This window comes from Pararge aegeria, chromosome 21, assembly GCF_905163445.1.
Source record: "Pararge aegeria chromosome 21, ilParAegt1.1, whole genome shotgun sequence".
NCBI lineage: Eukaryota > Metazoa > Arthropoda > Insecta > Lepidoptera > Nymphalidae > Pararge > Pararge aegeria.
The window spans coordinates 11,376,312-11,497,661 of NC_053200.1; the positions used below are offsets into that span (position 1 = coordinate 11,376,312).

The window sequence follows — 121,350 nt, forward strand, 5'->3', positions numbered from 1 at the left end:
TTATACCACGTGACATTGGCGAAGTAAATCGTACCCAATTGGTACAAACGCAAGCCATAAAAAAAAAAAAAAAAAATAATAATCTGTTTATTTATTTACTGGTCTAACAGCTACCGATCAAACAGACAGTTTGTAAGATTTAAGTTTGTTTGAAATATTAAAGCTAAACTGTAATATTTATTTGAAAGAGACTAAAGGACTTAGGAAAAAAATAGAAACAGACAGTTTTGTTGTGTTTTTTTTAATTTGGATACACTGAATTATTTAAAATTATAGATACATTAACACGTTCATGGACAGAACGCCTCTCGACGTTGTTACTGTAAAAAATAATATGACAGTACGCCTGTCGACGTCAATGTTTTTACGTGTATACAACCAGTACGCCTCACGGCGTTCCATTTTCTATACTGACACAAGGAAGGGCATTTTGTAGTGTCACCGTAGAGAGAATTTTTACCTTTTACTGTCATATCGTGACTTAAAAAAAAATCACTAAGCAAAATTGTGCCTTACGCACACATGGATAGTTGGGTCACGCACACTACGCCCGTGGACGTGGTTATTTCATACATTTCGTTGAGTAGTGTTCGGCTGGCAGCGCACGAGCGTGTTTGTACACGTTTTGGCGCGTAAACGGTTTCTAAAAGGCAAGTAAGTGTTTATTTTGCGTATTACATTAATTTGATTTATAAAAATAAATAGCTCAAGGGTTGTTGCTTTTGGTAACCATAACAATGTTAGTAAATTTATGTTTTGAACACGATTACATCTATTTGAATTCGTACTAATATTTTTATAGATGTCGTCTAAAAGTTCATACGAAGAGCTTCAAAAAAAGCTTAAAGCTTTGTTCGACGATGTTTCTTCGCCTGAATCTAGTCAAGACCCTTATGTTGACGATGGGACATTTGGTTCTGATCAAGATTATGAACCATCTGACGGCAAATCGACGAGTTCTGAAGAGACAACTTGTGCTTTACAAAGCAGGCAGGTAAACAGGAATACTTCGATTTTACCTTCTGATAACTCTTTGTCATCGGCACCCAGTGATGCAGATGATAATGAAGATAACAAAACAAGTTCTCAATCCGAAAGAAATCTTGAAAATATTGATAATATCCAGTTTTCTGCTGAGCCTGTAAATCAGATCCAACCATCTGTTTCGGTGTTAACTGCTGAGGCTAGAGAGTATGCAGAATATCCAGATGTATCCCCAAGAACCTCTGGTGTGCCAAATTCAATAAATCCTACCCCTAGAAGACCAGCCACTCCTGTTATAAATGAATCTTGGTCTAATACAGTTATGACCATACCAAATTTTGACTTTGATAGTTCGGCGTGTGGTATTACGGTCAATGTTGATAACATGGACAAAGCTATTGATTTTTTCCAACTTGTGTTTCCTAACGAATTTATAGAATATTTAGTACAATATACTAACAAATATGGGAATGCTCTTTGTTGCACTAATCGACCACATACCAGACACAGCCGAAAAACTGTCTACCGCGAAATAACTTGTGAAGAAATGTTGCATTTTCTGGGTCTTCTCAAAGGTCACATAAAATGTCCAGAGCAAAGACGTGTCTTTTCACAAGCTGATCCGCTATATTTTCATCCAATATTTAGTTACGTAATGTCAGGACGAAGATACGAGCAAATTTTGCGCTGTCTCTGTACATCGGAATTGGGTGAAAAAGGTGAAAACAAGATTGTGAAATTTATTGACTTGTTAACTTTAAATTTCCGAAAACTTTACAATGCTGGAGAAGAATTATCTCTAGATGAGTCTCTTCTTCTATTTCGGGGCCGCCTACAGTTTCGACAATATATCAAATCTAAAAAAGCTCGATATGGTATTAAATTTTATTAGCTTACACACGACGGTTATGTGCTCAATATCAGACCAAATGTTCTTTTATTACTAAGTCCTAATAATTTAAAAGTGCAAGACTGATTATAATTTTGTTATACTAAGTAATAATTATGTTAGAAGATTTATAAAAATTATTTTGTAATTTGTTCTAATCTAATGATTCAGACTGATGGCATAAGTAACTTACTGTGATTAAACGTTAATTTCATAATAAATATTAAACTAATTTCCTATTGTTTTATTTATTTATCATAACACATCAATTACGCCCAAAGGCGTAGTGGCACAATGCACAGTAAAATGCCTAGCACAATGTGACAGAACGCCTTGTGACGTATACGCCTATAGCTGTACTGTCAAATCACATCATTTATTACTTTTGCGATGTGACACAACGCCTCTAGGCAATGTATGAAATTTTGTAGTGACTTATCACAATCAACCATCGAGGTCATACTGTCCGTGAACGTGTTAAAATATTCTACATGAAATGTGAAAATGACTGTTCTATTCAGCTATAAAAATCTACTATTAGTAGATCACCGCGACTTCATAACAAATGTTTATAAAAACGTAAATAATCAACATCAGAGTATTACAATTAACTCAAAAATGTTTTGTATAAAAGGTGGGAGAAGTAATTTGATACTTAATAGAAAGAGAACACGCGATTGTGAGCAGCTATTAGAAGAAGTAAGTAACCAAATTTTTGGATAGTATTTAAGTGAAGCAGTGATAGCCTAGTGGTTAAGTAGGACTTCGGTTTACATTTCTACAGTCAATACAGATTGTGAGAGAAGACACGCAAACTGTAGTTGTCCGGGAATGTACTTCAACCTGGATAGACGAAGCAAGTCTCAGATAACTTCAAACTTCACTATTCATATAAGTCTACCATATATTATAGTTATATTTAAAAACAATCTAGACTAGACAAGATGAACATTAAAGTGTACAAGTGGGATAAAGGTCTTGATTGATTGATGATGTTTGTTTTAGACACTTAAAATTAAACAAATGCACAATGAACTCATAACAAAATTACCATTGGAAATGAAGTTACGTTTAAGTGAAAAGTATGATGTATTGGAAACATCACTTGTCAGGGAGTTAGCACAGAAGCACTTTGAATCAACAATATTTGATCACCAAGGGTTGAAGGGCGGCAATAATTCGGATACTCCTTTGAAATGTATGATCAAAGAAGACAACTACCTGATACCACAAAACTCCAGGTATTTACAGTTTCATCTCTTACTATTGCTAGTGATGTGGGGTGTAGTCCTTTGTGAAGTGATGATAAATGATAGAGATTGCTAGAGATTGATAAGTGGACTGTATTTCCAATGATAATAATTGATAATGATATATGTAAATGATATTAATGATATTGATAATGGCCCGAAGTGCACTGTTCTAGTTATGGCCACGAGGCTCGATAATTACGTAAACGGCTGACGGTGCAGTGTTCGGTACACGCAGTGGCCCAAACAAGTGGGAAAGGCAATATGTGCACCTCTCAATGCAGCAGTGTGCTTAGCATACAAAAAAGCTGTTAATATTTTAGAATATCATAATTGATCACATCACAAACTTTGTTACTTTTCCTATTATTTGAAACAAGAGGATTAGAGAGGTTTTCTGACTGCACATTAGCCCTAGACTGCTACCTCAAATGATGGTATGTTATGATACAGTCTTAGATGATATTAGGCTAACCTGTTAGAGGTATGATAGTTATATTAAGCTTACTCTTCATACAATGTAATTTAGAAACCTACTATCTTATATCACCAAAGAGTTACTGGTAAAATGGTGTTATTTAATTAAATAAAACCAGTTTTTTTTTCTTTTGCTGGAAACAAACACAGATTAGTCTTAACGCTATTCACATAAAAGCAACAGCCTTGTACTGTATACTATCTTTTGGCTTATAGAGTGAGAAAAGCTTACTCACAAGACCACTGCTAAATTGGCTAGCTAAGCCCTTTATTGTTTATCTACTAAAACAACAAACTTCTTTATAATTTTGTCTTAAGACCTTTGCTTTACTATTTTTTTAGATTCTTCTGTGGTTGTGTGAAAGAACAATGTGCTAAATTAAAAGGCGATAAATTCGATATCCTGATAGCTGATCCTCCTTGGTGGAATAAATATATCAGAAGGCTAAAGGGAGCTAATAATAAATTGAGGTCAGTAATATTTATTTCTGTGCTGATAACAATAATTAAATTTTCATATAATACTTACTTTAGGCTTTAATTTTTACAGAGCCTTAAATTTTTTTTTTTTTCATTTATTTATTATCATCATTAGCATACTAACTAATAGGAGGGACGAAATTAAAGCAATGACCACCATTCAGCTTCAATACAGGTGTGTTAACAATTAAAATCCATGTTACCGATTATAACCAGGACAGATGGTTTGGCTCTTGGAAGTGTGTGATTGGACCTTGCCAATTCTCTTACTATGGCTGCTACTAAGAATTTCTGCATAAGAAAATGCAATGCTTAGCATTTTTGTGACCTCAGTCAAAAATGTAAGCAAGACAAGTAGACCAGAATCATTGATATGATATATGATAATGGCAGCGTTTATGACATTATTGTTTCAGCTATTCCATGATGTACAATGAGGACATAGCATCAATACCTGTCAAAGAACTCCTATCAGAAAACTGCCTTATTGCTGTATGGTGCACCAATTCACCTAGTAATATAAACGCTGTTAAAAATCTTATATTTCCCAAATGGGGCGTTGAATATGTAACAACTTGGTACTGGTTAAAGTTAAACATAGATTTCACACCACTCTGTGAGTTTGCTAACGGATGTAAAAAGCAGCCGTATGAAAGAATTGTTATAGGCAAAGTTGGCAATGTGTGTGTGCCAAATGACAAATTGGTGGCTAGCATACCAAGTGCATTGCATTCACACAAACCTCCGCTATTGGGTAAGTTATTTTGTTCACAGTCAAAAAAATTAAGCTTTACTAAAGCTTCTTTTTGTTAGATGCATGTTAAGTCGGAACCTTTTCTGAGTCTTTAGTTATGAGCTCGTTCGCGAGCGCGATATGGAAGCTGAGAGTATATTGTTCAATGCATACACATTTTATACGATATCTTTCATCGGGCTAAACATTCAAATAAGTTTTCAGAAAATAACTTTCCAACATTTTTCCTGTTTTCTTCTGTATGACAGTTTCGTAGGCCGCTCTCTATTTTTGCTGGCAACAGGCACTCACGATTCGTGCCTCGATTATTATTTCTGACGGAGGCAAATCTACTATTGCTCTGCTTTTCAAATTTAAATGGGGAATTTCAATTATTAATAATCAACCACAACGCAAAAATATTAACACAATATGAATTACGGCGCGACCGTTTTTTTTTTACCTAAAACTTTAACCTCAATTTTGCATACTTGATATATTTAATTACTAAAAAAGCCTTATTGTTTCAGATCTACTAAAACCCTGCATCGATGTAGAAAAGCCTCAGATTTTAGAATTATTCGCTCGGTACCTCCTTCCGAATACGACCAGCGTGGGCTACGAGCCTCTGAAATGGCAACATGTATCTTTATACGAAGAAGTTTTTGATATTACTTGAGTATACTTTCTATGTAATAAAGAATGAATTTTATTACCTCGGCTTTGATGGAAAGTTATTTTTAACGCTACAACGAAGATATAGGTCAGCCCTAGTTACTTTTATAAGTATGGATTAATCGCTCCAGTGATCTTTAATGCGTTATGAAAACAAGATAATTGCCCGGCTTTCATTTTAGACGAAAAACTGTTGTTGTCGCGCTGAGCCTAAACTACTCACGGACGTGAGTCCACCTACACTCATAAGGTGAAGTTGGGACAGCTGCAGTTAAGACCGATTTTAAATTTAAAAATATGACAAGACCTAAATTTCATATTTCCCATCCAAATGTTTTTGAGTCCTTTGACTTCTTTTTATGACCATAAAGCAGTAAAAAGGTGATACTTTTGGTCATTTTAGAGGGTCAGATTTCTTAAGTAAATTAGCTTAGGTTAGCTTTCAAGAAAATTAAAAGTTAGCGATATGTTTGCTCCAGACTTAGATAATCAACTGAGACTTAATATTACAAAAAAAAAAGATTGCTCCAGAGGCATTATCTAGCACTGCTAGCATAGGCTGGAGATAAAAATTATGTACCCCGATTGTATCCCCCGACTAGGATAATATTACCGTGTCCACCTGCTAACTGCCACAGGGAATAGGAGAAGTTTACCTCCGTCATTATTAATTGTGTATTTAAAAAAAAAAACATACACTTCTCCACTTGCGGGGCTTTTGAATTCCTAAGCAATCCGTTAACATTAGTTTCAAGTTAACGAGTGCAGTTATCACCATCACCTAACATAAGTGGTAACATGTTATACGCTTCATCAGTGCCCGTGATAAGGTCTACATGAGTAAAACATTTTTGAATTTTGAATTTTGTGATTGTGCCAAACATGGATAGCAAACCAAACAAAAAGACACACATTCCCTTTTACAGTACGGATCGATTACAGCGAGGTAGATAACCATAATAAAATAAAATTTAAATAAAAATAAAATATTTAATAGGGCTATACGTAATGGAATATTTTAGATTATGATTTGCGTTAACTCTTCCCGTTTACCACGATGACGGTAGTTTTGTTTTTCTTGGGGTAGCCATCGGGATTCATTGTCTGCCATCGCCAGAAATCGGTGCCTGAAATAATAAATTAGAAAAAATTTCAAAGCCTTATTTTTGAAAATGAAATATAACTGATGATTCAAACATAAGATAGGTACCACAACTTGTGGCATGAATCATAGACAATTTAGGTTATATGAGTTGCCTCGTACAAGGGAGGCACCGGTGCGTTCTTGGGAGATCCAAGAGCCTCTCTTGATGTGCTGAGGCTGGGCACCGTTTTAGTGGGAAGAAATCCCTCATAACCCAATTCTTTAGAATTTGGGTATTTCGTTATCAGGAGACCCCTGTCAAAAATAAAAAAGGTTATATAGGTCGCCTAGTGATAATCGATTAGTGAAACGTAAATGTATGCCTAGGAATCTTATAGGCGTTATCTCCTTTCTCTGGAGGATTTGGCAGCGATCAGGCCATTGACAATGGGACCCGCCATGCATTTGGGGGTCAAAACATTGGCGAGAGTGCGGTGAATACGCAAGTGAATCCCGTGCTTTCACTTATTGGTCTATCGAGGGACACACAGAGTTTTAAGTGGGTGCAAGTCCCACATAACTACTTCGTTTTCCCCAACGGAGTGGCATACGTCAGGCATTTTCTCTGTATAAAAAAGGAGTTATCTCCTTAGGCTTGGCGTTGTTCATTGTTAGTGAAAACGGCCATAATACTTACACATCTCTTCCACGGAGCGTTTAGTGGTCCACCCCAACTCTTGTTTCGCGAGAGAAGCGTCCGCCCACATCGCTGTTATGTCACCAATCCGCCTCGCGACATATTTGACCGGGACCTTGGCTTTCGTAACGCGCTCAAAAACTTCCACCAGTTCCTTCACCGACACCCCTTTGCCTGTACCTAGGTTGTATACCTGCAAAATATCATCTATTCAGCTACTTTGTGGACGCCAAGCATTGTATCAAAATGGCAAGAATAGTCTTTCCTCGATAAGGCAGAAATACAAACTTACATAATATAAATACCTTATTTATTTATGTAGAACCATAAATTAAAATGAACATGAAAAAGGACAAGAGCTGCACAAGGGCAACTTTTTTCAAAATAGATTTCTTCCAGAAACCCTTGACTTTCTTACTACCAAGAAATACAGTAGTTCTAAGAGGTGAGGTGTAATTTGAGACAAATTTTGGTATATTTGTCTTATCTTGTTAGTGTATAAAAAAAAATCTCTCTTCTCTACAAGTAAATCTATATCCACTTATAATAAAGTTAAAGACTTTGTTTTGTTTTTGATTGAAGACAAGCTCTGGAAATACCAGTTGGATTTTTGCATTTGATACTTAGTCAAATTATTAAGAAAGGTTAAGTACTTATAATAATATTAATTATATTTTCTACTAAATTATAGGGTATAGGCTTGTTAACATACACGCTGCAACCAATAAACCGTATCTAAGTATAAACCTAAGAAAAAATTGGAAAGAACGCCTAGTGAAATCAAATAGCAAAGACGGACGAGAGCAGAATAGTGGATGAAAATTTGTAACGCATACTTCGAAGACATGGCTACTAGTCAGTAAATAAAAGCACTTTTGCTCCTTACTTTAAGCTTGCCGTGGTTGTCACTTAGCAAATTGAGCGCAGCGACGTGCCCGCTAGCCAGATCCATAACATGTATGTAGTCACGAATTCCTGAAAATAACATGTTTGTTACTAAGTATAAGCATTTCCTTACTTACTTTATACTGTTATAGGAATCTATTAAACTAGGTTTCTGAATTAGAAGTTGAAAGTGGCGCACCTTGCGCTGTTCACCCACTTGGTAGACATATGCGGTTTCGTCGTTTCAAGGCAATTTAATTCACTTCAAATGTAAAGACTGTTCAATTTCATTGTGCCGGCAGGAGAATTAGGCATTTTACATTTATGTTTTTATTTTTCTTTCGTAAATGTTACTTTTTATGTGAGTAAGTACTTTTTAGTTGCATAAATTGTTTTTCTATTTTATTTTTATGGTATCATAATGAATACGTTTTATATTCATAAATAATTAAGACAACTTAAAGGAAAATTTAAATGAAAAAAAAAGAGTAGATAAACGAAAGTAAAATAGACACTATTTTTCATCACTTGAAGTGTTGGGTTCATTGTGTCCTGCAACCAAATAAAATCAAGGATCCAACGTTATAACGTTCTGAATCCATGCTAAAATATCGATACCTAGCATACCATCTGTTCGATGTAGGTACTAACTACTACATCAAGTACGAAAGAACATTTTCAGCCAAAGTCAACAATCAGAACCTTACACTACCGCGTAGCACTTTGGTATAAAATCCCAAATTCTCCTGCAGATGTACGACGCACGCGGCCTCCTTTAATAGCGCAGTGGCGCCTTTGACAAAATGCGGCACGGGCCAAGGTACGGCACAAAGGCGACCGTATCTAAGCGAATAGACTTTATGCCATTGAGAAATACAATGAGTAAGTTAGATAGAAAACACTGATGGCAATTTGGAGCAGGTATCTCGCAGGTAGGTGAGGAAAGAGGCGATGTAAGAGTTACAGGTGCATGTACATTAAGCACTTGGATTATGTTGATGATCTTATATTTACTTACCAGTTCCATCAGGCGTATTGTAATCGTTTCCGAAGATAGTTAGCACGGGTTTCTTGCCGAGAGCTACCTGTGCCATGAAGGGCATGAGGTTCGTAAACTCCTTTGTTGGGTCCTCGCCGATCAGGCCCGAGGGGTGAGCGCCCACCGGGTTAAAGTATCGGAGCGAAATTATGTTCCATTTCTGTTAACAGATAGAATATAACTTTAACAAGGTACCTACCCAACCCAATGCGGTGTTTACATATAGTTTAGTATAAAGGACTACGTACCTAATCGATAGAAAAGCTAGGGTGTGAATTATTGATCTAACCAGGTTGCTCTTCTAATAATTTTAAATGACAATGTAAGATGGTGATAAAAAAAAAAGCAACCGGCTAAGTTTGTTGTGGGCTTCTTCTTAGACCAGGACGCGTTTGGTACCCTCGTAGCTTTAGTTTATATTTAACGAATATGGTTATCGCCATAATCTCACTACCGTGTAATTCTCACATGTAATGTACGCATCAAAAGTGCCATCTATGGGCCTACTTGAATAAAGAATTTTTTTACTTTGACTTTGACATAATATCCAAACCAAGCGAGACAAGACCCTGGTAACTGGAACTCTTATTGACCTACGTCCAGCAGTGGACGTTGATGATAATGATCAACATGATCATTTACGATTACTTATATTACAAGGCGCTTTAATGCCGATAGGGTAAGTTGTCGTGATAATGTATTCTATTCGCGGTATGTAAACTTTTGTTCCATAACTGACGGCCGAGTGGCGCAGTGAGCAGCGACCCTGCTTTCTGAGTACAAGGTCGCGGGTTCTGTTTCCACAACTGGAAAATGTTTGTGTGATGAACATGAATGTTTTCCAGTGTCTGGGCGTTTATCTGTATATTAGAGATTTATGTGTATTATATTCATAAAAAAAAATATTCATCAGCTATTTTTGGGCCCATAACACAAGGTGTTGTATATAAAACAACTATTTCAAAATAGGTACTTAGTTGTTTTATTTTAAAATTGAATAATAGGGGATAAAAATATGTGTTGGACAATTTTGCTTACCTATTAGAAATATTACGTGGAAGGATGGCCTAAACCGGCCGGTAAATATTAATGTAATGTTACGCGCTAACCTTAGGTACTTATTGGCTTCAAAACATTATAGAAAATACAGTTACACTATTTAATCTCATTTTCCTATTTCACATAACATATCAAATGAATACATCGTAGTATGTAGATATAATATTTCCGCCGTCACTCTAGAGTCACGTAAACTCGGCAAAGCTAGTATAAGCCTTGAACTTAACGAACTAAATTATGCGTTTAGTAGGTTAAACAGAACCGGTTCCCGATCAAGAGCTGAATTCAACATAATTATGTAACCCGCGACCGCGACACGTGGTCATTGTGCTATTAATTGGGAAGTAAACGTAGATTAATGGAGATGCACAGCTGCTTTTCTGATGAGATTTCCAACTAGTACGTTCATTTAGTTCTAAGGTCGATAGCAGTTTATTAATACGCATTTAATACGGTTTAGTAGTATAATATTAATTGTAAGCTGGTTCGATTGCAAATAACGGGGTCTTGAGCTCGATTTACAAATCGAGCCATGAATGGTTTGGTTTTTTTTTCAGTAAAAAATCTCATTCTATTCTATCTTCATCTCAACATAATACTCCGCCTGCCTCGGAAAGCACGTTAAACCGCCGGTTCTCGACATCATCACTAACGAGACAATATACCTTACCATTCTATCTACCAATCATTCAAAGCACGGTAAACCCCGTTGAAGCAGCATGGTGGGTTTATGCTCTAAATCCGGTACTGGGTCGATTTAAATACGATATTTACATTACTGGTACCTTATTTCGTAACTATTTCAACCGGTCGACTTTATACATAACCGTTACAAAACGCATAATTTGAGAGCGCCCTTGAGATCACGTTGCATACCGACTCGTCGCAGATGGCACCTCGTCATCGGTAATCCACTTAGAAAGTTAGAGGCAAGAGTGATGTTAAAGATAGGTAACCAAAAGCCTTGAAGATACTTTGGCGTTGTACGCAGGTTTTAAAAAAAAAGGACTTTTCGCTTGACAAGACTTTCTATCTAAACGTAAAGAACGTAAGGCTTAGCGGGGTTGTAATGTTGTACTAAGAACTATAACCAATGTGGGTTGTAATGTGATGTGATTTGAATTAAGAAACATCCCGCATCCGTTTTGTTCGCAAAATGCAGTTCAGTCTACAATTTCTATTTTGCTTTGACACTCGCGTAATTTGAATGTTACTTTCTCGTTTCGATATAAAATAAAAAATAAAAAAAAAGCCATTTAATCCCAAGTAACATATTAAACATCGATTAACAAATAAATAAATAAAGAAATAAACAAAATAAAGAAAATCTAAATAATATACTTACATTAAAGTTAGTTGGGTACCCATCTCCATCTCTACAAAACTTATTAGGGGTTAATAATGCCTTACACCCCTAAACCCGTCCCTACACTTAGGATTCTCGATGGAACACACTCAATACGGGAGCTACTTTAAATCACTCCCATGTCTACATAATTTAGTAATATTTTTTACTTACATCATCAGCAGCGCTCAAGTCTTTAAGCATCTCCTCAATAAAATACTTTGTCCTTCCATACACATTTGTTATGTTGCCGGTTTGATGGGTTTCAGTGATCGGCAGGGTCTCCGGCTCTCCGTAAACCGTGCACGACGACGAGAAGACCATTTGGTAGCAGTTGTGGGATCGCATTATCTGGAAGAGTTATTTTCTCATGTAACACATCTTGTGTCCTCAAAATATTAATAAGAGCTTAGACTTATTATCAACTGTTCTGGATTGTGCAGTGTGGTGATGGCAGATCAGAATACATTTGTCATAACCCCTCGTCTCGCGGGTGGTCGTACGAGGCGACTAGAAAGGGAATATAAAGGAGAACGTGCAGCAACGTCCTCTGTGCTATTAGTACGATTAAAAATCCGCCTGCCCGTGGTGATTATGGACTAACCCGGAAGGTTACATTTAGCCCAGCAGTGGCAAGACCCTAACTATAGTATACCTAACCTCTGGGTTTTTGTCATTTAAGATCCTGCTTTACTATAATGCAATCGTGTTTTGCCCTCCTAAATCCAGTTCTACCACAGAACAGAGAGACACCGTGAGCGGTAGCATCATTATGTGGTTGATATTCCATAAACACGTACGAAACGTTTTTTATACAAGTTTCTGATCCCTACTATTTTTTTATGAAATACATCTTTCTTACCTCCAATAAGTTGAGCATGCCGAGTAGATTATTCTGGTAGTACAAAAGTGGTTGTTGCATTGATTCACCAACTGCCTTCAGAGCCGCGAAGTGGATCACACAGTCCACCTTATGCTGAAATGTATTATGTATATGTAAACAAACATTGACCGAATAATAGCAATTTGTGTGGAAGAAGCTGAAATGAGTTTTGATAGTTGTTGAGGTATTTGAGCTCCACAGCCACAGCGTTGGCCTCTTCTCATGGCGAACTTTTGCGCTCGCCCCATCTCGACGGTGACGCAGTAACAACACCTCATGTGGTTATCTGCTACTGTCCTTCCGAAGAAAAAGATATTGGAGGCATTTGAAGCAATCAAGTTTTTTTCCCAATCTGTTACTTGCTGTAACAGATTGGGAAAACATCGTGAGGAAAACTACAGGCCATATAGCTCTCCATAAAGTTCTCAAAAGGCGTTCGAAGTCTACCAATCCGCGAGCGTTGTGGACTACAGCCCAAAAACCCTTCCTATTCTGAGAGGAAACCCTGGCCTGGTGCAGACCGGTAATGGGTTGCTAATGGTTATGATGATTTGAGCATTGCGTTGTAGCGCGGAAGTCTATAAGAGTAAGTTAAACAGGGAAGAGATGCACGAGCTTAGGTACGTGTGGAGATCGGCATTGTAATGATTGCGTTCCATTTGCTGTAGGAACTTGATGGCAGTTTTGGCTTTGTTAAAAATAAGCCATCCGTTGCTTTAAAAACCCTGTATTTCTTTTTAAACTTATTACTTAATGTTTGTAACCTTTAAACTTATAACAAAGTGTTGTCATTCATGGTTGAGGACATATAAACGTCTTTTTTACCTTTATGTACACAGTATTACAATCGCATCTAATCAACAGTGCAATCATTGTAATTCTATCACTTAAAGGCTAAAAATCTGAAGGAAAACCGCTAATGGTTTGGGGCAGTACTCGATAAATCGTCGATCACTTTATCATATTTGGTAATGGCCCGTCATTACCTTATCAAAGATATCGTTGATTTGTGGTTTGTCTAATAGATCTGCTTTATAGAACGTGATTTTTTTGCCCGTGATTTCTTCCGCTCGCTGCAAAGCTGGTGAACCGTCTTCATCACCCACTGCATTTGCGAAGTTGTCTATGGCAACTACTTCGTATCCTGCCTCTAGGAGGTCGACCACGCAATGACTACCTATGTAGCCAGCACCTCCTGTGACCATTATTGTCCTGAAGCGGGACATCTTTGATTTTGTTTTAGGGTAAATACTCTATGCTGTAACAATAATAAAATAATTAGACACTAATTAAAATATACCTTACCTAAATAGTTAGCTTCAATCGATGAAAATGAATGTGATTTGTAAGGAATCAACTAAAGTTAATTTTCCTTGGAAGAGTTCTCGAATAGTGGATTTTAATGAAAAGCTACCCTATTCTGTTATCTTTTCTGTTAGTTGTGACCTTTAGTGTTTTATTTTTACCTTTACCACTTTTATTTATCTTTAGACGAAGATGCGATGTGTTTGATATAACGGCATTTGGTATAATGGTGAAAAGTAACCGAATATGATTCACTGCCCGGCCAGCTAATTCTTAGCTTAATTATATATTGAATGTGTTCTTTTTTATAACGTTCTAGTAGTCTTTACAATTGCTGCGATAAATTTATAGAAATTCAAATGTCGTAAGTGTAAAAAAAACCCAGCCCAGTTATAGCCCAGTGTTTAAGACTTCAGGCTCAATTTTGGGCTTTAGCTTTTGGCCCTCGGTATGAACCTCTGCAACTGTTTGGAGTTATGTGCCTTTTATGCAACGAATTAACACTTGCTTTAACGGTAAAGGAAAGCATCATGAGGAAACTTGCATGACTGAGAATTGTCCATAATTATCTCAAAGGATAATGAGTCTACCCATCCGTGCCTCAGCGTTGTGGCTTAAACTCATATCATTCTGGAAGGTGACCCGTACCCCAAGGTGGACCGGTAATTGATTGAAAATGATGGCGAGTGTGAAAATAATCCAACAAAGCAAACCTACTCCGGCAAAATATTTCGTAAATAAAGCTGTTGTTTATTCATATAAAATAGTTGCGATTATTTGTAAGTATGGCTGCGAGATGTCCTCATAGACATAGTTGTGTTATTGTACTATCCGAAAACCTTCGTGCCTCCTGCGTTCGGAACAATGTGCCATTAAATTTCGTATGGTACAACCCTGACTATAACTTTCAACTTGGGCACGTGCTGGTATAAAATAGCAATGTGGAAGAGGAAACCATCTATATGATTACTCATAATTCCACTGATTTAATTGTTTGATAAGGAAAATCTCACCATGTATTGTGATTTAACTATTTTACTTCAATGTTTATCATTGAACAATCAAATCATTTTCTACTTTTATTTATCAGGTCAGCTTGTAACACTGTCGTTGAGAAGTTGGTGGTTCCCTTTCTTTACCAGCTAGCATTTACCTCCGTTCTTCGTCCAGGTTTACTATGGTATTTTACAAAACCCCGTGAACAGTTTGTTTTCGTGGGACACATACAAGCCTTTTTTTTCACGTGGGGAAATCCTCATGGATACCACCGCGCCACGGGGAGGCACGGTGATTATGTCGGACTCGTACCGAATAAAACCCCATTGAGTTCCTACCAGTCGCCTGGTGGTGGTGTGAACTATTTCTCTAACCAGGCTGCTTCTTAAATATTTACAAATGACAATGTGAGATGGTGTTAACAAAAAAAAATACCCGGCTTGGTTTGTTGTGGGCTTCTTCTTAGATCAGGGCGCGTTTGGAACCCTCGTAGTTTTAGTATTAAGTTTATCGGCCTCACTACTCACTACTACCTATGTACTTACACATTTTGTATGTCATCAACGTATCAAAAGGACCATCGATGTGCCTATTCAAAAAATATTTGACTTTGACTTTAGCCTATGATGCTCTCCGTCCTTTCAACGAACTCTATGCTGAAAAACAAGTTGATTGGTTGCTTCCTTATGGAATGAAGGTAGGGCCAACAAACAAACAAATTCACTTTTACATTTATAATATTAGTAAAGATAAGTAAACTTTAGGTAGAATAAGGTGAAGAAAAAAGACCAATACGGAAGCCTTTATACAAGACCTTCACACGAATTCGATGATCAAATTAAATTAAAAGAAAACGTGACTACTCATTTAATTATCGTTTTTAAAAGTCTTGTATTCAATTCCATAAAATTCCACTAGACCATTGGTTAGTCAACTACCGATCACGAGGTTTAACGTTCTTTTCTCGCTCTAAACTTGTGTGGTCTATGTAAGATCAGAAGAGAGATTATCTGCCAAGAGATTCTCCGGCCTGCATGGCTAGCATGGGCAGGAGACAATAATCTCCCCGGGGAAAGGATAAAAAATTATCTTCTCCCACAGCTGTATCAACTCTCAGAGCACTTGCGCACAAGTGAAACTATCTATGGAATATATATGTTTATTATTTATTATACATATATCCAAATAATATATGTGTAATAAACAGGGGGTAAACTTCTCCTATTCCACGTTCCTATTCTTTAGCAGGTGGACACGTTAATTATATCCATAGTCAGGTGATATAATCAAGGAATATAATATTTGTCTCTTGCCCGTGCTAGCCCCGTTCTAGCCCCGCTCTAGTTAGGAAATTGTCGTTACAACTACCATGCCTTGGAGAGCACATTAAGCCATCAATCTCGGTTCGAATTAAATATAAATATGCTACGAAAATACACACATCTAGTAGCTTTTGATAAATATTTTTTTATGAACAATTAATACTAATTAATACTTATAATATAAAGATAAACACATAGCCACTGAAAAACATACATGTTCATAACACAAACTTTGTCCAGTTGTGGGAATCGAGCCCACGGCCTTGGACCCAGAAAGCAGGGTCGCTGCCCACTGCGCCAGTCAGCAATTAAAAAGTATAACCTATATAACCTAAAACGTTCATACTGCAATTCCGAAGACGTAGTAACATATTAAATAAATGCCGAAGACCGTTATCAATTCCAAATGTATTTCTAGAATTCGAAATAAATAATAATACTCTGTAGAATCTAATTTAAAACGAATAAAACTACTGTTAGACATAATATAATAGGTAACTAAATGAATTCTTCAGAGCGCTAAGTGACCATCAAGGAGCTTGCTTACGAAACGATTTCACAATTTGACAGAGGTTTTGTTCTATGGGCAGGTAGGTAAGTACGTCTCAGTCTCAAGGTATGACAGTTAAGTTATCTAGGGATTCTAGAATATGATGAAATAGAATCCGAGAATGCTTTTAATTATTTCTACAAGGATTACTCACCCAACACTTTCCGTGCGGGGTCTGGTGTAACACTAGACACCAGTGGTCATATAGACCCATTGGTAACTTTTATTTAGTGTCATATTACCACCTTACAAAGACGTTAACTTAACACACTGTTAAGAAACGGAATAAAGGACGATGCATAATGAGTGATGAGAAACGACGATGGTGTATCTAGCTCTTTTTTCTCTTGGTGTGTATACAATAATATATTAGTCCATCACTGAACGCATCTTTCTACAGCTCCAGACTCCAGAATAAATAAATATGATTGCAATCGGAAAACATCGTTTGGTAACTGGCATGCCTGAGAGTTTTCAATGATCCAAAGGTGAACTCTACGGCACTTGGCTAGTAGCGTGGTGGACTGCGGCCTCACCCTTCCTCTTCAGAGAGGAGATCCGTATCCTGTTCTGGGCCGGTAAAGGGACGATGATGATTATGATTGCAATCGTCGTGGGTCAACATGCCCGGATGCTGCAGTAAACGTGTTCATAATGCAAGTAATTAATTTTGCATTCATCCGTAAACTTTAAATAAAAAAAATTAAATGTCCAGCTTAGTTTATTGGACTCTTATACTAGGATGTTATTGGAAACCTCATAGCTTTAGTTTGTATTTTTCTAATGAAGGTAGGATCAGTCATCATCACTCAATAAAATGTAGAAATAAGTAGTAAAATATGAAATTAATGGTAGAAAATAATTGTGGCGTATAAAAAGTGGCTTCTATAGGCTTATTTGAATAAATAAATTTTAAATTCATTTAATTATTGTCTTTTTTTCTACCTTGCTGCTGTGTGATTTCGAACCCTCCACCTCGTTTGAGATAATACTTTTAGCAATCCTTTATTGCGTGATTTATTAAAATCATTTTAGTAGAGAATCAACCAGTTCTTATTTATTCAACCCAGTTTTTTCGCAATTTTTAGCTGTTTCTTGAGAAAAAAAATATTACGTGATATTAGCCCAAATCCCCATGAGACTGAGACAGGTTTTGTGGAGCCTTTACCGGAAACGTTTAAGTCGCTTGGCAGCACTTTTATCTTTAGCGTAGGTAACCCACGGCCGAAGACTCCCACAAGACAAAATTCTATTCCTAATCCAGCTCTTCTTCTTCTTCTTCTTCTTTCTACCAAGTTATAACTTTTGATAAGGCAAGATTTGAGCAACACAGGTATTTAAAAGTTACTAGCCGTGGAAAGAAGATTCGTCCGCCTTTTTTTAAATTCCCGCGATCTTTAGTTTATCGGGTTAAAAAGTATCGTATGTCCATCTATCTAACTGATGAAGGTACACTTACTTAGCAAAACAGAATGCAAGGTATACTTAGCCAAAATGTACCATGATCGGTTCAGTGGTGAAACTGAACATAAGTAGTTAATAAAGAAACAAACAAACACAAACTTTTGCATTTACAATATATAAGCATGGATTACAGGGAATCGTGAGATGAATGAGTACTCAATGATATCATCGGCCATTTCCCATCGTCGTAATATTAACTGCAGATGTCCGTTAACGTTTATAAAAAAAAAAGCACGACACATCCGCTGAGGAATGAAGGCGTACGACTTGACATCGGCCAAACAAATAAAATTTAATGGTTCAACAAGTATCCTTAATGTAAATAAACCATGATAAAGAAGTAAGGTTAATTACTCGTTATAACTAATCTATGTAACTGTAATTTAATTACAGTAACATAATTATGTTTATCACGTAACATTAAACGAAGAAGGTTAATTACTCAAAAATTTTATATGTATCACAAACTATAATGTAACTTTTCACAGATAGTGAAAACGAGTTTAAAATTAGGTTAAGTTTCAGTATCATTTAATTAAATAGTCATTATTTAAATTTGAACCATAGTGAGTGCATATTTTAGATTTGCAGAATTAATTTACATGATAATCACGTTGTTATAACTCACGGAAAAATTATATAGATATGTATAAAAAAGTACCTATGCTACTTTTTACAGATAAGTACTTTGTAAAATTGAGTCTACTTATGTCTAAATAAAGTTATTTTTTCTTATTTAGAGCCTGTGCACATTCGTAGAACGAAATAAACAAACTCTTCAACTGTAGACATAAATATTTCGGATGTTACAAAACAAACTCTTTCATTTTATTTCATATTGTCCACGATTTCTGGAAGTTTATCTCAACAGGATCTTATTTGAAGTCGTTCAAGGGATATCCTGGATTTTTGGAACAATTCAGTAAAAATATTAATGTTAGTGGTCAATCAATGCCTAATTTCTTTCTGTCTACTTAGACAAAATGAGCGTGTGAATTTTTGGAGTAGGGTCTGACTAGAATCCAAATAATTATTATGTAAATGAGTATATTTAGAGAGGGAGAGCGTCTCGGAGAGCGACAGATATATTTCAGTTCACCCTCGTGCCTCACAGAGCACGTAAGTCATCGATAAATCAATCTTTGCCGCCTCTAAAGTTTGCGATCTAAAGAGCGTGATTGCCGATGTTAAAAGACCTGAGGCGTAGTTAACTCCTCAGGTCTTTACTTCTTGCGTTGTTGGTCGTGTTCGAAAGGGAGACCAAATCTTTTACAAATTCAGATATGTGTCTACACACACATACATACATACATCCATACATCCATACATACATACATACACAAAAACATTCATTCTGAAATTTAGTATCGTAATTAACAAAAATACTAGCAAAATTTCTTGCTTAATTAATAGACAATTCTTGCTCTTCTACAATCCCCATTTCTTCGTATGATAAACATTCTTTATATCTTTGAAATGAGAAATTATTCACTTAAAACTTTATTAATCATAAACAATGTTAGATTGCGTATCATTTCGCAAAATATTATGATAAAATAGGTAATTTTCAAGTAGGTATATAAGCGTATCTATTAATAAAATAAGTATTAAAGAATCTAAAAAAAAAAGATTCTGTTTAAAGATGTTTGCATATAATGTGTATTATCTTTTAATCAGTAGTGATCTTTAATTTAAGCGATTGCAATCTTTTAATTCTTTGTAATTACATGTTAAATTGATAGTGATTACAGGTGATTCTTGTTTTAAACGACTTCAAATGATTTATTTTTATTTATTTATTTATTTATACACTTTTTTTGTACACCACAAATGGAAAAAAAAAACAATGGACATAACAAAAATAAACTTAAAAAGTTGGATACAAAGGGCGGCCTTATCGCTTAGTAGCGCTCTCTTCCAGGCAACCTTAGGATTAGGAAAACCAAGAGAAAACCGATTGGTGGGGTGTATTATTATTAAATACATACTTACGAACAATTACACACTAATACTTATCATATTACACACATAAAATACTAATAATAATAAATATAAACTAAAATATATTATAACATAAGATACATACTTAAATATGATTAATATGATAATGAGAAAGGGGGTATTAAACTTAATGCTTATTTTTAAGGTTTCGCACCCGAAGCCTCCTTTATCTGTCTGTCAGCGGGATGTATCTCATGAGACGTAATAGGTAGAGAGTTGAAATTTTGCATAGCATGTGCTATAAACAAAGCAACACTTCTAAGGGCATGTACGGACCACGTCATGGAAAGTGCCGTCCAGTGACCATCAACCTGCAGGGCTAATACGGGCGGGAGATAAAAATTATGTTATGATATAATTAACGTGCCCATCTGCTAAATCACTGGAATATGGAATGAAAACACTTATATTAATAACTATTACATAAGAACACACTCACAAACACCATCACACACATACCCACACACTCCCACGCACACCCAAACACACAAACACACACACTCCACAAGTTTGCATGCAAGCATGATTAAAAAAAAAAATTAATAATATATTGCTGAATTAGAAAAATTAGCTCAATGTATGTACACATTTTGTTATAGAAGAGCGAGACCTCCTGGTAAAAGTATATTATATGCTTAAAAGGAGATCTCAGCGTAATAATTAAGTTATGTCTATCAAAAAATTATGAAAAAAACAAATGAAAATAATACTAAAGTCTTTTTTTGGTGATTTTCGTTTGAATTATTAACTTTAATGCTATGAGGTAGTTTATCATCTTGGTACTAAACCCTTTGATTTAAAATCCTAAAACGAGAAAAGATGAAGAAATCAGCACAAACTTATTTGATTAATTTTAGCATAATATATAGGCCCACTGTTCGATTGTTTATCTCCTAATAAATTTATAATCAATAAACCCTAGCACACATCCCCAAAAAAGTAATATTCACTCATAATTTATAAACCTCTACGTACATAGACGTAAAAAGTCGTTTATGGAGCTGATGCGATATTAAATCGGTCAAGTAGGTATATTATCCCTTTCATTTAAACCATCTTAAGGTAAAAACAACTTAATAGGTAAGTTGGTATCCCTTTTATGGAATCCTGCGTTCAGCAGGGCTAGCGTGGGCAGCTAGACATATCCCCGGGGAAAGGATAAAAATGTATCTTCTCCCACAGCTTTATCCATGACTTCTACGCAATCATGAGAAAAAGATCTGCATCAATGATGAGCAGAATGCGCGGAAGCTCCAACAATATTTTGAAAATATTAACCAATAAATGGGAATGAGTGTTTCCGATTAGGAAAATCCCTGTATGGAGCACTGGGTTGGTACACACTCACACACCAAGCGCTCAACTACTTACCTTAATTAGGAGATTCCTATTTTTTTTATTATTTGTAGGTTTTTTTTATTATTTATAATTGTTATTGTTGTAGCTATGGATTTTTATCTGAATTAAAAGTTATTATTATTATTTCTATCATTTATTCTTTTTCTTTTTTTTTAAATTATTAACAATGCTTAAAAATAAATTAAAAAACACTATTAAAAATTTATAAAAAAAAAAAAAACTTATTATTATTATTATTATTTATCAACTCACAGAGCATTGTCGCACAAGGGGAAATAATATCCAAATAAAACATTTGTAAAAACGGGGGTAAACTTCTCTAATTCCCTGCAGGAGTTCACTAACCGACATAGATTACCTATACCATATCGTTGATTATACCCGAAAAGTTATATAATTTTTTTACCTTAAGGACACTGTACATCCCTAGAAGTTCAATATCTCATTCATAATTTTTTAATTACTTTATATAAAAAGTGGTTTATGGGGCGATATTAACTTTACGATTATTACAATATCTGTTTTTAAAACAAACAACTTTATGTTCTTACCTATCAGGTAAATTGGTACTTAAATCCCTTTTATGGAATCCCGCGTTCACTCACCCGTTTAAATTAGCTAGTTAGTACAACGTAGGTTTCACTTTCCCATGGAATAATAATCGCGAATTATATTTCTGATCTCTTGAGACTTCTTCACTTTCCAGAATACCCGCGTGCGGCACGATTCGAATGTATTACTAATGTATAACTTATTGATATCGCATCTCTTATTTCTGCCTATCTTTTAGAATGAAGCAAAATTAAATCAAACTGACTTTGTAGGCATGTAATACATGACGGTAAGGTAAGTTTAAATTAATTTATCTTTTACTTTCCCTTTGGTTCAGTCAAAACGACTATCAGGACAGTTAGTTACCTCTATCTTTATTAACGGTTTATTTGAATAAGTGTGACTAAGTACCTAGTTCATTTTGCTTGTTATAAGGTAGGTATCCAAAAATTCTTCAAAATATTTAATGTAACGTGGTTTAGAAAGACTACGTCGGTAGGTACTAGTGGCGTGCATAGAGGTGTGCACAGGGGTGTGCACAGGGTATGCAGATGATATAAAAAAAGGAAATCGCCAGTACAAGTTATAAATACTTAAGGACAGGTTTTTATAACTCTTACAATTCCTATCCTTAAGTCTTATATAGATTTTTTTCATTTTATATCATCTGCATACCCTGTGCATACCCTCTATGCACGCCACTGGTAGGTACGTTAGTAGGTTGGTACGATAGGTTAAAGGCAGCCATACATTTTATTTAAGTTTGTTATTCCGGAAGATAAACTATTAGATCATTTAGATCTGGATAGTTTATCCATATTCCAAAAAATACTTAAGCCTTTTTGGTAAATTGGTCCTAAAAGTAATAAGTCTTTCTTATCTCAATGATTATACTTTAAAATTCGATAGTTCACCTACTTATTCATTATCGTGTTTTCCCTACACGCTTATTAAGCATTAAAATTATTAAAAAAACAACTAATTAATAAACGTAGATTCTGCAAAGTCAAATTCACAAGCTTCATTTAGAGTACCATCAAACAAACATTCGACGGTATAATGTTCACTTTCACAGAAACCGTTATACAAAGAACTTACCGCTTGCTACGATCCCGTGTTCCATTAACGACTATTCACTTACACTAGGATTTTATAAATTATATTGTAATTGATATAATATATTCCGGAGAAAACGCGCGTTTGAGACCGGTGCGCGCGCGCATCTGAGTCTTTCGTCGTGTCCGGTCTACCGCAGGGAAGGCACGTCACTTAAGGCAGATTTAGACTGAGTCAGTGTCTGCCGCCAATACCGGAACCGAGATGTAGTAACTCCCGCATGGCAGGAGGCAGAAGACAAAAATTATATCCCTCGATTATATTCCCTAACAAGGAATAAAATTAACGTGTCCACCTGCCAAAGCACTGCAACCGGGAATATGAGAAGTTTACCTCCGATTATAATTACACTTAAGTATTTAATTTGGATATTATTTCTACCGCTACGTCAATGTTTGGAGAGTTGATAAAGCTGTGTAAGAAGAGTTTATCCTCACCGTGGGGAGAAAAATATCTCCTGCCCATGCTAGCCGTACAGTAGGGCAGGCATGCGTGCGATAATTATCTTTTCTCGTACTCATATTTTTTCTATGGAGATAGACGAGATGATGGGCAGATATAATTTTCTCTAGATACGCATGCTTGCATGCCCTAAATCTGGCGTGCTTTTGCGCTCGCCAGCATCCCCGGTGGCGCTGTTACAACTCTTCAGGCGCTTATCAGCTAAGATATTTTTACAGGACAGACTTTGTTTTTGTCTCCAAATTGATTGACGCCATTTTGCCAGACGTAAGCGTAACACGATACCTAATACTAGGTCCAGGAACAATCATATGACACTAATATTGGTCAATGCCAAGAACTGACTAACTTAAATCTATACCTACTAATAATTTGTACCGTCTACCGTAACGCTGAATTATATTTATATACTTTGTGTTATATACTTAGTAAGGAACAATGACTCGACAGAGTTTTGTTTTTAAGTTAGTCTTTTTAATTAAAGGCAGTGACTGGCTCAATCTAAACGAGCCTTAATCTGCCTATTGCAATCGGAACACAATCACACCGATAATGTCTGAAAATGGCATTTGGTGTACGTATATTACTGTCATTTAAAAAATCACCTTGTGGTCAGGGAAGTGAACATGTCATAGGTGATTGCAATCAGTTATAAATTTGCATAAGAAGTGGGTGTTGAGGAATAAACTTTTAGTAGAAGAGTAAACATTCTTCTTATAGGCAAGCGCTCTTCAAATAATTCATCAGAACTTATTGTCGTAAAGCACAAACCTCATTATTATCAATATCAACCCATTTTCGTCCCATACGACGCACGTGTTACCTCCCAGAATGAGTAGCGATTAAAGCCATAGTACAAATATGCTTACCCAGTGCGGATTGGCAGACTTCACACGCCTTTGAGATCATTACAGAAAACTCACTAAAGTCTTTACCCATAAAGCTATCAGCGCTAGAAATGAAGCACAAACGCATCTAACATTAAGAAACCACGATGTTTCCGTTAAAGCAAGTGATATTTAATGGCATAAAACGCACATAACTTTGAAATACGAGGGGATTCCGCCCGAAACAGATACTGAAGTTAGTTATAAGTGAACCTACAATGCTATTACCGCTATAAATAAATCACAAATGGACCGATTTTCATCAAACATAGCTAAGAACACTCCCAACTAACTAACGAAAGAAAACCAAATTAAAACGGGTTCATCCTTTCGGGACATATGATGCTACAGACAGACACACATGCACACACTCTGAGACAGACAGACACGTTAAACTTATCACACCTCGTCGTTTTTGCGTCGGAGGTTTAAAAGAGCTACATGACGGTGTGAGAGTCGGATGCAGCCCGCAGGCTCGACAGTGACCCCGCTCGGCGCAGCCTCGCCAGAGTACCGTAATGATCGCTACTCGTCCGCATTCGCGTATCGGACCACTCACCGGTTCGGTGTGCTAATGTATGCGCTAATGTCATTCAACATTACACCTACTGCCGAGGGACATGGGTCTAGGCTGCCCGCACCTACGTCAATATTATTGACAATATACTGCATATTGACTTGTGTTCTGGGCGTATTAAAGATTATTTTGTATTTCCTTACTGGGCTTTTAAATTTTGTGCTTTGACTTTATCTATCTATGAATTGACTGGTGTTGCCACACTATTTAGAATATATACTTATACTAGCGGACCCCAGCGCCATCTGTTGGGCTGATTTGTGAATCTAAACCATCCAGGGTGCATACCAAAAAAATCATTCATTAGAATTTTATAAAAAACTATGCTGAAATATCGATGTTTTTTTTCGATATATCGCAATTGATCTATTTTATTATAATTGATATTTGGTGTCAGATAGACTTCCCTAAGTTTTCGAGAGCTCATCAATTTCATCCTCATCCCATTAATATCAAATTGCCTGTATTATGAGAGAAAGCGATTTACACACTTTATAGAACACTGGTGTACATACTTTATAGGAAAAGTCTCCAATAAACACATTAGGGGATAATCAGTAGAATATCTATACTTACGAATATGCTAAAAAAAAAATTTCTTTGCCTGAAGTTTTTTACGACCTTCCTGTTGTAGCGATGAGCATCGTTGTGGACTTATAAGCGGGCCTCCCAGGTTCGTGCCGAAAACGGTTCAACGTTCCGGTAGAGGTATAATATAACTGGCATACCCCTAACAGATTAGACTGTTACCATCTTAGACTGGATCATCACTTAACAATACTTGAGATTGAAGACAAGGGCTAACCAGTAACTTGTGGTAAAATAAAATAAACTTTGTTGAAGGTAAGCCACGAATAAATGTTATGAAAATAAAAAAAAACAAATACCAATAAAAAAAATTTTTTAATCTTTCCTTTACAATAACCCAATTTTTTTTTGTTTTAAATAAATCAGCGCAATAACTTAACTTAATTACTTAGTTTTTATTTTCACGAAAAAAGTGAACCTCACCGCTTGCACCCAGGCGATTTAGTCAGAATTTTCATGAAATGCGTCGTTATTATTATTATACGTAGATATATATTAAAGTGAAATTGTCATGTAAAAAAATTTAAAACACAATATTTAATGGTTTAATAATGATATGTATTATAAAAATAATTTAATAAATTAATAAAAATGTTTTATCACGTCACTATTCAAAAGTAAAGGAAGTCGGATGATTCGCATTTCGTTTCGAAACCTTAATAAAAAATTACAACGCTCGGTGTTTAAAATTTTCACACTTTAATTCCTATAAGTATATTATAAATATGAGACACAGCATAAAAATTGTAATACGTTTTTTTTTAATAACCACATCTAATAATATTGTTGGAAGACTAATCACGCACATAAAAATGTCTGTAGCTAATAATCACAATTAAAAGCTATTAATTTTTTTCCGTCTCATAAAAATGTAATATGTCAACATTGTAAAAAATATATCTAGTTTGGCAACATTAATTAATAGGGTTACCATAAACAATAATACTTAATGCATTTGTTAATACAATTAAAATTTATTGCACTAGTTTTCTATTAGCTAATAATACAGCATGCTCATAGGAAAACGACAAAGCTATGCCGAAATGTTATTATATTAAATCTAGTAACTATTATTTCAAAGGTAACCTCATTGGTTTTTGCCGTCAAATGATAGCCGCAAACATTTTAAATATCAAAACCACTCAAATACTTATAGAAACAATCACCGTATACTTATAAAAACTTATAGTTTGTGACTAGTCAAACTTAAAACTTAAATAATTTAATTTTATGCGAACTTTGGTCGTTGTGCCATTTTTTTTAAAGATTTACAAGGGTTTTTCTTTTTTTTTTATGTTTATAATTTTAATTATTTTTTTTTCTTCTAAGGAAGACGTCGCAGTTGGTGTTGTTGGTGTCAGAAAAGCAGAGTTCCTGCGACCTGAAAGATTAAGGCGAATAATAACGTTGTTTATGCACAGTAGATACCACCACAGATAACTTAGCTGCTGTGGCCAGACCACTAATGGTCACTGGTCACTTCTTAGTCGCTGGTGTGGCCAGGTAAAGAGTATTACCTCTCAAGCGAAGAATCTTGCTGAACTGGGAGCATCCGGTACTGTTAGTAATAGATCTAATGAATAAGCAGACTGTTGAAATTTTGCTAAAAATAGTTTCATACATTTTTTTTTAAATAAACTACGACAACACACACATCGCAATCTATCGTCCATCACAAGCGTAGCTTGTGTTATGGGTATCAATATTTTAATGATAAACACACACACTAAAAAAAAAATGTGCGGGTGGGTATTTTGATATAAATACGGGTGCGTTTTCGATAGAACCCCCCCCGATGTCACCGAGCCCAGGGGCTCCCCCGGTGGCGCCGTAGAAACCCCTCAGGTGGTTATCGGCAAATGTCCTTCCGAAAAAGCAAGACTATTAAAGCGATAGACTTCAGTACTTCTAAGGTTGCCTGGCAGAGATGGCTACTAAGCGATAAGGCCGCCTTTTGTATTCAGCTTCTATTTTTATGTTTCTCTTTTTTCTTCTTGTATAATTATTTTACATCATGTGGTGTACAAATAAAAAGTAATAATAATAACTGTTGGTGTTGCTGGACTCAGCTAGGATAGTCCACCGATTTCTTAGCCTGTCGCCCTGACACCCGGCCGTCTGGTCTACCCTGCCGGGGTGTAATTCCCGCCCGGTGCAAATATGTATTTATTAAATGTATATTTAAGTATATTTATCTCTATGTATCTAAGTGAGTATATTTACATTGTTTTGGCTCATCATATGTATTTATTTTGTACACGGGCGTGAGAGCAAATCTCGAATACTTTATAATAATACTTTCCCCCCATTTTCGTCGAGCCCTGGGGCTCTTCTCATGGCGAGCTCTCTCGCTGGCCCCACTCCCCTGGTGATTCCGTAGCATCCCCTAAGGTGGTCCATCCGAAAAACGGATACACTTCAGTCCTCTATGGACTCGAACGATGCAAAGATACCCCCCCAGTGACATTATCAGATTCTAAATGAGTTTTACTTAAAAATACTCACGTTTGCAATATCTAATTAGTTTTCTTAGCATCCTTCGTTTCCTCCTTCGGCTGGCCCTTGCCCAGTATCTTGGCTAGCGAGTCCCAGATGCCACCCATGAACAAAGCACAGAACAGATTCTCGAACGGCACGAAGGGGTCGTGTATGCCGAGCAAGATAGAAGACAACTGAAAATAGACATTTGGAATTTATAAACTTACGCCGATGAGTTTTAAAGCAATAATAAATAAATAAATAAATAAATATACTACGACAATACACAAATCGTCATCATACCAAAGTAAGCGTAGCTTGTGTTATGGGTACATAGGGGTGGATAGCACTTAGGTATCGTAAGAATAAATTTACAAGTTGCGTTACAAGATAAAGGCGGCCGATTGGCGCAGTGGGCAGCGAACTCGCTTTCTGAGTCCAAGGCCGTTGGTTAGATTCCCACTACTGGAAAATGTTTGTGTGATGAACAGGAATGTTTTTCAGTGTCTGGGTGTTTATATGTATTTTATAAGTATTTATCTATATTATACATAATGAAAAAAAAATTAACTGTCATTTTTGCACCCATAACACAAGCTTACTTTGGGGCTAGGTGGCGGTGTGTGTACTGTCGTAGTATATTTATTTATTATTTATTTATAATAAAGTGATTGCTATGCGTATGAAGGTAAGACGCGCAATGTCCGTAACATTCGTAAGTAACCGTGGTCCTTCGAGCCGGAGATTTGTATCCAGGTGCACAATACTGTCTTGAACAAGCCTGTCTATCTGGTGGCTAGTTAGTGCCTCTAAGCGATTAAGCGTTCCGGTGCGATGTTGCGTAGAAAACAATTGAAGTATGACTACCATACTCCCTAACAAGTTAGCCCGCTACCATCTTAGACTGCATCATCACTTACCATTAGGTGAGATTGCGGTCAAGGGCTAACTTGTAGTGGAATAAAAAAAATAAAGACATTAATATCTGCAGTTTTATCTATTTTCTTAATAAAAAAAAAAGCTACGCCAGTCACCCTCCGAACCAAATTATTGGAATCACTTAGTTTTCGTATTGGGGGTTTTTTTTAAACTTTTTTAGTTTTTAGTTAAAATATTATTACCTTAAAGTATACGAAGAATATGAGTTGGGGAGTAACAGGTTAGCCCGCTACCATTTTAGACTGCATCATCACATACCATTAGGTGAGATTGCGGTCAAGGGCTAACTTGTCGTGTATTAAGTTTATTTAGCATTTTTTTTGTTTGAATTAAACGGTTATTTAGTTACCTTAAAGTAAACGAAAAATATGACGATGCCGAAGTACACAAGCGCGTGCGGCGCTGATATGATGTCTGTCTTCTTGTCCAGCACGAAGATCACGGAGGCCACCAACGACGCCTTGGTGTAGCTGTAATTTACAGCATTTTTAAAACACTAGGCGATAAACGTGATCAAATCCGAAATGAGGAGATCCGTAGAAGAACCAGAGTTACTGACATAGCTCAGCGAGTTGCTAAGCTGAATTGGAAATGGGCGGGGCACATAGCTCGGAGAACCGATGGACGTTGGGGTTCCAAGGTGTTGAAATGGCGACCCCGCACAGGTAAACGCAGTGTTGGTCGGCCCCCAAAAAGGTGGACAGACGACATCAAACGAGTCACTGGGAGCCGCTGGAAGCAAGCGGCCAAGGACCGTGGATTTTGGAACTCTCTACAAAAGACCTATGTCCAGCAGTGGACTTCAATCGGTTGGAGTGGTGATGATGATGATGATGAGGCGATAAAAAAGTCCAAGCTTTGCACCACTCATAAAGACTAGATAACGCTCATATCTCTGGGATGAAGTACCTTTACACCAACTCCTTCAATTTAACGAGAAACGCCGGGCAGTTCCTTTCATTGACAATCAAAAATTGACTTGCATCTTTCAGTCTCAAGCTAAGAAAAGTCTCAAGAGCACCGAAGAGATGTCAGCTGTCTTATTTATTTATTTATTCATAAGACACACCAGCAATTAATTGTAACTACATTCATATAAAAATTAAATACAAATTCTGTCTAGTGTCATTACAATAATCCATTAAAGGTGTATACAGCACTATCGTTGTTATCTCCGATCACATTATAAAAAAAAAAAACTATAATAAGTATTTAACTAACAACTATTTAAATAATAATTTAAATATTAATTAAGCAATATTAAATGGTATTTGTATGTTCTTGTTTGCATTCATACCATCATCCCTTTTCTCTGACTCAGTCAGTCCTACGAATCGTACATTCATTCACGCCATGTAGATTGATAGATTGCAATTCTGCTGACATTTGAAAATACTATTATGAATAGTCTATAACATCGCAGTAGTTGGTAGTTATGCACGTGTAACGGAATTACGAAATACTGTTGAAGGGTGTATACGAGTAAGTATATTTCATAAGGAATCACTCTGTAAAAATATTAAATCAAAATAAACATCCTTATTTTTTCATACAAACATATTCAAAACATTATAAGTGTTGAGTTCTGAAAACAAAAAAAAAAAAATTTGATACGACTCTTCAATTTACAAGTTGTATATTAAACTCCACATAGGGCTGCCTGGGCGCAGAAATTTTAATTTGTAACTTTTTTTTTTATATTGCATATTAATATTTAATGTGAGTTTTTTTTTTTAAATTTAGTTTTTAATTATTCTATTTATGTTATAGTGTAGTGCGTAGTGATGGGTGATAGATACCAAATAAATAAATAAATAAACCCTATTAAAGATAAAAGACCGACATGAGCATAGTACCTGTGCTACGCGACGCGTACCTAGCTTGCTTGAGATGTTAGGGTTGTATCTAAACTTTTTCAGTAAAAACTATGGCAATGGTTTACTCAAAAACTATTAGCGTTTCGGTTTCACAGATAAGTCTCAGAGACGGTAAATAATGTACCTCTAAAGCCTCTGAAGTATTATTTCGGTTTTCATTTACACGTTGTACTACTAGTACTACTAGTAATTAGCTTATTGTGGAACAATCTCCCATTAACTATTTTCCCTGAAAGCCATGACTTGGGATTGCTTAAGGGGCGGATATATAACGTTCTCAAATGCCGGTAACATATTGGTTGCTTCTCTGGTGTTGCACCTCTTAACATTGGAATAAAACCATAGACAAATTAAATGCCGCTTCAATAACGCAAAACCAAACGTTTTAGTTTTACATAGATTAAATACGAAGGTAAAGTTATGTATTGACGGAGCTCGATAGAAATCGGCCATGGTTGGATGAGCATTTAGGACAGAGTTTATTTCGTGATAAATAAATATGTAGGTCATTTCAAAAAGCGATGTCTGCGTTATCACTATCACAGAACACACAAAAAGGAGTGGCAATGTTTGTGTTCGTTTGTTACCATATTACAAGTTCAACGCCCGTAATGTTATTCGCCCGTAACCTAGTGATAGCGTAGTGGCTAGGACTTCGGCTTCACTTTTGGGGGTCCGAGTTGGAATTGAATTATAATTTAAACTTCTAGTTTTAATATAGTGGTCAGGGAATGCTTTAGATTATTAAATATTATTCTTTAATTCATTCCAGCACGCAATTCGGCGGAATCTTTTTTTTTTTTATGTACGTTACCCGTTTACTCAAAGACGCCTGAACCGATTTGAAAAATTATTTTTTTGGTTTAAAGGGCATCCTTTCCAGGTTGTCCCATTTTAACGAAATCGGTCGAGCTGTTATTAAAAAATCAACAATAATGTAAACCAAAGAAGAAAATTTTATTTTTTTTGTTTTTTTTTTTAATTTAAAAATATTTTACAATCTATTTAATAAAAAACACAGTAGGAATTAGTTTAAGGAAGAATGCTATTATATTTTGGACTCACAAGCTGGGCTGCATAGTTTCCATGGCCGTAGGCGTCCATGCTCCTCGTATGAGACGTTCCACCAGCCTGGTGAAACCAGCCCCGTTACCTTTCAGCGTTCCTGAAGAAATTAAAGGTTTAATTAGAGATTTAATACAAAAATATAATCATCATCATCATCATCATCACATCTACCCATTACCGGCTTAATACAGAGCACGGGTTTCACACAATGAGAAGGGGTTAAGGCTGTAATCCACCACGCTGGCCCAATGCGAATTGGTAGTATCTATCACGCCTTTGAGAACATGTAGAACTCTCAGGCATGCATTTCCTCGCGATGTTTTCCTTCACCGTTGAAGCTAGTGATATTTTTAATAACGCAAATAACTTAGAAAAGATAGCTGGGATTCAAACTCGACCCCCCGAAAGTGAAGTCAAGCTCTTACCCAATTTGCTATAATAAAATATAAGAGTTTCGCATACTGTAGTACCTAATGAGATAAATGAATGAATACACTTTTATTGCACACCACATATAAATACAGGAAAAATTATAAACAACTAGTTAACACGATGCATACTATTTGGCGGCCTTACATAATAAGATTATCTTATATATTTCTTGTGTGCGTGTGTATGTCACTGAACTTCTCCTAAACGGATGTACCGATTTGAATGAAATTTTTGGTATGCGTTTGAGTGGCACCCTGGATGGTTTAGATTCACAAATCAGCCTGAAAGATGGCGTTGGGGTCCGCTAGTAATATATATATTTCTTGTGTGCGTGTGTATGTCACTGAACTCCTCCTAAACGGCTGGACCGATTTGAATGAATTTTTTGGTATGCGTTTGGGTGGCACCCTGGATGGTTTAGATTCACAAATCAGCCCGACAGATGGCGCTTGGGTCCGCTAGTACATATATGCATAGCGGTGATTTCGTATCTCGCAACAGCAATGCGACAGGCGTAAATCTTGCAATCACTCCTGTTAAACGACACTTTTTTTTATTTATTGTATGGAAAAGTGACGTTTGACAGGAGTGATTGCAAGATTTACGCCTGTCGCATTGCTGTCGCGAGATACGTAATCACCCTGCCGGTCTGAAGGATGGTTGCCGGTGTAATAACAGGCACATGGGCACATGAGACTTAACATATACGCCTCAGATGGATGGGCACATGGCGGCACTTTCTAGGGAAAAAATGGTCATATTTGGAATTGCGCTCTGTATCTACGCATGCATAAGATATTTTTGGTGGCTAGGTACTGTATTCATAAAATTCTCAACATTTCTAAAGGAAGATAAGATAACAGTCGTCTGATTGGTGACGTAATACGTCATGCTGGGTAGTTAAGATGGGAGTATAACGTTTCGAATGACACTGTCCATTTTCATTTCCTTTGTGGACCTACATCAAAATCAAACTGCGCAACGCACCAGAAATCTTGTTTGGAACGACTAGTAGTTAAAGAATGTTTCGACCTATATCTACTTATAAGTAACTAGCTGTTGCCCGCGACTTCGTCCGCATTTATTAGAGTTTATAACCGTGAAAACCTTTGTTTTTCTGGGACGTTTCTTCAACTAACTCTATGCCAAAAATCAATTTGTTTGTTGGTTTGTTTAGAGCGTGAACGTAGGACAAACAAACACACTTTCGCATTTATAATATTAGTAAGGATGTCCATTGAAACTTACCGATAATAATCATAATGATGTAAGCGTTGGGGTAAAGCTTGGCAGCGTGAGAGACTCCGTCGAACACTTTCTTCGCTCGATATATCTCCTTCATTGTTGCCGCAACCACCTTTACTGGTAAGAATTTCGCCACCTTGTACCCTATGTCGAATGGCATGTAGAACACCACGTACCTAGAATTAAATATACTTAGTCTATATTCAGTATTGTTCAGAAGGTATCAGATTGTAAACCGTATAAGATTTGTCGTTTTCGATATAAAATACGAGGACGTCAAGTCACCTGTAGTACTCGAACTGTCCGACAGTACTCTGACTGTAGTACAGAGTACTCCTATATAGTCGTAGCGTAATGATATATAGCCTTCATTGATAAATTGAATGCCCAACACAAATAGATTTGTCCAATTCGAAAAAGTAGTTACTGTATTCAACCAAACTAACTCTTCACCTTTATAATATCAGTAAGTTTTATAACGCTGTACTTAATTATCATGATAGGTATACCTACAGTAGAGTGTATAGAAATATAATGTAGGCTATACAGTGGCGTGCACTTCATACATGCACAAAAGCACTGCATACCCTAAAATTTATATATATCTCGTATAGCAGGGTTTTTGCCGTTTCATGTCATTTTCCTGCTGTATGCATACCCTGGTAAGAAACCAAGTGCACGCTACTGAGGCTATAGAGTGTATATAATAATATATAATTGTGTATATATAATTCATTTCGGTTCAAAGTCCTGAAAAATATTTACGAGTAAAAAAAATAATCGCACCTACTAGTTCTCGTATTTCTATATAATAACAAAATAATCTTTATATATATATATTTCTTGTGTGCGTGTGTATCCACTGAACTCCTTCTAGACGGCTGGACCGATTTAAATGAATTTTTTGGAATACTTTTGGGTGGCACCCTGGATGGTTTTAAATCACAAATCAGCCCGACAGGTGGCGCAGGGGTCTGCTAGTAATAATATAATATCAACTAGCTGTTGCCCGCGACTTCGTCTGCGTTTGATTTTGTTTTTTGATGTGGCATTAAATTTAGTTGTAGTTTAAAAAAAAATTAAAGCATTCTGTATCGCTAAGCCTTGAATGAGGGGTTTGCTGCTGTCCGCTGAGGAGTTCTGTCCTCCATCTCCAACCACAGTTTGTTCAAAATTAAACACATATTATAACCTCTATAGTACAAAAATTATTATTTAAATCGGTTGTAATTTGTCGGAGTTATGGTGTAAAATCGTCAAACACTCATCCCCTCTCCCAAAGAAACTGGGCTAAATGTCGGGGTAAAAAGTATCCTATATTACTTCTAACACTTCCAAGAATATGTGTACAAAGATTCATGAGTATCGGTTAAGTAGTTTTTGCGTGAAAGCGTAACGAACAAACATACATTGACATTTATAATATTAGTAGGGATAGGGAAGTAGGGATAGGGATAACCGAGGTTTTGTGTCAACTTACCATGTGATAGTGCCGATAACTAACTGCGGTGTGTTTTTCAGCGGCGCAAGTATTGGCTCTCCCAGCAACCCGTTGGCCACCATCCCGCCGGAGAATATCACCAGCATCGTAGACAGCCAACATGATAGAGGATGTTTCCTAGAGAATGCTTGTGCTCCTGAAACCCATTAAACATCTTACGTAAGTATTTTTACGAATTCCTTGAAAAAGGAGGCGGTTATCGATTCGATTATTTTTTTATAATCATGCTCGGGAATAACTTCGTCATTTATAGTTTTTTTTGTTTTTTAATTTACGATAGCGTTAGAAAACATGCCTATTTGAAAGCAATGATGAGGAGGCTTGCCTATAAAATGCCTATTCACGCATGCCTTTAAGGTACTCAAGTTATACGTGGCAGGAAACACAGTTGTCGAGAGGGCGCGGCGTTCCAAATCCTAGCGATACTTACGTACCAGAAGTGGAAAAAAAACGTTTCATAAGCGGTTTAACGAAGATAGTTGCACGAAAAGCTGAACATGAAATGAATTTTTAGATGACCTCTAAACAGTATTCCTGTGTTCCGGTCTGAAGCCAGTGGAATTACAGGAACCCGAAGCGTAATACCTACGACGGCACTTTACAGGATAACCTGCGAACTTGCTCTGTTAATAGGCGATAGTTTCCCGCTTACAATTAGGTGGGCCATATACTTGGTCCGTCGATTATATGACCCAACATGAGCTGTAGGTGATAAGCCTCATGTTCGTGTAATTACACCGGCAACCACGCACTTCAGACCGGAACACATCACTGCAAGAATGCTGCTTAAAAGCTGGAATAAGCATTGTGGTAAAACTTCCCCGGACGAGCTCTGTCACAAAAAGCTCTACTAGGTACTTCTGTAAGAATACTAATGCGTTGATATAAACTACTAACCGCGACTATTTTCTAGAATTCCTTATTAATTTTTTTCTATTATAGTACAATATAATAACTATAATAATCTTTATTTACAGACGTAAATTACATCCATTTGTAAAATATTATATTAAATTAAAACAATTAAAAATTGCGTTAGTAAAAATACATTTTTTACTATGATATAGTATTTAACCGGCGAATGATTTTTCGTTTGCTCTATTTAACAGATTTCCTGAAATTACTGAACAGCCTGAAAGTACTGGGAAATCCCCTGATGGAAATAGATAATTAATTTCGACTCTACCTAATGTGGCTCGTTGGTCTAGGGGTATGATTCTCGCTTCGGGTGCGAGAGGTCCCGGGTTCAAATCCCGGACGAGCCCAATTGATCCTTTTTTTTAAGAAAATCCATTTACAATGCTGCCACCGTTTTTACGTTTATAACTAAGATATATTTTTGAACTGTACAGCAAAGTAATTTTGACTGACCTATTTTTTACTGAAAAGGGCGCCATCTAGCTCTACGATCGTAAATTTATTGCTAGGTATTTGTTCCGAGGTGGAAATTAGCCGAGCCACGAGGGGATCTTATCCCGGGCGTAATACAGCTTCCTAAATAAAACATAACCTCTCAATGGACAGCCTGACAGATTTTTTAAATTTAATCGAATATATTTTAACGAGCAATTCTTGTTAAAGAGAAAAAGATCATATAAAGGAAAAAAAAAATTCAATTATTTAAAGATCTGATTGATTTATAGAAAAAAGTGTAGCTGACTGTGTTATGTATTTATGATTTGAAAAAGAGCAGTTTTCTCAAAAAAAAGGATTTATTTTACAAAATATGCCCAGTAGGTATTATGTAGTAAATAACGCTTGCAATCATAATGAACCACGTCAGAGATAATAAAAATATTGCAACAGATAATTTTTCACATGACTGCGATAATATGAAATTAGCATATTTTCATATTAATATAAGAGAAATTGTGTTAGAAGAGAGCGTTTTGTACTATAGATATATCCTGAATGCCTGAAACTACGGTTGAGATGCTGGAAACCACGAGTAATATCGATTTGTTTCTGCTAGGAGCGATCTATTTATAAACTCTATTGGTGGCTTTATTTTTATACATAAATTCAGAACGATAGGTACCTTTCCTTAAGTACTACGGATTATTAGAATGTTGGGTGTTTAGAAATTGGTTTACCACGTAATAATTGGCGCGTTTTATTTGAAATTTAATCTATTAAATAGTTGCTTACCAACTCCTAAATCTTCCCGTACCGCTAGAGCGCAAAGCAGTGAATGCGCTATATCGAAAAACGGGTACATTTTCAGCTTTATGACCTGGTTGGCCAGGTCTAAGAAGGCTTCGGGATCCATGGTGGTGGATTGTTTTGTTGCTTATTAATAATCAAGTAATGTATTTCTGACTTAACACCGATGATAAATTGTCACGGTGACGTATCCGCGACCGTTCGCGGGCGATGGAGCCGCGAGACTGGCTCAAATTTATGTACGGCACGGAAGTGAATGTGGATTGGCTTTTTTTTTGATTATTTTGGTCAACATACCCAATTGGAATCTCGATAGCTGTTGCTAATAAACAACGATTGTCATTTTTTTTAATTTTTTCGTCCGCTATAGTAACAGCTTCAATTAAGTATGATATATTCGCCATTCACACTCAAGTTTCCGTAGTGTAGCGGTTATCACGTGTGCTTCACACGCACAAGGTCCCCGGTTCGATCCCGGGCGGAAACAGGTTTTTAATGTTTTATTTCTTTTTCATTTTTCAATTATTTGCGGCTTTTTATGCACTTTCACTAGAAAATTTTGAAAAACGGTCAGTGTTTAATCCCAGTACATATTATAAAATAACGAAGAGTTGACGTCGCGTCGTTGGCTTGATTTTTCAGGAGGCTTAATCAAATCATTATTATTTAAAATTAAAAAACCTTGACCTTGACGTCCTCAAAATAAAGATTAGAATCCATAGCTTTGAAAATAATACTGTTTTAATCGTCGGTAAGCCCCACGTGTCTTTAGTTTACTTTTCATACTTGTCTTAGAATGTAAACGATCTTTTCAATACTTTTAGTGTACTTTACTTTTTACTTTTTATTCAAATATTTTAAGAAAATAATGAAAACATACTTATATAAAGAAAGTCTCTTTTTATTATTTTTTTTATTTATTTATTATCGCACTTGTTCTTTATTATATTTAAAAAAAAATTCTTTATCTACAGTAATGAAAAGAGTGTTTACGTTATAAGACAAGTAAGAAAAAAATAGAATGTACTAAGGGTACGAGCAGGTGTAATGAATGGATCAAGAATTATTTTGACTCCGAGCATCTTAACTGCTATTGTAAAAGATTCAAAATATCGTAAAATAAAACAAGTTAGCAGTTAATAATATAAATATATTTTATTATAGCAAAGGTAAATTCACCAATTATAAAACATTAAAAAAACGCCTTACACAATAAGTTACGTATAAAGTATACAAAATTATGTTAATTCGAGAAAAAGCATGATTAGGAACAGTTTCAATAGTTTTCTCTCTCAGTCTTGTTCGTTAATCGTTACACAGCCGAAACTTTGGAATTATATTCATGGTTACAATGAAAATGTTTGCGTCTACGGCAATGGTTGCATTGGATGATCTGTTACTCTTTGGATATAGAATATTGTTAATGCTGATTTGCATGTATATACTATAAAGGATTGAATAAAAATAACAGAAAGCTCTCGGCCTTGTAGTTCTTATACTTAAAACTAACAACTTTTAATCCACGACTGTTCAAAATTCAGTAATAATTTATATTTCACTAGCGTACCCAGCCAGCTTCGCCGGGCTAGATTTTGCTTTATTTTATTTAAACAATAAACTTACATCATTAAATTTTTCATTTAAGTCTCATAATATATTAAATCATTTATTTATCTCCGTATTCATTCTCTTCTATTCTCTTCTCGAGCGGGTGAAGATCATTATCTACACCCATGTACACCCAACAATAGAATATCATCACAGTAAATAAAAGCTGTATTTGACAGTTTGACAGTTCAAATATGGAGTGCTCCGATCGTCACCAAACTTTACAGGATTACTCGTCAGGTCAATCCGGAGATTCCCTGAAAGTTTCATTGAAATCGGTCCAGCCGTTTCGGAGCCTATACGGAACATACCCACACACTTTCTCTTATATATATATATATATATATATATAGATACAACAAAACACGTTATTTCTGTATTTTGACATTACACATGTGATCAACGAAACGGACATCATAGTCCCTGTTGCCAAACTGCTATGAGCGTCCGAGTTGTAGTTCAGTTGCCAATGTTACATTACAGAGTAGTAACAAGTAGAGTATTTTTATAAAATATGAAATATTTAATATTTCGCAAACTATTTAGTGAAAACTATACACTATTGAGTTAAAAAAAAGTCGTTGAACAAAAGTTGTTAGTTTTAATGTAAACAACTACAAGTCGAAAGTTTTCTTGTATTTTTATTGAACCCTGTATATATTTAACTAAACAAAACTTAATTGGAGTGTCGGAGATTAGTGCTTTCCATAGAAACCATAATAACAAGATACTAGAAATATTGTGTAGGCGCCACTTTGTCGCCACGAACGTGACTCAGAGCACACGAATTGTTATTTGATACCAGAAAAACAATTGTAACAGCTAGCGACTTTATTGTAATTTTTAAAGTCACAGTTGTGAAAAACAGAAATGTGTGACTCCCAAAGCGTGGTATTTCCAATCTGAACTTTATTTGTAGGTACGGGCGCAGGGACTCATCGTTCGCCGGCAAGTGTTTTCTATACTTAAAGAGCTAAAGGGCATTTCTGGTGTAGTGTTATTGAGATTTCTATGGTGCTATCCTTAGACAGTTGTAGACCTTTTTAAATTTAGATATGTGTAAGAACAATAGAATTAATTGACACCCTTCTTTGCAGCGCAAAAACTTGCAAAGTCAATTTTCGTTGTAGTCGACATCTTTCTATTGAATTAGAACAACACTTTAAAAAAAGGCTATCCTTTATTTCACGTATGTTTTATATTAAATGCACGCCTTATCAATTCGTTATTCTACATATCCTTGCACATTTATTTGACTGTTTAGCATTCTGAACTCGTTCTCAATTAATATATTTTAACTATGCACAGTCTCGATGAATAGGTAAAAATGCATACGAAACACACAAAGTTTCTCTCTTCACGTATTTTTAAAAACCGAATTCTGATTAAATTGCTCTATTAGCCGTTAAAGATGTCTGTACCTAGTAATAGTATATAATCCAATTCACGTATCCAAATCATTTCATTTCATCCATTATCAATGCCCGTAAACTCGCTAAAGTATTAAACACCATCATATCGTTTTAATAAATTTTGTTTTCTCTTTCACACAATAACACGATAAATATATTTTAAATAACACTAGTACCATCGAATTACATTTAAAATAAGGCACTAACCCGTTCAAATTAGTAATAATAATATCATAATTAGCTTTTTGATATGTGACACATAATTTCTGGACGAATTCAAGAAATGTTCATCGAACCAAAAGAGCACACAGTGGCATTTCTAACATGGTGACACCCGTATGGCAAGGAATTAGTCAATAGTGAACAGAATTTAGCTATACTATACTTTATTTGCTAAAGTATACTTTAATCGGGTTTCATTTCATTGTTTTTTTTTTTTTAATTCCACTACAAGTTAGCCCTTGACTACAATCTCACCTGGTAGTAAGTGATGATGCAGTCTAAGATGGTAGCCGGCTAGCCTGTTAGGGAGTAGGGTCAGTCATACCCCTAATCGGTTTCGACGCGAAATCGCTTAGCGTTACGTCTTTGTCGGTAGGGTGGTAACGAGCCACGTCCAAAGCCCCACCAGATGAGACCAGAGAAAATTCAGAAATTATAAATTCCCAAATTGCCCCTGCTGGGAATCGAACCCGGGTCCTCCTACTTAAATTCACAGCGCTCACCGTTGCACCACGGAGGTCGTGAAATCGAGTCGGGATGTTTCTAAGTTTTTCTGTAAGATAATATGTTTTAGCGCTTTTCCTGAACCACTCATATCGTCGTGCTAGCTAGCTATGCTACGCGTATGCACGGTGTAATCTCATACTTTAAAAGGGGGTTGATAATTCTAAAGGGGTGTTTTATATTAGCTGACAGTTTCCGTTGGTTAATGCCATACTGTAATACTTCTCCATCTCAGACAAGTTGGCACTACTAAGTTGGCAACCTTCACTCAGGGAAGCTAGAAACCTCCGGCTATCATCAAACAACCCCTCCAAATTGGAAACACATGTAGATATTAAACTGTCAAGAATACATTACGCAATTATTACATTTTGAACTATAAATTATACACTTTGAATAAAATACCAGACGAAAAACGTCATATGTAGACCCTATTTCAAAAGCGTTTGAAGTAAACAGTACACGACTCTAAATATATTATTTATACTAAAACATAAACAATTAAAGACCTCAACACACTCACAACACGCCACTACAAAAAACCGACGCGACTTGGTGCTGTTCCTGGACATTAACAAATAGTATCTACGATTTTATTTGACTCAACACTCTTAGCGTCGCGTCGAAGGCACGTTTCTCAGTATGTTCCACTTATTTTACTACTTTTAAAGAGCATTAGGAACTTAGTTGTTATAAATAGCCGCCAAGTAAACAATGGTATATATATATATATATATATATATATATTTGAAAGCACGATATAGTTTTTTTTTTTTAAACAATAAATATTTTTTGGGTAATGATATTTTAGAGTAGCATATGTATACAAGAATAGCAAATTCTCCTTTATTGCATAATCCTTTTCGTTCCTAAGGATTTGTTATTATATTTATTTTGTAAACGAAAATGTTACTTATAACAAAAAAAAACACTGTTTGAATAAATATACATATAAAAATCTTTAATATTACACTCAGTTTATAATTTCGAATGAATATTAAAGAAAAACAAATCATGTGCACGGATCTAATCTCTTGAATAAATTGATAATAATTTATCGTAAATAATCTATTTGTGACTCATAACTATCATTTATTTTAGACATTAAAATACAGAATAGCAAAAGCTGGCACTTTTCTGAGTTACGTGCGTTTTAAGAAAGTAAATATAACTTGCTTTTACGGTGAAGCAAAACATCGCGAAAATATAAATGCCCATTATTCAATGTATATTAATTTTTTCATTTTATATTGAAAGTTTTCACCAATAAAATAAAATTGTATGATATAAAATATTACGAACGCTTAAATGATAAATGTATAAATAAAAATCTAAAATATCATCAAAGACTTAAACGGTAATTTCAAATACAAGATATATTTTATTATAACTAATATTAATTGAAAATTATACCCCATTTTGTTTTTCTTACTTTATATTATAGGTATGTTCACGTTTTATCTGAAATAAATAAGAACAGTCGTTAATAATACAAGAATCCGGTATCAGTGTGGAAGCAGTGGCGTGCATAGAGGGTCTGCATAGTGTATGCAGATGATATAAAATGTAGAATATCTCCTGTCCGAGTCATAAAAAACGAAGGCGGTGGTAGAGTCACTACAAACAGACTGACTTGACGTTTCAAAAGTGCTTATAAATGAGGCCTACTGGAAATACCTAGATTTTGAATTTTGAATTTTGACTCGTTCTGTAGATTTTCTTCATTTAATATCATCGGCATACCCTCTTTGCACGCCACTGTGTGGAAATGAAATATAAATTTAATATAAAAGTCTAAATAAAAGTCTAAATAGCATCATCAATAGCCTTTAACAGTCCACTCCTGGACTCCCAATGGACGGGAGGTTTGGCCCATAATCACCACTCTCGGCAGACAGATTGGTGATCATAGATGGTAACAGTAGCAAGAAGGAAGTCCATAAAAATATAACAAAATTTAAAAAGAAAATGGACTGTAACAATATCAATATTAGAAGCAAAAATAAAATCGTTGTGCACTTTACTAGGCTACACAAAATTGCAAATTCATTCAAGGGCAATTGTATATATTATTTTATAACAAATTACCGAATGAAATCTTTGAGATATCTCTCAATAATCAAGTCTATACAAAACGTAAGTTTACAGAAAAATCCTATTATAATATTAAGGATTACGTAAACTAAAAAAAAAAGCTTGGGTGTGAATTGCTCCAAGTTCATATAAATTTACTGTGAGATGGTGATAACAAAAAAAAATACCCGGCTAAGTTTGTTGTGGGCTCTTCTTAGACCAGGGCGCGTTTGGAACCCTCTTAGCTTTAGGTTGAAGTTGGCGAACAAAGTTATCACCATCCCCGTACAATTATGTGAACATATATGTATGAACGCTTCATAAGTGCCTGTGATAAGCCTACATGAATAAAGAATTTTAGAATTTGAATTTGAAGCTCGTTACGTTGCTTTAGTCGTTACGTTTACGTGCGTTAAGTATTTTCATCTGCCGTCACCACACGGTATTATGCAACGTGTAACAGAATTACGTAATAATGTTGAAGGATAAAGTATATTTCATTTATTTTTGACCTTTACTTCATTATTCGCAGAGTATCACTACAGTACACCATATTTATATCATGTCTTTAATAATGTTTAATGTCATCTTTCAATCATTTGTCTTATAGTTATCCATAAAGTATGTAGTTATATCTAGTTAGTGCAAGTGGCCCTGCCATACTAACAAGATGTAAAATAAACAAATAAATAAATAAGGAATGACTCTGTAAAAATATTAAATCAAAAAACCATATTGGCACTTGGTATAGGGATTTTCTTGATAAATATTAAGGAAAATTTAATGAATTGTTTAATTTAATTTTCCTTTTTTTTACTTAAATGGTGAACCGATTGACTGGGTCACTTTCATTGCGAAAAAAATAACACCGCGTACAAATCTAATATTGAACCACTAACTCATTCACTGGCTGACTAATTTGGAACTCCTAGATACAATCAAACCTCCAGTGTTAATATAAATAAAAACAAAAAAAAATAATACCTTTCGGTCACTGTAAGGTCTCTTGACTTCCTTCCATTTGCTGAAAATAAAAAACATAAATAAGTGTGCAAAACTTCTAATATCCACTCAAACGAGGTTCGCAATTATTTTAACTAGGTATTAACCCGCGTTATTTGTCCGCATTGATTAAGGTTTTTTACAAATCCCGTGGGAACCGCCTGTTTTCCTGGGATGTTTTAATGACAGACCAATCGATGGTTAAGTGGAAAAAAAATCGCCTTTAAACAGAGCAAAACTTTACATGGCATGCAAGGAGCACGTGCTGCAATATGCCGTGCTGTGTTCATCGATTCGAGGCGTAGGTGTTTAGCCTCATGTGTCTGTAATCACACCACGCCCTTCAGACCGGAACACAGCATTGCAACATTGCCGCTTAGCGGCATAAATAAGCATGGCGTTAGGAATTCAAAATTCAAAATGCATTTATTTCAAGTAGGCCTAATATAAGCACTTTTGAAACGTCACGTATGTCTGTTTGTAGAGACCCTACCACCGGTTCGGAAGGCAGATTCTACCGAGAAGAAGCCGGCAAGAAACTCAGCAGTTGCTCTTTTCCAACATCGTTTTACAATTTAACAATCTTTGCTCTATCTTTTGTGAGATGAAAGTTGAACCTTGTCATTTCATCAATAGTATAGGACTTCCTCGGACGAGCTCTGTCTGCATTTTATACTCTGTATAAAATGCTTATGTTACTCTCCTTCTTTTAAACTTTTTGCCAATAATCAAGTTTATTGGTTGCTTAGTTAGGATGTAAGGTAATGAAGGACAAACAAACAAACTTACGCATTTATAATATTTGTAAGGAAATACGGATATTAGTATGGGAAAATGTATGTAACATTTTCGAGGGATGGCCGATTGGCGCAGTGTGGGCTACCCTGCTTCCTGAGTTCAAGGCCGTGGGTTGGATTCCCACAGCTGGAAAATGTTTTGTGTGTTGAACATAAATGTTTTTCAGAGTCTTGGTGTTTATATGTATATTGTAATCTTTATTTATATTATTAATACAAATATTCATCTTAGTACCCATAATAACAGCCCAAATCAGCACTCTAGCAAACTCCAGAGTAAGCGTAGCTTGTACGCTTACTTTGGGGCTAGACGGCGGTGTGTGTATTGTCGTAGTATATTAATATTTATTTTCCTAGAATAAAAGTGTCAAAAAGTTTAAATTTGATAAGTTGTAAAAGAGCAAGAGTATCTTGCCGGCTCTTGAGTATTCTTTTCGAGCCAGCGGTAGTCACTACAAACAAACATACGATCAAAAGTGCATATAAGAAGGCTACCTTAAAATAAATAAATTTTGAATCAAAAATTCATTAAAAATGTATGACGATTACTTAAAAAAAGATGGCTTACTTCAAGTAGATTCGTTTTGAATTTAAAGAAAAAGATTACGTTTTACGATAAAAAATAAAAACGATTAATTGTATGTACGTACATATTTTATATTGGCTATATCCAAAATCACTTCTACGAGAGCCGATTTCATTTTGTATCAAATCGGCCGTAGCTGCTTTCGAATCATTGTCTCTCGCTTGTTTAGTATCGCTATCTCTGTTTAGCCTTGTCACGGAATCATTTGATTGGTTAGAATCAATCGACTCATCTGCGTTTTTCTTCTCCGGTGTAGATGTTGCAATGTTATTTTCTTTAGAGAAAATATCATTATTACTTTGTTTCACTGATTTGTTGTCGCGACTTTGTTTGAACAGTGTATTATTTGAAGATGTTTCTTGATCCGATTCGGTGTTGTAGTCTGATCGGTCGCTTCTACCACTAGTTATGTTTGTTAACTGCAAAGATAGTAAAATAGGTATTTTTTAATTTTTCCTAAAGATAGTTCAACGGGTACATACGAGTACCACGATAATATTTTTTTTTTTTTTATATTTCATTTCATTTATTCAGAATATTGGTTATTACAGAATTGACACAATAAACATGGTGCCACGATAACTGTTGCAGTAGTATAAACTTTGTCGGGGTATAGTACCAATAAAACAAAAGTAGAACATAGTAAATGCCAATAAAAAAAGAGAATAAGAGTCAATTAAACAAAGATAAATAAAAACTAATTATATAATGGGATTTATCGATATTTCGATCCATGCATGGATAAGCTATTCTACAGGGGAGCAACCAGCAATGGATAAAGCTACATTATCCTAAAGTTATCTCCACCGACCGACACTACATTCCACGACTAGTTTGTGAAGCGATTGAAGTACGGTTATAACTTTTTGATTTAATTTTTAGTAATTTTAAATTAGTAAGTGTGTGAACTTCAGCGGTAGAATTATGCAAAACAGGAAAGTAACGTTGTCAGTGTAGTATGTCAAACAGTTAGTGAAAAACCAACAAAAATAACAAGAACATCTAACTACCCGCAGTTAGATTCTGCCCGTGACATGAAACTGGGTCGAAATATCGACAAATTCCATAACTAATAGTCTTCAGTAAGCCACTGCCATAGTGTTTACTGAAAGAAATCAGATACAGCCCTAACATCATATGCAAAATTACAAGCACGTGACTCCTGTCACTTTATTAGGTCACCGTCGCGTAGCGTATAAAAGACGGACACGCGCGTAGGTACTATGCGCGTGTCTGTCTTTTATATTCAATAGGGTTGCCAAAAGTAAACACATCGAATGATTTGAATTCGTTTCTATGGGAAAGTAAATAGGCTTCTTTTGATTTAATATTTTTACACGGTGACTCCTTATTTTTATGCACCCTTCAACATTATTTCGAAAGATTTTAAACTAAAACTTTAATGAACTTTTCTTAGATATAAAATACAAAATTCAAAATTCAAAATTCATTTATTTCAAGTAGGCCTAATATAAGCACTTTTGAAACGTCAAGTCTGTCTGTTTGTAGTGATTCTACCACCGGTTCGGAAGGCAGATTCTACCGAGAAGAAGCCGGCAAGAAACTCAGCAGTTGCTCTTTTCCAACATCAACAATTTACATTTTGCATTTTAACATTCATTTTTCTATCTTGTGAGAGCTGAAAGCGGAGCCGGATGCTTCCAAGCAACCTTGTCATTAAAAAATTCATCAATTGTATAGTAACCTCGCTGTAATAAATCGCTCTCGCTGTAATATATTTAGTTCAACGGTTACATACCACGATAATATTTTGGGAGTTTGTTGATATTTCACACATGACATCGTGTACCTACGCAGTCCCGTCGTGACCACGATCCATGCAACTGGGTCGAAATATGAGTTGAACTATATTTAAGAAATGACGGCCGATTGGCGCAGTCGGCAGCGACCCTGCTTTCTGGCCGTGGGTTCGATTCCCACAACTGGAAAATGTTTGTGTGATGAACATAACTGTTTTTCAGTGTCTGGGTGTTTATATGTATATTATAAGTATTTATGTATATTATTCATTAAAAAAATATTAATCAGTCAACTTAGTACCCATAACACAAGCTACGCTTACTTTGGGGCTAGATGGCGATGTGTGTATTGTCGTAGTATATATTTATATTTATTTAAGAAATTATTTCGTAATTTGGTTACACGTTGTATAAACTCACAGTGTAGCTGGAAGACTCATCCGAGTCGACGTCTATGTCGACCATCATCTTCTCTATCAGACGCTCCATGCTCGTCTCATTGGTCGTAGCAACCGTCCTAGCTTCTTGGCGCACTCTTTTGTTACGTTTCACTACCTGAAAATAAACGAATGCATAAAAACATAGAAGAACTTTCGGTACCATCCCGAAGTCAGAAAGTCGGCAGTATTAAAAAAAAAAGAGTAAAATATGCTGATTTGGCACACCTAAATATAAACAAAAAAAAATATAACAAAGAATAGATTTATAGAAGGCGACCGATGTTATGTTATCTTGTACGCACAATATATGCCCTGCTCATATTATGCGATCGAGAAATCTATTCTTTAATGGCACGGGCGATACTTACCAAAACTTCATCTCCGTTAATAAGCTGTGTATTGTTATTCCCATAGTGCTGTCTCCGGAAGCACATGGTGAACTCAAAGAGGGTCTGCAGATGGCTGTACCAAGACTCCCGTGTGCCTCGGCCCGGCTCGGTGCGGGCTCGCATCATTCTGTTGCCCTGGTACTTTAGTGTGCGGAGGTAACGCCGTTTTCCTTGTATATATGTTACCTGTACAAATTATATAAATATATTACGACAATACGCATATCGCCATCGCTTGACTATATGTATACGTACTATCACTACGACTATAGGCTAAACTACAGGTACACAATAATTATGTTTATATAGAAGTTACGTCATAATTTTGTATTCGACCATACCAATCTCACTTCGAATATAATTAAAAATATATTATTCATAATACATGCATATCATTAGATAAATACAATATTTTGGCGATTCTTTTTTACTGTCAGTACACACCGGCAACCACGCCCTTCAGACTGGCAGGGTTATTACGTATCCTTCGACAGGCTTGCGACAGGCGTTAATTTTGCAAATATATGCTCATGATACATACCACATCAGCTGACCTTAATGGTGGTTTGCCCAGTACGAGGTTGGCCAGCGATATAAACTCTCTCGTGATCCTCAGTATTATGAGGAGCGGGAAAAATAGCACCCATGGCAGCGGTCGGATGAGTTCTGGCTGAGGCCGTTCGTCTTGATCCACTAGAAACCATTTAAATTGTTACTTATTTTTAAAAATATTAAAAAGCAAATGCCGAGGCTTTCGACGAAACTGCTTTCGTAATTTTCGTTTCCATCGAGCAAATACCCGCCACCGTGATACTCCAATCCCAGTCGCGTTGGTGGTTACAAGTTACCAGATCGAACACGAGCGGTCAATCAAAACAGTCAACTATCTCACAGAACAAAACCGGCTAGGATGTCATGAAAGATGTCAGCATAGCCTGTTGTTTCCATTTACTAGACGATTGAAGAGAATCTGCCTAGATTACTTTTGAAAAATGAAGTAGGTATATAAATCTTACGCGGTGGCGGCACGGCCCATCGCGCGCTCTTCTCGATGATCCACAGAGCTCGGTCCATGTACCGCAACGTTGTCTGGCCCATGCGGTAGCTCGCCGCGCGCTCTGCCGCGTTTTGTAGTACCTCCTTCACTATCGACACCAGTTCCATTCCTGAAACTAAAACAACTTATTGCAAGGGAATATCTATATCTATAGTAATATATAAATCTATAGAGATTTTTACGATTGTTCCGTTATAACTATTAAACTATACATCCGATTGAATTGAAATTTTGCATCCATGTAGAGGATACATTGACTTAATGGATAGGCTTACTTTTTTATAAGTGTTAAATCTCCGAAGTATATAGTCGGGGCGTTAATGATTAGAAAAAATCATAAAAAACTAAATTTTCAATTTTAACTCTTTTAGACATGAAATTTGGACAGAATTTTTTTGGGCTATGTTACGAACAAACAAGAAAGTATTGAATGAAGTTTAAATCACAAAATCGGGGGTTACGGGGGTGCTAATAAAAAAAATGAAAATTTTATACTAAAATTCCCACAGACTTAAGTTTTAATAATAGTTTCATGTTTGTTAAATTAAGGTCACTTACTATCCAATTTCGAAAAATTTTAGCCCTAGAGGAGATTGTGGGGGCGTTAAAATTATTTATATAATTATAATTGTTGATAACATCCTTAAGGTTTTTTTATAGTAATAACTGATGGACCAAGCTGTGGTAACCTAATGGTTAGTGAAAAACCATAATTTGTTACATAAACAGAGGAACACTTTGAATGCCATGCAAGGAACACATCCTATGAAATGACACCCTTCGGACTGGAACGCAGCTTAGCAGCTTAAATAGGCATGGGTGTAGTAGGGACTTCCCTGGACAAGCTTGGCCACAAAATGCTTTAATACGTGCTACTAAAACTTTAAGTGCGGAAGAGTCTAACTAAGATTTGCAGTCAATGATTGCAACTTTCTATAATTTCCAAATAATACTGGTTGCCTCTGGAAGTAGGAGGGACATCTTTAGTGCTAAAACACATCTCTATATATCTAAAAATGTTATGTTGGTTTGTGTGCGCTTCAAAAACTCAAAAAGTTCTGCAATGATCGGGCTGAAATTTTAGCATGATATATAATACGCATCAAGGATTATTTTTATCTATTTTCTCAATCATTCAATCACAATGTGCCACAGCGAAGCGTGGCAGGGTACAACTAGTTTATTATAATTTGACATGCATTTATAGTAATTAATTCTATATAAATTATATAAAATCTGCAAATGCCAATGAAACGCCCAAGTATAGTCTAAAATTTTAGTTTTATTCAAATTTTTGTATACTATTGAATTAGTGTTTAGGAGTTAAATAAAAAGTAATAAAATAAATAAATATACCTACTACGACTATACAAACATCGCCATCGAACCCCAAAATGAGCGTAGCTTGTGTTATGGGTACTAAGATTACTGATGAATATTATACGCATTCGTTGTTTTTTTTCAGGTCGAGAAATAAGTATCGTAGATAAGTCCTAGGATGCAGGATAGATACTTGGGTAGCAAACAAACACTTTCGCGTTTATAAGATTATAATATACTATTGCTATAAAAGTTGTATGTAAACTGTATTAATCGAACAACGCATAATAAGGTTTTTTTTTTATACAAAGGGTAAGAGAAATATTTCACGCTGGAATGGGATCTTTTTTTTGCAAAATACTTTTAATATAATAACTTTATTTAAGACTTTTTACGGCAAAGTAATATTTCAAACATCAAAAACATGAGAATATCTCCGACACGATTTCACTCCTTTAGAAGGTTTTAGAAATAACTCTTCCAGTCGCATTTCTACTGCATAAAGAACTCTCGAACTTTTCAAAATATAGGACATTCATACGATCTTCTAAATCCCATTTCACCCCCTTAGGGATGGATTTCTAGAATAAATGTAGCCTATAGCACTGTTCAATTCTATTTAAAATTATGTTTTCTTACTTTACTACAGCACTACACCTATATTGGTTTTTCAACATTGAACAATTGTGTACTAATTATACGTATACATACTTAAGTAAGTTTCTTTACACCATAACGCCGTTACTTTGCTTATTATTAACAATTATTTTGATAGCTATACGCAAGTTTACATTATTTACATCACTTGCACGATGATAGTTAATTACATATAATATACACAATTTAATACAAACAAATGCCTATGGAAATTATATGTAGCGATAATGATTTGTCTATCAACACATACACATGCTCAGACGTGTGGGGTCGCGAGTTCGAATACTTTTAACTCACGTTATCTTTATCTTATTATACCTATTAAACTATTATGCCTGACTGATTGACTGACTGCCTGACTGATTGACTGACTGCCTGACTGATTGACTGACTGCCTGACTGATAACGCAACGGAAATTTGGAAGAAATATTTCGGGAAAACCTTAATGGTGCACTAAAAACGGCCCTTAGGTCCCAGTTTAAAACATAAAAGCTCATGTTTTTCATTTGATAATATTGGGTTTAAACGACAAATATAAATTATATTAATATATACATTGTTTTGTCTTTTGCAAACATTCAAATACGCAGAGACCACTGTTTTATCGCAATCCTACTTGACGCTTCAAATATTTAACCCCAATTCATCCCCGTTAGGGGGTGGAAAAAGGTGTTTTTTTAGGAAAAAAGTAGTGTAATTAATTAACCTGCCTACAAAAGTCCCAATAATCAGACCGACACAAAAACAACTAAAATCGTTTGTTAGGTCAGGTTTGGATAGGTAAGATTATATATCGTTTGACTAACCAGATGAGTTTTATAATTCATTAAGCAGTTATTTCAAAATCACATACGAAAACTGCAATTTTATTTGTATTTTTGTAAGAAATGTTCTTATATTAAGACCAGTTAAAGGCCATTCGCAACATTGTTTAAATAATAAAAATTAAGAAAAACTAAGCATTTTTTTGTACGTCTTACATTACAATTGCAACCCTTTATAATATTAAACGTTTTTTTGACTAAACAGAAAGAAAATTTTTGCTAATATTTTTTATTATTTTATTTGTATTTGATTATTAATATTATATGACAGTGTCAAGTTTATAATATAGATTTACTAGCGATAAATTGATGCAGTTTTAATACAAATGTGTTGTTTGAAATTGCTATTCAAATAGTTATACACTTGAGTGAACAAGCAGGATAGCGACAGGTACCGCAACCGCGACGCGTCTCTTGCAATCGTTGTAGGGTGTTTTGTAATAAAAGTACCATAGGCATATTATGACAATAACTGATTAACTATCTGAATCGTCGTAAGATTAAAAACACCATGGTAAACATGCAAAAATATGCTAATTTTTGATGTTGGAAAAGAGCAACTGCTGAGTTTCTTGCCGGCTTCTTCTCGGTAGAATCTGCCTTCCGAACCGGTGGTAGAGTCACTACACACGGACAGACTTGACGTTTCAAAAGTGCTTGTATTAGGCCTACTTGAAATAAATGAATTTTGAATTTTGAATTTTGAATTTTTGAATTTATCATTTTATCAGCTAAATTGGAATATTAAAATAAAGTTCCTAATTAACATGTTAATTAATATTCATCTTGCTATGAAGTGTATTGGTTATGTAATGTTATAATGTGAGTGTGTGTTTGTGTGTGTGTGTCTGTGTAGGTTAATTATGTGATAAGTAAGGAACCCAATTTGCTTAATTGACTTAAGACTGATATAAGATTTATCTTTGACTAACTGTCTGGAATCTTCTCTCACCTAGACTTTGTGACCTCACTTTTAGCTTACATATCATTACATTTTTTAAATATCTATATTTATCAAGGGCAATGGACCGCTCGTAATATTTTTCCTTGCATTTACTATTACTTATAGTCCTTAACTGCAGCTTATTGGCTAAATACGGTATTTTACTAGCAGTCTTTAATTAAAAACAAAAATAAATAATTACCTGTCTTAAATATATAAGAAAGAAAGGTAAAAAACGATAATATATTTTTTTAATAGTATCTGCTTTTTAGTCTGTATTTCTGTTTTGAATCGGCTAATCTCCGAATCGGCTGGACCGATTTTGACTGGAATTTTACAGTTAGAGGTATAAACAAAGGTTTTCGGAAATCTACGCCCAAAGGGGTAAAATTAGGTTTGTAAGGCTGGTTAAAAGTCCCAGTTTTTTTCATGCAGATGCAGGGCATTTGAACTGACATTTAGGTGTTTTATCTTAATAAAATATTTTTATTTCTGGTATGATATTAGGTATTTAGTAATAAGATTAAAGTAGAATAGAGAATTAATTTGCATTTAAAAATTTACGTACCTAAGTACAATATAACAATTTATACGCGGACGAAATCACTAGTATAGATTAAAACACTAGATATTTACCTTCAGAAGCCACTTATCAATCATATCAAACGCACAAGTATAAAAATAAATTTACTACTTCAAAATTTTTACAACAGCCTTTATCTTAATTACCGTAGTATAAGTATGTACCTATACAAGAATCAATAAAAGTTTCGAGTTATATAATATTTTGCATAACAATTTTGAGATAAAATGTGTCACCTTTCCAATAAAACTGTATGGGCGGGAAATTAAAAGACCTAAATACCACAAAATTATCTATATTAACTTGATCAAAAGAAAACAGGCACGTTATCAACACATTTCACCCAGGCATTCGCCGATATAGGAATATGCTGCATCCGAGTAGGTAAATACATTTTCGTCATGCCTTATAGATGTTAATAATTAATAATAAATCGATGCTTACGTTTGTTTTATTTGTACAAGATTTAACAATAACTTAAATTTATATTATTTAGTACAAATAAACTCATAAGAAAATATAACCTTTCGTTATGCACTGAAGTTACTTATATTTTACATGAATCAAATAAAATACTTACATTAGGTACCTAGCAAATAAATATATTTACTTAATATATAATTATCTAAAAATCTGCTCAGTATTTTTAATGCTTTCAAAATAAGACCAGCTAAGTAGGTACACCCCACCCCACCAACTTATTTTTCACTCAATACCTTTAATACATCAGTTTTAGATGAAACGATGTAAACAACACATTAACGTAATTGTAAAGTCAGTCTATACTTATCATGCATTGATAAATAATGTATGAATTGTCTCTTGTATAAAGGCAAAGTCCAAAGATTTTATTTAAATAAAGAACTGGTTAAAGAAATAATGTTAGTCGATAATATATATTGAATGCTTAGAACAAACAGCTAAAGTATAGTCTGAAAGCTACAACATATATTAACTAGCTATGCCCCGCATTTTTACGTGCGCTGGCTAGGGGTAGAAGCTATCTAATAAAAAATTTGCTTCTAAATCAGATCGGAAGTTCGTGAAATAAGTTTGTTTATATGTGCTTAAATATTTAACTACAATCTTCAGCTTTAAAATAAAAAAAACATACTGAGTTGAAATTAATTAATCAACACGTATTAAGTACGAAATTAATAAAAAAAAATATTCCTATTTATTATATTATCTAATAATTTCGAACAGAATTAAAATAAAAAATAAATCCTTTCACCCCACTGCGTATTAATATCAAGCAAAACCAAACTCCTAGTATATACAACGCAATTATAAACAGTGTTAAAGGGCATAGGTTAGTGCAATCACAGCCAGATATCAAGACAGCCAAGACAAATATGCATAATTATTTAATAACTATGATAATATAAAATGTAATTTGTTCGTTTGTTTAATGATTTTGTTTCCTAATTTAATTTACTACATACTTATATATCTTCTTAACATTGGTACATATAGTGGTACATAGACCATTCAAATATGTCACAGAGTTGTACAACAGGCATAGACGGTACACAGGAATTATCCTGGCAACAGGCAAGGGGGAAAAATTTCTTGGAACGTATATTTATTTATTTGTCTATAAAAACATATATTATGATTCTGAAGATATATAGAGCAAACTATTGAGTTGGTTTTCAATGGTATCCCTCAATGGCCTAGTGGTTGTGAGTCAAGAAGCTATAGTTTTAACAAAATCTGTGTAGCCTACCTAAAGTTTACGATTTAATTTATAGCAGGTACATAATGGGATCATGGAAAAGTAAAGTTGTGTGATAAACTTGCCAAAAAACTCTGTTTAAGTGCCGAGTTATTTTTCTTTCTTTACTCATCATTTGGACAAGGTCTCTGTGAACGCTACTGTTAAACCTCTATATGTATTTCATGCAAGTTATATGAGACGTACTTAACTTGCATAAACGACACTCGCTTCCTATATATAAGAGAAGTACTTAACTTTCATTTAAACACACTTGCGTTCTGTATACAACTAAAACTTGCATAAAAGACATTTGCCACCTCTATACTAGACGTACTAAACTTGCATACACGACACTCGCTTCCTGTCTACGAAACGTGCTAAACATGCATGTAAGACACTTGCGACCTGTGTACGATACCTACTAAACTTGCATAAAAGACGATTGCGACCTATATACCAGACGTGCTAAACTATCCTCAAAGACACTTGCGACCTCTATAGGAGTCATACTAAACTTGCATAAACGACCCTTGCTTCCTGTATATGAGACGTGCTAAACATGCATAAAATATACTTGAGACCTGTATAAAAAACGTAAATAACTTGCATAAACGACACTCGCTTCCTATATATACGTGACGTACTAAAAACGCATATAAGACATTTGCGACCTGTATACGAGTCGTACTAAACTTGCATACTGACACTTGCTTCCTGTATATGAGACGTGCTAAACATGCATAAAAGATACTTGCGATCTGTATAAAAAACGTAAATAACTTGCTTAAACGACACTCGCTTCCTATATATACGTGACGTCCTAAAAACGCATAAAAGACATTTGCGACCTGTATACGAGTCGTACTAAACATGCATAAAAGACACTTGCAACCTGTACACGAGACGTACTTAACTTGCATAAGCGACAGTTGCTTCGTATATATATAAGAGACATACTTAACTTGCATAAATGACACTGCCAACCTGTATATGAGACGTACTAAACTTGCTTAAAGGACACTTGAAGCGGGGGTAGTGTGACTGCACGCTTGCCGCCCAGGTTGCAGTAACTTGGCCAAGTACTCAGTTTGGGGACCATAAAACCGAGTAAAGCATGTCACTCAGTTCCTCGACAAATCAAGTTCTTGGTACAACTCTAATAGCTTTTATCTTGTCCTCAACCCTTTACCAAGATTATGAAATATTTCCCTTTAACTTTTTAGATTACTGCACAGCCAATATTTAAAAGTACTGCAATATCTACATTCCATCTCTTCTTACCTGTCAATTGACTTGACTTTTACTTTTTAGTGTAAAATTTGCTTTACAAATATAAAAAAAAAGAATTTTTCTAAAATACATGAAAGAAAATAAATTAAAAAGGGGCTTTTTGTATGTTTTCAGTATGATTTTACTATTTTTTAATACTTTAACAAAATAACCATAAAATTCCCTACATTATAAGACATAAAGAGTACTTTCCCTTAAAACCGGTTCAGTAGTTCCTGGTATAACAAGAACCGATTCTAGATTACTCCTATGCAAATTTAAAAAATCAGTTCAGGTTTTCAGGCTATTAGCCCCGATACAAAATGCCACAATAGGTAGAAAAAGACAAACAATTCTGAGGTTTAATGAAAACTTATATAAAAATGGCTGACACCCACATTTTATGTACTTTTATAGGTGTATTTGTAAAGTATTATATATCTTATTGGTTACTCACTCTCAACCCTTTACTTACTACTCATTACTTTATTATCTGCATTAATATACTATAATAAATAAATAATCATAATGCTTATTATATTTTTGTCTATAATTTGGACTAATGGACAACTACTTTCACAAAATGATACTTATTATATATAATATAGACTTTTGTTGCATGAGCATTCCCAATCCTAAAGAAAATTAAGTATAATAGACAAATAATATAATTTTTAAATAAATTCAAAATATAACTAACTAAGCGTAATTAAGTGAAATGGGTAGTTAACCGTCAGATCAGTATCATAAACTATAAATTTATCTTTCATACATACTGCCTACATTTCTTTATTAAATGTTTAAACATTTGTTTGTTTAAACATTTAATAAAGAAATATAAAACACTATGTAAACACTGCTCTATAAGTAACTTTTAGGTACTAGAATTAATTCCAATCAAAGTGTTTCTTGAATGTAATGATGTGAAACTTTTATTTGTTTTGTATACAAATGTAAGAAAAAAATACATTCACAGGTTCATATTTATATTTTGATCAAGAGCAGATCATTTCATAGTTTATAGTGATAGAAGCCACCAAAACTTACCATTAGACGACATATATGACAAGATTAGCACAATTATTATTTATTTTATATAATACTACTTACTACTTAACTTGAGAAAGTTAAAATTAACTTAAAAGATTGGTGAAACTTACTTCGTACACCAAAAGCCAGACTCTTTGAAGGCTCACAACTTCCTGTTTTGGAAACAATTTAGGATCAGATATTAAATGTTTCATAAAATGTACAAGTTTATAAATAGTTTGCAATGTTATACAATCGAGAAGATAAATCTTTAAATCACGAATCACGATAATTGCCGATATTGAATTCAACAACTGACGGGCGAGGGCGACGGCTGTCGCTTGACAGTTGACGGCCGGCAGCTAAACGGCAACTTAACCTTACTTTTAATTCGGCATTTCAGCTCTAATTTCCAACATTTTTGAGACTTTTGCACATTCAATATTATCAGAGAATTTGCATCCACTTTTTTCTCAGATTTTTGTATTAAGGAGCAAGTTTGGCCATGACAAACTTGAACGCAAAAGCATCTACAATATTTAATTGCAGACTGCAGTGGTTTATTTAGTGTTTATATTCTATAGATTTAGAGCAGGATGTATTAAAAATAAAAAATCTAAAAAATCTGAAACATCAAAGCACTCTGGCCTGTGGGCAAGGAGAGTATAGATGAACACTACGTTTTTTTATAACTGTGTGTGTTGGATGCTGTGGAACGAGTGTGGGAGGTTGCAACCATAGAGTCCATGGAGTATAGTAATATGGTTGCAACTTTCATTACTATTTGTATTTCGTAGTGACTCTAATTTATTTTCAATTATTAATTTCTCTTAGAATAAAAAATGTACGTCCATTTCGCTGCTACTGCGTACTTTCCTCATATTAAAAGAAACGTACAAACTTCTTGTTGAATACGTAAAATGTAAAAGTTCATTGTTTGTGAGTTGATCGAGTCGTACCCTACTGCTACTATAAAATGTATAGTTGTAATCGATGTTGGTGATGGAATCTTACGAAGACTCAAATTGTCCTTCGATGAGCGACAGCCTCTCCTTGTACGATCGATATATGCGAAGCTTTAACCTCGTTAGCTTCAATCATCACGTAAGTGAACCTTCCAGCAATCGCGAGAGCTCTAACAGTAGAGGTAACATTGACTTGTCTACTGTTATACAATCCACTATAGAAGAACATAATGATAATGAAGCTGATTACAAGGAATGCAGTCCTTTAAACTCTGCTGCGGATAACTTAGACAAAATACTAGACAACGATTTAGTTAGAATCGAATCGCCTTGTACATCTCTCGCGGCTTCTCTATCCGAGACCTCATCCGCGGCAAATCACTGTTTAAACGATAAATCGGAAACCGTCCCAGTGTCCTCTGAAGAATCGAAATCCGAAGGCTTTCGTACAGTGTTCATAACCTCAACTATGGAAAATAGTAACAATGCGGTGGACAGCGTACCGATGTTCCATGACGTGAAACAAACTGAGAATGTTTTCAAGCTTCCAATAAGAGAATTGTCCTTCAATGGTACAATACTCAAACATGTACAGAAATTAAAACCCATAGTTGACCCTATCACAGCTTTGAGCACTGCTAATAACTTGAACCTTCACGAAGAAGTGGATTCGGTTACAGATAATACACCAGTGCATGATTATATTGATTCACAAAGTGACAGTAATGAAAAGATTACTATGGATTCTCTAAGTAACATGAGAACCACAGAGAGCAATGGTTTAGAGCAAGAAGAGTCAAATTCACTAAAAGAACAAGATGTGAATTCAAAGTGGAATTTAGAGCAAAGCTTTTCTTCCCTAGATGCCTCATTCGACAGTGGTATGCGTTCTCCAGATATGTTTTCCGAGGATGACGATATGGAGCCTAGTAAAACGGAAGAACCATTCTGGTGCTTCTTAAAAGATTATGAATCATATGACAAACGAAAAGTTAGGAAAATTGAGGTATGTGTTAAATGAGTGCTAAATTGCATTTTTATTAGTTGTATTGATTTTATGTGTGGTTTTTTCAAAGTACCAGTGCTGGGCACTGGTTTAATCAGGAATAATGGATATAAAGATTAAGCCCACCATTTCGCTCCAGAGTAGATTGGTGGGCTTGGGCATTGTCATCATCATCATCATCATCATCTCATCCAATTGACGTCCAGTGCTGGACATAGGTCTTTTTTAGGGAGTTCCACTATGCACGGTCCTGGGCCGCTTGCCTTGGGCATTGTACTGTATATTTGTTAAGTATGTCAGTTTTCATGCATTTTATTCTTCTGTCATTTGGCTTGTCTGATTGTCAATATATTCAGTGAGTGATCCTCACTGACTGAGTGGTGTAATAGCTCAATTACTTACCATTTCTGAACTCCCTTGGCAATTACTATTCCATATATTAATTTGTATATCCTTTATTTATAAATACATATAATAATAATAAATAAGAGTCTAATTTTAATCTGTTTATTTAGTTATAGATGTGTAAACCTCATTGACATTAATCAATATTGTTGTATAAAATATCCTAGCATAATATCATACCTAAAAAAATATTTGAATTTTATACTTACTGTAATACAAAACTAGTTCCAAGTCTAAAGTAGAGTCAATATTTTTATAAAGTTCCTTAATTATAAAATATGCAAAGATAATGTATTTAGTTTTGGTTTTTTTACATTTGTTTTATTCCAAAATATTGGATAGAAGCAGCTGTTACTTTGCGAAATTCCTTGATATATTATAAATATGAAGCTTAATTTGCTATTGCATGGCAAATTGAGTTTATTTTTCATAATGTTGTATTTCAATTGCAGGAAACATTACAAGGAGTCTTGCCACCACCATCTGTAACAACCATTAAGACAGATGTAACGCAAATGCTCAAAAAATACTATTGTTTCCTTCCCGCCTTTAATGGAGAAGACAATCTTAACATAGAAGCTAACTCTATGACACCAACCAAGAAGGTTTCATTTATAAACATACCCTCTGGTCTAGGGATTTCAGATGCCTTTCAAGAAGTAGCTAAAGATGCATCATTAGGAAAGTTCATTAAAACTTTTGACAAAGATACTTTGAAAACAGAATCAGAGGCAAACACAAGTATAAGTGATAAAAGTATTCAGTTAAAAATGGGCACAGAAGCAGAGGCTTCAGAAACAGATTGGCCTGAATTGCTGAAATGCAAGTTTCATGATGTTTAGTAAGTGATTTCTTGGTTCATTTAGCTAAAATTATGTACTGAAACTTTGAAACCAAAAAAAAAATTTAATTAGTAGCTCCACGGTGATGAAAATATTTGCTGTAAAATAGGACTGTTTCTGTAAACAACCCTTGAGAATTTGATGTTTTCCAAGACCGAAACTAGCCTATGTTTCACTTCATCCCTTTATCAAACTTTATGCAAAAAATCAAGTCAATTGGTTGCTTAGATAGGTTAGGTTAGGGAGGACAAACATACAAAGAAACAAACATGCTTTCACATAGAAACGTTTTGTTTCCTTGTAGTACCATAAAGTAAGTCCAGTGAGCAATCCAGTTCAGTAACTGTTTAAGTCCTGCAGCAGTCTTTCTGTATATTCCCTAGTAGACTTACGGCATCAGTTACTGGGTACACTTAGATTTGATCAACCCAGAATGACTACTGGGTTAATCAAATCTAAATGAACTGCCTTTTATTAATGATTAAACAAAGTGAAGTTCTATCATAATTACACAAAGGCTTCGTCCGAAGAGATTTGAAATATACACATGTAGTAACACATATGAAAGCCCTGAACTAAAAATAAAAGATTTTTATTTATTAGATGAGAGTAGGTACTTTTCCCTTGTACTGCGGTGTGTTTGGTTGCTCATTTAGTTCAGAGCCCCAATCTTTCCTTCCTGTTTTTGATATTTCAGGAATTGGCTAGGAGATTTTTGAATATGGGAGGGTGGGTTGTTAATCTACTGTACTGCCTTTTATAACCTGACTATGAAAGAACTTGATAAAACAATCAATGGCAAGTCAGCTGTACTATATTAATTAGTGGACAGAGTATATAAAAGTAATACAATTGTTATTTATTTATCTTACCATTTAATTTGCAGTTACAATGTAACCTGTTATTCTGAGAAGTATGAACTTTTGATTCAACGGTATGGGGAAAGGTTTGTTGGAGCGGAGACAGACACCAGTGTAAATATATACTCCGGCGGACTGCAGTCTCCTAGCAGTGCTAGCAAGAGAAAAGCGCTTAGATTGAAGTAAGTTAGGCAGATACTAATACATATAATATATTTTATTATTAATTGGCAGCAACTTTTTTTTGTTTTATTTAAAGAATATATAAAGAATCCTTGATCACCCCACTGGCCCAATCCACTAGTCCTAGAAATCATAATATACATTTTCCCCTCATAGCTACTCTAGGGTACACAAAGCCCAGTAGCTTTCTTCTAGCCCGAAATCCACTACCACCCTGGTATACATGCCAGCCCCAATCCAACCATCTTTGTGCCTGTCTATTTTATCCTTAAGACTGGTTAGTCATAAAAATAATTATAATCATACCACTGGATCCTATTTTTCTATTAAATTCTAATGTCAGCGATTTTTTCACCAACATTTCTGTCATTAAAACTAAATTTCCTTGTATCATAATTATTTTCATCACAGAATGCATTTCTGTTATTAAAACTTAATTTCCTTGTATCATAATTATATTCATCATAGAATGCATTTTGTGTGCCATTTATTTTCCAATGCCATAGATAATCAGGGTTTTTTTTAATAGCATTATTGTTTAAATAAGAAAGTTTTGGAAGTGCACTTTGTTTTCTTTCAGAATATAAGTGTAATTTAAATATAAGCAACACATAAAACATGGCAAAATAAATAATCTTTTAAGTTTGAATGTTCATTTAGTTCATCATGAGTTAAGCATATGTTATTATAATTTGATATTTAATTTTTTTTAACTTTTATTACTATATCAACAATCTTTTCACACACTGGTTAGTACCCATAACACAAGCCACGCTTACTTTGGGGCTAGATGGCGATGTGTGTATTGTCGTAGTATATTATTTATTAATATTTATTAAAAAAAAAAGCTTAACTTCGTTACAAACCCTCTTGACAAAGTAAAAAACAGGATTGCAAAATGAGTGATATAAGGTCCATATTGCTTTAACCTTACAGTGATTCGATTATCAAAAACTACTTCGAGATTGCTAGCATGCAAATAATGTTATGCCTAATCAGATTTTTTTTTATAGCCAGAAATATATTATACCTTTTCACCTAACTTCCCTTTTATATTTAATGTTAATTTTATTATATGTTCCATTGTTTTAGGATGGCTCAAGTGAAGTCGCCCGGAAGGAGGCTGTCCCACTTGGCACGTCGTCGGCAGGCGTTCTGTAGTGCAGCCACCATAAATGAGAAAGCGCAGACCAGCAATTCCAAAATGGTGTTAATAGATAAAAAGTAAGTCTTAACTTCAGTTTCCTGGCATAATCTCAATGTGATTTAAAGACCTACAGCAAATTTTAGAAAATAAAACCTTCACTTACTTTAATACAGAGTGTTAGTGTGAGATTTTCAAAATAAAAAATTCAAAAACGTTTTATTCATGTACACCTTATCACAGGCGCTTATGAAGCGTTCATACATTTAACATGTTACACTGTTAGTGGTGTAACTGCATTCGTTAACTTAAAACTAAAGCTAGGAGGGTTCCAAACGCGCCCTGGTCTAAGAAAAGCCCACAACAAACTTAGCCAGGTTTTTTTTTTGTTATCACCATCTCACAATCTAGTTAATATTGAGCTATGAAGTAAGAGCAATTCATACCCAAGCTTTTTTATCATACATGTAATCCTTAATATTATAATATGATTTTTCTATAAGCTTACGTTTTATAGAAACTTTGAACTCATTGAGAGACATCACAAGGATTTCATCTGGTAATTTGTTATAAAAAGATATACAATTACCCTTAAATAAATCACTAATTTTATGCAGCCTAGTAAACTTCACCACAAGTTTATTTTTACTTTCTACCTAGCTAATAGCAGTTAAACAGACGGTTCACCTGATGTTAAGTTTTTAATGCAGCCTATGAAACTGCAGTACCAGAGGCTAGAGACTACCAATTCTTGTTTCGTTCAATTCCCGGCCTAATATGAATTTGATTTTCGGTGAATTTGTTTTTCTAAACTCAATCTTGTATTGTTTTTTTTTATTTTGTATTATTTATTATTTTCTTTGTTCCACTTTAAGTGAGCCTCAGATAGTAACAGGTTAATCTGTTAGGTACGGAAGTATTATTAAACCCATACTCCTTTTATATACGGTTCCTACGCTGCTTTGTACAGGAATAGCAAATCGCTAGGCGGCACGTCCTTGTCGGTAGGGTGGTAAGTAGCCAAGGCCGAAGCCTCCAGAACAGACCAAAAAAAAATTCAATAAATAAATTTCCAAATTTTCCCCGCCGGGGTCGAACTCTGAACCTCCCATTTATATGACCAAAGTGCTCCCCACTGCTCCAGGGCGCCGCCTTCGTAAACTACATATTAAAAGTCTTAACTATAATTTAATCTTTCCTAAACTATTTTGCAAAATAATCTTAAAAAAAATTCTATAAAACACGTACTGACAAAGAAAACTTCGAAGCTTCTTCCCACACAGAAAGCTCATCAACTCGGCCGAACGAAAAAGTCCCCGGACAAGACGCACACCTGGCAAGAAAACACCCACCCGCAAAACACCCGGCAAGAAAACCCCAGGAAAAACACCCAAGGGCCAAAGCGGAGGATCAAGCAGGAAAAAAGCGATGAGAAGATTACTAATGGACTCTGACATGATAACAAGGTCTCAGCCTAGAGAATCCCTTAAAAGGGCCCTTTTTGTTAGTCCGGAGCATAAGAAGACTATACCAGTTGCTGCTACATCCGTACCTCATCAGGCTATGAAATCGAAAAGAGCCCTATTCAGCTCTCCAGTAAGACAAGCAGAGACTAAGAGTCTAGATGGGACGTCAAGTGACCAGTTCTTGAAGAGAAAACGTGACACTTTTGACGAGGAAGATAGTAATGGTAGAGGCAAAATAGCAAAGAGCTTGTCGTTTGGTGGTGACAGTTTTGGAAGTACGCAGCCGATGTCGTTCAGTCGACGCGCCTCCGAAGTTCTGACTACGAAGAATATGGCCGAATTGAACGAGACACATAAGAAGGTAAGTTAAATTATTTGTGTATTTGTTAACCAGTGTGCTTACTTTTATTTCAACGTTACATTTCTTATTTTTACTAATGGACTGTAAGTTTTACATGTGACTTAAAATCCCCTTTACACCTGGTAAAGGGGATTTTAAGTCACATAAAAATTTAAAGCTACTTACTGTAAAATAATTTTCTTTACGTAAGTTTTACTTCGTGTAAATCTTACAAGTGTACGCCGTCGTACCTACTACAAGTTAGCCATTGATTGCAATCTTAGCGGCTGGTAATTGATGATTACGAGCCAAGATTAGCCCGCTACCATCTTAAATTGAAAGTCTAAGATGGTAGCGGGCTAGCCTGTCAGAGGTGTCGCAGTTGTATATAAGGGGGCGTCCATAAATTACGTAAGGTTTTTTTTTTTTAATTTTCTGTCCCTCTCTCCCCCCTCTGGTGAGATGTCGTGAGATTTTATTCAACCCGCTCCCCCATCCCCCAATCTCACGTAAACGCGTTGGATTGTAATTGTAAAAAGATCAATGGACCAAAATAGTATAATTTTTTTTGTTTCAATCAGAAAAAAATTGCGTGATATTTGACTCGACCCCCCATTAAACAGCTTACATATTTTATAAACGCCCCCTAACCACTTCCACGCGGTATCGTATCGGAACGCTAAATCGCTTGGCGGCACGATTTTGGACCAGACCAGACAAACTCAGAAATTCTTCAAAACTGAGACCTAGTATTCATAAGACTACAGAGCATACAACTGTGCCAGGGATGTTTTCAAAATTGACCTAATGACACTTGTCTAAGACCTGTGTCCATCAACTTGATGCGTAGGTGTTAAGCTTTACCTTCCTAGTTCCTTCGTAACACATCATAGTAACAATGCTGCGTGGCGTAAGTACTTCCCCGGACGAGCTCTGTCATAAAAAGCTTCTACTACAACTGAAATGCTTATGTTACTGTCCTTTTTTTAAACTCTTCGCCAATAATCGGCCGAGCTCTGTCATTTGCTCTACTTTTAATAAATCTTCTTGGTTCTTTAGCACTCTAGTTTACTCTTGCAGAAACTACTTTGGGCGGTGACTGAAGCGCTCCGCCTGCACGGGTGGCGGATGTCTTCCCCGGGCTTCAGAGAGAAGGCGTCTTTATTAGCACGCCTCACACGCAAACTACTGACCCTCCCACCGCACGCTGCTAAACTGGCCGCGCCGAAGTTGTCCACCTCCGATACCATGTTCAAGTAAGTTTTAATATCCTCATCAAGAGTCTATAACAGTCAACTGTTGAAATAAAAGGCAAGCGTATGTCACACCGCCCATAAGCTCCATGCAAATAAAGACGCTACTCCGTTGATTTGATGTTCCATGAGAGGAGACATCTAATAACAACACTTTCGCCCTTTTGGCATCTATTACAATCGTTATATATATATTTCTTGTGTGCGTGTGTATGTCACTGAAGTCCTCCTAGACGGCTGGACCGATTTGAATGAATTTTTCGGTACGCGTTTGGGTGGCACCCTGGATGGTTTAGATTCACAAATCAGCCCGACAGATGGCGCTGGGGTCAGCTAGTGTATATATAAACTACTTGTAAATGAAAACCGAATACTTCACAAGCTTTAGAGGAACATTATGTACTATCTCTGAGAATTATCTGTGAAAGCGAAAACCTAATAGTTTTCGAGTAAATCACTGCCATAGATTTTACTAATAGAATAAACCAGAAACAGCCCTAAACATCGCATGAAAAGTTAAAATCATGTGGCACCTGTCACTTTATTAGGTACGCGGATGGATTGAACGGTTAGACCACTGCCGACTACGACGATAAATCGTCTTGTTACAATTGTTCAGAATTCCTAGGCCTACCACAGGCGCTAATGATGCTTACATTATATGTTTACGTAATTGTGCGGTGATGATACTACGTTTGTTAACCTAACCTAACCTTGTCTAGGAAAAGACCACAACAAACTTAGCCGGGTAATTTTTTTCTGTTATCACCATCTCTCAGAGTCACACAGCGGGCGATGGAGAGAGCTATGCTCGTTTTATCTCTACTAGATCAAATAAGAAATGAGGAGATTCGTAGAGGAACCTGATTTACCGACATAGCTCAACGAGTCGCGAAGCTGACGTCGCAAAGGGCCGGGCACATAGTTCGGAGAAAGGATGGACGTTTGGGTCCCAAGGTGCTGGAATGGCAGCCTCGAACTAGATCGCGAGGCCGGCCCCGACCCCCAACGAGGTGGACAGACGACATTAAGCGCCTTGCAGGAAGCCGTTGGACGTCTATCTGTTGATATGATGATGTAGATGATCACTATCTCACAGTCAATTTATATTTAGCTGTTAAGTAAGAGATATTCATAACCAAGCTTTTGTATCGTTTAAGTTCATTGCTCAAGCCAAACTATTATTTTATTGTCCATACAGACTCGCCCGCCAATACGTCTTCGCGATCATCCAAGGCCGCACAGTAGAAGAATGCTTCCAGGACGAGCAAATCAAACTCTCCACCGAGAGCAACAAACTATCTGGATACATATCAGCAACCGCGTACCAACAGATGAAAACCAAGCAAATACCGTGCACGCTGACCTCTCAGATCAAAGAAAACGCATGTAACGATGGGCCAATGAAACAAGAACAACCTAGGAGTATGTCCAAAAATATACTGCAAGATAAAATGGTTAATATTGATACTAATTCCAACAGCAGCGGTTTTGGAATGTTGGATAAAATAGGCGTGTTCAAATCGAATTCCATGCCCTCTTTCGAGGATGCAGCGAAAATGAGGGCAAGGAGACAAATCAGTTTTGACAATGTCGACTTTCCCAAAAGGTGATGTCGTGTAGTTTATTATGAGATCGTGTAAAAATGACTCCATCGGTTTAGTTGTGATTTAAGTTAGTATTATTATTTATTTTTAAAAAAAGACTACATACATTATACATGTGCATCAATTGATAGAATTCTGCGATTCAAAATTATTTTAGAGATAATATTTCTGTCTTTGAGGGTCAGTAGAACTTAAAATTTACGAATTACTCTGTAGCCAGTCGCAAAGCTACAGATTTTTTCGGACTCTGTTATGTGTCCAAGAATAGGGACAATATACGGTATATTGTCCCTATTCATGGAATTAATGGAAATAAATTTAAAGAGTTCAACGCAAATGACACCCATTTTATCCATGATTCTGACGCCTTTCTGGCGATTTTTACACTTCCGACGTTTAGCACTAATTTACCGGTTTTTTTGATTCAATTCAAATTGGGCAAAAGTTTTGAGTTATCGAGATCATTGTGTATAGTGATATTTATAGGAGTATCGTTAATATGCTATCTGATTATGGATAATTAATTTTTATATTTATTTAAGTTGGTACCCATGTCTCTGGAACGGCCCTAAGATACTATAGACATATTTCTTAAGCGTGCCCTAAAGTATCCCCATTTCATGAGTAAATAAGTAATTGTGTATTTAATTGCTGAGCAGAATTTGACTTGTTATTTTATTTATGACGTTTTATAAAAACAATTTGCAACAATGGAATGCACTAGCTTAAGTCGCCATTTTAGTTTCGACTTCATTCACGTTTTTTTTAAAATTATAGCAGAATGCCAAGTGTGAAATTTTCTACATAGGTTCACTTATTCGATCGCGTGCAGGTTTACTACGATTTGTATGGTATCGAAGCAGCGCCACCTATTTGCAAAACTGGGAAACCGTGCTAGATTGCGATCTATCGACACGATACCATATAAATCGTAGTAAAGTTAACTACGATACGTAAGAAGGAACTCTTACACCTGGCACTCAGGTTCTCTACTTTCCTTAGTGGTGGAGTTTTTGACATACCATTTGAATGGTCCCTTCGCAAGCATAATATGGATTTTAATAGCTTCTAATTAGTCACGGCGAGATTCGTAAGTGCTTCCTAAGGTTGTGTTTCCACCAAAGTACAATCAAGTTGAGCAGAATATCTGAAAACTTGATAGAACTATCTCGATACTCTATTTGGTTTTTATACAAGATGCCGCTACATTGGGTCGAAACGCACCTTTCCTGTTATTTTATTTTTATTAATAGTTTTATTTTGTTGTTTAGCGTGTCTTTACGTATATAGAGAACTTTTTGCTAGTTTATTTGTATTTAAATCTCTCTAAACTTTTCTGACAGTTTTAAACATCCAGTACCTAATAATGCAAAAAACTAGATCAATAACTTCAGAAAAGTAATCTATGCTATCTTAATCAATCTAAACGTTATTCGATTGTTTTAGATTTTTCTTCTAAATTATTTGGTTTCGGTTTAAACACAGACGATTTTTTGACGACGGCAGGTACAATATAGGAATTAAGAACTTCTGAATTTTCTCCTCTCTTGCCGCCTATAAACTTATTGTTGATATGGGTGTAATATAACTGCCATAATCCTAACAACCCATTGCGCTTCCATATTAGACTAAATTGTAGAATAATCGCGATAAAAAAGTATGCAAGAATATATAAACGGAACAGTGACAGACACTTCTTAATGCACCTTAAGCATCATTGTCTTAGCCATATACTTCCCGTAGTATTACTTACGCTTATTTTCTTTTGCGCTTTGAATTGTACATACACGTCACGAAAGTTGGTAAAGTTAGGGCAGGATGGACTTAATATTTTCGTATTTGTTTGTTATAGTAGTAAATGAATGTTTATTTAGTATAATAAACACTAAACTTACGTAGTATAGTAAGATTATAGGCCAAGCAATGTCATTCTTATATAATCTGTATGTATCACAAAATGCACAGTAAGATTCTTGAGACGCATCCGATACAAAATATCAAACAATGTAATTTTCACCAATTCAAATAATATGAGTGTACATAACGGAATGGAACGATAAAGAACATAACGTAAGAAAGAATATTCAAATCTAAATGTTCCAATAAAATACCGAAATTGTTGCTTGTGAATTGTAATACAGTACCGAAAATTTATATTTTCTTATTCATTCGATGGCGAGACAATTGCAATTTTAAAGACAAAATTACTACATTTCGTTATCTTTAGGTTCAAAGGGCGTAATCACCATTTATCGTTCTCTTATAAGGAGACCTATAATACTGATAATCTTTTTATTTTATTTATGCCGCTGTCGATTGGTTTTAGTATTTATATTATACTACAATATTCTTATGTCATAATTAAAAATTTTCGTTTCTTTCGTTTTATTGAACCGAAAGTTCGCTTTATGTTTAATGACACCCATTGAGTCTAAGTTTTACATACACTCATTGCGTCTAAAAAAAAATGTTTTTTATTATCATTGATAAGGTGGTAATCCGAGCGGACCACTTCAACTCTAAAAGGGAGTCCCTTTAACAGAAAACATTAAAGAAAAGTAATATATTTTATTTAAAAACGTACTTACTTATTTAAAAAAAAACGAGCTCTGGGCTCTGCCGAAATAAATAATGTATATTGTAATTGTTAAGGTGGCAACCTTATTTTCTGCTACATATTCGTGTGACAAAGTTCGTTATTATTATTTTTAGTAGTAATTAATGTATGCTGTCCAAAGTATAATATTACAGTGTGACTCGACTAATAAGTAACTTTTGATAATTGTGTTACTATCGCTGAGTTTGATCTCAGATCAGATGTTTTTGTATGTAAGGAAAGAATAAACTCTTTTTCGCACAAAAACCAAACTGCTGTTTTTTTTTGACGATAGATGAAAATGATATTAACAAAAATTTTATTTTGCAAATTGAAAAATGGAATAATACATCATAAGCAGTGGCGTGCACTTCATACATGCACAAAAGCTCTGCCTACCCTAAAACTTGCGTATAACTCATAATTGCGAAGGATTTTTCCATTTCATGGCATCTAGCTTCTTTATGCATACTCTGGTCAAAAACCCTGTGCACGCCACTGATCATTAGTGTATTGTCATCGGTTCTCAATATATCGACATAGTTTAAACGAAATCAGACTGTTTGAAGAGGGTCAAAATCATATATAATACATATGAAGCTAAAATAATGCGTGTAATCAGGGTTAGTTCATGATTTTTGCGCTCATGGTCTCAAAGAAATTACAAGGGTTGCTGCTTAACCCAAGGGGCACATGTCCGTAGATAAATTTCTAAATACCTATATACTAATTTATAGCTACCTAGCCCACCAACCTACATTGGCGCAGCGTGGAGGGTCTAAGCTCTAAATCACTTATAGCAGCAAAGCGCGCTCGTTGGGCATAAATACCGTTGTATTTAAAATATCGCTTCTACGTTTTACGAAGAGGATTCACCTATCGCTAATCAAACGATCGTGATAAGATAATAATAATGTAGTCATTAAAAGCTAATCTAATTGCATTGTTTGCGTCGCTTAGAGTTTGATTAAAGGTGTTTCTTTTTATACTAAAAAAAAAATCGTTTAAGGATGGGTATGTGTGAAACAAAGTATCCAGGTCTGACCCAAGATGTTTTAGAAGACTACACCTCGTTGACTTATTTAAATAAGGGAGAGATTTTGTAGTAAGTAGCTTTATTTCATACTACTTAAGCCCGTTTATTCACCGACCGTTTTTATGCAGGCAGACCAAGAGCTAAAGTTACAACATACTTTGCTATCTCACAACTTCAAACAAGTATGAAAAACTGCTAAAATAACTTATTTTAGCTCTTATAGATTGCAACCCACACGAATACCTGCGGGTTGTGACATGTTAGGTTGGGGAAAAAGTTTCTTCGCCTTTTTTAAGAAAATTCGAAACATTTTTTAATATTAACATTTATCTAGAGAAGGTAGGTACCATTTTGTTCGATAACTTTTCGCCATCTTGTAGGTAGAACCGCGACAAGTAGTTTTGGCAGTGCTCTCGTGATGTTAACTTGATACTGCCTAAAGAATTTTGAAGAGAACGAAACAGGTGGAAATCTGAAGGTGCAAGGTCAGGACTATACGGCGGTTGCATAAACATTAAATATTAATAGAGATGTTCAGAGATCTTTCACAGTTTTCTATATAAAAACGTGAATATTTGCAAATGTTTCTTAACGTTTGACATTTTATTACTTAATTACAGTTTGATGAAAAAGTTTTATTCAATAGACCCAGAGAAGATCGAAAATGATTATAATCACCGATTTAAAAAGGAAGATATAATTAACAAGTTTCACGTTCTAAAAGTAAGTAGTTATCTACTTAAGAATTATTAGAAATTTAATAACCTTTACCTACAAATGAAAATCGTATTTAATTTTATTTTTAATAAACTGCATCTCATATAGATAACCTTAACTACGCTAGAAAAGGATGCTAGAGTGTTTGCCTCGATAATTACCGTTTTAACATACGCAACAAACATACGCATTATTTTACGTATTTTTTAGGCAAGCCCGCGTCCGCCGATACGTGCTTACTTACGACCAACCGTTATTGAAAGTTGCTTCTCTCCTCTTGGGATAAGTCGAATCTTATTTACTCTGTAGCACACAAGGGATTGTAATCTAGTTCTTAATTATATTGCTGTCTTTTTCTGGTATAGGTGCTGGTGTGGTTAGATATGCGGATTTTTAGCATTATACACGAAGCTCATTAAACCTCATTAAACCAGGTTCTTAGGTATGTAAGCCTAGTTCTACATTTGTTTACATCTTTGTAATTTTTTTTATTACTTCATGTGAAGAACAACCCGTTCCAAGATCGCCTGATCCGTGTGTTCTCATCTCGAAAAGACAACTGTTTTTCCTTTGAAGATCTCTTGGACCTTTGTTCCGCTATGAGCCCTGAGTGTCCTTCTGAGGTTAAAGCAGCATGGGCTTTTCAAGTTTTCGGTAAGATATTTTATATTTAATATTTAGTTTCACGTCCATTTTCGTAAGCGTTATTAATATTGAATTTGTTATATACACTTTATTATTATTAATTAAAAGACTTCAGATCAGTCAGTCAGTCAGTGGGTAGTGAGTGCTCGGAGTATTCCTTTGTGATCAAGTTAGAAATGGGGAAATTCGTACAACTCGAAGGTTCCTAGATGCTATAGCGGCAAATCCAAACCGGAATATGTAAAGTTGGTGTATTGTGAAAATCTATAAGACGTCTTTTAGTGTCCGTCGATGATTTTTATATAGTATCTAATAATTGACGGAATAAGCAGATGGCCAACCTGATGATAATAGGAAAACCATCGCCTAGAACTATTTATAGGCGATGGTTTTCAGGGCATCGCAATTGTTCGCAGGGCATGCAAGGAGCACGTCCTACAAATAAATAAATATTCTAGGACAATAGGTACACACGTCGCCATCTAACCCTAAAGTAAGCGTAGCTTGTGTTATGGGTACTGAGATAGCTGATGAAAATTTTATACGATTATAATGCACATAAATACTTATAATATACAGATACACACCCAGTCACTGAAAAACATTCATGTTCATCACACAAACACCCACGGCCTTGGACGCAGAAAGCAGGGTCACTGTGCCAACCGGCTGTCAAAGTTTCGCCGTGTCTATCAACCTGAGGCATTGGTGTCCAATTAAATCGGCAACCATGCTCTTCAGACCAGAACACAGCAACACTGCTTAGCGACAGAAATTGGTATGGCGGTATACTTCCCCGCACAAGCTCCGTCACAAAACACTACTATTAACACTTAAAATGAAGGAGTTAGTTCACAAGTTGTCATGACAACTTATTTCTTACAGATATAGACGAAGACAACCAAATATCGACCGCAGACATTTGCTTTATTCTGGACCGCTTGACTTGGGACCCAAATAATCGTGCCAATTATTTAGACAAAGAGTCTAAACTGAAGATAGCTGATGTGGTACGTATCATAAGTACTCGTAGGTAGGATTGTAGAATTTAAAAAAGTTAATTATGTTAAGTTCGCCTAATTTATAAGCACTTTGAAACGTCGAGACAGTCTGTTTGTTGTGACTCTACCGCCGGTTCGAAAGGCAGATTCCGCCGGGAAGACGCAAGCTATCTTTTAGTTTTTTTTCGGTATTTCTTTTCCGGATGAACTCTGACCAAAAATGTCTACGCCTATTAACAGATCAAGAACATACACAACAATGTTAAGGTAAGGCCATGCACCGGAAACGAAGGTCTTGAATCGCGCGGGAATCATTTCCGGATGTTTCTCCGGGATACAAAGTAACTTATGTTGTTTCAGAGAAATGATGTGCCAATTTTCTTCAAGATCGGTGTTGCGCTAACAACTCTAATTTAGCAGTTCTTCACTACCCTCTGAGTAAATATGTACTTCAGCTTATATACGAGTATTTACCGTGCCTCTGATTTCAGATATTAAAAGAAATCAACTTGGACAGGAGTGGCAGTATCGGTATAAGCGAATTTAAACTAATACTCGCAAGGATACCCGAGTTTGCAACGTCTTTTTATTTTCGACTGTGATAATATTTAAGTAGTTACTACATATACAAAATACATACTATACAATAATAAAAAATTAAAAACAATAGTGTTTTGAATTTTTTAGACTACTTTATTTCAAACAATAGTGGGCTAAATTCTATTTACTAAGTAATAAGATAATTCTAAATTATTATTATTATTATTATTATTAGGAAATTGTTTCTGCAAGATACCGTGCGTAGATAAAACATGGCCCATTTTGAACGATCTGTGTGGTGTGGTGTGTTTTGCTTATTATGCTATATCATAGTGTTCATTGTATGTTAATTGTATGTATAGAAATCTCAATAACAAGACACTAGAAATGCCTTTAGCACTTTAGGTATGGAAAACACATGTCGCAGAACTACGGTTTCCAGCGGCCTACCACTAAAAGTTTTGAATGGAAATACTAGGCGTTTGGATTCATATATTTCAGTTTTGTGACAACGGCGTACGGCGTTGTTTTAGAGCGTAAGAGGCAATGATTAAGAAGTCGCAATAAAGTCGCTACCTGTTAAAATTTATTTTTAATTCGAATCCTCAGTTCGTCGTTCACGGCGACATGCGTACACAACATTTCCAGTGTCTTGTCCACTGGCGTAGAATATTTTTACGTGATTGGTCTGGAAAATATTCGTGTTTTGTGAGACATTATCATATGCCAGAACGTAATAGCGTGCAATCTTGGTATATTTTAACTAAGATGAGGACACGAAGTTATACTGTGTATTTCGTGTACCTACTAAGCTTCTTCAGTTTTAATTGGATCCCTTCAAAGTCTTTGCATTCGCGGGGTATGTCTGGCTTTTATTCCCAACACAAAAACGATGGGCTGTTATAAGTTTGACGTGTCTGTGTGTTTGTGTGTGTCTGTCTGTGGCATCGTGGCTCCCGAACGGAAGAACCAAATTTTGATTTTGTTTGAAAGGTAAATCAATCGGGAGTGTTTTTCGGTATTCTTGTTCGGGTATGTTTGATGAAAATCGGTCCACGATGCATCCCGCAGCAAAATGATCCCTTTTTTACAACATCCTCTAATATGGGCACCAAATAAAAGGCCTTGTCTAGTAGAATAAAGTACATTATATTGAAACTCGGGAGATTTTTTAATTTCAATTTATTTCATAACTTCGGATATGATGCTGATGTCTATCTGATGAAAGCTTTACAAGCAGCTTTATTGTAGCGGCCCCCGAGAGTGCGATCTGGTAAGGCAGGTAAACCGCTTGTACGGCCCGCAACTGGCAACACTATAGGCTGCTTATACTTCACGTGGAACATCGGGAAAGAGAGATATGTCCTAAAATAAACACAGAAACTTAAAATTTCATAAAAGGAATGTAGTACCTACCCGCAACTTCGTTTTTTTTATTTTTATAGTAATAAATGAAGGTTGGATAGAAGCAGTGGATACGTTACGGACTTCCATGATATACCACGAACATTAAGCTTAATTTGCTATACTCCGAGAAAAGTTAATTGAGCAATAATTGTAGATAAGTGAGGATTAGTGGAAAACCATTGCCTTTAACCAGAGCATGCAAGGAAAAAGTCCTTCAAAGTGCCAAATAAGCATGGCGGTAGTACTTTACCGAACGAGCTCTATTACAAAAAGCTCTACTACTACTACTACTACTACTACTACGTCTCTACTACTTGGTCTCCATATATTTAGCGGATGCCTCGAAGAGACCACTACGAGTAATAAGGCTGCCATTATAATAATAATAATAATAATACATAAATAGCAGTGCAGTGCTCTACTGGGATCGAACGATTATCACTGACAGGTATATTACAGCTAATAGACCTGATATAGTGCTAGTCGATCGATCAGTGCGCCGTGCAATAATTGTAGACATTAATATTCCACATGACGATAATCTGGTGAAAGCTGAAAAGGAAAAAGTATCTAAATACTTGGACCTTGCTCACGAGATTACCGCCATGTGGAATGTTGAGTCGACAGTTATTGTTCCGATCGTCGTTTCAGTCAATGGTCTTCTCGCGAAAAGCTTCGACCAACATCTTAAGAAGTTTTCGCTTGGTTGTGGATCAAGGGTCGAATACAGAAGGCAGTAGTCCTTGAAACGGCGCGTATTGTGAGGAGGTTCCTCACTCTGGAGCCCTTGAACGCCGGTTGCTTCGGCATTCAAAAGCCCCGCAAGCGGAGGGTGGTTTTTTTTCTTAAAAATTTTTAATAGTGTTTTTTGTTTTTTTAAACATTGTTAAGAATAAAAAAAAATGAAAATCAATAAATGATAGAATAATAATAATAATAATAATAATAATAATTTATTTTTCTAAAAAACAATGTAAACAGGTAACCAAACCTTAACTATAAAATAAGCTAGATGCCCTGTTAACTAAACTGAGTATAAACTCTTATGATAGTTATCAGTGCTCTCCCCAGTTAACAGTTGCAATAAGACATAGGCTTTGTGCTAATAATTACAAAATGTCATTATAACATTACACCTTAGATTTTCAGATTTTTATAATTTAGGTACCTAGGTACTAGGTATTGTAATGTACCCCGTATTCCGCAACTTATCAGACAGTTAGCTATTTTTCATTTTCGTACAAAACCTATGCCCATATCCTACTCCTCATAGTACAAGATGGCACGCTATCGGCACAGTAAATAGTTGGAAATTCCAAAAGTGCACGCCTCATAATCTCATTCATTTCAATAAAATTGATATTATTTGTAAATAATAATTAAACTACATCTAATTATACCGTGAAAAGTAATAGGCTTCTATTCCTCAAAACACTAAAGTCTATAATATAGTGAAGTATTTCGCTCGTTATCGTGACCACAAGATACGGGATCCGCACATACAGACATACGGACGTCCAAGACAGAACTTTTTTAAACATTTTTTTTTTTACTTTAAATAATAAAAAGAGATTTCAAATATATCATAAGTGTTAAAAATAGTGTTTTTTCTCAACATTTGTCTATTTATATTTACTTATAAAAGCAATTAAGAATAAAAAAAGTGACATTATAAGTTGGAGAATAACTCGGTGTGCGTAAACTGACAATAATACCCACCCCAACGCTTTGCTTATGAGGCGTGCAATATATTAAGGCAGTATGGAAACTACAAACAAACGTTTGAAACAGCACACTCACACAGATGCAAGCACCGACGAGGTCTTAAAGCTAGTAGCCCTGACTAAAATCCTCCGATAATAGCTTTGGGGCATCGTCTGTGCGAGCACCCTGATTAGTAACTTTTCAACTACAAGTAATAATTTTTCCCACTCTTCAATTTTAAAACCCGTTTTGGCGACGACATTTGATCGTTGAAAGTATTAGCTTTAAATATTTTAAATTACTTAGTATAACTTACGGGGTCATTTCAGGTGGGCATTGGTATGTATACTCTGGATCTTTGAAGTATAGCAAAGGGTGGTATGACTTTTGGTGGCCCCTATAATAGTCCCTGTGCCGTTGACAAGCCTGCACATAGTAAATTACTATTTATTAGTAATGTGTAAGCGGTAGTGGCCTAGTGGTTAGGACTTCGTCTTTTCTTTCGGGGGACCGAGTTCGAATCCTAGCACGCACCTCTAACTTTTGTACGTTACGTGCTTTAAGCAATTAAAACATCACTTGCTTCAACGGCGAAGGAAAACAGTGTGAAGGACTTCACACACGGCAGCTATAATATAAAGATGTATATTATAGCACAATACATCTCATCACATCTTTCCATAGAAATCGTCATGAGACCACACACGACAACTATAATGTATACATTACAACTATATGTACCTTCGTATCTTAAGATGCAAAGCGATACGAAAATATACATTTATATTTCGATAGATCTTAATACATCTCAATACATTTCCGTATATTATTAAACATCTCTCTTCGAAAAGGATGCTCAAAATGTTTATGTTATATACAGAGACACAAATAGTACAGTCCTAAGGTACAGCCAGTCAATCTGTTTCCACTGTTGTTGTGTTAATTAGACCAAGAAGATAATCACAAAATATTTCGTCGGATAATTCACCATATGATTTAATTTAGTAATAAGTATCTCGACAGATCCATATTATTACAACATTGAACAGCCGAATGGAGCAGTGGGCAGCGACCCTGCTTTCTGAGTCCAAGGCCGTGGGTTCTATTCCCAAAACTGGAAAATGTTTTTTTGATGAACATGAATGTGTTTCAGTGTCTGGGTGTTTATCTGTAAATTATTATTATTTATGTATCTATATTATTCATAAATATAATCGTCAGTCATCTTTGTACCCATAACACAAACTACTTTGGGTCTAGATGGCGATGTGTGTATTGTCGTAGTATATTTATTTATTTATTAAAACTACCCACACTCTGTATAACACCTTAGCAGTTGGAAAGTGCGACAATCCAGACGTATACCAATGGAATCAAGGGAAAGATACATAACATTACATGTGTGTGCGTTAAGATAATTTAAAGCTTTACATTCCAGGATGTAATGTACATTAATACATTATAGCTGCCGTGTGTGAAGTGCTTGAGAAATCCTGTATGCCTCCATTCTCCACAATGTTCTCAAAGGTGTCCACCAATTCGCACAATTTATATAACCTGCACCCCGCGTAATTTGCAGCCCTGCGCAATTCTAGATTTTTTTTTAACTAACGCTTCTATTATAATGATAAGGCGGTATCAGCCTTAAATAATTATTTATTTAGCAAACTTAAAATTAAAATTGACACTAAACAGTACAGGAGGACAAGTAGGTACAACCAACTTTACCTACGATAGATAAGTTTATCTCTAAAAAAAATTCTTCCAGAAGCCCTCGATACATAATTGTAATCATATTTGAATATGTTACTATCGTTTCAGGAAGGTAAATTAGCTCTTGCTTTTTTGGGTTTTACTTACTTCATAAAATGTTTCGATTTCATCTAGCCTTCCATTATCGACGAAATATATGTCCATTTTAATTGGAATTTTGGACATTTGGCGGCACAAAAATAAAACAAATTTACGCTATTTAGAAAAATGAAGTGTCAAGCACAGAATAATTAAATAAGTTTGTACTAATAAAGTTATGCGTCCTCTTTGTATTCATACATTTTACAATATATTGGACTTAAGGACTGAATCCAGTACGGCTAGCATGGGCAAGAGACAGCTGTGGGAGATAGTTTTCTCCTCGGGGAGAGGATAAAATGTTACCTTCTTCCTCCTCCTAACTCTCTGAGCATTGGCGCACAAGTGGAAATTATGTCCAAATACACATAAGATAAATTGTATGCCTTGTCAGGGTATATAACCGGGGGATATAATTTTTATACCCTGCCTAATAATCTTTATTAAAGCACATTACAATTTCAAAAATTCTAGCCGTGCAATATCAATGTCTGAACAATTTAATTAATAACCTCCGAGGCGAAACTGAACTTTCAATCAAAGAGGATACAAACGCAATGACAGTATGAGATGTCCCAGGGTAAAATACAATGGATTTAAGATCGTGTCGCGCGCTGACTCTGAGTATGCCTTTTCATAGAACTAAGTTCTATGAGCACTCGTTTACAGTGCAAGCCATAACGCTATGGAATGCGCTCCCAATAGACATAAGGCAGTCTAAGACACTTTGTATTTTTAAGAAAGCTGTCAAAAACCACTATAGTTTGCATTGAAGACGACTTGTAATAGTATTTACTGGTGTTAATGTATTTATGATATGTTATAGTATATATTAGTTTATTATTATTTTTTATTTTTTAATATTTAATTTATTATGTATTATTTTATTTGTGTAATCTAGTTTAAGTATTAGTATGTAGTTATTAGTATGTATTTTTTTTTAATATGCACAACCTGCAGTATGTTATCCTTTTGTTTTCCTTATCCTAAGGTTGCCTGGAAGAGATCGCTACAAAGCGATAAGGCCGCCTTTTGTATACTTCTTCTGTCTGTGTTTTCTTTTATTCATTTTTTGTATTTTTATTTGTGTGCAAATAAAGAGTATAAATAAATAAATAAATAAATGGATATAGATACAAAAAAGTGTGGATTGGTGGACTCCACACGCATTTGAGAACATTATCGAGAATTCTCAGGCATGCATCATGTTCACGATGTTTTCCTTCACCATCGGAGCTAAAACACACATAACTTAGAAACCCATAAGTTACGTGCTTGGATTCGAACTCGGGCCCCCAAAAGTGAAGCCAAAGTCGTAACCTCTAAGCTTTGTAGTGCTTTGGTTGTTTGCTATAAATAACAAAGATCTTTCACGAGACTTGATAATAATTCATAATTTTAAAAATGAAATAAAAATTCTAGCGTGCAAATTAAATATTTTTCGTATTATTCCAAAAAAGCCTAACTTTAATCGCGCGTACTTATGTATACGTAGCATTTGTTTTTTTTAAATATATTTTTATCTGACAAAGGCTTTGCAAGCGGCTTTGTTATATCGAGCACCTAGACATCGATTCGGTAGTGGAGGGAAATCAGACGTTCGTTTTGCAGATGATGCCATAATTGCTGGTATCTTGTATCTTACGTGGAATGATGGGTAACTTAGATACATTCTGTAAAAAAGAAGAATAAAATTTTAACGTTCATAGAAAAAAATATTAGTACTGTCAAAAAAAAACTTTCATCAACAAGGGCGTGTGAAGTATACCAATCTGCACTTCGTCAGCGTGGTAGACAACGACTTTAACCATTCTCATCCTGAGAGGAGACTCGTGCCCTATAGAGGGCTGTTAATGGGTTGGTGATGATGATTCGTCCAGTACATTGCTGTAACTCATTTATAGACTTATAGACCAAAATAGAATCGATTTGAAATTTACCGAGAAGATACTAAGCAGTTCCTCTTTTATATAATCAGTATTTTGTGATTAAAATTCACCGGGGTGTCAGCGTTTTGTGCCGTGTGGTAACGGCAGATCGGCATATAGTTATCAACACCCCTTTTCATTCCGCGGATGTCGTACAAGGCTAACGGACTTTAACGGTGAAAGGGCAGCAGCGTTCTCTGTCCTACTATTGCCATCTACTGCGACCGCCAGCCCAGTGTGGTGATTGGGCAAACCCTCCTGTCGTGGGAGGCCTTTAGTCCAGCAGTGGACTGTTATAGGCTATTAATGATTCACCAAGGAATAACTGTCATCGCTTAAAGCATTATTATTTTAAAATCACAGTCCTAAAAGTAAGGATTATAACTATTTAACAAAACGTTTACGTGAAGCATACGTTTAATTAAAGACACTAACTGAGAAATTTCAGATGGGCATTGGAACGTATATTCTGGTTCCTTGAAATATGTGACTGGATGATAACGTTTTGGATATCCTCTGTAATACTCTCTATGTATTTGGCAAGCCTGTAAAAATATATTTAAAAAATAATTATATATTCGTAGTTTTATATTCACAAATCATAAAAAGTACGGGCTTTGTAAAACGTTTCAATCTCCTCTTGTCTTATTGGATCCATAAATAAAATGTATTTAACCATAATTATATTTCAATTTATATTATTATAAAAAAATAGACGTAAATAAATAGACCCAAAATGTTGTACTTCAGATCCTGTGAAACTTGGAATTAGGAAAAGCACTTAATTTTAGTGACTTTTACTGAGCCACAGGACAAAACGTGTGATGACAGTGATATTTATCATAAAAAGGTTTAGAATTAGTTTAAAATTTAAATACGAGATAAGAAAAAAAATGGTAATTTTTTCATGTAAAGAAGTTTGCTATAACGTATTAAATCATGGTTTACCTAAAAATATTTTTTTTTTACTGTAGTCTCATCTGATGGTCAGTTAGTCTAAGGAGGTCTAAGGAATAACTTGTTAGGGAAGTTATCGCGTTTCGAATATATAAGTTTTACAAATTAAAGTCTTACAATGCTCTTAAAGTATAGTGTTCCGAGGGAAATATTTCTTTCCGCCGCAAAACATGTTTCATTCAGAAAATTATTTATTCTCGTCTGGTTTTTATGCGCTAAAGTTATTTTCAAAAAACTGCATGCGGTGCGCTGTGGTGTATACAATTAGTATCGTATACACTGCAACGCATCGCACCACCGGTGCACTGTACCGCTGCTTTGTTTTGTTTTTTCTAGTAGTCCACTTGCCGTGGCGTCGAAGTTGATAAATTAAAAACTCAGATAAATGTAAACAGAGCGATCACATTTATGTAAGCTCCCATCATTGCTTTGCTTAAACCTTGCTGTATCAAACAGTGCGAATGATTGCTGTTTTTAAAAGAATTTAAACATTAATGCAGCACTTATTAAACTAGTGCCGGTTTTATACGATTACCGATTTTAACGGGCATCACTAAATTTTAATTTGCTGTCGTTTTACGTCTACTCTATCGCGCAGTGAAACGTCAAAACAATATTTTCTCAATTTTGTTTTACCATTTTTCCTGATGAAATTCATAATGAACCCATGAAGTTACATTTTATCAATTCAATTGATCATAGAAGTGCTTACGCGTGATAATAAGTCTTATTAAAATTGTATGTGAAAATCAGTTCATTACTCTTTGTTATTTTTGGTAAACTATTTTTGTCCGCTCTAGTTTCGGTGCATGGGAATCGCATACAAGATTGGAATATATTTTGTCGTCCAGGCAATAATGTCTTCCTGCAAGGTGAGCTAGTTGCTTAATTGCTTATCATTAGCGATAATTAGAAGCGTCACTAACGTGTTAAACGCATATCATTTGTGCTTTATTATTTACATATTGGCAACATGTTATTACTGAATAAATTATTAATAAATGGTGTTCTAGTATTTATAGTTTCTTTGTTTACAGATTTAAATGATAGGAATGCAATTAAAAGTAACTCTTATAGATAAAAGCTACTTTACATGGAAAAACACATGCACTAGTGTATATGTATAATTCTAAGTTGTGTGGCTTCACTTTGCTAAATATAATATTAATGTTTAAAATGTATAATGTGAGTGGTATTGATGCAAGCTTCATGGGACTAGAGAAACCACAAAATACAGTTCCCATGTTCAGTTGTGGCAATCATTCATGGTAAAAGAGTTACTTAGGAATCCAATCATAAATGAATAATATTGTTGATGAAACACAATCATAAGTAAAATTCAAAAAATTCTATATTCTTATAGGCCTATCACACACACGGATGAAGCATTTATACTTTTTTTTCCTGTTTTTGTAAGGTGTCTACTGCTAGAACTACATAGTTCAAACTGAAAGTACTAAACGGCGCGTATTGTGAGGAGGTTTCTCACTCTGGAGCCCTGACCACCGGTTGCTTGGGCATTCAAAAGCCCCGCAAGCGGAGGGTGGAAGTTTTTTTTTTATAAATTTTTAATAGTGTTTTTTAATTTATTCTTAAGCATTGTTAATAATTTAAAAAAAAAAAAGAAAAATTATAAATGATAGATAAAATAATATCAGCACAGGCAACCTATATCATAAGTGGGCTTTAGAACATTGGCCCTCCTCATGGCTATAATGCAGTAGCGATAATAACCAGGCATACAGTTTAACATGCTATCCTAGAAATACTCTGGGCTCATGATCAAAGTTTCTTAACAGACAAGACCACCACTAAACAAATTTGCTCTGAATGGGATTTCAATAACAGGATCTTGTGTTCTGTAATAGAACATGCTAACTGCTAGACAAACAATACAGTTATTGGGCAACTAGAAAGCATAGTCTTTAATGTAACCCAAATCCCTTGCTGATAACTAGATTTTTGTTCCAAAATATAAACAAAAACTATGTAGTCTAGTTAATTCTTGGATATATTGACTGCTAATGATAATAATATTAATGATTAACATTATCTCTTCACTTATCTATGACTCACTCAAATGTGTATCACGTTACATAAACATTGTTCATGATTAGTAACTCAGAATGTTCAGATAGATTGTGTGCTTAGATTCATATTTATATTGAATACTTGTAAATGGCAGCAAATTTGTTAGTAATACAGATAAATATTAAAATACTTACTTTTTATCTTTATAACAAAAAGGGCAGAAAATGAAAGTTGAAATTTTAAAAGTTGCTGCTTAAGTAGGAAAGCCATGTGTGCGGACCATTATAATCCCATCTCTTTAAATAATTATTGTTTAGGAATCTGTGAATGTTACCAACCATACAGCTATACTGCTAATTCATATTGGTTTAAGCTGTAACTATATTACTCCTACGGGAGAGGTCTGTGCAATTGGAGATGAATTTTCTGTTTATTTTAAAATAATACAACCAATTTTGACAACTGAGAAAACATATTATGATGTCTCTTCAACAGTATAGAGTGGCTATGTACTTGTTACTAGGTTTATTTGCATGTCTCACACTTACCGCATGGACTTCTATATGATTATCTTTAATCTGTGGTTATGGTTTTTCCTTTTAGAACTGTTTTTCTGTTAATTCTATTATAAATAAAGCCTTTGGAATTTAGGTTGTATAAGCTATTCCTTACGTCAGCTGAATCAATTTACTTATTTTGGCATATAGGCTTATCTCTTTGTATGGCCAATATCTTACATGTTTACAATATTAATAAGATAGTAGGATAAGCTAGTAGAATACTATAGTTATGTTGTACCAATAAATTTAACACATTTTCTATCAGTGAAATTGATATGACTCATTTGAGAGGGTATTGTCCTGTTCATACTTAAATGGCAGACATCCATTGATACCGCATTTATTTACAATACCTACTGTAAATGCAGTTTGATAAGATAGGGTGACCAGCCAATCGTACATCAGAAAACACATTTTCAAGTGCAAATTTGTGTTTTGCCCTACTATTGAGTAATGTTGGACACAACAACACATGCAACACTCTTGAAAATATAAGAAAATAAATATGACATTTCTCAAACGCATACTGCACGTTAGTGTTTTCATTTCTTACGTACTTATACAGTAATTGTCAAAAAAATCACTTTAATCTTTGAAGTTTATTTATAGAGTTTTTCTCAGAGAATGCACCATGATAGGGATATTATAATGCAGTCAATAGGGAATTAATAATAAAAAAAGCGATATCAATGATCCAATAGCGAATTCCCAAGGTTCGTTTTCCCAGCATTATAAGTTATAGTGAATGATCTAAGATACGAGATATCTCCGTGCCAAATTGCAATGCAATTTTAGTTTTGCTTGTCAAGAGCTATTCTGTTGTTGAGCTGTGATGTTTGACAAGTAAAAACCGAATACATGTGTGATGGACTGTGTACACTGATGGACACGGGAATGTGTCCATGCACACCCTGCGACGTGTTCCTCTGTTTATGAGCTATGGTTTCTACGTACCATCAGAATACAGGCGCACAGCTTGGTCCGTCAATTATTACACATATTATAAAAAAAATACAACAAAATATGTAAAAAAAAAACACATACATTTGCATTCATGATAACTGATTGATTTACCATAAAAGTAGTACGACATTGACTTGTAGTTATATTTTAGATATAACATATTTATGAAGTTATTATTTATTTTCGTGGTTTATGAAAGTCATTTGAAACTGACTTATTTCGTATGATTCAAAAATGAACGCACAGACGTAGCATAGGATGCAGTTTGTCTCAAATAAGAATTGTTTTTCTTGAATTAAAGTTTTGTCCCGCGGAAACCGTTTAATTAGTCGGGCTTCGGGATGCGGGCCATTACGTTGCAAAATTTTGTTTACGGTTATGCTGTTATGCCCTTTTTATCCCTTTTAAAAGATCCCCTGGATCCTTCATAGGGAATAAGATAATGCAAGCTATCACTGTACCAAATTTCATCAAAATCGGTGCAGTACTTCAGCCAGACCTTGGTAACAAACAACGCACACTTTCGAATTTATAATATTAGTGTGGACTTTTTTGTAGTATTTGATGGTTCTGATATAATTAATTATTGACAGAAATAAAAAAAAATCGGTCAGTGTTTTCCAAACTCTGTTAATAGAGTTTTTTGCAGGAACGTCTTGGAAACAATTTTATTGCTAAGATTTTCCCCTAACAATTTGAACAACGATTCGGCCGGTTGAAGCGCACAATGACACGCGATTTAATACTCCCCAACGATAAAACCAGAGTTGTCATGGTATTGTTAATATTCATACTGGAGTAGGTATTGTTGACGCGGCTGCTTGTTAATTTTCAGAATTGAGATCTATCGTTATAATCTTCGAGTTTATGAAATAGTAACATTTTGAAGTGCTTCTTTCTGCCGCGGAGTAGTATTGTGTTCCGGTCTGAAGGCCGTCGTGTACAGGCGCACGAGGCATAACACCTTTGACTTAGGTTGATTGACACAAGGTGGAATTTTGTAGGACATGTTCCATGCATGCCCTGCGAAGTTTTGCTCGTTTATGGGTTGTTTTCCACTTTCATGAGATGGTCCATCTGTTTAGTCGGTCAATTATTAATAAAAGGTGTTTTCAGCTTCCGTTAGTGAGATCATTAGAACGTTGGGTGGATGACTGGACTGCAAATGAAATTTTATAGAAAGTAGACCATATTACAAAAACGTAGGTTTGTAAATGAAGGTTAATATACACACAATATAGCCTATATTGTTGTACAGGTTTTGGTACTAAGTAAGCGCATATTATCATACCAGCTGTTGCCTGCGGCTTCGTACGCGGTTTTTTGGTTTTTTATGAATCCGCGGGAACCTTAGATTTTAACGGGATAAAAAGCAGCCTATTGTTAATCCAGGGTATAATCTATTTCTATTCCAAAACTCAGTCAAATTGGTTCAGTAGTTTTTGCGTGAAAGAGTCAAAAAACATCCATCCATCCATACAAACTTGCGCATTTATAATATTAGTAAGTAGGAAATAGTAGGATTTAATGCCACTGTTATTTCTTTGTGGCAAGAGACGTACTATTGCAAAATGTTATTATTTTTGATTAAATTTTCATAGTATTCTGTTTATTTGGTTATATAAAAATAAAGACTATTTTAGATAAGACTATTATAATTATAAGAATTTTATAAATAAAGTATTTGTTAAAGGTGTTTACTTGTGTTTACTATTGTAATGTATCATATGACGATACCGAAAATATCTTTCAAAATTGTATTAGTTAAATTATTTACATAACCATCCATTCTATTTAAATTTCCAAGTACCCTTTACACACCTTCACTGTTACACACTCTCTTCACTACATTACACACACACCAGACATACAGATACAGTGAAAATTAAACTTAAACAGTGATATTATAAAAGAAAAATAAAAAACACTATTAAAAATGTATACTTTTGAGTACCCAAGCAACCGGCGGTCAGGGCACCAGAGTGAGAAACCTCCTCACAATACGCGCCGTTTCAAGGACTACTGCCTTCTGTATTCGACCCTTGATCCAACAACCAAGCGAAAGCTTAAGATGTTGGTCGAAGCTATTCGCCAAAAGACCATTGACTGAAATATTATTAACTAGCTGTTGCCCGCGACTTCGTCTGCTTTTGATTTTGTTTTTTGATTTTATTTAGTTGTAGTTGTAAAACAAAAATTAAGTATTCAGTATCGCTAAGCCTTAAATGAGGATAATTGCTATTGTCCGCTGAGGAGTTCTGTCCTCTATCTCCAACCACAGTTTGGGCAAAATTAAACACAAATTTTAACCTCTATAGTACAAAAATAATTATTTAAATCGGTTATAATTTGTCGGAGTTATGGTGTAAAATCGTCAAACACTTTCATCCCCTCTGCCAATGAACCGAGCTTAATATCGGGATAAAAAGTATCCTATATTACTTCTAACACTTCCAAGAATATGTGTACAAAGTTTCATGAGGATCGGTTTAGTAGATTTGCTTGAAAGCGTAACAAACAAACTTACATTGACATTTTCTAGAATAATGTTATAGCAGGGATTATAATAGGTGAGATTATGCTTGCGTTTCAGATTTCGATCCTATGCGTTCCGCTAGTGTGATGGTGATGAGTTCGTGCGCTGGAATGGGGGATGCGGTGCTGCGGGAGCGGCTTCCGGCGCTGTGGCGTCGCATCGAAGATGCGCACTACAGCTACCTCGAAATGGACGACAGCCCGGAAAAACTTCAGCAGAAGAAGACGCTTGAAGGTAGGGTATTAAGCCCAGGGTTGCCAGATCGATTCTTCCTGTTATCAGGATCAATAACCAATTTTTCGGGATTTTAGGGCTTTGGTCGGGAGAAATAATAAAATAAATTAATAATATTAATTATACATAATATATTAAGCAAACAAACATATTTTTGCATAGCTCTTTAGATATAAGAAAAAAAACATAGTAGGTATTTGTGACACATAAGATAAGAACCAAATGAGCATGTTTATTGTTTTTGTTCTTGCCATAAGTATTTGTCATTTTTTTTGTGTGTTGTTTGCAAGTTTCGTTTTACGAAAATGTGAACTTAAAATTATCGAACTTGTTTTTCGGGAGATTATGTGCTTTGTCGGGAGTCGGGAGGACATACAAAAATTCGGGAGAATCCCGCAAATTTCCGAACGTCTGGCAACCCTAATTAAGCCTCACGTGCCTGTAGTAGGCAGTGGAGTGCACTGGGTTCCTTACAGGGTATGCATACAGCAGGGGAATTGCATAAAATGGCAAAAATTCTCATCCTATACGAGCTATATATCAATTTTGGAGTAGGCAGTGCTTTTGTGCATCTATGAAATGCACGCCACTGGTAGTAGGTACTACGCCTCTGGTTGACGTACACAGGGCGGCACTTTGCAGGACGTTTTCAGTGTGTTTACTGCGAAAAGTAGTGCTCCAGTTTTTTTTATGGTAATAATCGAAGTTCCCACCTGTCTAACGTTTAAAAGTTACCTACAATTAGCATAGAATCTAAAGTGGTGCACTTGCAGTTACAATACTGGGAAATTATTATCAAACATCATTGTCACTAGATGGCGCTCCATCGATTCCATAATAATTGTAAGGAATTAAATTTAAACTCTCACGCGATTGAATTTGATAATGTAGGTAGTTAGAAAATCTTAAACTAGGCCGTCAATTATTACCATAAATAAGAACTCTGACGCAGATGCGCTTGGTTGATAGCCTAGATAACCGACAAGAAGGAAACAACCATGGACCAAATCTGCTATTGTATTTTTGTCTTAAAGAGTTCATACACGGACCGTTCCGTCGTTTGGCAATCCGTAGCAACTGATATCGTATGCGAATGAATTTAATAGGCGAGATTGCAATCTGGCGTATTTCCACGTGCAAGTACACTCGCGTAAGTCTAGCACGGGTTTTTATGCTATACCGTTTACATACGTTGTCATATACTCAGTGGCGTGCATAGAGGGTATGCACATGATGTAAAATGATAAATACTTAAGGATAGAATTTTAATAACTCTTACAATGCCTAACCTTAAGTATTTATAACTCATACCTATTGGAGATTTTCTTAATTTTATACCATCTGCATATCCTGTGCATACCCTCTATGCACGCCACTGCATATACAACATGTTATTGGACATTGTTCTGACAAACGGTCAAAACGCAATTTAAATTTTAATAAGTTCTATTAACAGATGTTGTATTAGGGCGTTCACTATACCATCACTTAAAGCAGTGTTATTTTAAAATAATAGTTTATATGATATACCTGAAGCATCGTGAGGAAACCTGCATACCTGAGATTTCTCCATAACGTTCTCAAAGGCGTGTGAAGTCCTCCAATCTGCACTTGTCCGGCGAGTTGGACTACGGCCAAAGCCCTTCTCTTTCTGGGCTAAGACCCGTGCCCTTTAGAATGGGCTAATAATGATTTTTTACATCCCAACTATTTATAACATCCCAAAAAAACTGGTCTAGGTGATGGTACTAGCTATGCCCGAAGCTCTATTATAAGGAATCCAATCCCTTTTTTCCAGGCTACATCCTAGAGTACCTCACGTTAGTCCCGCACGAGTGCAAGTTTGGGCTCGTGGAAACGGGCAAGGTGTTTCAGCGAACGATCAACGAGCTGTCGGATTATAGCGCGTACCGAGCGGGAATAGGCTGGGCGGCAATCGCTAGGTACGCGGGAAACCTCCTTGTGCAACCGTGGAGGAAGGAATATAGAGTTATAAGGGTAAGTAAAAAAAAAACGTGTGTGTCTCGAGACGCCCTGACAGTTGTGATAACATCATCCTAATTCTATTAATGTCTCACTGCTGGGCACTATTTTCACTGTAGATTAGAGCATTGTTCCACCGCGCTGGTCCATGGTCCATGGTCCAATGCAGGTTAGCGGCTAGCGGGTGGGTCAAATCTAATCTAATCAAAATACACTTTTATTACGCCAAATACCAAGCATTGATTGCTTTGTAAATGGCGTAACACAATTCAAAGAAAATAAAGGTACAATAGGCGGCTTTATCGCTCTAAAGCGATCTCATTATATTAAGAAGAAGGTTTAGGGTGTACACAAACCAATATTTAAATAATAAATATACATTACACAAATACACAAATATTAAAAAATTAAAAAATATATACGTCATATACGTACACACGTAACATAAAAAAAATCTCAATTAATTTATTTCAAGTAGGCCTAGTTTATAAGCACTTTAGAAACATCAAGACAGTCTGTAGTGACTCATCCACCGGTTTGGAAGGCAGATTCCACCGAGAAGAGCCGGCAAGGAACTCAGCAGATTGCTCTTTTTCAACATCATTTTTCAGTTTACAATCTTCAGAACTTTTCTATCTTGTGAGAGTTGAGAGCCTGCTTCCAAGCAGTCTTGGCGTTAAGAAATGAATCAATCGTATGATAATTACAATAACATTCATAAAGTGTGTTTTGACACATTGTTTAAACTTATGCATTGGTAGGTCCAAAATGACCTTTTGAATCATATTATAAAAGCTTATACTCCCCCCAAATGACTTCTGCACCTTTTGCAGACAATTTGCAGATGTTACTAACAAAAAATATAATAAAATATATTTAACCCCCTGACTTCCAAGGGATCATCCCCACCTATGAACATCTGCAGGTCTAGAAAATACATCACTGTATAGGCGGCTTTTAATGAATTTTATTATCCGCCGCTTTTGAATACGATTCATATAAGAGATGCTCCAACAGTTATACTCCGGCTTCTACAAACACGAAGTGGAAGCCAATATGGTTGGCGCGGAGACATTGCTGCAAGCGATGGGATACCGCGCCATCGGGTCCGGTCGCCTGTCTCTCGAAGGGCCCGTTTGTCCGGACATGGCGGCTGCTATATCACGAGACGCACTCATTGCTCACTGTGAATGTCAGGTATTTATAATTTTCGCATCTCTCTTCTGGGTGCCTAAAATTTATTAATAATTTATTTATTACGAAAGTTATAATTAAACAAGTATATTTAGAGATTTAAAAAAAAACTTTGCAATTTAAAATACTTTTTTTAAAACTGTTGAATTTTTATTCGCAAATGATCCGTTAAATCGAGCCACAAGCTGGCGTATAGGTCAAGAAGCGTGGATTTTATGACATATACTTACGACCAATCCAAATTATTATTTTTAAATAGCGGAAAATACACAGACGTCTGACATCGTACTTCCGTCAGAAAAAAGTCTGAGTTACTCCCTAGTCGCGCCTAAAGAAGTTTTACTTCAAAATTTCAATTTGGCGATGAAGTTGTATTGGCGCTATAATATAACAAAAGAATGATACAACTTTTCTTTGGTCAAAATGACTTTGTCTCGATCTTTTAAAATCCCTTCGATTACTCTTGTTCGTCCTTCCAATGTGTTATCCGGCCGTCAATTGCTTTATTTCAGGCAATAATTTTCTGTTGCAGATAATGGCGCAAATCTGGGAAACCGTATGGGGAAACGGCGTGCGAGTGTCGTGGGCTAACGTGGCAAGAGATCGCGCGATGTACGTCCACACGGTCGCGGCTGCGGCGGCTAGATTATCTGGATATAATGAAGGTAAGTCTATGGGCTCGTTAAGCGATAGCATGCCGAACTTTTCTGCGTTAAAAACAGTGATATTAGGGTAGTGCAACTTGGGCGCAATGTTGGTAATCATTATATTAATATAAATAAATAAATATACTTCGACAATACACACATCGCCATGTAGCCCCAAAGTAAGCGTAGCTTGTGTTTTGGGTACTAAGATGACGGATGAATATTTTTATGAATAATATATACAATTATTTGTGATATACAGATAAACACCAAGACACTGAAAAACATTTATGTTCATCACACAAACATTTTCCAGTTGTGGGAATTGAACCCACGGCCTTGGAATCGGAAAGCAGGGTTGCTGCCCACTGCGCCTGTCGGCCGTCCAAATATGATAAGATGTGATAAGACTTGTGGGATGTTATGACTTGTTATAATGAAAAACAAAAACAACACAATAATAATATAAAGAGCTGGCAGTTAAGTAGTAAGTTACACTTGGGGCACTGTCAGTTCTAGTTTTTAACAGTTTTCAAAAATATTTGTTTGAACTTAATTAAAAATTTGTATCACTACTCCTGACGATTCACATTTCCGCAGACAGCATGTTATGTTACTAAAGTCCTAGTTTTTATATGTGTTAAGACTGTGATCAGAGCAGGCGTTGTTTTGAGAGGGAATAAGGCAGATTTTATCCATCTGTAGAGCTACTTCCTTGCTAACGTTAAAACGTCTAGGTTCTTTGCGCAAGTTGCTGAAAATTTCAGAATAAGTGTGAACCCATTCGAACATCTCATATGTTTTACTGATCCATTAAGCTTGAATGTATATTATCCAGAGCACAACGGAATGCGTTCTGATTGGCTGGCACTATTCCATAATTGGGTAGAATAATTAATTTATACCAGAGAGATTGAGTCAATAAAAACAATTGCGACGGTCATATCCTTCGCCATAATATCTACTCCAAATTAGAACTATTGCATTTTGTTATTCTAGATGCAGAGATTTACTCAAATGTACCAGCAACGACGTCTGACCAACAGCGGAGGCCACTAGAAACCCAATTTCCAGTGAATACACAATGCAACTGCACAGACCAGCCCTTAGAGGAACCCGTTCAACCCGTAATAAACCCATACATGATGAATTTAGTCTCGCCACATTCGATGTACCCGATGCAGCATATAAATCCAGACATACCCGTAACAGTTCCGCAATGCAACCCAGTTCCAATGATGACCCCGTATGGAGCTGTACCTTATTACTACCCTGTTCAAGCTCCATACATGATACCTACTCCAGTTTACGCTCCAATCAAACACGCGACAAATATACCTGTAAACGGTTATCCTCCGATGTCTCAATATAATAGGTACCCATCAGTACCAACGGGACAGTTAATAGAACTAGAAGCTCCGTCGTTATATGAAAATGGGAAATTCGAACGGCATGCAGATGAAAGAAGCCACAGAAGAAGCAAAGCGGAAACTTCAAAGCGACCAAAATCTAGCTACAGTGATGTTTCCTTACCTAGTCTACCCAGATCTGATACACAACCAGCATTAAGTAAAGCTAAAGAAGACGGTATGGGTACTTACGAGAGTTGGGACTATGTTTTTAGAAATCTATCCAGCAAAGACCACGATGGTGACAGTAGGAGTGGATTCTCGCAATCATTAGACAGAGATTCAAGGACATTGGACAGGTTAGAAAGAGAAGAACGGAGGTCGAAATATCAGCCTACTACACTCGACTTGGAAGATGGTCTCCAAGCTTTACATCTCGATCGAACGTACGATGAAGATGTTTATAGAACAGCGAAAGTTAACGAGAATTTGATGAGGCTAAAACTGGAGCAAGAATCGAAAAGAGCGAGGCAACAAGCGAAAAAGCAAATCGAGGAAAAGAGACCGAAGAAAACAATAGAATCCATAGGCAACCCAAAATCGGATGGTCTAATCACACCTAAAATAGCTCCAGACAAAGTTAAACTTTTGTCGAAGAAGGAGGTAAAAGATAGGAAAGATGTGATTAAGCAGCAGAATTCTGTAAATGGTAGCGTTTCGAGTACGATAGAGGTGAAAAAGATTAAGAAGCCAATGAAGCTAGTTGCGGTTGAAGGGGAGAAAACGAAGAACAAACCAGTAGAGAATGGAGTGCACAAGTCAAATTCGAACTCGCACAGTTCGAAGAACACCGGAGGTAAGCTTGTACTATACATTAGAATCGTGTATTCTTCATTTTCTATAATCACTACGCAGGGTTGCTGATCACAGTAGACGGTAGTAGTAGCACAGAGGACACTGTTGCCTGTTCTACCTTATATTCCCTTAGTCACTTTGTATTACGACACCTGCTGCTGTAAGAGGAGGGGTGGTGGCACCGTATTCTGATTCTGCCGTCACGACAAGGCTAAATGGGATTAGGCTGGACATTGTTGTATCGCGGATGAATTGTGGGAAATGATGGCTCTTGAGAAATCAAACGGATTGATGCCAATGCGATCTAGGTAATCTCACCTGGCCTTAAGACGGGTTATCGAGATAAGGAAGGGATGTCTTTGGTACAATGCTGCTAAAATAGATAAAACTGCTATAATCGAATAATTCGATTAAAATATGTTGTTTTTTGCTTAATTACTCAAACTCATGAGAAAAAAATTTAAATTTGTGATGACTTCATACAGCTATAGAAACTAAGAAACCACATAAGATTGGTCAAATCAAATCAAAAAATTTCATTATTGTAAGATGTCACTTAAAATGTTTCTTTCTAACGTTAATTTTTCCAGCGCCGAGCGGGCAACAGACTGACAGAAATTACGATTTGAAGGCCCAACTAGTTGTCTCACTCGACGAGCCCGACTACACCCGATCACTCCCGAAGCAGAACGGCGAGCGCGAGCATACATCAAACCGAACGAGCGCCGAAAGGCATGTGAACGAAAACGACACGAAGAGAGACAAGTGGCAGTGCGGTACGTGCACATATTTGAATAAAAACACTTTAGTCGCGTGCGAAATGTGCGGGAAATCGAAAAGGGGGCCTGAAATCGAACCCCTAACTTCAGGGGGTAGAGAATGCCCCGCTTGTACGTTGGTCAACAAAAGGGAAGCTCGGGCTTGTGATGCCTGCGGGACAAGCTTGGAACATTGCCCGACGTACATTTAAACTGTCTTAACTCATAAGCTAGATAAGAATCTATATATTTTGAATGGCCTTATTCACAAACATTACTCTTTGTTCAATTTGTGCGTTTAGATTTAGACATCGTGCAACGTGTGACGCAATAGCTTTTTTGTTTAATAATATTTTTTTCAAGCTTGAGGATTGTGAATCCCTTGATCTCTGCGGTACGAAATCCTGTGTGTAGTTCTTTTTAGGGACTTAAGTACAGGTTAGCTCAGTGCTTTACAAAATGTTAACTAAACAAACATGTTTCTAAACTACAATATTGTTATACAAACAAACAACATAGTATCGAAACGGTTGGCAAAAAGTGACTGACAGAGACTGCGAGTAAGATATTCTATCTTCAACACTTCTTTCCAAAGACAGATTCATCATTTACTGACACATTCATCTTCATTTTATTAATATTTCAGAGTAATCTTCTCTCACAAAAGAGAGGGGTCTAGAAAGTTGCACAAAAGTTTTATTATTTAGGAACACATTAAAAAGGGCTTATTTTGTAATTTTTAAGGAAGTGAATCACGTTGAAGTTTGTCAGCAATAAATAATTTGCATAGCCTATATAGAGCAGATTTTACCAATATCATTAATAAAAATGTCTGTCAGTAATGTTTGTGAATTTGTGTAATAGCATTGGTGATTAATGAGCACTATAGTATCGCATTTTAACAAATCCTAGTGTTCGATTGTGGTATCAAAAGTTTATCTTACGCGATCGCCTCGATGCTACAACTAGTTTTGGCGACCTTGCATTTTATCGTAGGATCGAAATCGCGTTTTCTTGACATCCATATATATCTGGCGGTTACAAATGCACTGTGAGGGAGAAAACACACTTTTAAGCATCGATTCGCATAGCGCTTAGGGTGGTTTCAACGATACACGCGTACTGATACACGTTGTGAGGCAATGGCTGATATAGTCTGCTATCGCAAGCGTTCAGCATGATATGATAGAGAGCTAAATCACTGGGAAAGTTGACAGAGTTAAAATAGTGTGTAAGAAGTCCTGTGGATTTAGTTTCGGTTTTATTGTTGAATTATTTGCGTTAAGCCAAGTTGCAATAATGCTTTCTCATACTTTGGCGTTAAAAGCTGAGTATAAGAACAAAAATTGAATAGAAAATGCTACGCTTCTACGATTTTTAAATACAAAGATACGAGTTCCAAATCCTCGTCAAGAAAATTGCGAGTCGATGCCGACAAATATGATTTCACCCCAATAGTGTCTAGTCTGCCGAGGCTCTAATTTGTAACGGCATAGTGAGACAGGGGTGTTTTTAATGCACATAGTTTATTTTATATTTTTTGTGCATTATAAACATATTTCTTTTTAAATTACATGTGCGTTTATAACATAAAATTGTTTGTAATTTTCGATCTGGGTTAAGAGTGAGACGGTATGCTTCCAAATTTGCGGTGGCCTGATATTATATTTCTATATGTGACGTCGTTGTGTCTTGCTAAATGGCTATGTAGAAAAAGCATATTATGAAAATATTTTTAGGCCTATAAGTGTATTGTCTTCGTAGCATAGAATTGTCGCGTTCATTTTGTCCGCGGTAGACTAGAAATATAACAGGAAAACTTCTCGTCTCTTTATTCATTGTCCAAATTTAAATATTGAGATTTTTTTACTCTACTACAAGTTAGCCCCCCCCCACTAAAATCTATCCTGTAGTGATGATGCATTGTGAGAATGGTAGCGGACTAACCTGCTAGGGCAGGGCTTCCCAAACTGGGCGCCGCGACGCCCTCGGGCGCTATATAAAGTACAGAGGTACACCGCGAGCCGCGAGGTTTCCTTCTGTACTAAAATAAAACAAGAAAAATAATTTTGATCGTCTTTGAGCAGAAAAGTGTCATTGCTTGTCCCACACTTTTTCTTAATTCTTTGTTAAAATTTATTAGTTTTATTGGTTTCATAACAAGGATGTTTCATTTCTTGCGCGTGTCTGCCTAACTAACAAGTATCTATTTATTTTAACTACCTAGGTTAGGACGCGGGCGCCACAACGAATTTCCGAACTCGTAAATGCGCCGCTGGGTAAATAAGGTTGGGAACCCTTGTCCTAGGGGGTGTGGGAGTAATATTAACACACATGGCTCACACCCTTAATAATTTTCTACGTGACATCGTACCGGAACGCTTAAATGCTTGGCGGCACGTCTCTGTCGGTAGGGTAGCTACGGCTGAAAGCCACCCACTAGACAAACCGTTTTAATTAACATGTCTCGTAAATTCATTTAGTAACCATGCTGTACAAGTTTAAGAGATCTACTTTTTACCATAGAGGCAGGCTCCTTTGCCCGCATTGAAAAAAAAAAAAACTTATTTCACACTAAAAATTTGGACACTGATTAGAAAAATAGTATGCTTCTAAAATGAAATGTACATAATATTATTATAACTATATAATATTGATAAATTATTATTTATCAGTAAATTATTGTGATGATAATAACGAAGTTATTGCAAAATAAATTTATCGTAATAATCTTTCTACAGTACCCTACCTATTTGGGTAACTTTGTGTTTTAGAGTAACTGAATATTATTTTATTGTTTGTTTTTTCTGGAACGCATTAACGACAGTATTTTTAACTTTTATTACCTATTTTATTTTTACATTTGGCCACATTAATATCTAATAAGACAAGTCTTCTTTGCTTAAAAATGGCAAAGAATATTTGACTTTTCGACCAAAATTTTTTGTATTATAAATTTTCGGAGGGAACATTATACCCCCTTACAATGTTATACCGAACTCAGTCAGTATGCCATACCTATCCGCCATATTGGATTTGTCATGACGTCATTTTAACAGTCCTATGAAAAAAACAATGACTATGGGACTATATACTATTAAAAACTTCACCCCTTCCTATGCTTTGCCGAAGATGAGAAGCATATAACTTAAAAGTAGAGGTCAGTTAAAATCCAAAGCTACCCAACATACCCTAATTCCCTATGGCAATTCATCTTAACTGTCCACCAAATTTTTGAAACTTTACGTAGCAATTTGTGGTCAAGTTTTTCGAATAGATTGTCATAGTCTAGATAATCAGGGCTTTGAGTGTACGTAATAAGTTATTTGGCTATGACAATTTCATTGGACATTGCCAGAAATTGTAACTGTTTTACTTTTATTTCTTGACTAACAAAAATGGAGTACCTATTCGAGAAATTGTTAACGATAATCTATTATAAATAATATACTGTTGATAACAGCATGTTTAAGTTGGAGTCTACTGATTATAACATAAACGAAGTTACTATTTAAGGGTGCATTAAATCAACCGTAATTAGTCGAGCGATAATTATATTAAACTCGTAAACTCCTTCGATCATAATTGTACTAGATATGCTGAAAAACAAACAGAAAACATCCGATTTTTTGTATATGCTCATCTGTTATTTTTTAATTTTTTATTAATATGTGCGAAAGTCTGTTTGTTTGTTTATTTATTAGCTTTTATATGTTATTTTCGTTAACTTTTTGAGCTTATCCGCTGGATGAAATTACGCCTGCAGTTTTGAAGCCTGGAGCCGTCTTCAGGGACAAATTCTTTTAATTCAAATTCAAAATTCATTTATTTCAAGTAGGCCTAATATAAGCACTTTTAAACGTTAAGTCTGTCTGTGTGTAGTGACTCTACCACCGGTTCGGAAGGCAGATTCTACCGAGAAGAAGCCGGCAAGAAACTCAGCAGTTGCTCTATTCCAACATTAACAATTTACATTTTACATTTCAAAATTCTCTAATCTTGTGAGTTTTAATCCCGGAATAACAGTTGGGAACTGTTGACAGGTGCTTAGTATACATAACACTTTTATAACGTTATTTTGCACTGCCTAGCTGCTAAAACAATCTTAACAAAATTTTGTTAGGAGATAACTGCGCCGGAAAAACATACGATGCCAACAGGGATTAAAAAAATCCTTAAAAAACATGTATAAATTCGCTGGCCGCTATGTATTCAACTTGTATTTTATTTAACTTGTGATATGCATGATCTTACTAGAAATTTGTTTTTCCTAATAATAACTAATGTTTTTTCGGAATTAATGTATATTGAAAATTCGAATCTTGAGACGTGTTCACATAATCTCGCTGATTTGCAAAGTAACAAAAATAAAACAGCAATTCGCGTATGAGAACTAATTTTTCTCGGTCGTTTTTTTGACAGCGGCAAAGCATCAGAAGCATCTAGCATTATTTGATCGAAGGTTAGTTCAAATTCGTGCAACATTTTACTTGTAAAACTAGTGCGAAATATCTATTGTTGTGCTTGCAATAACGCAACGCATAGCGACTATTTCAAATACGCTCTTATAAAAAATGTTCGGTATTCTTATGAAATTTAAAGGAAAAGTGATATACCTCTACATCCTACAAAGTACCTTTATCGCAGTCTAGCTTTTGAGTATAGAGACACTGATCCGTCACGGTGAAATGGAATTCATATTCCTTGCACAGCACAAATTCATCCATACATCAATAAATTGTAATTAGCTGTAGAGCTAGCCGCTCGGTTGAACGTTTGTAAAATGATAAAGAAGAGAGTTTTTGACTCTAATCCGAATGCCATTAGGTCCATCCAACTTTGTTGTTATAGTGTTTCAATACTCGAAAAGGGCTCTAAGATTGCACATGTATAAATCGTACGAATATTGCCCGAAATTGGGAAATAATAATTCTATTCAGAAGTATTTAGGATTATCTCATGTTGGTGTCTTCGACTGTTACTTGAAGCAATCGAGTAACTAGAAAAATGATAACTATTGTTGTATTGAAACTAATATGACGCGATAATTTAACTGTATTTAGAAGCTTTAAAATAAAATAATAAGTTGTCTTTTTCGTCACTTATTTGACGCTAATAAGTAGCTAGAAACAATGACAAATGATAACTACAATTGTATTGTAATTAACATGATGTCATTATAATTTAAATGATTGCTTGAAGCTTTAAAATTAATATATTGTGTTATTCGTCAGTTATTCGACGTTATCAAGTAACTAGAAACATGATAAATAATTACTATGATTGTATTAAAAGTAACATTTTTTTATAATTTGAGTTATTGCTTGAAGCTACTAAAATCAATATGTTGTTACTTACGACAATTATTGAACGTTTAAGTAACTATAACATTCTAATGAAATTAACATGACGACTTAATTTAAATTATTGCATAAAGCTTTAAAATTAATATGTTGTCTAAAACGTTATTTAATGACGATATATTAAGTTACAAGAAAATAACATAAACGTTATCTACGAAAATATTGAAAATAACATGACGTTATAATTTAAATTATAGCTTGAAGCTTTGAAATGAATATGTTGTCTTTAACGTCAGTTATTCGACACTAAGAACTAACTAGAAATAAATGATAAGTGATAAAAAACGATTGTATCAAAACAACAAGACGTTATAATATCAATTATAGCTTGAAGCTTCGAAATGTATATGTATACTTTTACGTCAGTGATTCGACGCTTACAAGTAACTAGAAATAATGATAAATGATAATTACGATTGTATTGAACCAACAAGACGTTATAATTTAAATTATAGCTTAAAGTTTTAAAATTAATATGTTTATTTTTCATCAGTTATTTGACGTGTAACTAGAAAAAAATACAACTTTTACTGTATAGAAACTTAGAAAGTTTAAAGGATTGCTTGAAGCTTTAAAATGAATATGTTGTATCTTTCAAATAATTTGTTAAAATTATAACTACTAAAACGAATCCAATGGAAGTAATTTTTGCTAGTAGCTTTAAAATGTAGCCCTGTTACTGCAGGTGGCTTCCCATCTTACAGAACCCACAAACGGGAGGAATTCTAGGCTTTATGGATTGAAGGCTCTTTTAAAATTTGCTAACGAAAAATATATATTTTTTTGCATTGAAGTGAAATTTCTTAAGCTGGTTTAAATTTATAACGTATGCATTCGGGGCAGCGCCAAACCGGTCGCTCGTATCTACTGAGCGACGCGATGGCTCGCAGTACAGAATTACCTACACTGGATTTATTAGTGTACTACCTGCTGTATACTGTATTGCTATTTAATGGTTAATATATGATAAACTTATAAACTTATGAGATTTTAGAGGAATGTGCAGCGTCCAAATAAACTCATGTGAGTTTCAGGATGCGAAGATTAATAATTTTAGTAGTTTGTGTAATAAATAAATAAATAAATAAAAAAAAAAAAAAAAAAACCGCACGGAATGTATTATCGTTTCTGGACAATTGGTCGGTACTGGACCAGTAACTGCAGATTAACGCGTACGAGTGTGTGAAAATAAACCAAAGAAGTTTCACTTATGCAAAGAATTTTATGATTTATCACTATGCATTTGCTGATATTATTAATTATTTATTAAACAATGCAACTCGGAGTGCCAGAGACAGGTTGAATCTATTTATTGTATTACTATTCTAGTATTATAATTTATTCTTATTTGTAACTCGCTTTAACAGGGTAAGATTGTAGTATACAAAAGAATTTTATATCATGGTTTTGTTTGAAATTTTTTATACCTAAGGTCCGATTCTAAATTGTTTCTAGGATAATGCTTCGAGGTTTACATTAATGCGTTATTATATTGTTATAATAAAGGAGGCGGCCCATACAAATGCTAGGATTGCATCGTCTTGTTGAAATACTTTATAACTAAACTATGGTTTTATTTTTTCTTGTTATATTTTTATTAAATTCTCACCAGCCGATCGCTCGTTACAATATTTGTGTGTTAGTTCCCTATCCTAAAAGAGACTTCAGATATGTATCTTATTTATTGGTTTAGTGTACACCTTATGCTGAAATGGACCGTCACCTTTATCTAATTTAGACGAATCTATACTATAACTTAAAGTGATTGACATTGGTGCGAAATCCGTTATACAGAAACCTATTAATTATAAATTTGTTTTTATTATAACTTAAAATTTGAAAAATGTGCTGTTAAATGATGTTATTAAATTGAATAATATAATATGGTTAAACACCGTAACATTTCAATTTAACACTACAGTTAGTGGTATATTATTTTTAAATTATTTACCCACATGCGCTGCGCAATTTTGTCTCCAAGTAGAGAAAATGGTCTCCTGTCCGGGCAAGCGTGCAGTCCAGTGGCGTGCACTCCATACATCCACAAAATCACTGCATACCCTAACATTGATATATAACTCGTATAGGAGGAGAATTTATGCCGTTTTATGCAATTTTACTAGTGTATGCATACCCTGGTAAGAAACCCAGTGCACGCCAGTGGTGCACAGTATTTCCAATGGTAATACATAAAATATTTCAGTATACATTGGTTTCTGTACAACCGAATGCGAGCCATTTACGATGAGAGTTCACCTCGATACATTATCATAATTCATAACATTTACGGTGTTGGGTTAATCGCCTTCGAAAAATGCTTTAATGTTAGTCAATATAATATATTTAATTAGATTTTTGTTTTTTATTATTATTATACATATAAATTATAAACTGTATGTGTATATAGTTGTTAGAAGTTGTAAATAAACTAGAACTTTAACATAGTATTTATACAGACAGGTAATGGATACCGTTATTAATATATAGAAACGATGTATGATAACAAACAACTAAATAACTAATAGACAACATCACCAATGGTGCATTTGTTAAAACGTTAAGTAATTTTATTGTCACAATTTACAAAGTAAAGAAATGCACTATACGAGTGGAAACATATTGTTAAAACGCTGTGCTATTATATGACTTATCTTGCTCGGTGGAGCGGTTTAGGAATACCAAAACAGATTTTTTTAGTATTCAAGATATATATATATGAATTGTGATGCCTTACATTCAAAACAACGTAAAAAATATATATTAACATTATATATTGAAATAATAGCAACGGCATTTCACGTTTTGGTAAGTTTTCGATTTGTGTACTTTTTATACTCGTCAAAACAGTCCGTTCTTAAAATATTTTGTTAGAGCACCAATATTATGTAAAAAATAGTTTTTTTATGTGCTGTTATTTTTGTTTTATTTAAATATTTATTGAAAAAGCCTTTAATACTTTGTTTAATTAATGATTATACTGTTTTGTATTAAATGATCACGATTAATGTGGTATTAGGGTGGAGTTTATTTTCTTCAATTGTAATCAAATTGCTAAGCCGTTGCGTTTGATAATGTGTTTCTACCTCAATCCTAATATTTAATGAAAAAAAAATAGAACTAGCAGTCATAGTATAGTTTGGATAAAGCACTGAGGACGTGTATTTTTCTAAAATAAACGTAGATTTTTCTGAGAAAAATGTTTTTATGAATATATTAACTATTGTGCTTTAGATTGAGTTGCCTTTGTTCAATTGACGTTTAAAAGATTGTGAACTGATATCGGAGTATTCTGATGGAAAAGATTATGTAATTATGTAATAAAAAGAATAAATTACTATTGTTTTACCAACGCTCTTGTTTGATTTTGATAATCTTTTTCAAGCCTGCCAGCCTTTTTAGCCTTCTATGGGTGGAGCGCACCTGCATAGATCCCGGACATTGGTGAGCACCATGTGACCAGCAAAATGCACGCAACGCACGCACGTTTGACGCACGCACCTAAGCACGTACAGGATAAGCAACTGTTTAGTTTTACTAGAATCGACCAAGTAGCACATCGAAGACGACGGCCGATCCTGCAACACATCCACTTCGCTCCCCGACCTCAAAGTTGTGTGTTAACAATGCTGTAGCAGCGCCAAACGATTTGATAATATCATTTATCATCAATTGCCTATAACAATTCTCTACTACACTGCTGGACTGCTGGCCTCGCCTATGACGGTTTGCCCATGCTGGGCATTCGGCAGTATCGTAGTAGTAGCACAGAGGATGCTGCTTCGGTTCTCAGTTTTATTGGCTTAGTCACCTCGTACGACCACCGGTAAAATTGAAAATAGCAAACTGCCAGGTAAGAATGAAGCAGGATACAAATGGCGGCCTTATCGCTAAGTAGCGATCTCTGACAGGCAACCTTAGCCTAGTTGTGGAGAACAAGCAGGGCGAGGACGTAACTAATTTAGTTATTGGAGTATATATGTATTATAGGGTCGCGAGTTCGATCCCAGCACGCGATAAATTTAAAATATTACTTGCATCTACGATGAAAGAAAACGTGAGGAAACCTGCACACCTGAGTGTTCTCCATAATGTTCTCAAAGGTGTGTGAAGTCCACCAATCCGCACTGTGCCAGCGTGGTGGACTACGGCCTTAACCCCTTCTCATTGTGAGAGGAGACCCGTGCCCTGTAGTGGGCCGGTAAATGGTTGACATGATGATGAGGATCCTATAGTGTTACAGGTTTGTCAACCCCAGTGGATATAATAAAGAAACGAAATAAACATAATTCAACATTACTTTACTTTTCAAAACTAGCCTTAATTATCTTAAGCAAATCAGTACTAATTACATAGGTATCATTACTTTATTTGTATTTATTAATGCGACTCGTCCGATTCTCCAGAGTCTTCGCTGCTGCCAAACCTGTCGCTACCTTCTCCGCTATATCCGCCATATCCGCCTTGGCCTTTTTGTCCGAATCCGCTTTGGCCATTATATCCGCCATATCCGCCTTGGCCCTTCTGTCCGCTAACTCCGAATTGTCCACCTTGTCCGCCAAATCCACCGTGGCTTTCTTGTCCGCCAAAACCGCCTTGGCTTCCTAGTCCACCAAATCCGCCTTGGCTTCCTAGTCCGCCAAATCCGCCTTGGGTACCTTGTCCGCCAAGCCCGCCTTGGCTTCCTAGTCCACCAAATCCGCCTTGGCTACCTAGTCCGCCGAATCCGCCTTGGCTACCTTGTCCGCCAAATCCGCCTTGGTTACCTTGTCCACCCAGCCCACCTTGGCTACCTAGTCCGCCAAATCCGCCTTGGCTACCTTGTCCACCCAGCCCACCTTGGCTACCTTGTCCACCCAGCCCACCTTGGCTACCTTGTCCGCCAAATCCGCCTTGGCTGCCTTGTCCGCCAAACCCACCTTGGCTACCTAGTCCGCCAAATCCGCCTTGGTTACCTTGTCCCCCAAAACCGCCTTGGCTACCTAGTCCGCCAAATCCGCCTTGGTTACCTTGTCCGCCAAATCCGCCTTGGCTGCCGCCGCTACCATATCCTGTGAAAATAAAGATATGGATTCAATGGGCGTTTACATAGATATCAAATTACTGTAAATATATAATACGTTGGTCTATTTATTAACTTGGTATCATATTATATATTATTCGCTTCAAAGAATTATTGTCATTATAGGGTTACTACTACCACTACTAAAAACGAAGTCATGGTGAAAAAGAAAAAAAATTACCCCTTTTAGTTTCGATAAGCTCGCTCGCTTATGATATCTTTATAACTTATCTATTATATGTTTTCATGTTTATTTCATGTATATTTGTATGTTTTCATGAAATGGATAAACTGAAAAAAACTTGACCAATTTTAAAAATTACGCCTTTGGAAAGCTACATACTCAGCGAGTAATAGGATCATTTATTTTATTCATTACACTTTACGTACACCAAAAATGAATACAGAGCTTAACAACAATAAAGATTAATAAATATTAGGTAGGTACAATAGGCGGCCTTATCGCTTACAAGCGATCTCTACCAGTGGTTTATTTTACTTCAGTTATAATGCTTTCACCCTGAATTAATGGTATATGTAAAGCAAGCCAGAAGAGGACCCGATAAATCAACTCTTAAAGAGTTGATTTATCCGGCTGCACTGACAGAATATATATACAAAATTGCATTTTATTTCGCTCGACGTGATGCGCGTTCAGACATCGTTTTCCGCGATAAAACTTTCAACTGCGGGATGTTCTACGAGGATATAACATTAAAAGAGTTGACGGAAACGCTCTTACGTGCCTTCATCGTCAAGCTATAATAATAGTTTCAAACGGTAAAAATAAAATATTGCGTTTTTTATTACATTTTTGTGGTATTTCGCCGTCATTGTCGCTTAAATCCATTTTTTAATCTTTCAATGAATCTATAAACCATGTTTAATTTTCAAGTTTTGAAGTCATTTCCACTCTAAAAAAATATATCTAAGGTACCACAGCAAAATTTAGGTAGGTTAATGAACTTACGTACGTAGGTAACTGAACTAGTTTAAAGATGCTTGTACCTAATTTCAAAATGGAACGTGCCCGTATTTTAAGAAAAAAAAAATACTAACCTGGGTAAGCCGCTGCAACAGCGACTACTGCCAAAATGAGAATCTGAAACAATTTTATTTTTACTAAGAATCACGTTATTGTGGGAGGTCGTCAAAAGGCGGTAATTACAGCAAAAAAAAAATACAATTTCAGAGACGTCGGTCGTAAGAAATATGCGTAAACTAAAACAAAAGTCTTTCTTCAAGTTTAAAGAAGATATGAAGTGCCAACCCCGCATAGCGCGAGATAAGGGCAAGAAAAAAAAATACAAATTTTTACCGAGAAAAAACTCGGCTTATTAATTTTTTCCTTGAGAATTTTAAAATTTAATTCGCTTTTTATTACTCTTATATTAGTATTTAAACTATAGCATGAATAATTTATTCGTATTCGTAACACGCGTTTTTAAATTTTTTGTCTGTCTGTCCGTCTGTTTGTTTGGCCGGCGATAATTTTCGAAACGGCGCGGTGACTCGCACTGATTGGTAGGAGTAATCAAGCCTTCTATATTAAATAATGATAACTTATTATAGAAGACTGTTGCCCGCGACTTCGTCCGAGTTAATTAAGGTTTTTATTTATATATCCCGTAGAAACCGTTAGTTTTCCCGGGGCTTTTTTGTGGCTTTTATGTACCATCAATAGTTTTCTCAGTGCACGTCAAATAATGAATTTTATAGGCAACAATTTGCTATTAATTATATCGTACTATTTTAATTTACCTAAAAACCTCTATTCTTTTAATTATACCTAGCCTATGTTACTTTAGAATAATTTAGCTGTCCATTGGTAAAAAAGTGAACAAAACATTATAGATACCAACCCGATTTCGAAGTAACTAAAGGCAAGAAAGAACAGTTAGAATTTTGCGATTTAGTTGTGAGCTACATTATGCGCGGGAAACGAGAAACCAGAGCGAAGTCGCGGTAAAATTCTATTTTAATTCACAAAACGTGCTTCTGCTATGACTAATCCATAATTTAAATTTTGCTTTAAAAACAATAATAATCTACCTATTTTCATAACATTTGTAATAGTCACACCTATTTATTTATTAGAGGAATTTTATATTAGATCATAACGGAAATTTTAGATTTTATATATGTTTACTTACCGTGAATTTGTACATATTTACATATATACCAGCGGTCAGTCCACTCCTACGAATTACCTACGTATGCCGATGTTGAGAACAAGTTGCTTATTTATATGGCCAGATGGAAGCGCCGCATAATTATAACTCCTGATAATCGTTTCGCTTTAGTCGTTTAATACTAATTCTTAACTTTTGAGGTTTCTTTTTTTAAGAAATTCTAAACTATAACAATTTTATATTGTCTGAAAGCCCAGCGAGGTTAAGTTTGAATCGCAGCCGCTTTATAAAATTTATTATTTTTAGATTCAATGTACACATTGTTTACATAGCAAGTAATAATAAAGACGTCGCGCCAATAGAATTATAGGTGACAAATCGATTACACAGGCGAAACTACATAGTCTCCAGCACCGATGCAATGTTGCCTGTTTATTGGTTTTTTACCGGATATACTTCGGTGAGTGTGCTTAGAAACTTCATAATCTTGTTCCTCCTTCCCCGTTCTACTACAGAACAGCGAGACACCGTGAGCGGTGGCATCCTTATGTGGTTGATAATCCACCAACACGTACGAAACGTTTTTATCCACGTTTCTGATACGTACCGCTAAGATGACCTGCCACGTATAATTTGAGTACCTTCAAGGCTAGAGTGAATAGGCTTTTTCTAGGCAAGCTTGCTGCAACCTAGACCTCATCATTGCTTTCTACCGGGCATGATTGTCGTCAAGCGCTGGCCTATCTGATTAGGACGGCCGATTGGCGCAGTGGGCAGCACCCTGCTTTCTGAGCCAAGGCCGTGGGTTCGATTCCCACAACTGGAAAATGTTTGTGTGATGAACATGAATATTTTTCAGTGTCTGGGTGTTTATCTATATATTATAAGTATTTATGTGTATTATATTCATAAAAAAATATTCATCAGCTATCTCAGTACCCATAACACAAGCTACGCTTACTTTGGGGCTAGGTGGCGATGTGTGTATTGTCGTAGTATATTTATTAATTTATTATTTGCTGCTGAGAGTGATATTTAATTGCTTAAAGTAATATTATTTCTATAAAATATAAATATATCCTAAAATAAACTATTTAAAACTAAATAAAATCTAAAACGTCCTCAAAACCACCGCAGCGAGGCACAGTTCCTAAGATGCTGGCAGCATTGCCCCTTTGGTTGGCCAAACTAATTCGTTGGCCAATGTAACTGCCCGCTCTAGGATCACCGGTAGACTCGATAACCCTTTTCGATAATTCTTTTAAAAGGGCTCTTGCCTCTGGACCGTGGGGCCCCAAAGTCTCTACTCCAAAAGGTACAACCTATTGCTTAAATAAAAAACAAAAGTATATTATATCTGCGAAACTGTGTTTATTGGTTTTGCTTTCGCGTAGCAACAAAGCTACGGATCGGTGCGATTTTTTGCATAGGTGAGGTTTTCGGCCGGACAGTGAACCTGCTACAATTGTCACTAAGTACTTACCTAGGTACTTAGATTTTTATTAAAATTCCCCTTCATACGGTTTTCACCAATGGACATCAGTGCTTCACAATTCATTAAGGTCTACATTAAATCAATGATTAGGTAGGCTAAAATATAACCATGATTGTAAAATATGATAAGATGAGAGATTTTTGAGATGACAGTTGTGAAAATATTATTAAATAAAATAAAATAAATTTAATACAATTAAATATTAAATAAAATTGTAATTGTAAATATTTCTCAAACGTTGACATCCTCATTCTGTCTGAAGATAGCTATAAAAAGCTATTATTAAATCTCGTCAAGAAAAAGGAAATAATCGCGTTTTTGCCGAGTAGGTATTAAATTACCTAATTAGTTTTTTCTCTGATTATAAATAATTCAGTTTCTTAAGTTAAATGTGTCTACCAGCGATTATGGATGTTGAGGTCTCTGACTGGACGTTGAGGTTCGAAGAGGCTTTATGACGTAGCGTTGTTCGACCCAATGAGGTGGGCAGATAACATTAAGAGAGTCGCTGATAGCCACTGTAAACAAGCGGCCGTAGATTGCGATTTTAGAACTTCCTACAGAAGATCTTTGTCCACCAGTGGACGTCAATCAGTTATGGTTGTTCTCGATTCAATTTAGAAAAATAGTTGTTTATTTATTTAAGAAAACCAACAGTTAATACATTTATTCTTGTCCACGTACTTCTCATTATATATTATATGTATATATTTAAGTAATGAAATATGTATTTTATGGGTATATGTATATATGCACCACCTAACTATTTTCTGTAATTGTTTTTTATCTTCGCTATTGATTGCCTGGAAGAAATCAATCATCAGTTGTTTTGTTATACTTTTCTTTTTGTTCTATGTACTTTTTGTGGTGTGCAATAAAAGTATGTTCATTCATTCTCATTACACACCCGCGGAATGTTGCTAGCTTATAAACTTTTCCCATTTTTCCCATTTTATGTTGAAACGTTTTGAACATTAGTGGTAAAATAATTACTGTCAACTGCTAAATTGAGTGAAATGATTAACCGACTGTTCGAGAAACACTGCTAAAGTGGAGATTTTTGATGCTTCAATATATCGTGTACACTGTTTCTAAGTATATGTTCTTTAGTGTGTGAAGTACAGCTTATGTAACAGGTTTTCACGACGTTCACAAATAGTTTCAAAATAAAATAAGTCACAATTACATTTGTTTAAGTCAATGTACCTGTATACATATATATTTATACAACTGAATATGAACATATATATTTATATAATTGCCAGACTCCCTAACAGGTTAGACTCCATCATAACTTAGTACCAGGTTAGATTGCAGGCAGGACTAACGAGTAGAGAAATAAAAAAAACATGATGAAGATGTTGATATTAGAAAAGAGCAACTGCTGAGTTTCTTGCGTGCTTTTTCTCTGTAAAATCTGCTTTTTAACTGGTGGTTCTCATTTTAAAAGTGGAAAGGAAACGTTTTAAAAGTGCTTTGCTTAGATTTTGCTTAATTCCAATTCTTAATTCTAACTCAAATGAGTTAGAATTAAGAATTGGAATTTAGAATTTGAATTTAGAATTATTAATATAATTTAGGATTCCAAAGACTTGATTAAATTAGGTAAGTTTTATTTTAATACATACGTTGTGTTTGATTATTTTGTGTATAAGATGAATATATTAATTTTCGACGTTTCATTGTATTATTAAAAAAATATATATGTTGATTCCTGGTTCTAAGATGCATACTATGCATAGGTATAGTAAAAACAGCATCGTGAAGTTGATTGCAATCAGCTGTGGACTTCATGATATAATGATGACAATAAGGAACAGGTAAATAATAACGCTATTGTATGTCAGGATATTCTTTTCTTTTATTCTCTTTCCCTACATCGGGCTCTGTACAACAATTCTGTAAGCTTTCCATATCTAGGTTTCTATTATTATCTATTCATCGGAATCGTCTTCACCGTTACCACCTTGTTGGCTACCTGAGTATCTGTCCCCTCCACCGTTAGAGCCCCCCTGCTGGTTGCCCCATTGGCTTTGTTGACCTCCCTCGCCTTGGTTGCCGCCCCCTCCTCCGTTGGATCCCCCCTGTTGGTTGCCCCATTGACTCTGTTGACCCCCCTCGCCTTGGTTACCGTCCCATTCACCATCTTCTCCAGATTCGCCTTGGTTACCATGGTTGCCTTGGTTACCATGGTTGCCTTGGTTACCTTGTCCACTAGATCCGCCTTTGTTACCTTGAATGCCATGGCCACCTTGATTACCATGGCTACCTTGGCCGTTTGATCCGCGTTGTCCAGAGAAATCTACAACAAGTGTAACTTAAAGTTAGTATAGTTTTTGCAGAAACATAAAGTTTTTAGTTTCCGACTAGCGAGTTTAATCTATGGAGTAAATGAATATTTTGTTTAGGCACTATTCACAACAATTAACATTAAATAACCTTAATGTGACTTTAAGCAATTAAAATATCACTTGATTCAATGGTGAAGGAAAACATAGTGAGGAAACCTGCATGCCTGAGAGTTCTTTATAATGTCGACGAGTCTCAAAGGTGTGTGTCCACCAATCCATACTGGGCCAGCATGGTGAACTTCGGCCGAAATCTTTCTCATTGTGGGAGGAGACCCGGTACCGAGTTGATCTTATGATGATGAGACTGAATGTGAATGTAGCATCATAGTTCATCATCTCAATCGTTATCAATCCATTACTGGCCCACGGCAGGGCTCAGGGCCCTCTCAGAATGAGAAAGGTTTTTATGTATCTTGTTGTCGGGCCACTTGGCTGATGCATTTCTACCATTCAGGATCTTTTGTACTCGCTAGGCAATAGTCCACCATTGGTGAAATTCGAACTGTGTGTGCGAATTCTACCAATTCGCACTTGCGCAGAGACAATGAAGATCTCTCAGGCGTTCAGATTTTCCTATGATGCTTTCCTTCACCATTGAAGCAAGTGATTTACTGTATAAATTTATAACGTAGATAACTCTGAAAAGCGAGAGCTGCGTGCCCCGGAATAATCCCTCCCTCAATCCCCCCTTAATCCTCCTTCCCTTACGGATCAATCGGTCCCTTCAAATGGTACTGGTTATAATTACAGAAGAGTACAAAAAATATATGCTTAAGTATACTCAGGAACAAGAATAAAGTACAGACAATTTTTAAACTGGACTGCTTTTGAAAGCAACACCCCGAAGACTACTATGTTTTCGGGGTGGTGCTTTCAGAAACTCAAACAGTGTCATAAGCTTCATAATATTATGGGTTTCATAGTATGAAATTTGTCTTGATTTCTTACCTCCGCCTTTGTTGCCGCTGTTGCCGTATCCTGATAAACAAAATTCAAGATAAAGTTACAAGTTTCCAGATAAAACTGCTCTTTTAAATCTTAAAACAGTGGAATCGTTAATCTGTTATGAAAGAGCCTCAGTAATTTTTGGCTTACCAAAATATTAAAAACATTTGACAATATGCTAGAACTCGAAGTACCTTACTATAGCATATTTCGAAATTGAGGCCTCCAAATACAGGTTGTTTCAAATTCAAACTTAAAAGGAGGTCTTAGCCTATTGGTTTGTAATTAAATTGAGATAACAAAGGAATTTAATAATATTTAGAATTTATAACATTAGCTAGAATCGGCCTCGTATACATATCATAGATATCGTGCAGAGAATTCTACACACCACCTACCACACTAGTGCAGTAATGAACGCTGCTGGAAGGTTCGATCGCCGAACGCAGGGTGATTATGGGAATTATACTTTCCGAGCTTTCTCTCGTCTGGTATACGAGTCTTTGGCTTGACTTGCCAAGTTACCTTTCCAGTACCTACCGTGTAGAAACCTATTAGGGGTATGTGTTTTATCCAACATCCACTCCACAAATAGGTTAGCTCTCTACAATCTTAGACTGCATCAGCCCTACCTATACGGGAAATTGCAGTCAAGAGCTAACGTAGTAGAATTAAAAGAAACGCTCTGAACGAACGACTTTGCGCTGCTTGTGTTCAGTGGCTCTGTAAACTTAGTCTCGGATCTACCATCGCGTTTATAGGTGCATGGCCGCCATTCCAGTACCTATGAACGCCAGCGTCCATCGGTTTCATAATGACACAATGTGCTACGAGTATGTATTAGGTATTATAATATTAAAATTTCTACGTACCGGCCACTACGGCGACTAAGGCTAAAACGACGATCTGAAAGAAAGAAAAACTTCCATTATTTAAATGACCTAGATGTAATAATTGTGGCAAGAAATATTTGCTTGGAGATGTAGATAGTCGATGTGACGGACCAATGAACCTGAGCAGCAAGTAGAAGGAGAAGAATTCAATTTCAATAAATTCTTTATTCATGTAGGTCTATAACAGGCACTTACGAAGCATTCATACAAATATGTTTACATAATAATTGTGAGTTGATGGTGATAATAACGTTCGCCAAATTAAACAAAAAGCTACATGGGTTCCAAACGCACCCTAGTCTAAGAAAAACCCACAGCATACTAAGTCGGGTAATGTTTATAGAATTATACTTGTTTTACTTAAATCCACATACATAATACGGTAGACAAATAATAGAACCCGAAAATGCATTTAAAGTGAATGAATACGTACTTCTTCATAATAACGGTATTTTTTTTTGCGTTAAATAAAAAATAGAATCTACAGACTGAGACTTTTTAATTGATACGAGTACCTAAAATATAGACTCTTTATTATTTCTTTGTGTCTTCTGTCATACTATCCGCTATGTTAGATTTATTGTGACCCCGCTTCGCCTAGGTTGCTTGGGAGGTATCCAACGACACCTTATTTATTACCATCGGCTTAAGGGGGGTGGCACAAAATTTGGCATTGGACAACAAAGACAGGTTACCATAGATTGTAATCTTTAGATTATATAAATATAATCTTATACCAGATGTGATGTAATATATATATACATATGACTTTGGCCTTCCTCGATAAACAGACTATGTAACTCAAAAATATATCATTTTCGCCAATCAAACCAGTAGTTCCTAAGATAAGCGCGTTCAAACAAACGAACTCTTCAGCTTTACAAAATTAGTATAGTTAACTTACCGTGAATTTGTACATATTTGCAAACACAAGCGGTATGTCTATTAATTTCGAGAATTGTGCTTAAATTTCCATCTCATCGCCTTTATATGGGTTGACCATAAGGTGCAAAGCTTATTCCGATTTCATCAAATTTTTTAATCTCCTTGAAACTTTTTAATATCCTTAAAGTTAAAGGTATTTACAGAACTCTGACATTTTGTATATCATCTGCATTCTTGTTCGTGCTTCATTACTTTGTAAACCTTAAACTTGAGTAGGTACTTGGCTGTACCTGAAGCATTTATACATTGCTTTCATTCGGGTCACTTCCTGATTTCAGGCTTCACCGCGCTTTGTCGGGTTTTGACGCTTTTGACTTAAAATTTTGAAGTCCTCAGCTTGCCAGCCAAATTAAAATTGGGTCAAACTGTGGATGCCCCATGTAACGGTCCTATTTGACGGATAAAAATGAATTAGACTAAATACTTGATATACGCTTTTGAATTATTGCGAGTCCCATGCTAATTTGTATCGCTTATATGTTGAGTGCAGATGTGATACGGGACGAAGATAGTAAGATAGCATAAAAATCAAAATGTAAAATATGTACAAACAATATTTGGATACAAATTTGGTTGGTCTGGCTGAACTATTATAAAAATTAAGCTTGATTTGCTAGACTCCGCGAAAAGCATAGTATCAAATGTTTAAAATTGGCTGAACTATTGTTTTAATTAGGAGTGTAACTAAAAAAGGGTAATCGTTGGAAATTTTACAAAATATGTTGCATATATGCAAGTAAACAGACCTCGAACAAAATACGAAGAATTCACATCAGTTGGAGATGAAGTTTTCTCAAATCTTGACACTAAGAAGCAAGTAAGATTTCCTGTGTGTGTTTCCTTTATTATGCAATAAAGTTGTTTAAATAAAATAAATAAATAAGAATTCCGACATGGGCGGACGGTGAGGGCGTAATGGGAATGATCGTTTTTTTTATTCCGCTACGAGCTTTTGACTGCAATTTCAACTGGTGGTGGGTGATTATACAGTCTAAGATGTTAATAGGGCCACAAAGTATATTGTCACACCTCTAACACTATGTCTCTACCCCATTTTCTCTCTGAAAGTGATGAGCTGTAGGAAATGTAACCATGCCTAGACACTTACCTATCGGTTAGAAGACAAGGTATAATTTTCCAATTTTTAATATTTGAACGCAACTTGAATGATCATATAGTTTTGTTATTTCACACGATCGATATTTTCGTCAGGTTATGCTAATATTAATAAACAATATAAAACCTTCGAGTAGGTATACGTAATTACATGAAACAGGTTAATTAATCGTTGTTTTTCAAACGATGCTCGAAAACCCACTTTATGACGTATCCATAGCAAGGGAGCATGTAGCCGAAATGTTTACCTATAATCATTAATTTATGTACAACGTGAACTGGTTTATAAAATTTTGTTTGTCTGGCTGAATTATTGTTTTTATTAGGAGTGTAACTAGAATAAAACAAGGAAAACAAGGGGGTTGGGTTCTTTGGGAAGAAAGATTGTGTTAGAAAATTTGATTAGCACTACAACCTTGAAAATTCAAAAAAAACAAAAATCTAAAAAAGGAGTTTAAAGTTTATGGATGTCGTAAACTTTTGATTTGAGAAATGGGAATAATAAAAAGAATGTTGTTAGTACTCTTAATAAATAAATAAATAAGTAAATAACAATAATTTATTTGCTACAATTTTGTTTTACAATAATTAAAATAGGTAGGTACATTCCTTCACAATTTACCGACAATGTGAAAATCTTTTTTTTATTATATTATTTACTACACCGATAGTAATTGTACCGATAACAAATAATATTAATAACATCACTTTATGATACTACTAATACACTATGCATTTTTTCACTGTATGAAACTATCATCTTTATTAAAAAAGCAATACTTAAGTCAAATTTAAAATGCATCATAATTTAACTCAATTTAAATAAAATTCTAGAAATATTAATCATAGTCAGCTCAACTTTTAACTACTAATTAATAATGAACTAAATAAAAAAAAAAAAAAAATTATCTATGTATTAGTATCTATACATCTATGTATCAGTATCTATAAATGTATGCATATATTACAACACTCTTGGCACTATCCCGTTCTCTTGCTCTAAGTCCTTTCTACAAAGGTTGCCTGTAAGAGATTGCTTGCAGCAATAAGGCCGCCTTTGCATGTCTACATTGTTTACTGTTTCATTAATGATCCTATATGTATGTTTACGTGCAATAAAGTATTTTCTTCTTCTTCTTAAATATACAAAATTTATGAAATACGTCGTATGTTATATGTTAAAATATGCAGTATTACTATGTTTTCATGTTAAAATATACAGAAGCAATCCCAAACATGAAAATGGGAATTAACTTTAACCACACACTCTGTAGCTATAAGATGTGAGATGTTAGGATTTTTAAATAGCACATTACATGATGGGCCGCAGTCGATATTCATCCCTATTTCGTTGGCGGTTTGGCACTTGATCCGTATGGTAATGTGATGTTTATTTCTGGAAAAAATTTGCATAATCAAACATTATGTCCCACTGCTGGGTACAAGTCTCATAAGAGAGAGGGTTTTTATGCATATACCACTATTATACACACTTTACTGTCATTATAATAAATGTTACTGATAATAACAAGTACAGATGGTTTACGAACTCCCTGAGAAACAGGTATGGGTAACGACGATTTCAAACCTCCAGTGGTGTTCATTGAATTTCTTCACAGAAATTTCCAATACCTAAAAAAATATATATAGACTGACCCGGGAATATAACCCAGAACTTCGCGATCTCAAGGCGAGCATGCTAACCACTAGACCACCGATGTAGTAGAAGACTTGCTCTGAGGCCGCATGCATTAACTTTGCCGCAATGTGCAATGAGCTTAAGTTTAATTTTGTAATATCTCTTATACTTTTTTGTGTTTTCTTTGATTCATTTATCCCTTTTAAAAGATTATTTATGTATTATTAATTTATTTAAGATGAAATAGTCACTTGGTAGTTTTTAGTTTTTATTTGTACCGAATAACATTTTTTCTTTTTCTTATTTTAGTTGCTTTATTGTTGAGTGAGTGTAGATTAATAAAAACTAGCTGACCCGTGCAACTTCGTCGTACCAAATCGGTTATTATCGGAAAACACAAATAAAATGACATTTTCTAAAAGTGAATCCTAGCTAGATCGATTTATCGCCCCCGAACCTCCTTTATACCAAATTTCACGAAAAACGTTAGAGCCGATTCCGATATTCCAATTATATATATACAAGAATAGCTCGTTTAAAGATATAAGATAAATAAATAAAAGTCATTTATTTCGACCGACTTGGATCATAAATCGTTAGTAAGATACAAAGTTATATAAACTTAGCCTAGCGAAATAGTTTATATAAATTCCTTCTGGCATGCCCGATTGGAAATTAATAATATCACTAGCAGGAGGCATTTGCTACAAAAACTCAAATGTTAAGGACCCTATATACAAAGATAGTTGGAAATAAAATAGGTATGTATGAATGAATAAATATACTTTTATTTTATTACATGACACAGAAAACAAATATAAAAAAAATAGAAATGCAAATACAAAAGAAGGAAGGTACAATTTGGCGGCCTTATTGCTACACAGCGATCTACCTATGTACCTACCTACATGTAGGAAGGTACTAACTGGTTCCTCACCATCATCGACCTATACCGGCTAACTGCAGCACGGATTTCCCAGATTGTGAAGGGTTAAGGCCATAGGCCGTAGTCCATCATGCTCGCCAAGTGCGGATTGGTGGACTTAGTTGCGAACATTATGGAGAACTCTTAGGCGTGCAGTTTTTCTCAACATATTTCCTTCACCGTTAAACCGAGTGTCTAAAAGCCTACTCGGTCAGCTTAAAATAATTAGGTAATACTTGATTGAAATAAACTATCATAATGTATAAAAGTAACGTAATAAAAATAGCCACCTTGACTACTTATTGCATATTACTACGAAATCGCATTTAAACGTATGAACGTTTAAGTGAATTATTGTTTTAATATTTGACCTTTAGCAAAAACACAGCTGAGGTTGTCACAGAACACTGTTGTGCGGTAACTTTGTGTAGCTCTATCTCTAAGTTTTGGTTTCAGAAAAAATCGTTGGAAACAATAGTTTATCATTATCATGAATACTGTAATAATAATTTAATTTATTTATTTAACTCTTTATTTGTTACAAACAAAGACAGAAGTAGAATATAAAAGGCGGCCTTATCGCTTAGTAGCGATCTCTGCCAGGCAACCTTTGGATTAGGACAAGATGAGCGAGAGCGGACAGGTGGTGTAAATTTATTATAAACCTACATTCAAATAGCTAAATACAAATACATAAACAAAATTGTACAAATAAAAAAAATATAATATAAATAATAAATAATATATACTCAACCATACATAAATAATAAATAATAATACTTAATAAATAAATGTAGTGTGATAATATACACATCGCCATCTTACCCCAAAGATATAGCTTGTATTGTGAGTACTATAAATAAATACTTATAACAACAATAATCATTTTCCAGTTGTGGGAATCGAGCCCCCAGCCTCGGACTAAAGCCAGGTCGCTGCCCACTTCGCCAAGCGGCCGTCAATACTCAGTAATATAAACTCTTTTTTGTCGGGCTTCGGTCGTGGCTAGTTACAGTCCGATTCAAACTAGCTAGTTAGTTTGCGAATATTTATTTGGTATCAGCCAACCAACGGGACGGTACGTTTACTTTTGTATTATTATTCTATGGAAAAGACGTTTGAAAGCAGCAGGGCCAGGAGGCAAAAATTATGTTTCCCGATTATATCCAAGTAAGCAGAAGTCATTTGTGGGATTGAGTAGGTATATGCTTTTAGAATCCCAAGGTAATTTTGGACCTGTTTTTGCATAAGTTTAAACAATGTCTTAAAACACATAATAAATCGTGGTTACTATACGATTGATGAATATCTTAACGACAAGGCTGCTTAGAAGCAGGCTCCGCTCTCATCTCTCATAAGATAGAAAATTTAATGCATAATCATTGTTGTCATCAGTCACCTGGAACCAGGTGGAAGGCACCGTCATGCGTGTGCCCAAGCGTGGCAAAAACAAATAAAATTTAATTAAATTAATAATTAAACTTAAACGAATTATTTAGCGGCCACTTACAAGTTAGGTACCTATTGTGAAAATAGCATGAAATAAAAAAAAAACTGGATAAACCCACGGCGAAATAAAATTCCACTGTGCTCTCTCAGAGCTTATGATCTTAAAACATAGCTATACTGACATTAATTTGGTAATGTATCCGTACTTTATGCCTTATTAGTATACTTACATTAAGCCGCGTGGCGACGCGACGGCAGATCAGAATATAGTTGTCGTCACCATTCCTCTACAAGCGGGTGTCATATAATATAATATATACCTGGCGACTAAGGGAAAACGGGAAACAAGCAGCAGCTTTCTCTGTGCTACTACTACCGCGATCACCGACTGGTCTGCCCCCAGTGGTGATTATGGGCAAACCCCTCCCCTTAAGATAGGTCTATCAGTGGACTGTTATAGGCTATTGATGCTACATACTTAGAAAATTAAGCTATAATGCAAAACAAAGACAAATGGACTTTTTTGTTGCAAACAAAGGTGTGTTAGTTTAGCTGGATAGTAATCAGTACCGAATAGAATTAATGAATAGTCGTATAGCTTTATTATGATTATCATAATATAAACACATTACCGGTCCACTACAGGGAACGGGTCTCCTCCTGCAATGAGAAGGCCGTCGTCCACCACTCTGGCCAAGTGCAGCTTGGTGGACTTTACACGCCTTTATTCTTATAACATTATAAGAACTCTCATGCGTGCAGATTTCCTCACGATGTTTTCCTTCACCGTTGAAGCAAGTGATACTGTAATTACTTAAAAAGCACGTAACTTAGAAAAGTTAGAGGTGGCTGGGATTCGAACTCGGCACCCCGAAAATGAAGTCGAGCTCTCACCACTATCACCGCTACATTTATTATTATTATTATTAAATTATATGAAACGTAAATACGGGGTAAATGAGGATACGCATACACATTTATTACATCGAGGTTATTATACAATTGATGAATTCCTTAATGACAAGGTTGCTTGGAAGCATCCGGCTCCGCTTTCAACTCTCACAAGATAGACAAATGATTTTAAAAATGTAAAATGGAAATTGTTGATATTGGAAAAGAGCAACTGCTGAGTTTCTTGCCGGCTTCTTCTCGGTAGAATCTGCCTTCCGAACCGGTGGTAGAGTCACTACACACAGACAGACTTGACGTTTCAAAAGTGCTTATATTAGGCCTACTTGAAATAAATGAATTTTGAATTTTTTACGGTGAAGAATATGGATTATCTGTTTGCGTCGGATTAGCATACCGAAAAATAAGAAACAATAAAAAATAAACCTGTCACAGCATCTAGGCGGACAGGTTGTGGCTCTTTTATTACCGATGCTAAAGTTACGACGTTACTTATATAACGTTAGTTAAAATTAAGCCTCATGATTTATCGCTTTTTTTATAAATGGTATATAATAATAATGGTAGATGATTATTAACTTTTTGGCTTAGCTATTAATAAAGCCTGTTCTTAGCTTTAAGGTTTTTTATAGAAGCAAGAAAATTAAAACCTCACATCCTTGTTTCCTTTTCATTACAAGGGAACAAGACCACTACGTGACCAAGAAGGTACGGAACAGAAAAATAGAGGAGTATCAATTTTAAAATCAAATATATTTATTTATTCTTTGAAATAATTGTTTTATAAATATAACCTAAAATAAACTTTTAAAAAGTAAATAAAATCTAAAACGTCCTCGAAACCACCGCAGCGAGGCACAGTTCCTAAGATGCTGCCAGCATTGCCCCTTTGTATGGCCAAACTAATTCGTTTAATATACATAATTTATTTTTTAAAACGTTGCTTAAATATTTTAGAGCTTTACATATTCTGATAATGTTAACGCCATCTCACAAAATTTTGATGAA

General features: G+C 35.4%; 10 protein-coding genes and 2 non-coding genes across 16 annotated transcripts; 6 read left to right on the forward strand and 6 right to left on the reverse strand.

Moving 5' to 3' along the window:
- Positions 1-256: 256 nt before the first annotated feature.
- LOC120633428 (N(6)-adenine-specific methyltransferase METTL4) lies at positions 257-5,534 on the forward strand. The gene is made up of 6 exons (XM_039903636.1): positions 257-285; positions 2,355-2,572; positions 2,879-3,114; positions 3,943-4,071; positions 4,497-4,834; positions 5,344-5,534. Exons 2-6 carry the CDS (start codon positions 2,378-2,380, stop codon positions 5,490-5,492), a joined length of 1,047 nt encoding a protein of 348 aa, XP_039759570.1. The 5' UTR covers positions 257-285; positions 2,355-2,377; the 3' UTR covers positions 5,493-5,534.
- Positions 5,535-6,458: 924 nt separating this feature from the next.
- LOC120633388 (UDP-glucose 4-epimerase-like) lies at positions 6,459-23,266 on the reverse strand. 3 transcript variants are annotated; one of them, XM_039903592.1, is made up of 8 exons: positions 23,128-23,266; positions 13,467-13,738; positions 12,460-12,573; positions 11,772-11,948; positions 9,173-9,353; positions 8,156-8,244; positions 7,270-7,462; positions 6,459-6,615 (listed from the first exon to the last, which is right to left on the reverse strand). In XM_039903592.1, the coding sequence occupies exons 2-8, from the start codon at positions 13,704-13,706 to the stop codon at positions 6,524-6,526; spliced, it is 1,086 nt and encodes a 361-aa protein (XP_039759526.1). In that variant the 5' UTR covers positions 13,707-13,738; positions 23,128-23,266; the 3' UTR covers positions 6,459-6,523. The 3 variants fall into 3 exon arrangements, with proteins under 3 accessions (XP_039759526.1, XP_039759528.1, XP_039759527.1); XM_039903594.1 differs by lacking the exon at positions 23,128-23,266 and adding an exon at positions 22,083-22,387; XM_039903593.1 differs by lacking the exon at positions 23,128-23,266 and adding an exon at positions 22,052-22,387.
- A 3,140-nt stretch (positions 23,267-26,406) lies between these two features.
- On the reverse strand, positions 26,407-37,572 carry LOC120633488 (trimeric intracellular cation channel type 1B.1). The gene is made up of 7 exons (XM_039903699.1): positions 37,348-37,572; positions 35,179-35,335; positions 33,702-33,874; positions 32,019-32,118; positions 29,426-29,546; positions 28,165-28,331; positions 26,407-27,040 (listed from the first exon to the last, which is right to left on the reverse strand). Exons 1-6 carry the CDS (start codon positions 37,466-37,468, stop codon positions 28,176-28,178), a joined length of 828 nt encoding a protein of 275 aa, XP_039759633.1. The 5' UTR covers positions 37,469-37,572; the 3' UTR covers positions 26,407-27,040; positions 28,165-28,175.
- Trnap-cgg lies at positions 36,393-36,464 on the forward strand. Its single transcript has one exon. It is a non-coding gene; the product is annotated as a tRNA-Pro (tRNA).
- Positions 37,573-37,776: 204 nt separating the features above from the next.
- Positions 37,777-37,849, forward strand: Trnav-cac. Its single transcript has one exon. It is a non-coding gene; the product is annotated as a tRNA-Val (tRNA).
- Positions 37,850-42,549: 4,700 nt separating this feature from the next.
- LOC120633276 lies at positions 42,550-57,887 on the reverse strand. The gene is made up of 8 exons (XM_039903455.1): positions 57,690-57,887; positions 49,172-49,327; positions 48,697-48,848; positions 48,135-48,341; positions 47,747-47,881; positions 45,631-45,985; positions 44,166-44,205; positions 42,550-42,569 (listed from the first exon to the last, which is right to left on the reverse strand). The coding sequence occupies exons 2-8, from the start codon at positions 49,317-49,319 to the stop codon at positions 42,566-42,568; spliced, it is 1,041 nt and encodes a 346-aa protein (XP_039759389.1). The 5' UTR covers positions 49,320-49,327; positions 57,690-57,887; the 3' UTR covers positions 42,550-42,565.
- Positions 57,888-58,551: 664 nt separating this feature from the next.
- Positions 58,552-70,485, forward strand: LOC120633042. The gene is made up of 7 exons (XM_039903090.1): positions 58,552-59,529; positions 60,387-60,775; positions 61,663-61,818; positions 62,912-63,043; positions 64,232-64,790; positions 65,850-66,025; positions 67,224-70,485. The coding sequence occupies exons 1-7, from the start codon at positions 58,552-58,554 to the stop codon at positions 67,633-67,635; spliced, it is 2,802 nt and encodes a 933-aa protein (XP_039759024.1). The 3' UTR covers positions 67,636-70,485.
- Positions 70,486-71,184: 699 nt separating this feature from the next.
- Positions 71,185-74,291, forward strand: LOC120633189 (calcium and integrin-binding protein 1-like). Of its 2 annotated transcripts, none has more exons than XM_039903324.1 (5): positions 71,185-71,330; positions 71,882-71,984; positions 72,485-72,632; positions 73,509-73,633; positions 74,116-74,291. In XM_039903324.1, exons 1-5 carry the CDS (start codon positions 71,236-71,238, stop codon positions 74,224-74,226), a joined length of 582 nt encoding a protein of 193 aa, XP_039759258.1. In that variant the 5' UTR covers positions 71,185-71,235; the 3' UTR covers positions 74,227-74,291. The 2 variants fall into 2 exon arrangements, with proteins under 2 accessions (XP_039759258.1, XP_039759259.1); XM_039903325.1 differs by lacking the exon at positions 71,185-71,330 and adding an exon at positions 71,657-71,746.
- A 1,038-nt stretch (positions 74,292-75,329) lies between these two features.
- Positions 75,330-79,223, reverse strand: LOC120633190. Its single transcript, XM_039903327.1, has 3 exons — positions 79,136-79,223; positions 77,592-77,701; positions 75,330-75,529 (listed from the first exon to the last, which is right to left on the reverse strand). Exons 1-3 carry the CDS (start codon positions 79,211-79,213, stop codon positions 75,379-75,381), a joined length of 339 nt encoding a protein of 112 aa, XP_039759261.1. The 5' UTR covers positions 79,214-79,223; the 3' UTR covers positions 75,330-75,378.
- Positions 79,224-82,620: 3,397 nt separating this feature from the next.
- LOC120633240 lies at positions 82,621-96,610 on the forward strand. Of its 2 annotated transcripts, XM_039903395.1 has the most exons (8): positions 82,621-82,749; positions 82,812-82,883; positions 88,159-88,335; positions 90,134-90,333; positions 91,336-91,515; positions 92,045-92,177; positions 93,159-94,364; positions 94,954-96,610. In XM_039903395.1, exons 3-8 carry the CDS (start codon positions 88,170-88,172, stop codon positions 95,331-95,333), a joined length of 2,265 nt encoding a protein of 754 aa, XP_039759329.1. In that variant the 5' UTR covers positions 82,621-82,749; positions 82,812-82,883; positions 88,159-88,169; the 3' UTR covers positions 95,334-96,610. The 2 variants fall into 2 exon arrangements, with proteins under 2 accessions (XP_039759329.1, XP_039759328.1); XM_039903394.1 differs by having other exon boundaries at positions 82,621-82,883.
- Positions 96,611-104,761: 8,151 nt separating this feature from the next.
- Positions 104,762-107,745, reverse strand: LOC120633232 (spidroin-1-like). The gene is made up of 3 exons (XM_039903386.1): positions 107,697-107,745; positions 106,603-106,645; positions 104,762-105,532 (listed from the first exon to the last, which is right to left on the reverse strand). Exons 1-3 carry the CDS (start codon positions 107,709-107,711, stop codon positions 104,862-104,864), a joined length of 729 nt encoding a protein of 242 aa, XP_039759320.1. The 5' UTR covers positions 107,712-107,745; the 3' UTR covers positions 104,762-104,861.
- Positions 107,746-111,104: 3,359 nt separating this feature from the next.
- On the reverse strand, positions 111,105-114,278 carry LOC120633442 (feruloyl esterase B-like). Its single transcript, XM_039903650.1, has 4 exons — positions 114,264-114,278; positions 113,339-113,372; positions 112,470-112,499; positions 111,105-111,472 (listed from the first exon to the last, which is right to left on the reverse strand). Exons 1-4 carry the CDS (start codon positions 114,276-114,278, stop codon positions 111,105-111,107), a joined length of 447 nt encoding a protein of 148 aa, XP_039759584.1.
- Between the last annotated feature and the right edge of the window lie 7,072 nt (positions 114,279-121,350).

Bases quoted from the DNA above. Each gene is read 5' to 3' on its own strand.
- LOC120633428 (XM_039903636.1), top strand. From the start codon at position 2,378: ATGACTGTTCTATTCAGCTATAAAAATCTACTATTAGTAGATCACCGC. The intron at 2,573-2,878 runs GTAAGTAACCAA...TGTTTGTTTTAG, and splicing joins GTGAGCAGCTATTAGAAGAA to ACACTTAAAATTAAACAAAT. The intron at 3,115-3,942 runs GTATTTACAGTT...CTATTTTTTTAG, and splicing joins CTGATACCACAAAACTCCAG to ATTCTTCTGTGGTTGTGTGA.
- LOC120633388 (XM_039903592.1), bottom strand. From the start codon at position 13,706: ATGTCCCGCTTCAGGACAATAATGGTCACAGGAGGTGCTGGCTACATA. The intron at 11,949-12,459 runs GTAAGAAAGATG...TAACTCTTCCAG, and splicing joins GCATGCTCAACTTATTGGAG to ATAATGCGATCCCACAACTG. The intron at 7,463-8,155 runs GTAAGGAGCAAA...GATATTTTGCAG, and splicing joins ACAACCACGGCAAGCTTAAA to GTATACAACCTAGGTACAGG.
- LOC120633488 (XM_039903699.1), bottom strand. From the start codon at position 37,468: ATGGATCCCGAAGCCTTCTTAGACCTGGCCAACCAGGTCATAAAGCTG. The intron at 35,336-37,347 runs GTAAGCAACTAT...AATGGGTTTCAG, and splicing joins ACGGGAAGATTTAGGAGTTG to GAGCACAAGCATTCTCTAGG. The intron at 28,332-29,425 runs GTAACTAAATAA...GTCTATTTTCAG, and splicing joins TATTTTTCGTTTACTTTAAG to TTGTCTTCTATCTTGCTCGG.
- LOC120633276 (XM_039903455.1), bottom strand. From the start codon at position 49,319: ATGGAACTGGTGTCGATAGTGAAGGAGGTACTACAAAACGCGGCAGAG. The intron at 48,342-48,696 runs GTATGTATCATG...TAATTTGTACAG, and splicing joins CATTAAGGTCAGCTGATGTG to GTAACATATATACAAGGAAA. The intron at 47,882-48,134 runs GTAAGTATCGCC...GTTTATTTTCAG, and splicing joins TTAACGGAGATGAAGTTTTG to GTAGTGAAACGTAACAAAAG.
- LOC120633042 (XM_039903090.1), top strand. From the start codon at position 58,552: ATGTTGGTGATGGAATCTTACGAAGACTCAAATTGTCCTTCGATGAGC. The intron at 59,530-60,386 runs GTATGTGTTAAA...TTTCAATTGCAG, and splicing joins GAAAAGTTAGGAAAATTGAG to GAAACATTACAAGGAGTCTT. The intron at 66,026-67,223 runs GTAAGTTTTAAT...TTGTCCATACAG, and splicing joins ACCTCCGATACCATGTTCAA to ACTCGCCCGCCAATACGTCT.
- LOC120633189 (XM_039903324.1), top strand. From the start codon at position 71,236: ATGGGTATGTGTGAAACAAAGTATCCAGGTCTGACCCAAGATGTTTTA. The intron at 71,331-71,881 runs GTAAGTAGCTTT...ACTTAATTACAG, and splicing joins AATAAGGGAGAGATTTTGTA to TTTGATGAAAAAGTTTTATT. The intron at 73,634-74,115 runs GTACGTATCATA...CTCTGATTTCAG, and splicing joins AACTGAAGATAGCTGATGTG to ATATTAAAAGAAATCAACTT.
- LOC120633190 (XM_039903327.1), bottom strand. From the start codon at position 79,213: ATGTCCAAAATTCCAATTAAAATGGACATATATTTCGTCGATAATGGA. The intron at 77,702-79,135 runs GTAAGTAAAACC...TACTATGTGCAG, and splicing joins AAATCGAAACATTTTATGAA to GCTTGTCAACGGCACAGGGA. The intron at 75,530-77,591 runs GTAAGTTATACT...TGTTTATTTTAG, and splicing joins TGCCCACCTGAAATGACCCC to GACATATCTCTCTTTCCCGA.
- LOC120633240 (XM_039903394.1), top strand. From the start codon at position 88,170: ATGCGTTCCGCTAGTGTGATGGTGATGAGTTCGTGCGCTGGAATGGGG. The intron at 91,516-92,044 runs GTATTTATAATT...TTTCTGTTGCAG, and splicing joins TTGCTCACTGTGAATGTCAG to ATAATGGCGCAAATCTGGGA. The intron at 92,178-93,158 runs GTAAGTCTATGG...TTGTTATTCTAG, and splicing joins ATTATCTGGATATAATGAAG to ATGCAGAGATTTACTCAAAT.
- LOC120633232 (XM_039903386.1), bottom strand. The intron at 105,533-106,602 runs GTTAGTATTTTT...TTATTTTCACAG, and splicing joins TGTTGCAGCGGCTTACCCAG to GATATGGTAGCGGCGGCAGC.
- LOC120633442 (XM_039903650.1), bottom strand. The intron at 112,500-113,338 runs GTACGTAGAAAT...TTTGTTTATCAG, and splicing joins CTTAGTCGCCGTAGTGGCCG to GATACGGCAACAGCGGCAAC. The intron at 111,473-112,469 runs GTAAGAAATCAA...CACTTGTTGTAG, and splicing joins CAGCGGCAACAAAGGCGGAG to ATTTCTCTGGACAACGCGGA.